The sequence below is a fragment of the Mesoplodon densirostris genome, chromosome 5 (genome assembly GCF_025265405.1).
Source record: "Mesoplodon densirostris isolate mMesDen1 chromosome 5, mMesDen1 primary haplotype, whole genome shotgun sequence".
In the NCBI taxonomy this organism is placed as follows: domain Eukaryota; kingdom Metazoa; phylum Chordata; class Mammalia; order Artiodactyla; family Ziphiidae; genus Mesoplodon; species Mesoplodon densirostris.
This window is the reverse complement of record NC_082665.1, coordinates 106,266,440-106,410,233: the sequence shown is the minus strand read 5'-3', so window position 1 is coordinate 106,410,233 and position 143,794 is coordinate 106,266,440. Positions and strand designations below refer to the sequence as shown.

Sequence of the window (143,794 nt, the reverse complement as noted above, 5' to 3'; positions counted from 1 at the left end):
GCCCTTCTGCCCACCTCACCCACACGCCAACCGCAGGTGACTGGTTATTCCTGTAGCTGAGCCCAGCAAGTTCTTTCCCATGCCTCTTCTACTGTCTCCCCATACCAGTTAACTCATAAGGTACATCTCCAGACTAAGGAGAAACATATCTGGGGGGAAGCAAACATTGTCCTTTTCCCTCCACATTACCTCCTCTACAAGATCTTCTCAAGAGAGGTGGGAAAGGAGTTATATTATTATTAATAGGACCCAAACGGCCCTGTTCATAGTTACTAATCTTGGTATAAAGGAAGAGTTGAACATTATAAAGGGGTGGAATCAGAAAAGTGGTAAAATGGAAGGACAGACAATTTGGTAGATGTCTATGCAGGCAAATGAGACGGGCGCTATGCGTACTGATCAGTGAAATGGGTGTTTCATCTGTTTCCCAAAGGAAACCAAAATATAGATACTACAGAGAAAAGAAATGTATAACCCAGTTAATTTAGATGCTTTCTAGTTCTGGGGAATGAGGGGGTTTCTGGAATTTTCCCAGAACAGTATTCCCCTCTTTCCCTGTTCTTGCCCCGTCTTACCTTGAAGCAGAAGGCTGACAGGGAGGCAGAGGAGGAATCCCCCTGTGGTGGGCCACCCCCCTTCCATCCTCCTCTTCTGGACTCTTCCTTGGTTCCTGGTTTTGAATACTGCCCATGACAGGTAACCACTCCCTGGTGAGAGGCTGTGGCCAGAGAAGTCACAGCAGAGTGTCCTGCTTTGCCCTTGTCCAGGTATGCCTTCTGGGCTCCAGGCAGGGAGGAAGTTAGGCCAAGACTAGGGGATAAGTGCCTGTTCAGCCGCCTTGTCTAGATAAGTGGTTTAAATTTGAGTAACAAGGACCTTTCAGGAAAACTGGAAGACTTGGGAGATGGGGCAGGTGAGGCCATTGATAAAGGTCGCGTCAGGTCCTTCTGGAACTAACTGTGCCTCAGAGAAAGTGCATGGACCACCAGGAAGGGCTGGGTATGCTCTCTTGTGGTGGGGACACTTGCTGATTTCACAAGGCAAGAACATGTAATTATTTTGTTGCAGACCTAAAAGTATATCCTCTGTCCAACTGTGGACATTAGGGATTACTGTCAATACTTAGTTAAGAAGCTTGCTTGAGAGGTTAAGCTCCTTTTTTAAAAATTAATTTATTTTATTTAATTTATTTTTGGGTGCATTGGGTCTTCATTGCTGTACGTGGGTTTTCTCTAGTTGCAGCGAGCGGGGGCTACTCTTCGTTGTGGTGTGCGGGCCTCTCATCATGGTGGCTTCTCTTGTTGCGGAGCACAGGCTCTAGGTGCGTGGGCTTCAGTACTTGTGGCACGTGGGCTCAGTAGTTGTGGCTCACAGGCTGTAGAGCGCAGGCTCAGAAGCTGTGGCACACGGGCTTAGTTGCTCCGCGGCATGTGGGATCTTCCGGGACCAGGGCTCGAACCCGTGTCCCCTGCATTGGCAGGTGGATTCTTAACCACTGCACCACCAGGGAAGCCCTAAGCTCCTTTTCTAAGACATAAACCTATCAGAACTCTGTCCCCACAGCTAGCACCACAGTACAGAACTGCATCATCCCTTGTACGTACTATTGGAATAGCTTCTTCATAAGGTTTCCTCTATCTAGTTTTCCCCAACCTAATCCTTTATTTTGCCATTCTCCTAAAACAGAACTCTCCCACTTACCCTTCCTTATCTAACGTCTGTAAAGGCCTACAGCCCTGGCGCTGTCAGGTAATGTGTGTGAGTAGGAAAATCATTTGGAGGTTTGTGTGTGTATGTCTGAAAGCTCCCCGGATGGTTCTGGTTCACACTCACATTATTGAAAACCTTTGGGATGGGCTATATTGAGATACCACAATCAGGATATTGATATTGCTATTGATACACTCAAGATACAGAACATTAACACCAGGATTCTTTCATGTCACCCTTTTATAGCTACAACTACCTCCCTCCCCATTCTTCCACCACCTGGCAACCATTCATTTGTTCTCCATTTCTATAATTTTGTCATTTCAAGAATGTTATATAGATCAAATCATGCAGATGTAACCTTTTGGGATTGGCTTTTTTCATTCAACAAAAGTCTCTGGAGATCCATCCAGATTGCTGCCTGTATAAGTACTCACCCCTTTTACATTGTTGAGTAGTAGTCCATGGTATGGATGTACCACAGTTTGTTTTTCACCTGGTGAAGGACTTCTGAGTTTTAAGGGAAAACACTTATTTCCTCTGTTTTACTCACAACACTTTGGGCACCAAATGTGTGGGTTTTTTCCCCCCTCATACCAAGCAATTCTGACATTAACTACCCAGAGTTAGTGCAGATCCCACAGGTAAAAATCTCATTCCCACAAGACTGCCCCCTTATTCAGATGCCAATCACACACCCAGGCCTCCCATACTTCTGAACAACTGACTATAAATTGGGGGTTCCCACAACCGCATCCTCAGGTTTGATAGTTTACTATAATGGCTCATAGAACTCATGGAAACACTTGTGTTTACTGGTTTATTATAAAGTATATAATAAAGGATACAGATAAATAGTCAGATGAAAAGACATACAGGGCAAGGTCTGGAAGGGTCCTGAGCGCAGGAACTTCTGTCCCTGTGGCGTTGGGGTGTGCCACCCTCCCAGCACGTGGATGTATTTGTCAATCCAGAAGCTCTCCAAACTCCATAGTTCAGGATTTCTTATGGAAGCTTCATTACATGAGCATGATTGATTATTAACTCAATCTCCAGCTCCTCTCCTCTCTTCAGAGGATGGGGGTTGGAGCTTCTAATCATGGCTTGGTCTTTCTAGTGACCAGTCCCCATCCTGAAGCTATCCAGGAGTCCACCAAAAGTCACCTCAGGAGAGCAAAAAGTGCTCCTATCATCCAGGAAATTCAAGGGATTTAGGAAGTCTGTGTCAGGAACCAGGATCAAAGACCAAATATCAGAACAAAAGATGTTCCTCTCACTCAGGAAATTACAGGGTTTTAGGAACTCTGTGTCAGGAACTGGGAGCAGGGGTCAAATACGTTTTTCTTCACGGAGTTTTTATAGTTTTTGTCTATTATGCATAAAGCTGCTAGAGACATTTGTGTTCTGGTTTTTGTGTGCACATAAGTCTTCTGGAATAAATACCCAGAAGTGTAATTGCTGGATTGTATGGTATTTTCATGTACAATTTTTTGTTTGTTTGTTTGTTTGTTTTTGGCTGCCCCGTGTGGTCCGTGGTAGTGAAAGCCTGGACTCCTAACCACTAGGCCACCAGGGAACTCCCTGCATATACAGTTTTTAAAGAAACTGGGATACTCTTTCCCAGAGTGGCAGTACCATTCTACATTATCACCAATGATGGGTGAGTGATCCAGTTTTTCTGCATTTTTAGAAATTTCAGATTTTGGATAAGCAAGGATTTATTAACATGGGACCCTAAAGTGATAAACAAATTCAGCAATGTTGAAAATTTAAAACTTTTGTTCATTAAAGGACACTAAATATGAAAAGTCAGGTCATTAACTGAGAAAATATGTTTGCAACACATATATAACTGACAAAATAATAATAGAAAAATATGACATGCCTATAAATGAATAACAACAACTACGTCCCCCATGTATTATAAAAATGTACTGAAGATATGTACTGAGTTGGCATTTTACAGAAAAGGAAACACAGTCACTAAACAATAAAAAGAAACTCAGTCTCATTTGCAATTATGGAAAGCAAATTAACTTAAAATCACAAGGAAATATAATTTCACATTCAATAGATGGCAAAATTTTAAAAGTCTGATAATAGAAGTGTTGGTGAGGCTGTAGAGCCACAGAAACTCCTATGCACTGTGGGTGGGAGCAAAAGCACTTTGGAAAACAATATGCTGTGACTTCCTAAAATAGAAGATGTGTGTATTGTAAGAACCAGCAGTTCTACTTCTAGGTGCATACTCTAGCAGCACACTGTTTAGTATGTAGCTACTAGTCACATGTGGCTATTAAAATTTAAATTAACTAAAATTAAAAATTCAGTCTCTCTGGGCTTCCCTGGTGGCGCAGTTGTTGAGAGTCTGCCTGCCGATGCAGGGGACACGGGTTCGTGCCCTGGTCTGGGAAGATCCCACATGCCGCGGAGCGGCTGGGCCCGTGAGCCATGGCCGCTGAGCCTGCAGGTCCAGAGCCTGTGCTCCACAACGGGAGAGGCCACAACAGTGAGAGGCCTGCGTACCGCAAAAAAAAAAAAAAAAAAAAAAAAATTCAGTCTCCCAGTCATAACAGCTGCATTTTAAGTGCTCAGTAGCCACATGTGGTTAGCGGCTATAATATTAGTGCAGATAATTATGTAATGGAATACTATGCAGCAAAGAGCTGAATTAACTTCACTTCATCAACATGGTTAAATCTCAAAAGTATAATGTTGGAAAAAGAAAGTACAACATTGAATAATAAAAAACAAGTTGCAAAATATATACAGTATGATATTATCTAACATGTGTATTCCAAAATATACATATTTAAACAACAGATTGTTTGAAATATGCTTATGCAGTAAAACTAAAACAAAAAGTAAGAGAATAATAAATACAAAATTTAGAAGAGTTATTACCTCCTTGGAGGAAAGGGAGATGGATATGCTTGGGAAAGTTCTCATGGAAGACTTCAAAGACATTAGTAGTGGCAGGTGGGGAATGCAGAAGAACTTTTCACTTTACACCCTCATATAACGTTTAAGTTTTTTTCCCTATGGGCACATTTATAAAATTGTTTTATTGAGGTATAATTGGCATAAAATAAACTGTTCAAAGACTCCACTTTGACGAGTTTTGACATATATATGCACCTGTGAAACCATCATCACAACCAAGGAGTGGTTATAACCTTTGCAACCACTCCCTCCTGCCCTTCCCCACCCCATTCTGACCCCAGAGAACCACTGATCTGTTACTACACATTATTTTCACATTTCCGAGAATTGTGGCATCCTTTCTTCTTTTCATATATATTTATTTATAAATTTATTTATTTATTTTTGGCTGTGCTGGGTCTTCATTGCTGCGTGCAGGCTTTCTCTAGTTGCAGCGAGCGGGGGCTACTCCTTGTTCTGGTGTGCAGGCTTCTCATTTCGGTGGCTTCTCTTGCTGTGGAGCACAGGCTCTAGGCACACGGGCTTCAGTAGTTGTGGTGCATGGGCTCAGTAGTTGTGGCTCATGGGCTCTAGAGCACAGGCTCAGTAGTTGTAGCACACGGGCTTGGTTGCTCCGCAGCATATGGGATCTTCCCGGACCAGGGCTCGAACCCGTGTCCCCTGCATTGGCAGGTGGATTCTTAATCACTTCACCACCAGGGAAGTCCCTATATATTTATTTAAAGTTACACATTTCCTTTGAAATATTTATCTCCCTCAAGTTTTGTTATGTACTAGCTTCAATTCTAAGGGTTTAAAAAATCAATTATTTATTTTTTTGATCTATGAGTTATTTAGAAACATACGTTTTAGTCTACAAATGTGGAAAAGTTTTTTGTTTGTTTGTTTCTAGCTTGTGACTAAAGAGGCAGTATAGAAAAGTGGTTAAGAGCATGAACTTTAAAGCTGGACTCCCTCAGTGTGAATCCCAGGTCCACCATTTACAAGCTGTGTGATCTTGGGTGTAAGTTACTTAAGTTACTTCACCTCTTTGCTTCAGTTTCTTCATCTATAAAGTGGATGATAGTAATAGCTCTTATCTCATCATGTTGATATAAGGATTAAATAAGGTCATAATTATAAAATGCTTAGAACAGTGCTGGCACATAATTAGCACTATTTAAATGTTAATAATAATAACAATAATTTCAGAGAATACAGTCTGACTGCTACTAAATTTTGAGACATGCTTTATAGTCTATATATAGTTAAATTTTGTAAATATTCCAAATGTGCTTGCAAAGAATGTATTTTCCAATTGTTAACTGTAGAGTTCTATATATTATCATTAAATCTAATTTAACTGTGTGGTTAAAGTATATTATTTTTTCAATAATGTGTTATCACCTTGAGATGTGTTGAAATCTATTATAATTACAGAACTGTCACTTTATCTTTTTAATTCTTTCTATTTTTGCTTTATATATATTTGAGGCTATTTTATTATACATTCAACTTTATAATGTTTACATCCTCCAAGTGATTAAACATTTTATCATTATGTTGAGATTCTCTTTATTCTGAATAATTATTTTTGTCTTAATGACAATTTTGTCTGATGTTGATAGAACCATTCCAACTTGCTTTTTTTTTTAATAGATCTTTATTGGAGTATAATTGCTTCACAATACTGTGTTAGTTTCTGTTGCACAACAAAGCAAATCAGCCATATGCATACACACGTCCCCATATCCCCTCCCTCTAGAGCCTCCCTCCCATTCTCCCTATCCTACCCATCTAGGTCATCGCAAAGCACGGAGTCTGACCTCTCTGTGCTATGCTGCTTCTTCCCACCAGCCAACTATTTTACATTCGGTAGTGTATATACGTTGATGCTACTCTCACTTCGCCCCAGCTTCCCCCTCCCACCCCAAGTACTCAAGTCCATTCTCTATGTCTACTTCTTTATTCCTGCCCTGCACCTAGGTTCATCAGTACCATTTTTTTTAGATTCCATGTGTATGCATTAGCATACGGTATTTGTTTTTCTCTTTCTGACTTCACTCTGTATGACAGACACTAGGTCCATCCACCTCACAACAAATAGCTCAATTTCATTTCTTTTTATGGCTGAGTAATATTCCACTGTATATATGTGCCACATCTTCTTTACCCATTCATCTGTCGATGGACATTTAGGTTGGTTCCATGTCTTGGATATTGTAAATAGTGCTGCAATGAACATTGTGGTACATGACTCTTTTTGAATTATGGTTTTCTCAGGGTATATGCCCAGTAGTGGGATTGCTGGGTCATATGGTAGTTCTATTTTTAGTTTTTTAAGGAACCTCCATACTATTCTCCACAGTGGTTGTATCAATTTACATTCCCACCAACAGTGCAAGAGGGTTCCCTTTCCAGCACTTATGGTTTCTAGATTTTTTGATAATGGCCATTCTGACCAGCATGAGGTGATACCTCATTGTAGTTTTGATTTGCATTTCTCTAATGATTAGTAATGTTGAGCACCTTTTCATGTGCCTCTTGGCCATCTGTATGTCTTCCTTGGTGAAATGTCTATTTAGGTCTTCCACCCATTTTTTTAACTGGATTGTTTGTTATTTTGATATTGAGCTCCATGAGCTGTTTGTATATTTTGGAGATTAATCCTTTGTCTGTTGTTTCATTTGCAAATATTTTCTCCCATTCTGAGGGCTGTCTTTTTGTCTTGTTTATGGTTTCCTTTGCTGTGCAAAAGCTTTTAAGTTTAATTAAGTCCCATTTGTTTATTTTTGTTTTTATTTCCATTACTCTAGGAGGTGAGTCAAAAAAGATCTTGCTGTGGTTTATGTCAAAGAGTGCTTTTCCTATGTTTTCCTCTAAGAGTTTTATGGTGTCTGGTCTTACATTTAAGTCTTTAATCAATTTGGAGTTTATTTTTGTGTATGGTGTTAAGTAGTGTTATAATTTCATTCTTTTACATGTAGCTGTCCAGTTTTCCCAGCACCACTTATTGAAGAGACTGTCTTTTCTCCATTGTATATTCTTGCCTCCTTTGTCATAAATTAGGTGCCCATATATGCGTGGGTTTATCTCTGGGCATTCTATCCTGTACCATTGATCTATATTTCTGTTTTTGTGCCAGTACCATACTGTCTTGATTACTGTAGATTTGTGGTATAGTTTGAAATCGGGGATCCTGATTCCTCCAACTCCATTTTTTTTCTCAAGATTGCTTTGGCTATTCAGGGTCTTTTGTGTCTCCATACTAATTTTAAGATTTGTTGTTCTAATTCTGTGAAGAATGCCAGTGGTAGTTTGATAGGGATTGCATTGAATCTGTAGGTTGCTTTGGGTAGTATAGTCATTTTCACAGTATTGATTCTTCCAATCCAAGAACATGGTATATTTCTCTGTTTATGTCATCTTTGATTTCTTTCATCAATGTTTTATAGTTTTCTGAGTACAAGTCTGTCTCCTCCTTAGGCAGGTTTATTCCTAGGTATTTTATTCTTTTTGTTGAAATCATAAATGGGAGTGTTTCCTTAATTTCTCTTTCTGATTTTTCATTGTTGGTGTATACAAATGCCTGAGATTTCTTTGCACTAATTTTGTATCCTGCAACCTTACCAAATTCATTGATTAGTTCTAGTAGTTTTCTGGTGGCATGTTTAGGATTTTCTATGTATAGTATCATGTCATCAGCAAACAGTGACTGTTTTACTTCTTCTTTTCCAATTTGTATTCCTTTTATTTCTTTTTTTTCTCTAATTGCTGTGGCTAGGACTTCAAAACTATGTTGAATAAGAGTGGTGAGAGTGGACATCCTTGTCTTGTTCCTGATCTTAGTGGAAAAGCTTTCAGTTTTTCACCATTGAGTATGATGCTTGCTGTGGGTTTGTCATATATGGCCTTTATTGTGTTGAGGTAGGTTCCCTCTATGCCCATTTTCCTGGAGAGTTTTTTTTTTTCAGTAATACATATACATATGTTCCCATATCTCCTCCCTTTTGCGTCTCCCTCCCACCCTCCCTATCCCACCCCTCCAAGCTTTGAAGTTTTATTAGGTCCCATTTTTATTTTATTATTATTATTATTTATTTATTTATTTATTTATTTTGCTGTACGCGGGCCTCTCACTGTTGTGGCCTCTCCCATTGTGGAGCACAGGCTCTGGACGCGCAGGCTCAGTGGCCATGGCTCACGGGCCCAGCCACTCCGCAGCATGTGGGATCTTCCCGGACGGGGCACGAACCTGTGTCCCCAGCATCGGCAGGCAGACTGTCAACCACTGTGCCACCTGGGAAGTCCTATTTTATTATTTTTTTAACTTTTTTTTTTGGCCATGCCCTGTGGCATGTGAGATCTTAGTTCCCTGACCAGGGATAGAACCCACACCCCTGCATTGGAAGCATGGAGTCTTAACCACTGGACTGCCAGGGAGGTCTCCCAATGTTCTTTTAATATCAATAAGTGAGCAGTGATTTTAACTAATGTAAGTTTGAGTCTGTTAACTCCTAAATAAGACTACAATTACTAACCTAAAAATAGTTAAATGAAAACCTATACAACAATGAATATGAACAAACTATCACTATTCACACAACATAGCTAAATCTCACAAACATAATATTGAGGAAAAAATGCCAGACATAAAAGAATACATACTGTAATTCCATTTATCTAAAATCCTAAAACACGCTAAACGAGTCTAGAAGTCAGGTTAGTGATTATCTTCAGAGACAATAAATGGGAGTAATGATTGGGAAGGGCCCCAAGGAGTGTTCTTCCTAAAGTTGTTCTATTTCTTCACCTGGGTGGTGGTTATACAGGTGTGATCAATTTTAAAAATTCATTGAGTGGTACACATAGATTTGTACACTTTTCTGTATGTATGTTGTATTGCAATACAAAGTTTAATTTAAAAAGTTATGTGAAGGAAGAAAAACCTTCTCTATTGTGTAAGGTTTCAGCATGCCAGCTGTGTGTTGCACTTAATATGTTAAAAGGCTGAGTTAATGATTCAAGATATTGCTTAAGAATTATTGAATACTGAAATAAGAAACTACTTTGGGTGACTAAATGTCTCAGACTGGCTTAAATAATAAATGAAAGATGGAATCCAAGTGTAAGGCAGAGAAGAGTGAAAAGAAAGTAGTTTGTGAGCTCAAGATCCCTGAGACTAGGAATCTAAGCAGATCTTTCCTCAGAAAGTATGAGGATATAGGCAATAGTTGTGGTCTTAACTTTTGTCAGAAGTAGGAACTGGGCAAGCAGACAGAACTGCTGCTCCTTTGGTGTCTAATGAAGATCATGTTAGAACAGTCTGGAGCAGGCAGTAAGAGAGTAGGAGAGACCTGGGCATTGGAAATGTTGGCTTTGGGTGACTTGGCAGAATTACTGAATTTACCTTGAAGGGAAGAATCTTGAATAATGACTTATTTCCTAATTGCATTTTATCCTCTGTCTGCTAAATTGTGTCTTTATAAATCCTTGTGCTTGCTGAGTAAGAAGCTCCAAAGCTTTTTGGTGATTCCTTGAGACAGGTAGCCACACGTTGTAGAAAATCCTCATGGTGTAATTATAAAGTGCTACTTATTTAGTATAGATTCCTACTACTATGCTATATATGTGGAATAATCAATATCAGGGGTATCACCTCTGAATTATTAAGGATGATGATATAAATTAATTGTCCTAAATATCAGATACGGATGGGAGGTCTTCAGAAGAACTAGTAAACATAAGGGAGAAATAATAGTGAAAGATGTTGGTATAAGGAAGGTATCGATATAAGAGAAAATACAAGAGTAGTAACAGAGAAAGGTGAGAGAAAATGATGTTGAAATAGCAAACAGACAAGCTTGGTTTTCAGAGAGAGAAGCAGAGAGATGAAAGAAGAGAGGGGATAAGTATGAAATATGGTACTGTGTGTAGATATTCTGGATTTCCAGAAAGTGGAAGGAATCAAAGGCAGTGTTGAGACAAAATGTACAATAAGAATGGGCATATATATGGGGTGCCAAAAGAATAAGTAGGGAGAAATTTTTCTCAGAATTGTTTAAAGACTGAGAAAAGAAACACTGAGAGGTGAGAAGGTTGTGAGGATACTCCTGGATGCTGCTAATGAAAGGAGAGAGGGATTTCCCTGGTGGTCCAGTGGTTAAGACTCCGTACTTCCACTGTAGGGGGCACAGGTTCGATTCCTTCCTGGTCAGGGAACTAAGATCCCACATGCCGCAAGGTGCAGCCAAAAAAATATAAATAAATAAATAAATAAATAAATAAACAAAAGGAGAGAGTGGGAGCTTAGAAATTGCAACCTAAGAAGTTAGAAACATAATCAAGCTTTTGAAGAGTGTAGTATATCCAGGACCAAAGAGTTCATAAATTTCCAGTGTGTACTCTTAACAGAGCTTTACAATAGAAAATGGAGGAAAAGGAAATAAAGTTATCATAAGGGATATATATATATATATATATATAGAGAGAGAGAGAGAGAGGGAATGGGAGAAGGCCATTGGGAATCAGATGTACCACCTCTGAAACTGTGAAATACCCATAACATTCCTGCTGACATATCTAGGCTAGAACTAGCTTAAAATATTTTGCTTCATTGTCAGGTCATGTTTTAAATTGCAAGGCTCACCTCAACCTAAACATATGAACAGGATGTTGTTTTGCAAAGGATATTGTCAATTGTAATGATCCTGGCACAGAAAACCTAAAGTCATATATATATGAGGTGGAAAAAAAATTACAAAATGACGTCTAGAGAAGTACAAATATGGGGATGGGAAAGGAAAAAGGAATGATGCAAAGGTGATCTTAAGGAATTTGAAATTCCTCAATGATGTCATAAACACTCTTCATTTTAAGTTATTGGCAAAATGTCAAGAACGAGTTTCTGAGTGAGAAACATGTTCCAACTAATGGAAAGAGGGAAACATAAGAGAATCTGCAAGCAGAAATGCCTTTGCCATTGTATAAGGAAGGTCTCTAAGAACGCAAAGAGAGTTGACATGTAAAAATGGGCTGCTAATTTCCTACATAAGTTATAGAAAAATAAAATAAAATATGCCAAGATGGGATAAAGGGATTACATCTAGAGCTAATAGACACTGACTCTTGGTTGGCTGGCGTTCATTCATGCATTTAATAGTTCAACAAGTCTATTAAGCACTTATGATGTGTCAGGCATCATGATCATGGTACCATATACTGAGCTGTAAAAGTGGATGAGACATTGTACCTGACCTTTAGGAAGGCACACTCTCCAAGTGGAGGCAGAAATATAAATAAATCCCTGAAATCTATTCGTCTAATTGAATATAATTAAAACATAATCCAGATATTCATCCTTCATATTCTTTCACTTCCTCTTTCAATTTCTCTCTCTCCTCAGGTCCTTGCTCCCAGCTAGCTGTTAAGAGTCCTCCTCAGGATGATATCTGCTGGTGGCAGTGTGAAGTACTGTTACTACGGAACTCTTTTTTAAAAAATAGGTGGTTGTTGTTGTTGTTGTTGTTGTTTTTGTGAAAATAATACATGCTCATTGAAAACACAGACAAGGATATAAAAGAAGATAGCAATCACTCATAATCCCATTATACAGGACAAAATTTGCTCTTGTTTTCTTTTTTTGGCCATCCATACCTTTTCCTCTGCATTTCTATCTAGCACTCTATTTTTTAGAAGAGAAATTATGTATACATAGTATTTTGTAACTTGTTTTCTCCACTTTATATATCATGGACCTGTTTCCATGGTTTTAACAGAGATCTGTATTGTCACTTTAAATGGCTACAAAGCATTCCATTGTGTGGCTGTACAACTATGTAACCTGAATCCTTTAATTGAGGTCCTTAACTAGTCTTCCTGGCCCTCCTCCAGGCATGTATATTCAGAAGGCCCTCTCTATTTGATTTTGTGAAATCAGAAGAACCTGTCAGAGTAAAAAAATGACACAAAAGAAAATGAAATGGAAATGGTTGATGAAAGGGACATTTTGCAATTGTAAATATTTTATAGTAATTTCTTGCAAATGAGATTGACCTTTTCATTCCTTTGAATCTCTGAAAGTGTCTGAGAGACTTAAAATCAAATCAGATTACACCTGTTTAGGGTGAAGTATCAAAGCTTCTGCAAGAGAACTCTTTACCCCAGTGTTTGTGGAGCTATAATAAATGTACTGAGGAGCCAGTGCTTCCTGGAAAGTCATTTTTGTTTTTGTTTTCTTTAATTTATCTAATTAATTTATTTATTTTTGGCTGTGTTTGGTCTTCATTGCTGTGCGTGGGCTTTCTCTAGTTGGGGCAAGTGGAGGCTACTCTTTGTTGCTGTGTGTGGGCTTCTCATCGTGGTGGCTTCTGTTGTTGTGAAGCACGGGCTCTAGGCGTGCGGGCTTCAGTAGTTGTGGAACGCAGGCTCAGTAGTTGTGGCTTGCGGGCTCTAGAGCGCAGGCTCATAGTTGTGGTGCATGGGCTTATTTGTTCCGTGGCATGTTGAATCTTCCCAGACCAGGGCTTGACCCTGTGTCCCCTGCATTGGCAGGCGGATTCTTAACCACTGCGCCACCAGGGAAGCCCTGGAAAGTTGTTTATTGGGACAGTCAATCAAGGAGAGACTCCACTGACCCCGATCTTCAGTGGTAAGGGAGTCAGAGGTTAGGTGTGGCTAAGGAACACTGAAAGTGTGCAGGATTGAGGACTGTGCATATGAGAAGTCAGGAGATTGTCTAGGGCTGTTCTAAACCTGCTTGGTAGGGCCCTGTTGGAGTTTTGGGAATATAGAGGGGACATGGTAGTCACTGGGGGTGTTTAAGATTAGGAAGGGGCCTGTGTCTGGCTGTCCCTAAGACCAAGAGAAACTTCAAGCTGTGGTTTGCAGGGAGAGGTGGGTGTGGATGTCTGCCTAGGTGTTCCAGAGGATGATGACCATGACGATGGAGGGGGCCAGGAAGAGCAGGTAGAGGCTGAAGAGCAGGGTGTCCATCATGTGGCTGAACTGCATCCACAGGCTGACCAAGTGCTGCTTCTGAGCCTCGTCTTCCTGCTGGGCCCTCGCTGACCCAGGGCACTCAGTTAGCTCTGCCCCTCTGGGACCTGGCACCTTCCCCACCAACTCCACGGGCTCCTTCACACCTACGGAGAGACAGAGACTCAGCTGTGGGCTGCCAAGGTCAGCTGGGGGGTTGTGGGGGCAGGAAGGAGGCAGGAGCAGAGAAGGGGAGGTGATGGGAGAGGACGCGTGGGCAGTGCTGATTTCCCTCACCAGGCAGGTGGGCAGGGCTGAGGCCCGTGTTCCCTTCTGGGGTGCAGCGGGGCAGCGTTTCCTTGGGCTGGTGCAGTGTAGAAGCAGGGAACGGAGCCAGCGAGGCCTGGGTGGGGGCTGGGTGGTGGCCAGGTGCAGCAGGTAGGTGATGAAGATGGTCTCCAGCAGGCGGAGTACCATCAGTGACAGACACAGGGCAAAGTAGACACCTGAAGGCAAAGCAAACTATAAATAAATCTGGGCAGATTTCTCGCTACAATTTTTTCCCCCCAAATCCAATCTTTCCTCAGAATCCATTCCCTCCTTAAGTGGAGAGGAAGCGGTTCTCCTGCCTCCCACCATGTCCCCTGCTGCCTTTGCTTGCCGGGAAAGTGAGAGGGACCATACTGATGAGGGGGGGTGCCACTGGCAGGGAGTAAGTCATTCAACGTCATGAGCAGGAAGACGTTGTAGCCCCGCAGGAGTGTCATCTTGAATGGGACGCAGTTCTCACTTTCTGCCGGCAGGTAGAAGCTGAGGGCGTCGATGGCTATCAGAAAGCTCCTGGGCACCAGGAGGCTTATGACGTAAAGGCTGGGCCTGCGCCTGATGGTCACCTGGTGGGGAGGGGTGTGGAGAATGTGGCAAATAACCGATGTCAGAGGGCTCAACTCTCTCTCTCTCTCTATATATATATATATATATTTTAAAATTTAATTTATTTATTTATTTTTGGCTGTGTTGGGTCTTCGTTTTGGTGTACGGGCTTCTCATTTCGGTGGCTTCTCTTGTTGTGGAGCACGGGCTCTAGGCGTGCGGGCTTCAGTAGTTGTGGAACGCAGGCTCAGTAGTTGTGGCACGCAGGCTCAGTAGTTGTGGCGCACTGGCTTCGTTGCTCTGCGGCATATGGGATCTTCCCAGACTAGGGCTCGAACCCATGTCCCCTGCATTGGCAGGATTCTTAACCACTGCGCCACCAGGGAAGTCCCTCAACTCTATATTTGATTATCCAATCCTTGCTGATGTCCAGTTAGGCTGGCCATGGGATGACCTCGTTGGGTAACAGATGCATTTAATTGTGACCTCTTCCAAAGTGCCCCCAATTTTGTTGTCTAATTTTCCCTTATGTTCTACCTGCTGGGAACACAACAAATGTAGACTTCTAGGGGCAAGTGGGGCACTTTGGACCATCGGACAGGACCGCCCATTCTTACAACAGCCCAGCTGCTCTTCCTCTCTGCAGGGCAGAGGCCTTGGGGATCCTTCTTGAGGGCAGTTACAGTAGGGGGTAGAGTGAGGAGCAGGGGCTTAACCCCCTGGAACTATTTTTACATCCCAAAGGGCCTTAGATCAAGAGGAAAATCACAGAGCAACTGGGCTCGGAAGTCAAACAGGGGCCCCTGGACTTACAAAGAACATGATCTGGTCATATAGGTTGCTGTCCACCAACGTCTTTGGGGTGGCCTTGTCGATGTTCAGGAGCTACCACTCCCCCTGGGTCAGAATGACGTTACGAGACGTGTCTGTTATCACCCACAATTCCTTATCCATGCCCAGGAGCATGCAAGGGAGGCCGGGGCCACTCAGTCCAGAAGTCTCCTCAAGTCTCCTGTACACAAGATTCAATTCCTCCTTCACTGAGCTTCTTCAACAAATTCTCTTCTCTGTCCTTAAAAGAAGGGCATCCAGGTTGTCTCAGATAGGTCACAGGACCAGCAATTCATATATGTGTGGGCTGTAGCATTGGGAGTTTCTTTATTGTTGTTGAAGTCAAAGTTATGGGAAGATTAGATATGACTCAAACATGAGTCAAGAACTTTCCTGTTTTTCTTCTCAATTCCCCAATTCTATGATGTTGTTTTAGTGGACTCAGTCTTGAACAGCTCCATATTTTTATAATTCCACACATGCCTATTATAATGATTAATTTATCTAGTTGTGCCACAGGATACCTGGTGGCATTCAGTTACATAAATTACCAGTTTAAGTGTGTTAGCTATTAATGTTAAAAGGTTTGAGCTTAAAATTATAGATGTGCAGCAGCTCAGGGTCAGGTGGACCTCTTTGGTGCAAGGGCCATCTAAGATCTAAGCAGTGGTATTTATTTATTTATTTATTTATTTATTTATTTATTTACTTTATTGAGGAATTAAAGCAGTAGCTCTTAACCCTCTCTGCACATTAGCATCACCTGGGGAGATATAAAAAATCACAGTAACTGAGCCCCACCTGGAACAATTAAATTGGAATTTCTGAGGTAATACACAGTTATTGGTATTTTTAAAGAGCTTCAGTGGGTAGCCAGAGTCAAGAAACACTAATCTAAAACCTTCTTAAGTAATACCTACATCATTTAAATATCTTCCCCTTGAACGTTAAATGGTTACCAAAATGTGTCTCGCTCACCTGTGTAGAGGAGGGAGCTGAAGGTGAACGTGCAGTTCTGTTGGTCAAACGGAAAGTGGAAGATGTCCAGATTACAGGTGCTGGTCACCTTCATTGGCCTGTCGTACTGTATTCGACCTTCGCTGCTGACATAGGCGGTGAGACCTGGAGGTCCCTGATCCACATCCACACGGCTTGTGAGAGTCAGGGAGAGGTGGGTGCTGTGGGTGCCTTCATCAGCTTTTGACTCCCTTCCATCCCAGATCTTCCTCTACTGTGCTCCTTTTGGGCTCTTTCTCTAAGGTCACTCTCTCATCTCTTCTGCTCAGAGTGTTTTGTGGGAGTCACCTAACTGAGGCTGTGCCCCAGTCTGAATCTGTTGGTGTCCCCATGCCCTGCACTGACCCTCAGCTGTTCTTTGCAGATGGGCTTCATGCTGGCTTTCCCCCACCCAGATATGCACAATTCCATGAGGATGATGTCTGGGAGCCACAGGTTCTCAGCTGATACAGTGTGTATCATTTTTGTGTGATCTTTTTCTCTGCCTGCTCCTGTCTATCTCCATCTCTTTCCATAACATTTAAGGTATGTACCCAGCCTGGGAACAAATATTCCCTCATGGAGGCAATCCCTCAGATTGATTCCCACCCTCTCTTGGTATTTTACTTACTTCTTCAGGGCTACTGTTTTCATAGGCTGCCACATCAAAGGAAAAAGAGACAGGGAGGGTAGGATGAGGGTGTGGTGGCAGAGGCGCTGGAGGACAATGAAAACGTAGAATTGGAGAGGTGGTGAAATGGGACAGTTTGGTAGATCTCTGTGCAGTCAGGGAGAGAGGAGGGCTGTGTGTCCTGAGCAGTGGAATGTCTTTCTGTTTGTCACCAAAAGGAAATCAAAACACTGACATTATGGAAGAACTATTTAACATGTTAATTCTAATGTCCTTCAAGTGCCAGAAGGAAGTTCCTAGATATCCTTCAGAACCACACTCTGGTCTTCCCTGTTCTTGCCCCATCTTACCTTGAAGCAGGAGGCTGATAGTGAAGCACAAGACGATTCCCCTCCTAGCAGGCCACCCCCCTTCCATCCTCCTTTTCTGGACTCTTCTCTAGGGACTCACCAGGAGCCACTAAACCCTGGGGCTTAAAGGAGCTCGGACCACACCTTGGTTCCTGGTTTTGAATACTGCTCATGACAAGTGACCACACCCTGGTGAGAGGCTGTGGCCAGAGAGGTCACAGCAGAGTGTCCTGCTTTAGCCCTGTCCAGGTATGCTTTCCGGGCTCCAGGAAGGGAGAAAGTTGGGCCAAGATTGAGAGAGAAGCATCCTGTTTGGCAGCTCTGTGCTGAGATCAATAACAAAATAACTCACTTTAATGAGAGAGTGTGGGCTGGGGAAATATGAATTATTATTTTTCTAAGGCCAAGGAATCTTCAGATTTGGAAAGGTGACACTATGTAGTGATTTGGTTATGTATTCATTCAGAATAATTGCAAATACCAAATTATAAATCTTGATTCAGAGCTTCATTATCTACTGTTTATATTTTTCCAACATTCCACAGCTAGATTTCCTCTCTCCAGTCTTTCTGCCTCCCTAATTCATTCTCCCCCAGACTAATGTTCTCCATACAATTTTTTACTCTATGCATTGATTACATGATAATTAGATGTCACAAAACAGATAGCAGATCTGTTTTTAACATCTTTATGTTGTCAGTAGTGTTATACATTATCGTAAACTAGTCATCTCAGCTAGCATAAATATTAATGGCCTGTGTCAATGTTATGTCTTATGTCACATCTCTGTAGAAAAACACAATCGGACCAAATGAGTGAATTGGGGCATTGTTATATCAAGTATCTTAGCTACATTTCCAGAAAGTTGGAAATTTTTTCCTTGCAGAAAGGGTGAAGAGTAAGACCTAGAGTACAAAAGAAACTTTGTTTAGAGTGGAATATCATGACAGCCCAAAATAGAAACTGCTAAGGTAGGCAGGAATGACTTAGGGGCCCAAAGTGGGAAAGTATAGGACAGAAGGCTGAAATATCTTTTGTTTAAAGTTTGAAATGTCTGCAGTCCTTCAGCCCCACCAGCTCTGTAAGTCATTTCTTCCCTTCTTTGGAAACTTGACCAAAGGATTGGGCCATCATGTCATGTAGGACCAAAGTACTACTGTGTCCACATGGACACACCCATGGGGCACCGGACTCTTGGACTGGCCAAGAGTGAAGGGCTTTCAAGGGACACTTGAGTTCCACAGGTAGGCTAGGCTCCCAGACCTTGGATCTGGGAAAGGAGGGTTAACTTCAAGCCCTGCTGAAAGTGGCTGAAGACAGTTGACATATATCTTGTTTTTATCAAAATTGGCTGAAAAACAGGAGCTAAGTCCCAGTTGGACTTAGAAGTAGATATAGATGCCAGGAAGTGGAGGTGATAGAGGCAGGAGAAATAAAGCAGTAAGGCACAGGTTTCTTCCGACCTGGGGAGTCAGAATTTCAACTCTGGGATCTGGAAATCTCAGGAGCTATTGCTCCTGCTGCTGCTGCTGCAGGTGGTAACTAACATATTGAGTACTTTGCTGTATGCCAGGCATTGTATACTTCGTTTTATGTAGTTCCCCAACAATCCTACAATGCAGATATTGGATAGGAGTATGTAGAAAAAAGAAATGGAGCCAAGTAAATAGAGAGATGGCAATTGGACCTTGTATTTTCTGATCATAATTTAGAACATAATAAATATAAGGCAAAATAAATTTTGTCATTAACTGCAAGAATCAAACACCCACAATCTATTGATCATCTTTTTATTTTTAAACGTCTTTATTGGAGTATAATTGCTTTACAATGTTGTATTAGTTTCTGCTCTATAACGAAGTGAATCAGCTATATGTATACATATATCCCCATATCCCCTCCCTCTTGCACCTCCCTCCCACCCACCCTATCCCACCCCTCTAGGTGGTCACAAAGCACCGAGCTGATCTCCCTGTGAGATGCAGCTGCCTCCCACTAGCTATCTATTTTACATTTGGTAGTGTATATATGTCAGTGCTACTCTCTCACTTCGTCCCAGCTTACCCTTCCCCCTCCCTGTGTCCTCAAGTCCATTCTCTACATCTGCATCTTATTCCTGTCCTGCCCCTAGGTTCATCAGAACCATTTCTTTTTTTTTAGATCCCATATATATGTGTTAGCATATGGTATTTGTTTTTCTCTTTCTGACTTACTTCACTCTGTATGACAGACACTAGGTCCATCCACCTCACTACAAATAACTCAGTTTCGTTTCTTTTTATGGCTGAGTAATATTCCATTGTATATATGTGCCACATCTTCCTTATCCATTCATCTGTCGATGGACACTTAGGTTGTTTCCATGTCCTGGCTATTGTAAATAGTGCTGTAATGAACATTGGGGTACATGTCTATATACCCAGTAGTGGGATTGCTGGATCATATGGTAGTTCTCTTTTTAGTTTTTTAAGGAATCACCATACTGTTCTCCATAGTGGCTGTATTAATTGACATTCCCACCAACATTGCAAGAGCGTTCCCTTTTCTCCACACCCTCTGGAGCATTTATTGTTTCTAGATTTTTTGATGATGGCCATTCTGGCTGGTGTGAGGTGATACCTCATTGTGGTTTTGATTTGCATTTCTCTAATGATTAGTGATGTTGAGCATCCTTTCATGTGTTTGTTGGCAATCTGTATATCTTCTTTGGAGAAATGTCTGTTTAGGTCTTCTGCCCATTCTTGGATTGGGTTGTTTGTTTTTTTGATATTGAGCTGCATGAGCTGTTTGTATATTTTGGAGATTAATCCTTTGTCAGTTGCTTCATTTGCAAATATTTTCTCCAATTCTAAGGGTTGTCTTTTCATCTTGTCTATGGTTTCCTTTGCTGTGAAAAAGCTTTTAAGTTTCATTAGGTCCCATGTGTTTATTTTTGTCTTTATTTCCATTTCTCTAGGGGTGGGTCAGAAAGGATCTTGCTGTGATTTATATCATAGAGTGTTCTGCCTATGTTTTCCTCTAAGAGTTTTATAGTGTCTGGCCTTACATTTAGGTCTTTAATCCATCTTGAGTTTATTTTTGTGTATGGAGTTAGAAAGTGTTCTAATTTCATCCTTTTACATATAGCTATCCAGTTTTCCCAGCACCACTTATTGAAGAGTCTGTCTTTTCTCCACTGTATATATTCTTACCTCCTTTATCAAAGATAAGGTGACCTTATGTGCGTGGGTTTATCTCTGGGCTTTCTATCCTGTTCCATTGATCTATATTTCTGTGTTTGTGCCAGTACCATACTGTTTTGATTACTGTAGCTTTGTAGTATAGTCTGAAGTCAGGGAGCCTGATTCCTCCAGATCTGTTTTTCTTTCTCAAGATTGCTTTGGCTATTCAGGGTCTTTTGTGTTTCCACACAGATTGTGAACTTTTTTGTTCTAGTTCTGTGAAAAATGCCAGTGGTAGTTTGATAGGGATTGCATTGCATCTGCAGATTGCTTTGGGTAGTAGAGTCATTTTCACAACGTTGATTCTTTCAATCCAAGAACATGGTATATCTCTCCATATGTTTGTATCATCTTTAATTTCTTTCATCAGTGTCTTATAGTTTTCTGCATACAGGTCTTTTGTCTCCTTAGGCAGGTTTCTTCCTAGGTATTTTATTCTTTTTGTTGTAATGGTAAATGGGAGCGTTTCTTTAATTTCTCTTTCAGATTTTTCGTCATTAGTGTATAGGAATGCAAGAGATTTCTGTGCATTAATTTTGTATCCTGCTATTTTACCATTCATTGATTAGCTCTAGTAGTTTTCTGGTAGCATCTTTAGGATTCTCTCTATATAGTATCATGTCATCTGCAAACAGTGACAGTTTTACTTCTTTTCTGATTTGGATTCCTTTTATTTCTTTTTCTTCTCTGATTGCCATGGCTAAAACTTCCAAAAGTATGTTGAATAATAGTGGTGAGAGTGGGCAACCTTGTCTTGTTCCTGATCTTAGAGGAAATGGTTTCAGTTTTTCACCATTGAGAATGATGTTCGCTGTGGGTTTGTCATATATGGCCTTTATTATGTTGAGGTAGGTTCCCTCTGTGCCTACTTTCTGGAAAGTTTTCATCATAAATGGCTGTTGAATTTTGTCAAAAGCTTTTTCTGCATCTATTGAGATTATCATATGGTTTTTATCCTTCAGTTTGTTAATATGGTGTGTCACATTGACTGATTTGCATATATTGAAGAATCCTTGCATTCCTGGGATAAACCCCACTTGATCATGGTGTATGACCCTTTTAATGTGCTGCTGGAATCTGTTTGCTAGTATCTTGTTGAGGATTTTCACGTCTATGTTCATCAGTGATATTGGCCTGTAGTTTTCTTTCTTTGTGACGTCTTTGTCTGGTTTTGGTATCAGGGTGATGGTGGCCTCGTAGAATGAGTTTGGGAGTGTTCCTCCCTCTGCTATATTTTGGAAGAGTTTGAGAAGGATAAGTGTTAGCTCTTCTCTAAATGTTTGATGGAATTCACCTGTGAAGCCATCTGGTGTTGGGCTTTTGTTTGCTGGAAGATTTTTTTTTTATCCTTTTACAAAACATATTTTTTTTTTTAAATATTTTTTTGGTTGTTCTGGGTCTTAGTTGAGGCCAGTGTTCTCCTTAGTTGCGGCTTCCAGGCTTCTTAGTTTTGGCATGCAAACTCCTCGTTGTGGCATGCATGTGGGATCCAGCTCCCTGACCACGGAATGAATCCCGGGCCCCCTGCATTAGGAGGGCAGAGACCTAACCAGTGCACCACCAGGGAAGTGCTTGTTGGAAGATTTTTAATCCCAGTTTCAGTTTCAGTGCTTGTGATTGGTCTGTTCATATTTTCTATTTCTTCCTTGTTCTGTCTTGGAAGGGTGTGCTATTCTAAGAATTTGTCCATTTCTTCCAGGTTGTCCATTTTATTGGCATATAGTTGCTTCTAGTAGTCTCTCATGATCCTTTGTATTTCTGCAGTGTCAGTTGTTAGTTCTCTTTCATTTCTAATTCTGTTGATTTGAATCTTCTCCCTTTTATTCTTGATGAGTCTGGCTAATGGTTTATAAATTTCGTTTATCTTCTCAAGGAACCAGCTTTTAGTTTTATTGATCTTTACTCTTGTTTCTTTCATTTCTTTTTCATTTATTTCTGATCTGATCTTTATGATTTTTTTCCTTCTGTTAACTTGGGTTTGGTTTTTTTTTTTGTTCTTCTTTCTCGAATTGCTTTAGGTGTAAGGTTAGGTTGTTTATTTGAGATTTTTCTTGTTTCTTGAGGTAGGATTGTATTGCTATAAGCTTCCCTCTTAGAACTGCTTTTGCTGCATCCCATACATTTTGGGTTGTCATGTTTTCATTGTCATTTGTTTCTAGGTATTTTTTGATTTCCTCTTTTATTCCTTCAGTGATCTCTTGGTTATTTAGTAGCATATTGTTTAGCCTCCATGTGTTTGCATTTTTTACAGTTTTTTCCCTGTAATTGATATCTAGTCTTATAGCGTTGTGGTTGGAAAAGATACTTGATATGATTTTAATTTTCTTAAATTTTCCGAGGCTTGATTTGTGACCCAAGATATGATCTATCCTGGAGAATGTTCCATGAGCACTTGAGAAGAATGTGTATTCTGTTGTTTTTGGATGGAATGTCCTATGAATATCAATTAAGTCCATCTTGTTTAATGTGTCATTTAACACTTGTGTTTCCTTATTTATTTTCATTTTGGACGATCTGTCCATTGGTGAAAGTAGGGTGTTAAAGTCCCGTACTATGATTGTGTTACCGTTGATTTCCCCTTTTATGGCTGTTAGTGTTTGCCTTATGTTTTGAGGTGCTCCTACGTTGTGTGCATAAATATTTACAATTGTTATATCTTCTTGGATTGATCCCTTGATCATTATTTAGTGTCCTTCTTTGTCTCTTGTAATAGTCTTTATTTTAAAGTCTATTTTTTTTAGGAAAAATGTTTTCTTTTTTTTTTTGGTACGCGGGCCTCTCACTGTTGTGGCCTCTCTCATTGCGGAGCACAGGCTCCGGATGCGCAGGCTCAGTGGCCATGGCTCACGGGCCTAGCTGCTCCGCGGCATGTGGGATCTTCCCGGACTAGGGCATGAACCAGTGTCCCCTGCATCGGCAGGCAGATTCTCAACCACTGTGCCACCAGGGAAGCCCGTTTTCTCTTTAATAATAAGAATGTTCTTATTATTATACTTCACTTTTTAATTTTATTTATTTATTTATTTATTTGTGTGTGTGTGTTAGTTTCTGCTTTATAACAAAATGAATCAGCTATACATAGACATATATCCCCATATCTCTTCCCTCTTGCGTCTCCCTCCCTCCCACCCTCCCTATCCCACCCCTCTAGGTGGTCACAAAGCACCGAGCTGATCTCCCTGTGCTCTACAGCTGCTTCCCACTAGCTATCGGTTTTACATTTGGTAGTGTATATATGTACATGCCACTCTCTCACTTTGTCCCAGCTTACCCTTCCCCCTCCCCATGTCCTCAAGTCCGTTCTCTAGTAGGTCTGTGTGTTTATTCCCGTCCTGCACCTAGGTTCTTCATGACCATTTTTTTTTTAGATTCCATATTTTGTCTGATATGAGAATTGCTACTCTAGCTTTCTTTTGATTTCCATTTGCATCGAATATCTTTTTCCATCCCCTCACTTTCAGTCTGTATATGTCCCTAGGTCTGAAGTGGGTCTCTTGTAGACCGCATATATATGGGTCTTGTTTTTGTATCCATTCAGCCAGTCTGTATCTTTTGGTTGGAGCATTTAATCCATTTACATTTAAGGTAATTATTGATATGTATGTTCCTATTACCATTTTTAAAATTATTTTGGGTTTGTTTTTGTAGCTCTTTCCTTCCTTTGTGTTTCCTGCCTAGAGAAGTTCCTTTAGCATTTGTTGTAAAGCTGGTTTGGTGGTGCTGAATCCTTTTAACTTTTGCTTGTCTGTAAAGATTTTAATTTCTCTGTCAAATCTGAATGAGGTCCTTGCTGCATCAAGTAATCTTGGTTGTAGATTTTTCCCTTTCATCACTTTAAATATGTCCTGCCATTCCCTTCTGGCTTGCAGAGTTTCTGCTGAAAGATCAGCTGTTAACCTTATGGGGATTCCCTTGTATGTTATTTGTTGCTTTTCCCTTGCTGCTTTTAATATTTTTGCTTTGTAATTAATTTTTGATAGTTTGATTAATATGTGTCTTGGTGTTTTTCTCCTTCGATTTATCCTGTATGGGATTCTCTGTGTTTCCTGGACTTGATTGACTATTTCCTTTCCTATATTAGGGAAGTTTTCAACTATAATCTTTTCAAATATTTTCTCAGTCCCTTTCTTTTTCTCTTCTTCTTCTGGGACCCCTATAATTCGAATGTTGGTGCGTTTAATGTTGTCCCAGAGGTCTCTGAGACAGTCCTCAATTCTTTTCATTTTTTTCTTTATTCTGCTCTGCAGTAGTTATTTCTACTATTTTATCTTCCAGGTCACTTATCCGTTCTTCTGCCTCAGTTATTCTGCTATTGATTCCTTCTAGAGAATTTTTAATTTCATTTATTGTGTTGTTCATCATTGTTTGTTTGCTCTTTAGTTCTTCTAGGCCCTTGTTTAACATTTCTTGTATTTTCTCCATTCTATTTCTAAGATTTTGGATAATCTTTACTATCGTTATTCTGAATGCTTTTTCAGGTAGATGGCCTATTTCCTCTTCATTTGTTTGCTCTGATGGGTTTTTGCCTTGCTCCTTCATCTGCTGCATATTTCTTTGTCTTCTCATTTTGTTTAACTACTATGTTTGGGGTCTCCTTTTTGCAGGCAGCAGGTTTGTAGTTCCCGTTGTTTTTGGTGTCTGCCCCCCAGTTTGTGAGGTTTGTTCAGTGGCTTGTGTAGGCTTCCTGTTGGAGGGGACTGGTGCCTGTGTTCTGGTGGTTGGGACTGGATCTTGTCTTTCTGGTGGGCAGGGCCACGTCTGGTGGTGTGTTTTGGGGTGTCTGTGAACTTAGTATGATTTTAGGCAGCCTCTCTGCTAATGGGTGGGGTTGTGTTCCTGCCTTGCTAGTTGTTTGACATGGGGTGTCCAGCACTGGAGCTTGTTGGCTGTTGGGTGGAGCTGGGTCTTAGTGTTAAGATGGAGATCTCTGGGAGTGCTCTCACCGATTGATATTACGTGGGGCTGGGAGGTCTCTGGTGGTCCAATGTCCTGGACTCGGCTCTCCCACCTTGGAGGCTCAGGCTTGACACCAGGCCAGAACACCAAGACCCTGTCAGCCACACAGCTCAGAAGAAAAGGAAGAAAAAAGTCAAATCAAGTTAAAAAAAAATAATAATAAAATTTAGAAAAAGCGAGCAACCAAACCAATAAACAAATCCACCAATGATAACAAGCACTAAAAACCAAACTAAGATAAACATACAAATCAGAAACAAATCAGTCGCAGACAGCAAACCCCAAATCTGCAGTTGCTCCCAAAGTCCACTCACTCCATTTTGGGAACATTCGTTGTCTATTCAGGTATTCCACAGATGCAGGGTTTATCAGGTTGATTGTGGGGATTTAATCTGTTGCTCCTGAAGCTGCTGGGAGAAATTTCTCTTTCTCTTCTTTGTTCGAACAGCTCCTGGCATTCAGCTTTGGTTTTGGCCCTGCCTCTGCATGTGGGTTGCCCTCAGGCATCTGTTTCCCACCCAGGCAGGAGGGGGTTAAAGCAGTGGATGATTAGGTCTCTCTTGCTCTCTCAGGCCGGGGAGAGGGAGGGGTACAGTAGTCATAACTGGAATGCGGGGTGAGCCTGCAGAGGCAGAGGCCGGCATGAAATTGCAAGAGCCTGTGGCACACCATGTGTCCTCCCAGGGAAGTTGTCCCTGGATCTTGGGACCCTGGCAGTGGTGGGCTGTACAGGCTCCTGGGGGTGGGGTGTGGATAGTGACCTGTGCTTGCACACAGGCTTCTTGGTGGCAGCGGCAGCAGCCTTAGCGTTTCTTGCCTGTCTCTGGGGTGCAAGCTGGTGGCCACGGCTCGCGCCTGTCTCTGGAGTGTGCTTAGGTGGTGCTCTGCCTTCTGTGGGCACACGGGGAAGGAATGCCCTCTCCTCGCGCACCCCAAAACAATGGTCTCTTGCCTCTTAGGCAGGTCCAGACTTTTTCCCAGACTCCCTCCTGTCTAGCTGTGGTGCACTAGCCCCCTCAAGCTGTGTTCACACAGCCAACCCCAGTCCTCTCCCTGGGATCTGACCTCCGAAGCCCGAGCCTCAGCTCCCAACCCCCACCCGCCCCCGCGGGTGAGCAGACAAGCCTCTCGGGCTGGTGAGTGCTGGTCAGCACCGATTCTCCATGCGGGAACCTCTCCGCTTTTCTGTCTGCACACCTGCTGCTGAGCTCTCCTCCGTGGCTCTGAAGCTTCCCCCCTGCCCACCCCCCGTCCGCCAGTGAAGGGGCTTCTAGTGTGTGGAAACCTTTCCTCCTTCACAGCTCCCTCCCACTGGTGCAGGTCCCGTCCCTATTCTTTTGCCTCTGTTTATTCTTTTTTCTTTTGCCCTACCCAGGTACGTGGGGAATTTCTTGCCTTCTGGGAAGTCTGAGGTCTTCTGCCAGCGTTCAGTAGGTGTTCTGTAGGAGTTGTTCCACATGTAGATGTGTTTCTGATGTATCTGTGGGGAGGAAGGTGATTTCCACGTCTTACTCCTCCGCCATCTTGAAGGTCCCCCCATTGATCATCTTATATAAAAATACCTAAAATGATGAATTAGGGACCATTTTCAAGAAAAACAATAAAAATGATCGTACTTAAAATAACCAGGGTTGCAGGTTTTCCAGTGCTTATGGCTTCTTAACAAGCCATATAAGAATCACATAGTTTTTCAGCATGAACATTGGGTCTCTTTCTACCTTCAGAATTCTTTACGTGTACAGGGTACTTTTCACATTGGCCAGTCCTCCATCTCAGACAAATTAGTAAGCACCTGGAATGCTTGTTTAGGAGGCATACTAGCTTAGGCTGGCTCTCGCTTAGAGTTAATGCCAGGACAGAGTTCCGTGTTACAAATGTGGTTTGGACATCCCTCCTGGGTATGCCTGCCTCCTCCTTCTCTTCTCCACTAGGCTGTCAGATAGGGGAAGTTAGCTGTATTTAGACAGAGCTGCAGTAGCTGGATTATCATTTTCTGAGCCCATTAGGAATAGTTGTCCCCAACATTCTGTGGAATATCCTGGGGAGTCTCTAAGACTCCCATTTTAGCTCCAGATGCATGTCTCTCCTAAGCCAAGCTGTAGGCTTTCATGGTGACTCAGAACTAGGAGATGGTTCAGAAACTCTTAGCTGATTCAGGGGTCATTGTGGGAGGGTCAGGGACTTCCTCCACTCTCAGCTTTCTCTGGGCATCTTTGGAGCCTCCATCTTGGGTTCATATATCTTTAGGATTCGTGGGCACTCAGTCATGGCACCTAAAAAGCAGCAGCTCTGAATTTGGGCTTTAGCTGCCTCCTTAGACAAATATGGGGCCAGTTAGGACTCCTGTGAACCTGGGATTGCCTAGAGCAGAGTTTCTCAACCTCAGTACTGTTGGCACTTGGCGCTGGATGATCCTTTGTTTGGAGGACTGTCCTGTGCACTGTAAGATATTTAGCAGCATCTCTGGCCCACTAGATGCCAGTTCCATTCCCCACCCCAGTCATAACCTTAATAATGTCTGCAGACATTGCCAGAGATCCATTTGGGGGTAAAATATCCCACAGCCTGAGCACTGGCAACTTGGATTCCTAGAGATTTAACTTTTGTTTTTCTTTTTTTTTAGTTCCCTGACCAGGGATCAGACCTGGGCTCTGGCAGTGAAAGCACCGAGTCCTAACCACTGGACTGCAAGGGAATTCCCAACACTTAAAAAAAAAATCCCAAATGATTATAGGGTGGTCACTGTGTCCTCTCCTCTCATTCCGTGTGTGACTAGCTGGGCAATTTCTGGCCTGTCTTCATGGAACTCCCAGCACGTACAGTGAGCTGGCACTTGCACATCTTTTTCAGGCTTCTTAGTATTGGTGTCTGGTGTCTCCATGGCTGTACTCTGGGGAATCAGGAATAAGCAGGTTGGGCACTAGATTCCCTATGGCTTTGGATATCAAGGCCAGAGGCACAGACACTGGATTTAGGAGCCCAGGTGAGAAACAGTGTCCGAGGCTCAGAGGCTCCAGCACCCAGGGCAGTCAGCAGGGTCTGTGTGAGTAGCCTTGAGAGCCTGTTCTCCTCCAAGATGAGGGCAGGTGTCACCTTCATCCTGATTCTTAAGCCCTATGCAGACACTAGATGGTAAAGAATCTCTCTGGAGGCTGTATAGTACCCTCAAAGCCCCCGGGCTTCTCATCGGGTCACCTCCTTAATGGTCTCACTCCTAGTCTGGCTTTTTCTAACTTATCCTCCACTGTGTAGGCTGTGTAATTTGAAATGCAGAGCTGACCATGTCCTTCTTATACTTGAAATCTTTCACTGGCTCCCATTGTCTATAGCAGTTACGTTAAGATTGCTGAATCTGAGAATTTGTATTTTCAACAAGTTTTGCAGGTGCTGCTGCAGCTACTCATCCTGCGACCACATTTAGAGAACCACTGGCTTATAGGATGAAATCTCACTCTTTAGCATGATGTAAAGTACTCTCTGACTTAAGTCCCACCTATCTCTCCATCATTTTGCTTTGGATTTTATTTTATTTTATTTATTTATTTATTTTTGCGGTACATGGGCCTCTCACTGCCGTGGCCTCTCCCGTTGCAGAGCACAGGCTCCAGATGCGCAGGCCCAGCGGCCATGGCTCACGGGCCCAGCCACTCCACGGCACGTGGGATCCTCCTGGACCGGGGCACGAACCCACGTCCCCTGAATCGGCAGGCGGACTCTCAACCACTGTGCCACCAGGGAAGCCCTATTTTATTTTTTAATATTTATTTATATATTTGGTTGCGCTGGGTCTTAGTTGCAGCATTTGGGATCTTTAGCTGTGGCATGGTTTTTAGTTGCAGCATGCGGGATCTAGTTCCCTGACCAGGGATCCAATCTGGGCCCCCTGCATTGGGAGCACAGAGTCTTAAGCACTGGACCACCAGGGAAGTCCCACTTTTGATTTTACATTATAAAAGAGTTGTTATTATCTTTAATATGTATCAGAATTACCTAATGTGCCTTACCCTCACCACCCTGGCCCTAAATCTGAATCTTAGTCCCAAATCAGAATTGCAGGCAACAGTGCTCAGGAATTTACATTTTAAACTAGATCCACAGCTGATTCTAATGCACGTGGATCTTGGACTACACAGGGAGAAACACTACATACTAAGTAGCACCTCAACATCCAGTATGTGATTTTATTTCTCCACATTCCCTCGATCTAAAATACACATTCCACCATTGATCTCTTGTCCCACTAATAAATTCTTAAAGATTCAGCTCAACTCAAGCATCTAGTCTTCTGTGAAGCCTTCCTCAATCTCTCTCTCTCTCCTTCTCTCTTTCTGTCTCTTATACAAACACACACACACACATGCACACTTGCGTATGTGTTCCTGAATGCTGCTGTGACCCTTAAACTGGAAACATCTCTTTATATGTGTGTCTCTCCTCCTGCTCTGTAATTTCAGGGAGAGACGGAAACATTTTTTTTTTTTTTGGTCCCCCAGTGTGTGGCATACAGCAGTAAGTAGTCAATAAATGCTTTTCAATTGAAATGTAGTTGATTTACAATATTAGTTTCAGGTGTACAACATAGTAATTAAATATTTTGATAGATTATACTCCATTTAAAACACTATAAAATATTGGCTATATTTCCTGTGCTGTATAATACATCCTTGTAACTTATTTATTTTATACATAATAGTTTATACCTCTTAATCCCCTATCCCTATCTTACCCCTCCTCACTTCCGTCTCCCCACTGGTAACCACTAGTTTGTTCTCTATATCTGTGAGTCTGTTTCTGTTTTGTTACATTCATTTGTTTGTCTTTTTAGATTTCACATGTGAATGATAACATGCAATATTTGTCTTTGTCTGACTTATTTCACTAAATATAATACCCTCTAGGTCCATCCATGTTGTTGCAAATGGCAGAATTTCATTCTTTTTTGTGGCTGAGTAGTATTCCATTACATATATATTATATATAGTATATAGTATTATAGTTGTATTCCATCATAGCTCTCTATATATATCTTTATATCTATCTCTCATCTTCTTTATCCATTCCTCTGCTGATAGACATTTAGGTTGCTTCCATGTCTTGGCAATTGTAAGTAATGCTGCAGTGAACATTGGGTTCATGAATCATTTCAAATTAATGTTTTCATTTTCTTCTGATATATACCCGGGAGTAGAATTTCTGGATCATACGGTAGTTCTATTCTTAAATTTTTGAGGAATCTCCATACTGTTTTCCATAGCGGCTGCACCAATTTACATTCCCACCAACAGTGTACTAGGATTCCCTTTTCTCTACATCCTCACCAACATCTGTTATTTGTAGACTTTTTGATGATAGCCATTCTGACAGTGGGAGGTGATATTTCACTGTGGTTTTGATCTGCATTTCTCTGATGATTAGCGATAAGGGTTTAATATCCAAAATATATAAACAACACATACAACTCAATATCAAAAAAAACAGACAACCCGATTAAAAATGGACAGAAGACCTGAATAGACATTGCTCCAGAGAATATATACAGATGCCCAGCAGGCATGAAAAGATGCTCAATAAATTTTAGTTAAATATCTGGCCTGTCAGTTTACCATGGATGGGGAGAGAGATGAAGGCACCTTTGGCAGATGTAAGAAAGGTGATTGGGATCCTCATGGGAGTCCTGATGCCATATCAGAGAAGTTACCTGCTGTTCCCATGGTGTGGCTGAGGTGTGGGCCTCCACCTTGGGTGCAGTTTGGTGGAGCTGGGGTTTGGCAGAGGCACAGCAGCCTCCAGAGAGATGGAGCCAGGGCCCAGCCTTTTTTTTCTGACTGTCCCCTCTAAGTTTCCAGTGAAGACCATGCTCAGAATCGCCTAACTGGAGCTACCATTTATTTATTTATTTATTTATTTATTTTATTTTTGTTTATTGCTTTTATTCATTCTTTTTTTCCACATCTTTACTGGAGTATAATTGCTTTACAATGTTGTGTTAGTTTCGGCTGTATAACAAAGTGAATCAGCTATATGTATACATATACCCCCATATCCCCTCCCTCTTGACCCTCCTTCCCACCCTCCCTATCCCAGCCCTCTAGGTGGTCACAGAGCACCGAGCTGATCTCCCTGTGCTGTGCAGCTGCTTCCCACTAGCTATCCATTTTACATTTGGTAGTGTATATATGTCAATGCTACTCTCTCACTTCATCCCAGCTTCCCCTTCCCCCCCACCCCCCATGACCTCAAATCCATTCTCTACATCTGCGTCTTTATTCCTGCCCTGCCACTGGGTTCATCAGTACTGCTTTTTTAGATTCCATATATATGCGTTAGCATACGGTATTTGTTTTTCTCTTTCTGACTTACTTCTTCACTTTGTATGACAGACTCTAGGTCCATCCACCTCACTACAAAAAACTCAATTTCGTTCCTTTTATGGCTAATATTCCATTGTATTCCATTCCTTCTTTATCCATTCATCTGTTGATGGACATTTAGGTTGCTTCCATGTCCTGGCTATTGTAAATAATGCTGCAATGAACATTGTGGTACATGTCTCTTATTGAATTATGGTTTTCTCAGGGCATATGGCCAGCAGTGGGATTGCTGGGTCATATAGTAGTTCTATTTTTAGTTTTTTAAGGAACCACCATACTGTTCTCCATAGTGGCTGTATCAATTTACATTCCCACCAACAGTGCAACAGGGTTCCCTTTTCTCCACACCCTCTCCAGCATTTGTTGTTTGTAGATTTTCTGATGATACCCATTCCAACTGGTGTGAGGTGATACCTCATTATAGTTTTGATTTTCATTTCTCTAATAATTAGTGATGTTGAGCAGCTTTTCATGTGCCTCTTGGCCATCTGTATGTCTTCTTTGGAGAAATGTCTATTTAGGTCTTTTGCCCAATTTTGGATTGGGTTGTTTGTTTTTTTAATATTGAGCTGCATGAGCTGTTTATATAGTTTGGAGATTAATCCTTTTTCCATTGATTTGTTTGCAAATATTTTCTCCCATTCTGAGGGTTGTCTTTTCGTCTTGTTTGTAGTTTCCTTTGCTTTGCAAAAGCTTTTAAGTTTCATTAGGTCCCATTTGTTTATTTTTGTTTTTATTTCCATTACTCTAGGAGGTGGGTCAAATAAGATCTTGCTGTGATTTATGTCAAAGAGTGTTCTTCCTATGTTTTCCTCTAAGAGTTTTATAGTGTCTGGCCTTACATTTAGGTCTTTAATCCATTTTGAGTTTATTTTTGTGTATGGTGTTAGGGAGTGTTCTAACTTCATTCTTTTACATGTAGCTGTCCAGTTTTCCCAGCACCACTTATTGAAGAGGCTGTCTTTTCTCTGTTGTATATTCTTGCCTCCTTTGTCAAAGATAAGGTGACCTTATGTGCATGGGTTTATCTCTGGGCTTTCTGTCCTGTTCCATTGATCTATATTTGTTTTTGTGCCATTTCCATACTGTTTTGATTACTGTAGCTTTGTAGTATAGTCTGAAGTCAGGGAGCCTGATTCCTCTAGCTCCGTTTTTCTTCCTCAGGATTGTTTTGGCTCTTCGGGGTCTTTTGTGTTTCCATACAAAATGTAAAATTCTTGTTCTAGTTCTGTGAAAAATGTCATTGGTAATTTGATAGGGATTGCATCGAACCTGTAGATTGCTTTGCTACCATTTATTGAGTTTGTGCCATGTGCTCTATACTGTGTTATGTACTTTACGTACAGTGTTCATATCCTCACAACTGCTTTGAGAGGTCAGCACTACTACTCCCAATTTTACAGATTAGAAAACTGAGGTATAGAGAGGTAAAAAAAATCTAAATCTTGCTCAGTGCCCGTTCAGGTGGATATTGGTAGAATCTAGATTCAAACCCAGGCCAGTCTAGTTCCATTGTTCTTTCCTTGCTCTTTTCATTATTCTATAGCTGGGGAGTCTTGTGGACTAGATTATTAGGCCCCTAGGTTTCCGCAAATGAAATCCTTTGGCCTAGACAGCGTTTGGCTCCAAAAGTAAACAGTAGGGGGCTTCCCTGGTGGCGCAGTGGTTGAGAGTCCGCCTGCCGATGCAGGGGACACGGGTTCTTGCCCCGGTCTGGGAGGATCCCACATGCCGCGGAGCGGCTGGGCCCGTGGGCCATGGCCGCTGAGCCTGCGCTTCCGGAGCCTGTGCTCCACAATGGGAGAGGCCACAACAGTGAGATGCCCGCGTAATGCAAAAAAAAAAAAAAAAAAAAAAAAGGTAAACAGTAGGGACAGGAGCTGTAGTTTTGCAAGTCAGATACCAGCACCTTTCACCTTAGCTTATATTCCAAAGGGGATCACACCACATGGCCCTCTGGTGGCCCCATTCATCTGTGATCCTGACGGATCAGATTTGGGAATATAGCTGTAACCTGGCGAGGGCAGAATTAGCTGGTAGAGGAGGGAGGGTAAGTGAAGGCCGTTCTTTTGCAGCCCTGATGGATGGCAATCACATACAGAGGGCACTGGCCAGGGCTAAGGATCCAGGAGCATGGAGGCAGCCAAAACATCCAAACTGCAGGGTGAGTCACTAGCTGAAGTCAGGTTGGCTATGGTGCCTGGAACAGAAAGAGGGAGGGTCCTGGGACTCCTCATAGGCACCTGGGAAAAGAGACCAAGACAATCACTCAGTTGTGGCTGCCACTTTAATAGGCTTGAATTCTCTTGAAGTGTGACAACCCCATACTTACCACTTCACTTTTCTCCATTTCATTTTTCTCATCTAAAAAATGAGGAGGTTGTGCTAGGAAGTCTATAATTCTTTATGTCTAGTGCTTCCCACCTAGATGTCGATTCTGCACTCTAGGTGTCAGTCTGCATGATGAAAAGATGCTCTCTAGAGTATCACATTGGGCTTTCTAGTTTCTATAAGCCTATAAATGGTTTTTGAAATCCATGTTTTAAAAATAGTTTAATCTGGGACTTCCCTGGTGGTGCAGTGGTTAAGAACCCGCCTGCCAATGCAGGGGACACGGGTTCGAACCCTGGTCCAGGAAGATTTCACATGCCGCGGAGCAACTAAGCCTGTGCGCCACAACTACTGAGCCTGCACTCTAGAACCTGCGAGCCACAACTACTGAGCCCGTGTGCCACAACTACTGAAGCCCGCATGCCCAAAGCCTGTGCTCCAAAACAAGAGAAGCCACTGCAATGAGAAGCCTGCGCACCGCAACAAAGAGTAGCCCCCGCTTGCCGCAACTAGAGAAAGCCTGCGTGCAGCAACGAAGACCCAACGCAGCCAAAAATAAATAAATTAATTAAAAAAACCAATTTAATCTGTGTTATTGGCTCCATTTCACAAATGAAGACATTTAAACTTGTAAGGTTAAGCCACTTGTACAAGTAATGGAATCAAATTAAGGCTGCCAGATCCCAAAGTCTCTATACTATGCTATTTTTTTCCCTGCTATATAGAAGAACCAGTGCCAATCGATGATTAAATAAGAGAGTTTATCAAAGGGAGAATCATAAATTGGAGAGGAGGAAAAGGATAGGCTTGAAATGAATTCTGTGACTTCATATCCTAGAATGGTCTTCAGGAAGAGGAGAGAGAGGCAAAGACAATAATGAGATAATACACTTGAATGCTGTGTTAATATGGAACCAAAAAATGTGCAGAGAATGTGGAGAAGTACTGCTTATAATGGTTTAGAGAAAAAGAAAGTGAACAAAAATGTGTGCAAGAACCAAAGGGTAGCAGTGCAGATGAGTGGGCGGTGAGGAGCTGTTGGCAGAAACAGGCCATCAAATGCAAGATGGCCCAGGCTGGACCAGTTGCCTGTCAGCAGATTTTACTGAAGAGATCATAAATTACCTTGTGAAGCCCTTTCAAAGCTTTGCCACCTAACAAGAGGAAAGTCATTAGCACAATGTGTGCTTATCATATGATTCTATTATAGATGGAATAGAAAGACAGCTACCACATTTGTTAGTTTTCTGGGAGCTCTCTGATTTCAAAGGTTCTGTATGATTATCCAGTGTGTGTTAAGATCACATGTTCAGATTTTGATTTTGGAAAAAATAAAATCACTATAATTATATCATGCCTTCTTTTACTGAAAGGAGATTTAGTGTCTTAATCCATATGTCAAAAAAGATAAAGTGCATATTTACTATTCAAATAAAACATAAAGCTATGTAATGGAAAAAATGTGAAGAAAATAAGTAGAGAAATATGTACCGTGACGATCGGTGGAAAGAACAAAATGATGCAAATGGACCTCACATAATTTTAGAACCTCTTGAAATCTGGGTAAGTGAGCTACTCAGCAAAGTCAAGGATGAGTCTCCAGGTGAGGCTACTGTCTCAGGATAGGGCATAGGATTGGAACATCCAAAAGTATCTGGCAATAGATATCAGCAGCAAAAAGCTAAATCCACAGAGAATACAAAGGAAAGAGGGATTTCCCAGATCAGATTTGGGGAAATATATACTCCAGAAAGCAGTGGAGGAAGTACAGGTAGTGGACTTGGGTGTTATGACTTATGATGAGTGTGGGCGGGAGGGGTGAGGACTAGAAAAAACTGAGGGAGGGAGCAAAAGGAAATTGAAAAGAAAGTTTGTCTTAGGGACCCTGATCAGAGACTTGCTCTTCCTGTTTTAATTCTCCTATAGTGTTAGCCGATGAAGACTTGAAGTGGGGGCTTCCCTGGTGGTTCAGTGGCCGACTCCGTGCTCCCAATGCAGGGGGCCCGGGTTCAATCCCTGGTCAGGGAACTAGATCCCACATGCCGCAACTGAAGAGTCCACATGCTGCAACTAAAGATCCCGCATGCCACAACGAAAACCCGGTGCAGCCAAATAAATAAATAAATATTAAAAAAAAAAAAGACTTGAAGTGGATTGATGTCTCAACACGGGACTCCTGGAGAACCTGTCTGGTTTCATACTCAGTCTGGAGGGTCGTGTGGCAGAGGCCGAGTCTCGTGTCTTGGGCCAGCTTCCTCGGTTCAAACTGCAGCTCTGTCACATGACTAGCTGTGGAAACTTGGGAGACAGCTCAGTGGCCATCACTGCACTTCTCTGTGCTTCATTTTCTCATTTATTTCATTTCATTTATTTGAATATATAAAATGGGGATAATAATACAAAACCACAGTTTTAAAACCTAAAGGGCTTTGAAAACCAAATTATTTTTCATAAATTATTTGGTGGCAAAGTCTGACATGAACAGTTGTGAGTCTGTCTGTAGTTTCACTTTTGCTACCAAGTGTGAATATTCATAGATTTCACTGCAGAAATATTAATTGTGTTAGATTAGAGGGTGCTACTCCATAGCTGACCTGGGGTGTTAGTAACATATAGTACATGCATGATTGTTATCTTTTGAAAATCTGAAAAATTCCACATTTGGCTCCAAGGTAGGTGTGGATCTATATATAGTTCCTGCTTCATAGGGTTACCATAAGGATTAAATGTGCTTATTCGTATAAAGCACTTAGAAAAGTGCCTGTCACATATTAATAACTAAATAAATGTTGGTTATTATTATACCTATACTGTGTCCTTTCTAAAGGCCCACTTTGTAGAAAGCTGTGAGTTGAGGAACTGCCAAAATAATAACAGATATCCAAAATAATAACAGACATGCTCATTTATTTAGGTGAATGTCAGGGCTCCTGATTTAAGCTTAGCTATATCTTCGACATGCCTGGAGGGCTGGTGATGGTGAAGGGAGTGTTTGACAAGGTTCTAGAAACCGAAGAGCCAAAGACCTTCCTGAAATTAAAAAAAAAAAAAAAAAGCAGAGAAAAAGGAGAATTAAGGGGCACAAGTTTAATTGGAAGACCAGGAGCCTGAGTGAAAGGAGCCATTCAAAGTATAGCAGTGTATTTCTGCCTCAGTATGCCCAGATTCCCATGGACTTCTGCCTGAGTCCCAGCAGAAGGGGACTGCAAGGAAAGAGCAAGTTACAGCTGGTCCTGGTGACTCAGCATCCAGTGGGAACATCTGCACTGTGGGTTCAGCCTTCCAGTGGCCTGGGCTCTGAGAGGGCAGAAGCTCCTGCAGTGAACATTGGGATGGGACCTCAGGCCCACACCACCAGCAGCAGCACTTCTAGTGGACATTGGCAGCCTTGCCACCCTTTGATGACCTTGCCACCAGTGACCAGAGGAAGTCAAAGGAGTTTGAGGAAGAGCAGTGGAGAGGAGGAACCAAGGAAATACACTTTAGTGAACAATATTGTGACTTTTTTACTCCTAGCCTGTTATAACCTGGGAAATTTAGGCTTCAGATAGACAGTAGTAGAATAAAGAAAGGAAAAGAAATGGTTGCTAAAAATGAAAGATTGTGTTCAAGTTGTAATTAAGTTGCTCTCAAATCTGTGCTTTTCTGAACCTGGTGTCCAGCAAATCATGCCACAGCTCTGGTGTACAGTGATACAGTGGGGTCTCCACTTCCCCCAAGAAGCTATTGGAAATAATGGGCCAAGAGACAAAGACTTTCAAAATGATAAGGCAAGTGCCAGGAAGGGGAATTTTCCAGTTCATATGGAGGCATTTGTGTTACTCCCAAGTAAAGCAGATGCCATTTTCAAACGTTCTCTCCTTGATCCAGTGTTCTTTTCTTAGCATGATTAGTGATGGATCAACTCTAATTGCAACACAGACAGTTAGCAGAATTCGGGATTATGTTAACGCTCTAAGTGTTTAATGATGAATGAGTCATATGTCAGGCTGTGACAAAAGGCTTCACTCTTTAAACAAGAGATGCCTGGTTCTGGCACATTATTAATTTCTGAAGCTTAAATCCGGGATAACTGGATTTAGGAGGTTAATCCCTATTTCATTATAATTCCTTGTAATAGATTTTGGCCTCTTCTCTCCCCTCTCCCCACTTTCACATGTTGTCTAATAGATTTAAAAAACAAACAAACAGGGCCTCCCTGGTGGCGCAAGTGGTTGAGAGTCCGCCTGCCGATGCAGGGGATACGGGTTCGTGCCCCGGTCTGGGAGGATCCCATATGCCGCGGAGCGGCTGGGCCCGTGAGCCATGGCCGCTGAGCCTGCGCGTCCGGAGCCTGCGCGTCCGGAGCCTGTGCTCCGCAACGGGAGAGGCCACAACAGTGAGAGGCCCGCATACCGCAAAACAAACAAACAAACAAACAAACAAACAAGAAAATCCTTCTTTGGTAATGAGAAGTTTCTGCAAGAAGGCTCTCAACCTCAAGGGTTTTGAAACTATAATATACTGCAGAGAAGAGCCAGTGCTTTCTGCAAAGGGGTTTATTGGAGGAGATTCGATCAAGGAAGTATTCCAAGAACCTGAATCCTGAGGAGCCAGGCAGGCAGGATTCGTGGGAGGGCTGAGGGGGGTTGATGGTGTGCAGGAGCAAGGACCTGACTCAGGAGAGCTTAGGAGACCATTCAGGTCTGGTCTGAAACTGAACAGAAGGGCTGGGTTGAAAACAAGGTGGTTGCCAGGGTTGTAAGGTGGGATTTGGACAGGGATGAGAGCCTGGCTGGTTCCTGGAGGCAAGAGAAGCTCTTGCCTGGAGCTTGCAGGTGGGCATCTGCCTAGGTGTTCCAGAGGATGATGACCATGACGATGGAGGGGGCCAGGAAGAGCAGGTAGAGGCTGAAGAGCAGGGTGTCCATCATGTGGCTGAACTGCATCCACAGGCTGACCGAATGCTGCTTCTGAGCCTCGTCTTCCTGCTGGGCCCTCGCTGACCCAGGGCACTCAGTTAGCTCTGCCCCTCTGGGACCTGGCACCTTCCCCACCAACTCCACGGGCTCCTTCACACCTACGGAGAGACAGAGACTCAGCTGTGGGCTGCCAAGGTCAGCTGGGCGGTTGTGGGGGCAGGAAGGAGGCGGGAGCAGAGAAGGGGAGGTGATGGGAGAGGACGCGTGGGCAGTGCGGATTTCCCTCACCAGGCAGGTGGGCAGGGCTGAGGCCCGTGTTCCCTTCTGGGGTGCAGCGGGGCAGCGTTTCCTTGGGCTGGTGCAGTGTAGAAGCAGGGAACGGAGCCAGCGAGGCCTGGGTGGGGGCTGGGTGGTGGCCAGGTGCAGCAGGTAGGTGATGAAGATGGTCTCCAGCAGGCGGACCACCATCAGTGACAGACACAGGGCAAAGTAGACACCTGGAGGGAAGTTGGGTCTGCCTGAGGGCCAGAGGCACCAGCCAGGGACTTCTTGTTTCCTCTTTTCCCGGAGGGCCCATTTGCAGGATCTCTTTTTACGCTGACCTGGTTTCATTGGTCCCTCTCCCCACTCCATCCCCCACCTTGCTTTTCTTCTCCTGATGGAGGGAGGGGCCATACTGATGAGGGGGGCTACCACTGGCAGGGAGTAAGTCATTCAACGTCATGAGCAGGAAGACGTTGTAGCCCCGCAGGAGTGTCATCTTGAATGGGGCACAGTTCTCACTTTCTGCCGGCAGGTAGAAGCTGAGGGCGTCGATGGCTATCAGAAAGCTCCTGGGCACCAGGAGGCTTATGACGTAGAGGCTGGGCCTGCGCCTGACGGCCACCTGGTGGGGAGGGGAGAGGGAGGCAACTGAGGAGAAGCCTGGGAGGCTGCCAAGCCAGTTAAAAGCAAGATACTGTTTTAGGTACTGGAGATTTATCAGTGAAAAAAGTGATAACAATTTCTGTCCCTGTGGAGCTTATTTTCTCGTGGGAGAGCTTACATTCTGGGGGAGGACATAAGCTATGCATCTAAGGAGAAGATCTCATCCAGGGCCCCTGAGCTCTCATAGAAGATGATTTGGTCATACTCATTGGTGCCCACAGTCATCTTCATCATTCTTTGATGGATAGCCTGAAGTACCCATTCCCCCTTGCTCCAAACGACGTTCTGTGATGTTTTCAAAATCTCCTGCATGTCCTCCTCCATGCCCAACACCATGTTCTGCACTGCAAAGGAGATCCAGGCAACTCAGCTTCCCCCAGCGCTCCCAACCTCTTTGCCCAGACTGTTGGATTCCTTACCACTTAACTTTCACACCCCTTTCGGTGAGATTCCCTCACTGTTCCCAGCTTTCTATCCTCTTCTTCCCAAACCCTTTCTCTAGCTCTCAACATGTGAGCCTCACTCACCTGTGTAGATGAAAGAGCTGGAGGTGAGGGTGCAGTTCTGTTCATCAAAGGGGAAGTAGATGCCAGGTTGCAGATGCTGGTCACCTGCATTGGTGTACTGTATTCGATGTGATCATCACTGTTGACATAAGCCATGAGACCTGGAGGGGTCTGATCCATATCCATGCTGTGTGTGAGAAGGACAGGGAGGTGAGTGCTGTGGGTTCCCCATCAGACTTGGCCTTCTTCCTCTCTCAGGTCACCCATTCCTGTGCTCCAGCCCCACTCATCTGACCTCCCCCTTCCACCTATTGCCATGTTTTGGGGGTTTCAGATGCTGCTCCTTTCTAAGGTGAGTCTTTGTGTGGCCCCTATTGGTTACTCATGCTCTTCCCTGGAGATATGGTCTCCTTCTTACTTTTTTCAGCCCCGATACTCACAACTCCTTGATGAAAATATCTGGAAGCCACAGGTTCTCAGTTGCCACGCTCAGCTTCCTGATGCCCCCACATTCCACTGGGTTCCACCTAAGGAATGGATTGTACCAGATCTAGAGGAAACCGTGGTGTGGGACAAACAGGGGGTGGGAACTTGTCTTAGTCTTCCTCTGTCTCTTGCACTTTACATTCCTTTTTTTACTCATTTCTTTACTCTCCCACCCTCTCTCTGGTGACAGCTGTCACAATGTCACTGACAAAGTTTTACTTGCTTCCACTTCCCCCTCAGTGGTCTCAAGGGAGACCTTGAGCTTGGCTTTGGATTCCCTGTGTTGAAGCCACTTAAATATTGGTTTCCATGACCTTAGTTTATGCCACTTGCTCCCTGAGCCCCATCTCTGCCCTCCTTAAACTGGCAGAATAATCAGGAAGTTTTATGTTTTCATTTTTGGCTGGTTCTGTATGAATTTGTCTAATTTGTGGGTATTCTCAGCTTTATCCATTTTAATCTGTGAAGTTGGACCTTGGAGTGGAAAAAGAGAGGTATCATAACAAAGGGGAAACTGAGTCTATCTTACCACATTTAGCCACAGGAATGATGTCATCAGTTAAAGATGTGTATCCTGGAAAAACAATTTTCATCCATTAATTTTATGAAGTCAGGTCCAGTGCCACCACCCACCTCTTACTCATTTCCAAGGCTGTTCTGTGTGGCAATTATGATATTTTTCATAAGCCACTAAAAATGGTAGGTCATATCATCCAGTGTACATGAGAAATGCAAGTGAAAGCACCAGTATGAGAGTCCATTGGGATCATGTTTCTTGTGGCGCATTCCCAAAAAGGGAGAGCTTTTACCTGCAGTGATGTCATTGTAGCATTCCCTGTCATTCCTCCCTACCCCATAGACTGAGCTTTTAATTTTACAAAATCCAGTCAGGGAACCCACTGCTCACCACTAGACCATTACAGAGTTGGGTCAGGACTTACTACTTCCAGGATGGCAGACAGGGTGAAGGAGATGTGGACATGAGTGGGGATGCTGAAGCTGGTGACTGGACGGAAGGCCTTTCTGTCAAACACTTCTTGGAAGACAGCGGGATCCACCCCATGCTGGTCGAATCCTGAGCAAGTGATGGTGAAATTGTCTCCTCTTCCTGTAGAGAGCAGAGACTGTGAAAGGAGTGCCAGCACTGGGGTCTGGGAAGTGTTTCTGCACAGAGAGACAACAGGGGTCATGGGAGAAATGTCTGGACTCCTCCTTCCTGGACCAGGGAGCTTGGGCTGGGCTGGTAGGCAAATGGTGGAAGTTGATGAGGTGAGCTGAGTCAGAGCTCCATCCTCAATTCCATTGTCTCTCTCTCTATGCAAAACTTGCCTAAATGTGTATGCAAACTCAGTCCTGACCACCACTTTTTAGTGTCTGTTGTGTTCTTAACAATCTCACCACAAACCTCTGTCCTTGAGCCGTTTGGGTGAATGTCAGTGACAGATTTTGCAATCACAGTTCTCCTCCTCACTATATGAACAGGGCATAGATGGTCATGAACTAATGATGAGAGAAATAATCAGGTAGGTAGTGAGCAATCTGTGGGACCATAAGGAAGGAACCCCTTAAAGAAGGAACTCAGTTTTCAGTTTAATGGTATATATTGTGTCCTTGCTTTGTGCTCTAATTGTTCTCTTCTAAAACTCAGGACTCATCACCACTGAGACTATCTTAAAAAGAGTTCCTTGATACCCATCTTATACCCAAACCTTTTCTTGTCATACTTTGTGGGGCAGAAACAGAGAATGTATGTGGTAACATCTTCTGATCGAGTCTGTTTTTATCTGTCTCTGATGTTGTCCTATCCCTTATTGCTTATTCTGAATAATGAACAAGAAATTACTCTAGACTGGGAAAATTGTACTGAAAAAGTTTCCCTCTTTCACAATAGATCTTCTCTTCTACCTCCTTCCCCTTGGCATCTTTCTTTTCATTTGCTTAAGGGAACTGAGAAAGAATTTTCTTCTTCTCAATGTCAGTCGATACCCAGAAACCATGGGGTAGATTATATGCCTGGAAAGAGAATGACATGGGGAAAGGGAAGAGGCCCATAGATGTATGGGGAGTGGAGAAACAGATTAAGAGAGGCGTCAACTAACTGTTTAGGGCCCTAAAAAGAGCTACAAATCTGTCAGTGTCATGAGTTTCTGTTTTTATCAAAATGAACACCCAGTCATTGACTGTCTAGAAATAAAAATTAGCCTGGTTTCTCTGTTTCCCAGAAGTTATATGGATGCTATGCTCTTGCTCTTGTCCCATCTTACCTTGAAGCAGCAGGTGGAGAATGAGGCAGAGGAGGAATCCTTCCCCATGGAGCCAACCTCTTTCCATCTTCCTCTCCTTGGCTCTTCTCTGGGGACTTAGTGATAATGTTGACCTTAAAAGACCATAGGCCACACCTCAAGCCTTAGCTTTGAATAATTCAGGTGTCAGGTAGCGTTAGCCATCTCTCTAATGAGCACCCCCAGTGACAACAGAATATCATGGAGGACTACCCCACCCCATGCCCTAACTAGACCTCAACCTGGTCTCCAAAAGTAATCTGACAACTTGGTTTGGAGAGGAGGAAGAAAAAATATTTGGTCACTGGAGCAGTGCTAATGGCTTCCTCATACTTTAGAGTCACTCTGGCATATAATGCACCATAGGAAGGGCACAAAATGACTCTATTGCCTTCACGTGGCACACGTGCTTATTTTAACCCTGCTGCCATCTTTCAAAAAAATTGCGGTGGGGGGTCTCCTTTTATATAATCAGCTTTAGACGCTGAGGTTTTAAATATGACTTCTGTACTGGCAAGTCTTAACTTTTGATTTTTTTTTGCGTGTGTCAAAAGCAATTTTGACCCAGGTATACTGGAGAAGGGGGTGGGGTGGAGGGGAGATCACAGAGTTTTCAGTAGAAGTTGCTTTATGAGGTCATGACCAACCAGCCTGCAAATTCATGTTGTTTTTGGCCCTGCTAGTGTTTTTAGGAAATTAGTTAGTTGTCAACATTTTAAAAATGGGGAGATTTCATGTAAAAACTGTTTCTGGCTTTGTTTGAAAAATAAGATCAAGCAGTACTGGGCTCACATTTCTGCTTGCCAACAATGCTTTCTGCCAAAGCTAAGAAGTGGTTAAGCCCTTTGGATGGAGAATATTTCTCTCTAGATCATCACAGTTTCTGTCACCAATATCGTCTTATTCCTGACCAGCTCCCCTCATTTACGTTACCTGCTTGGCCTTGGTTGGTGTTTAAGTTTACCTTTGAGTGTTAAGGTTAATTTTCTTGTTCGATTCTCAAAGGGCCTTAGGAAGTAATTTCAAAATACCATGCCATGCCTAGGTGCTCACGGGTCTTGTCAGATTTAGAATGTGCAAATATTTGGTTCCTGGTGGAAACCAGACATATGGGAAAGTGGGCCAAAGTCATCAGTTGTTTAACCTGTTTTATTCTAGAATGATTTCTGTTAGGGAAGGCCCCAGGGAGTGTCATCAGTGGCTAGGAAAACCAAGGGAGAGGTTGCTTCAGTGAAGAAGCTTTTCAGACTAGTTGGTATGAGACAGTAAGAAAGGTCTAAGGCCAAATCCTGTTTCTATTAGAATCATGTCACCCTCTCTCTGCCTCAGTTTCCTCCTCTCTAAGATTGAGAGGATAAAACCTGTCATGCGGGAGTTTTAAGTGGTTTGAGATAATATTTGTATGTTGCCTATCCCATCCTAAGCAGCTAATGAATTAGAGCAGCAAAAACATTAAAAATGGCAGTAAGAGTGGTTGTTATTGTTATCCTCACTCTGTCAAGGTTGTTCAGGTTGCTTCAGCCTGAATGGAATCTTCTGGACTTAGAATGTCTGAGTAGACTGAATTAACCCCAGTTCCCATGAGCAGAAAAGTGTTTCCTCTCAGCTTCACTCAGCTGCATAATGACAAGGACCCTCCCTCCACTCTCCTTAGCACCACTCTTCATCTTTTTTTTTTTTTTTTTTTTTTTTGCGGTACGCGGACCTCTCACTGTTGTGGCCTCTCCCGTTGCAGAGCACAGGCTCCGGACGCGCAGGCTCAGGAGCCGCTTCGCGGCGTGTGGGATCTTCCCGGACCGGGGCACAAACCAGTGTCCCCTGCATCGGCAGGCGGACTCCCAACCACTGCGCCACCAGGGAAGCCCCACTCTTCATCTTTTGAGAATCCTTTCCCCTTCAGGAAGTTTATTTATTTTTTCTTTTTTAAAAGATTCTTTGGATCAGCATTTCTCAAAGCATTTTCTGCAGAACACTAGTTCTACAGGATGTTCAATGCTTTTCTTTTTAAAATTTATTTATTTAAATTTTGAGCTGTGTTTTGTCTTCATTGCTGCATGCGGGCTTTCTCTAGTCGCGGTGAGCAGGGGCTACTCTTTGTTGCGGTGTGCAGGCTTCTCACTGCAGTGGTTTCTCTTGTTGCAGAGCATGGGCTCTAGGTGCATGGGCTTCAGTAATTGTGGCTCGTGGGCTCTGAAGCGCAGGCTCAGGAGTTGTGGCACATGGGCTTAGTTGCTGTGCAGCATGTGGGATCTTCCCAGATCAGGGCTCGAACCTGTGTCCCCTGCATTGGCAGGTGGATTCTTAACCACTGTGCCACCAGGGAAGCCCGTTCAATGCTTTTCTGAAAAACTTTTTTTTCATTGTTCAAGTTCAAATAAGTCTGAGAAATGCTGAATTAAACAAGGAGAAACAGGTTTTATTACTGTAGGATTTCTCAGAGTATTTAAAATATTAATGTGATTTGAATATCATGTATATAATTTCCCAAATGTAGTTGACTTTTGGAAATTTCTTTTTCTAAGAATATCTTGCGGGCCTCCCTGGTGGCGCAAGTGGTTGAGAGTCCGCCTGCCGATGCAGGGGATACGGGTTCGTGCCCCGGTCTGGGAGGATCCCATATGCCGCGGAGCGGCTGGGCCCGTGAGCCATGGCCGCTGAGCCTGCGCGTCCGGAGCCTGCGCGTCCGGAGCCTGTGCTCCGCAACGGGGGAGGCCACAACAGTGAGAGGCCCGCATACCGCAAAAAAAAAAAAAAAAAAAAGAATATCTTGCAGGACTAGTACTCCACGGATATTTTTGTGAAACACTGCTTTAGGTAAATAGCATAAATCTAGAAGAAAGAAAACCTGAAAAATTTGTCTTAGACTTGCTACAGATAGAATATAGAATCTGCCTGCCAATGTAGGGGACAGGGGTTCGAGCCCTGGTCTGGGAAGATTCCACATGCCGCGGAGCAGCTAAGCCTGTGCGCCACAACTACTGAGCCTGTGCTATAGAGCCCGCGAGCCACAACTACTGAAGCCCGTGCGTCTAGAGCCGGTGCTCCGCAACAAGAAGCCAATGCAATGAGAAGCCCGCGCACCGCAACAAAGAGTAGCCCCCGCTCACTGCAACTAGAGAAAACCCGTGAGCAGCAACGAAGACCCAGTGAAGCCAAATATAATAAGTAAATAAATAATAAATAAATTAAAAAAAGAAATTTAAAAAATAAACGAGATAAGGGCTTTTTCTTTAGATAAGTATTTTAAACCTGAATTTATTTATTTTTTTAATTTTTTTTGCGGTACGCAGGCTTCTCACTGTTGTGGCCTCTCCCGTTGCGGAGCACAGTCTCCGGACGCGCAGGCCATGGCTCACGGGCCCAGCTGCTCCGCAGCATGTGGGATCTTCCCGGACCGGGGCATGAACCCGTGTCCCCCTGCATCAGCAGGCGGACTCTCAACCACTGCGCCACCAGGGAAGCCCTTTAAACCTCAATTTTGACTAGAACTATAAGAACCCACAAACAAATAAAAGGTAAATAGATACCAATTTCAAGCTGTTTCTGAATCCCTGAGCAATATAAACTTAGACTGCCTCAAGGAGGAAGCTTTTTTTTCTTTCTTTTCCTTTAGATCAATGGCTTACCAGCTGCTGGCCATATGTTATCCACCTAGATCTAATTTTAAGATGAGAATTTAAAAACATTCTTTGGTATTGTTACCTCTCAAATATGCTCAGACAGTAACATTTTAGTAGACGGGCAATGTTGATTTTTCTCATTGGTCGTCTTGCATTTGATAACGTATATAATTTGTGTTTTAACAGTATATAGTTTTCCCTCATGGAATTCAATAAGTGAATTATTTTGAGTGAAAAATACACACAGCCTGCATCAGTTTTAAATTTTCCTGGACTGATATTCATGCCAGAAAGGTTATCACCAGTGTAGACCAAAGTTGTTTATCTCTTCTTCTGATCAAAAGCCCATGTTTATAAAGCAACACACCTGAGAAGCTTTGGGGGATGACTGGGAGTGACCACTCTTCCAATTTGTCTAGGCCTGTTCTAGTGAGAAGCCTCCATCTTGGCTGGACTATTGGTTCTGTCTTCTCCAGCTTAGTGGGACCCTGTTGCCCCTTGTCTGTGACCTGACAGGTACCCAGTCGATACTTCACAATGAGGGAAAATCCCTCATGCGCATTTTACCATTAGAGATGTTAGACATACTGCATTCTTTTGTTTGCTTGAGTAAGTAATCCTTAATTTTCATTCTGGGAGGAGTAAAATCCCAAGGCCTGTCTATAAATTGTGTTGCTTGTTATTTGAGCTGAGTAGATTTAGATGATTGTTCTGGGTGGAGGGAACAGCTAGAGTAAAAACATGGAAATTACAGTGTTATCAGGACCTCATGTTTGAGTAGGAGAGTGACAGGAAATGAAGCTGTGGTATAACGTGGGTCCAGATCACAGGTCTTGTATACCAAGCTAAAGTTTGGTTTAATTTCATAGCCCAATGTTTCCCAAACTTGAATAAGTCTCAGACCTCTTTTAAGGGAAATAATTCTCCTAAACCCCTGATGTTGACCGAAATTATTTATATTATAATATTACTTAAATATGTATATTCATAAAACCATGTATAAAGTCCTTATATCCTTTATAGTTCTCATACCACTATAAAATTAAAATAAATTTACAAATTATTACATACAAGACTACAGAATCAACACAACACTAATTTAATGTAGTGCATAATATTGTTTTTTTAAAGTTAGATAATTGATGTCATTTTTTCCCTCTTTATAATACAGAGCTAGTTTTTGGAACACCTATCTGTTATTTTGTTGAGCCAATTTGATAGTGCATCTCAATATAATAGTTCACAAACATTTTTAAAAAAGCAATTCTTCATTTCATTCTAACTACTACCCCTACTGCTAATGAACTTAGGAGGTTATTACTGCAAAGGTGGGGAGTGTGTGATTCTTTCCTTCATAAGGTGAATATGTGATATGACTTATCATAACATGCCTATACCACTGTGTACTCTGTGAACACTCAGCTTCTCCCATGCAATTCTCTATTAAAAATTCTGTGAAACCTTTGTGTCTATAACATGCTATGATGTCATTTGGCTTCATTCAGCATTGTTTACATCTTAAATCCTCTTCTCTTCTTTCCTAATTTGCCTGAGACCATTAAAGAGGTGCATTATTCCGTTGCACTGTATTGTTACCATGAGGTTAAATAAAAGATTCCATTTATTAACTAATTTTTTAAAAAGTCTTATTGCATGAAAATGACTTTCATTGCAAAATTGATCTGCAAAAGTGAAGTTTTGTTTTTATAACTGGCAGAAGAATTCAGGAGTGCCACAGCAGATGTGGGGTGATCACACTTGACATGAGCTCCTGACCAGCTGGGTAGAGGAGGGTGTCGGGGGGCTGCTGGAGTAGAGCATTTCTTATATCAAGGAACGGGACCACTGTCCATCCAGTTCTGCAACCAGAAGCAAAGCTGGTACCCATGACACCTCTCTTTCTCATCCCACAGTATCTAATCCATCAACGTTTGTCCATTTGACCTCTTAAATGTTTCATGAGTCCACCTACTTCTCTCCATCTTTTCCACCACAGTTCTAGTCCAAGCCACCATCCTGGATGATGATAGTCACTCCTAGCTTGACTCTTCTCTTCCCTTCTAGCTGTCTCTAATTCTTTCTCCAGTCTGCCAGCCTCAGGGAAGTTTTCAAAATGTAAATTTGATTTCTCAACGCTTAACCCATTCACCTTTTAAAACCTTGCGATGGTTGATTTTTGCTCTTACTCTAAAGACCTGTAACATGGTCTACCTTTGGAGACCTTCCCTTCCTTCTCCCACCACCTGGCCTTTGTTGTTCCCTCTGCTTGGAGAGCTCTCTCCTCTGCTCACTTTCACCATCTTCACCTCGCTAACTCCTACTGTTCTTCAGATGTAACACTAACCTTTCTTTTCTGGTACATACCAGTTATAGTTTAAATTTGGATTAATGTTTATCCAGGACTCTAAACCCCATGAGGGCAGGAAACTTGTCTGTTTTAGCTCCATTGTATCTCTATCAAATATTGAACAAAGGACTATATTGAGTACCTTACACAACATAAATATATTTAACAATTCTGCATTGCAACATAGATTCTCTAGCCCCTTGCCTGAAGGTTGGAGAATATCAGCCTCCACCCCAAAACACTTCACAACATAAATACACTTCAAGGAGGGGATGCTTTGCAATTAATACCATGTAAATAAGTTAAGTCTTTGGCCCTTTGGTTCCTTGGACAGGCCGAGGTAGTTCTTTGGTTCCTTGGACAGGCCGAGGTAGTACCATAGTGTATTGAGATGTTGAACCAGGGTTGTATAGTGCTCATTCATTTTTTAAAAACCTATTTTTGAAGTATTCAGGGAGATTTTTGAAGATTTTTATTTTATACGAAGGTAGCAGATATGCAGCTTTTGGGTACTACAATGTTTGAAGCATGGTTGGAAGTACCAGTATGCCTTGGAAAGGTGGATTGAGGTGTGCTGAAAAAGGTTTTCCTTATCCCACCAGATGGCCAGAGGTGCTTAAGGAATTCTCAGTAGATATATATCTATACATCTATATCTATACCTATATTTATATATCTATATCTATATAAATCCTCAAGATTTTTCTTTTAAATTGAACATATCCCCACTGAGAGGAGAAATGGTTTGTTCCTATGATACTAAAACTTTTTTATTATGAAATACTTAAAGGCTACCCAAAAGTACAGCAAATGATTTTAGAAGCACCTGTGTACCCACTGCCAAGCTTTGTTAAATTTTAACATTTATAAGTCATTTTTACAAATTGATGTATAGTTGATTTACAATGTTGTGTTAGTTTCTGTTGTACAGCAAAGTGATTCAGCTATATATATATATATATATATATATATATGCATATAATATATATAATATATATATTTGTTCTTTTTCAGATTCTTTTCCGTTATAGATTATTACAAGATATTGAATATAGTTGCCTGTGCTATATAGTATGTCCTTGTTGTTTATCTATTTTATATATTGTAGTGTGTATCTGTTTTTTTTTAAATTTTATTTATTTTATTTATTTTTGGCTGCGTTGGGTCTTCGTTGCTGCGTGCGGGCTTTCTCTAGTTGCAGCGAGTGGGGGCTACTCTTTGTTACGGCGCGTGGGCTTCTCATTGCGGTGGCTTCTCTTGTTGCGGAGCACGGGCTCTAGGATCACGGGCTCAGTAGTTGTGGCTCGTGGGCTCTAGAGCGCAGGCTCAGTAGTCGTGGCACACAGGCTTAGTTGCTCCCTGGCCTGTGGGATCTTCCCGGACCAGGGCTCAAACCCGTGTCCCCTGCATTGGCAGGCGGATTCTTAACCACTGCACACCAGGGAAGCCCAAAGTCGTTTCTTAAAGAAATAAACTATTACAGAAACAGATGAAGCCCTTTGTGTATCCTTCTCTGATCTTCTTCTCCTCATTCCAACACCAGAAGTAATTACACCTCAAACTTGTTGTTGATCATGCCCAAGCCTGGCTTTACATTTTTAAACACACATGTGGGGCTTCCCTGGTAGTGCAGTGGTTAAGAATCTGCCTGCCAATGCAGGGGACACGGGTTTGAGCCCTGGTCCGGGAAGATCCCACATGCCGGGGAGCAACTAAGCCTGTGCGCCACGACTACTGAGCCTGCGCTCTAGAGCCCTCGAGCCGCAACTACTGAAGCCCGCGCGCCTAGAGCCCACGTTCTGCAACAAGAGAAGCCACCGCAGTGAGAAGCCTGCGCACCACACGAAGAGTAGCCCCTTCTCGCCGCAACTAGAGAAAACCTGCGTGCAGCAAGGAAGACCCGATGCAGCCAAAGATAAATAAAATAAAAAATATAAATTTATTAAAAAAAAAAAACCCGCTGGCCTTCAAAGCTAAATTCTCTGGGGGCTCCTCCTCCCCTCACCAGACCCCCAGGCTGAGAAGCCTGATGTGGGGCTCAGAACTTTCACTCCAGTGGGATAACTTCCGTGGTATAATTGTTTTCCAGTTTGTGGGTCACCCACCTGACGGGTATGGGATTTGATTTTATCCTGATTTCGCCCCTCCTACCACCTTGCTGTGGCTTCTTCTTTGCCTTTGGATGTAGAGTATCTTTTTTGGTAGGTTCCAGCTTTTTTTTGTCTATGGCTGTTCAGCAGTTGGTTGTGATTCTGGTGTTTACGTAAGAAAGGGTGAGCTCACATCCTTCTACTTCACCATCTTGAGCTAATCTCCCTGGGTGTCTCTTCATCTTTGAGTGGCTGCTTGAGTTTTCTTTTTTGTGAACTGTCTGTTCACGTCATTTGCCAATTTTCCTATTAAGTTATTTACCATTTCTTATTGAGTTGTAGAAATTATCTGTATATTCTGTATTAAAAACTTTGTCAGTTATAATTTGTGGTTTATCTTTGTACTCTATGGCATCTTATATAGAAGTTTAAATTTTAATATAGTACAAATTTATCAAACTTCCCTTTATTAATTTGTTTCTGTATCTTGTTTAAGAAGTTCTTTTCTACTCCTAAGTTCACATAGATATTTCACTTTTTCTTCTAAATGTTTGAAAGTTTTCCCTTTCACAGGCCTTTAATCTACGTGAAATTGATTTTTCTGTGTGGTATGAAGTAGTAATCCCTGAGTTTTAAAAAATATGGATAACCAATGGTTCCAGAGCTATTCATAGAATCTTCTTTCTTCTTCTACTGATTTCTAATGTTTTCTCTGTTACAGATCAAGTTTACATGTATGAATGAGTCTGTTTCTAGGCTCTTTATTGCATAGGTATAGTAATCCATCCTTGTGTAAGAACACTGTATTAATTACTTCAGCTTTATGGTACATTGGTGTGCTTTTTTTTTTTTGGCTGTGCCATGGGGCTTGTGGAATCTCAGTTCTCAGTTCCCTGACCAGGTATTGAACCTACGCTCTCAGCTGTGAAAGCGCAGAGACTTAACTACTGGACCACCAGGGAATTCCCTCCATTTGTGTTTCATACTAGCTAGCTGTATAAAGGTAGAAGTCACTTTCCTAGCTTTTTTTTTTTTAATCTTTGGAATGGATAATCATAATACCTATACATGGGGTTGATATGGAGACTTTAAAAAATAAGCATGTAAAGCACCAGATACAGAACAGGTAGGCACTCAACACAGTAGTTATTTATGTTATGATCATGTTGAAGATACAGATGAAACACCAAGAGAAATAAAGTGATCAATCTCTTTGGAAACCTCAGTTTCATTTATAAAAAGAAAGGGATGAATTGACATGCCATTTCTAAGGCTCTTGCCACTCTAAAAACTGTGATCCTGGCCTTTATTTGCTAGAACCAGGCAGCATAACATTATGTGATGTGCAGTGGGATTAAAAGGAGAAAGGTGATAGCGCAGAGTCGTGAGCAAGCAGTAGTAAAACGTGAAGGGCCACACATAAGATGTGGGGCTGGCTGGTCGCGAGGACATAGAGGCTACGATGACCTTCACAGTGCTTTCCGGTGCATAAACGGCCAAGCACCGCCGTGACCGCCCTGCCTACAAACACTGACTGTGCTGCCCGCCCACAGAGGGCTACTGTCAACCCTCCCGGCCACCCACTGGAACACGGGGCCTCAGAGAAGATTCCAGACAGGATCGCAGAATCTCTGGGAAGGATGGTGCAGAGCCTGGAGCGCGGTGGAAGGGAGGAGCGACTTGCACCTCCTCCAGGGCTTCTACGGTGCTTTTGGGAAATATAGTTCTTTGCCGGGAATCGAGCCTTGGGCTCCTGGAAGGGGGACTACAATTCCCTTCAGTCTTGGGAATTCTTTGTGCAGCACGCCTGCGCAGTCTGGCGGCCAATGCCGCTATAAAGGCTTGTTTTGCTCCGGGGCTGATGCTCGGGAGCGTGGTCGAGCGGCCGACGCGGTCGTTTTGGAGCTGGGGCACTGGTAGGTAGCAGCGATCGCCGTACCCCATCCTTCTCCCTAGGGTTGTCGCGGGGATTATCTCCCGTGTGTTTCGTCCGGAGGTGGGGGACTGCGATCGAGGATGCGAGCAGGTCGGGGGAAGCCGGAGACCTGAGAAACGGGGCCAGGCTTCCCTGTAGTCTCCCGCCGCCGCCTCCTTCTCGGGACTTGACCCCTGAGGGCTGGTGGTGAGGTGGTGAGGTCCTGGCGTCGGAAGGCAGGTAGGGTGGGATGAGTGGTCGGGGTTGCCGGCCACATTCCCGGCTAACGCCACCAGGGGGAGCTGCGCCCGCGGCCCGTGGGTGTGGGTAGCTATCGCCTCTGCGGGCCCGAACTGGCCGCGGGAACGCCCTAGGGCCCCGGCATCCCAGGCGAAGCTGGCCTGAGAGAAGCCCCGATCCTCAAGGTTGTAGGGAGGCGGCTTGGGGCACCCCCGCTCAATCCCCACAGAGGAGACTGAACTGCCAGCGACCTCAGAAGCCAACCTCTCGTTTTGGCGAATGGGTAGATGGAGGTTCGTGACAGAAGCACGCACAGCAAACACTTGGCAGAGTCCGGAATGGAATCTAGATCTCTTGAGTGAGAGATCTCATTAGTGCCCTTTCCCCACCCGCCACACAGAGCTGCATGGTGCTTTGTATTTAAAACATAGGGGTCGTTTGGTTTCTGCACGGACGTGGGGAGGCAGGAGGCAGATGGGCACAGGAAAGACTGGCAAAGTTTCAGAAGGTTTTGAAGGAGAAGATGAATAGGTCATTCTGGGGTCTCCAGCGTGAGTAAGTGAAAGGTGCAGAAGGCTGGGGCACAGCAAGTGGATATCAAGGGGGTGGTAAATACATATCCTTGTAGCTTCAGGTCTTTTTGTGTAGCTGCAGGACTTGGAACCAGATTCCTGAGGTGTTGGAAACCTAAGGAATGTTGTAATGAAGGCAATTTGGAAACACCAGCCTGGCTACTTACAGTCCTTGTAATCCTGTGCAGCCCCCTCCCCCCATGCTGTTTCGACTGCATCATCGTGCAGGAGAACGTCTACACTTTTATCACTGGAAAGAGAGTTTTGGTTAAAAAAAAAAAAGGCAGCTGACCAAGTGGCCTCTGCGCTGAGCACCTCTCTGGGTTCTCCCACTTTGAATATTCTGCTAGTGCCATCGTTCAGCTCTGACTCAAAAATAAAAATACCTTCTCTTTTCCATCTCTTCATAGTTGGAGCGAGTTAGCATTTTAAAAAAGACTTTTAAACAACTTTAAGGGAGAACAGAAAGAAGAAAAGAGAGAAATACAAAAGGTATCCCTAAGAAGTCTAGCTAGTGATCTTTCCTTAACTGTTTTCTTCAGATTTGGGCCTTGTTCCCCAGACCCATTGGACTTCCTAGCTCTTGGCTGGCCTCCATGTGGGCTGCCCTGTCTTATATCCCTGATCTACAGAAGCTGGAATCCATCTGTTCAAGGCCAGGAGATACTAGCTTTGTCCCTGCACAAGGCTTGCCTACTTTCATAGCTGTGCCTCTTTCCCCAGGAAATTAAAGAAGCAGGAGTGTTAGAGGGAATGGGAAATTGCTCCCCACACCCTTCCAACATAGAATAACTTGGAATAAAGTGATTGAAAGAAACTGAGGTTACATGAATTCTTAGACAATTGAGATGATCTTTGTGTTCTTCCTGACATGGCATTTGATATTGTGAGTGAGTTACAATACTTTGGCCACTTCCCTTTCAAACTGCCTCCCCTCCACTTGCCTTTTTTCAAAATAGGACTAATCTTTTCTGCTTTCCAGATAATCACCTAGGCTGGGGAACCTTTGGAGGGGAAGGTTGGACTTCAGTGATCCCTGTAAGAAGGATTATTCTGATCTGCAGCTGCAGCCCGACATTGGGGACACTGGCAGATGCCAGGTCTGTTTATAGTTTAGGCTTGCTGTGGTCTCAGTGACGTGATTGCTGTGTTCTTGGTTGTAAGCTGGTGCTCTTTATGGTGCAGTTTGTCATTGGACAAGGTGACTTTTTTCTTTGAAGATAAGTAACTTAGCAGTATCAACTCAGGGTACTTGAGCCAGACCCCTGAAAGGCAAGAAGTAAAGCTTTCTTTGTGCTGGAAACACGTCTCTGGAGATTTAGTCCTTTTTATTTAGAGGATTTGTAAGTGTTCTCCTTTTTTTCTGATACCTTAAAAAATGAATTGTAGCTATCAGAATTATATCCGTACTGTTTTAAGTCTCAGTGATAGCTAGGAATTTATGGAATTCAAAAGGCAACACAGCTACACTTCTTTAATTTCTAGTGAGGCTGGTCTGAAAGTTGTTTTCCCAACTTGTACCTGGGAAGCTTTGAACCATCTTAGAGTGGGGGAAATGTTTTAGAGATGTATGCATGTGTTTTGTTTTTTCAGAAGTAACCAGAGTTGATACCAGATATTGATTAGAGATAACCAGGCTAGCAGGGGTTTAGAACAGAGTTTCAGGTAGGTACGAGGTAAGACTTAGTAGGACAGGGTAGGGAATTTGTTTTTGTTATTGTTTTTTAAATAACAGCTTTGTTGAGATATTTTTGTATCATGAAATTCACGCTTTAAAGTATACAAAGTGGTGTTTGGTTAGTATATTAACAGAATTGTGCAATCATCACTACTATCTAATTTTAGAACACTTTCAGTAACCCAAGGGGAATTTGTTTTTAAAGGTAAAGTGTAGTATTATTTTGTGTTTTAGCTATGTAACTTCACAGAGCTTTAAAAGCATCAGTTAACCCATTACCTAATTATAAAAGTACAGAGATGGGATATATCATTGGTAGAATAAGTGTTTTATAAGTTTTCATTTAGTAAAATTTATCCGTTTTAAAATTGTGGGATTTGTAATGCTTAGAACAAACTTAAATTGTTTCCAGAAAGCCTTTTTTTTTTTTTTAAGACCTATCTAAATGCTCTATACATCGTGACTGAACATAGTTGAAGGTGAAGAAGGCGGGTGTCTCTGTCACTGTGTTTATTTTTTTTTAATCTTTTTTTCTTTTTCCCCCTTAGAGGTGGGAGGAGAGAATTCTTCTTGATTCTATCACTGAATTTTTTTCTTGAAAAAATTAAAGGGTAATTGAAAGATTTTTGAAATTTTATTTTTATAGATACAATGACAGAAAACTTTAATGCTTTTGTCCTTTTTTCCCCTATTTTAGAGCACTTTCGCTTTATGACGAAGTACAATTTAGGAAATATCTGTCCTTGATGAATTTTTAATTTCAGAAATTCTCAAGTGGAACCAAGAGTCTGTGAGCCCTGGCACCTCCACTCAGAGAAGATGAAGGACATTGACATAAGAAAGGAGTATATCATCCCCAGCCCTGGTTATAGAAATGTACGGGAGAGAACCAGCAATTCAGGGCAGCACCGAGACCGCGAGGACTCCAAGTACAAGAGAACTCAACCGGTCAGTACTGCCTTGCTTGAGTCCCTCTTACCTGCTTGCGGTGCTAGACCACACCTTCTCTCTTCACAAGATGCCTAATTTAAAATAAGTTTCTTTTTCTTTATTGGCTTTAGGTCACTGTTAAGAATTTATGGTTATTTATGAAAGAGGAGAGGTTGGCTCTCAGCTTCTCAACTATTTTTTCCCATGGGTTCTCCTCTAAAAAGGTTTTGCTTGAGAGAAGACAGTTTATGCCAGGTGGGATAAGGGAAGGCCTGGGCAGGGAGCAGAGGGAATATGAACCATTTAAACTTCATTCATGTACTTGAAATTGTTTTCTCCCTCTGCTTCTGTTGTCTGCCTTTAAAAGGTGACTCCTTCGGAGATTTTCATTCAGACTTCAGCGTGTACTTGGAAGAATTCTAGATCGTTGGAGGATAATCAGTAAAATTTTCAAGTAAACCCATGAGTGTAAAGGAGCCTTTAGTTAATAACCTAATTTCCTCCAAGGGAAATAATGAATATACATTTTAAACTGGAAGAAATATCTTTATTCTGGGGAAAAAATTATACCTTTTCTTGAATTGCAGAAGTAACTAATAAGGAAGAACGGGGGTTGCTGGGTAGGAAGTTGAGGTTTGTGTTCATCTATTTGTTCCGTGAAAATTGGAGAAAGATATGGCTCTGCAGCTGACACTGGAGTTTCATTAGCCTGACATTACCTGTCCCTCTTTGCTACCTGAAAGCTGTTGCCTTATTAATCAACATTTTCTAACTGATGGGTGTTTTCTGTTTCTACTGTATATTATACAGTGCTTTCCCATTCGAGCTTAACTTTGGGGAAACATAGATTCAATGTAATCAGTATCAAATCCTTAAGGTGCCGGTTTTGTACCTTTTCTTTGTCCCTTTGTCCAAACCTTATGTTAATTAAACACGTATCGGGTATCTTTTGAATGCTAGACACTGTTAGTATAGGACTTAAACTGGAAAAAGTCACAAAGGTAGCACTGGAGCAGGGCTTTGAAGACTGATGAGGTGGGGATGCTTTCAAGCTGCTTAAGTCATCTGTGCCTTAGTGGTTTATGAATAAAATGGTATCAACGGTAGAACCTAACTCATGAGTTCCCTTGAGGATTAAATGAACTAATACACATAAAATGCTTAGAATGGTGCCTGCCACATAGCCTGTGCTCAAAAAGTGTTAGGTCTTAGAGCTAGTTGTCTAGAGCATAGGATGTATGTGAGAAAGCTCTGCACGCCATGCTAAGGAATCATTTACTATGGGTGTTGGGGAACTATTGGAAGCTATTGAGAGGATTTTTTTCTTTTAACTTTTTTATTTTGAGATAATTGTAGATCCACATGCAGTTGTAAAAAATAATACAGAGAGATCCCATACATACTTTATCTAGCTTCCCCCAGTGGTAACTTCTTGCATGCTAGAGTATAATATCACAACAGGATATTGATTGACATGGATACCATCCAGCCACCTTATTAAGATTCACCAGTTTCACGTGCACTCATTTGTGTGTGTGTAGTCTATGCAGTTTTTCCACATATGTAAATCTGTATGACCAGCACCCCAGTAGAGATACAAATCAGCTCCACCTAACGAACCTCTCATGCTCCCTTTTTAGAGCCACGGCCACCTCCCTTGTCCTCTCCCCCAATCTTTTTTTTTAAATAAATAAATTTATTTATTTATTTATTTATTTATTTTTGGCTGCATTGGGTCTTTGTTGCTGTGTGTGGGCTTTCTCCAGTTGCAGCGAGCGGGGGCCACTCTTTGTTGCAGTGTGCAGGCTTCTCATTGCTGTGGCTTCTCGTTGCAGAGCACAGGCTCTAGGCACGCGGGCTTCAGTAGTTGTGACACGCGGGCTCAGTAGTTGTGGCTTGCAGGCTCTAGAGAGCAGGCTCAGTAGTTGTGGTGCACAGGCTTAGTTGCTCCACGGCATGTGGGATCTTCCCGACCAGGGCTCGAACCCATGTTCCCTGCATTGGCAGGTGGATTCTTAACTACTGCGCCACCAGGGAAGTCCCGGTCTCTCCCCCAATCTTTGGCAACCACTTATCTGTTCTCCATCTCTGTAATTTTGCCATTTTAAGAATGCTGTACAAATGGAATCATAGAGTACGTAACCTTTTGCCATTGGATTTTTTTCACTCAGCCTAATTCCCTTTGAGATCCATCTAATTTGTTGTGTGTATCAATAGTTCTTTCCTTTTAATTGTAATTTTCCATGTTATAGGTAGACCACAGTTTGTTTAACCATTCATCTGTTGAAGGACATTTGGGTTATTTCTAGTTTGTAGCTATTACAAAAAAAGCTGCTCTGGACCATTTGTGTATAGGATTTTGTGTGAATAAAATTTCCATTTCTCTGGGTAAATTCCCAGGAATGTAATTGCTGGGTCATATGGTAAGTGCATGTTTAGTTTTATCAGAAACTTCAATACTCTTTTCCAGAGTGGCTGTATAATTTTACATTCCCACCAGCAATGTATGAGTGATCCAGTTTCTCTGCATTCTTGCCAATGTTTGGTGTTTTTAATTTTATTTTAGCCATTCTGATAGGTATGTCTGATATCTCATTGTAGTTTTAATTTGCATTACCTAATGGCTAATGCAGTTGAGCTGAGATTTTTAAGACTTGATTTTTATCTTAGGAAGATTAGTTTTGAGGTAGTATAGGAAAAACCTGTATGAGAGAAAGAGAGAGACAAAATGCAGGGAGCAATCTGGAGGCTCCTGTGCCAGCCCATGTGAAAGAGGCCAGGGGTCTGTGTCCAAGAATAATAGTGAGGATGGAGGAGAGGGGAGAGATTTGGGGGCATCTCTGGAAGGGGAGGGAAACATTGGGGTGCCTGGGATTCATGGTAAGGATTTAAAACTATTGATAGACACATGGGAAGAGAAGGAAGGAGAGGAGGTAAGAGTGAGTTTGCTTTTGAACATGTGGAATTTGAAGTGCATCCACATGAGATGATTAGTAGATAATTAGAGCATAGGCAAGGAGTTGAGCAGGGACAAGGTTTGGAGTCATTGGTGCATCCATGTAGATGGAGCCTTAGGAGTGAGCAAGCTTGCCCATGGGTAGCTCGTAGAGCAGGAAGAGATGGAACCTGGGAAGGTTGTGTGTGGCCCTGTGAAATTTCTGGCGACAGAGACCCTGTCCAGTTGGTTAGAGCAGAACTGACATTAGGGTGTGCAGTGGGAACAAACTTTTCCTCTGTGGGTGGAGAAGAACTGGAAATGGAGTCACTGTTGTGCCTTTTGTCCCCTAAATTATTAGTCAGGCACCAGACAGCAAGTTTCCTTTGTGTGGCTGAGCCTCTTCTTGAAGAAACAGGAGGCTGATACCAACCACTTGTATAAAATCTGGGCAGTCCACATGAGTTTCATTTTCATTATCCTTTGATGTTTCCTAAACTTTTATATTTGAGTACTGTTTTCCTATTTTTTACAATATCCTGTACCCTCTGAACTTTTTTTTTTTTTTTACTTAAACTATTTCTTTTAGATTTTTTTTTTTTGATGTGGGCCCTTTTAAAGTCTTTATTGAATTTGTTACAATATTGCTTCTGTTCTATGTTTTGGTTTTTTGGCCGCGAGGCATGTGGGATCTTAGCTCCCCAACCAGGGATCGAACCTGCACGCCCTGCATTGGAAGGTGAAGTCCTAACCACTGGACCGCCAGGAAAGTCCTTAATTCTTTTAATATACTGGCTTTTTTTTTTTTTTTTTGCTCAGCCTTGACCTAAGCAATAGAATCATAGGTTTATGCAACCTATTTTTTACACACGTTAAAAGGAATGTGTAAATATCAAGTGTTTTTTTTGTTGTTGTTGTTGTTTTTTTTGCAGTACGCGGGCCTCTCACTGTTGTGGCCTCTCCCGTTGCGGAGCGCAGGCTCCTGACGCGCAGACCCAGTGGCCATGGCTCACGGGCCCAGCCGCTCCGCGGCATGTGGGATCTTCCCGGACTGGGGCATGAACCCGTGTCCCCTGCATCGGCAGGCAGACTCTCAACCACTGTGCCACCAGGGAAGCTCAATATCAAGTGTTTTTAAAAGTTCACATACCACCTAGAATCTTCTTGCATATTACCTGTCAAAATCCAGAATCTTAGATATAAATATATCTTGAACTTGTTTCATAAAGCAGTTTGCTAATAGAGGAAATCAGCAAGATGACAAATTTCTGGTTCAGCGATAGTTTACAAATGGATAATTTAAGTATTTGGGAAGTAGAATGGCTGTATAAGCATACCGTTTTTAAGAATGTAAGTAGGGCTTCCCTGGTGGCGCAGTGGTTGAGAGTCCACCTGCCGATGCAGGGGACACGGGTTCGTGCCCCGGTCCGGGAGGATCCCACATGCCGCGGAGCGGCTGGGCCCGTGAGCCATGGCCGCTGAGCCTGCGCTCCTGGAGCCTGTGCTCCGCGACGGGAGAGGCCACGGCAGTGAGAGGCCCGCGTACCGGAAAAAAAAAAAAAAAAAAAGAATGTAAGTAGAGGGACTTCCCTGGTGGCACAGCAGTTAAGAATCCGCCTGCCAATGCAGGGGACACGGGTTCAAGCCCTGGTCCGGGAAGATCCCACGTGCCGTGGAACAACTAAGCCCGTGCGCCACAACTACTGAGCCTGTGCTCTAGAGCCCGTGAGCCACAACTACTGAGCCCGCATGCCACAACTACTGAAGCCCGGGCGCCTAGAGCCTGTGCTCCACAACAAGAGAAGCCACCACAATGAGAAGTGTGCGCACCGCAATGAAAAGTAGCCCCCGCTCACTGCAACCAGAGAAAGCCTGCACACAGCAATGAAGACCCAATGCAGCCAAAAATAAAATGAATAAAAATTAATTAATTTTAAAAAAAGAATGTAAGTAGATAATTGGGTAGAGATTACAGTTTTGTGTCTCTTGATCATAACAATTGTTTCCATATTAGTTGTTAGAGATGAAATCTGGGATGGGACCTCCCAGACACCAGGCATGTCTGTTATCCATCAGAAATAAAAAAAACAGCACCTCCCAAAGTAACAAAAGATAAGGATACATCATCTGTGGCTCTTAATTGGAAAACAAGGTTTTATTCACCACCATTAGCCTTCAATAGGTCCAATTAACATGGACACATAAAACTGTCAAACAGAAGTCAGAAGCAAAGCATCAGGGATTAAATTCTCATTTTAAACATGCGGGTGATTTTTTTTTCTCTCAAGCTGTAAGCAAAGTTGCAGAGTACACAGTTTGCCTGTTTCTTAATATTGTGACCAAATGTTTTGGAATACTCTTTGGGAAAATTGCTCTAATCATTCACGTTTCAGATATTTGTATCACATTTGCTTAGAGCTAATTAAGTTAAAAATAATGCATTTTCACACCTCCCCTTTGTTCAGGACTATTGAGTTAAAGCTTGTGGCCACACACAACTTGATGATTTGCAGACATCCTTTAATCCTGAAGTGCTAATAGGGGTGCCTTCTGTTGCTGTTAGTTCTTTGAGCCTAAGTATTAATCTCGGCTGGCATTAGGCTGGCATTATTTCAACTAACAAAGATTTATGTCCAGACCGCTCCTTAAGACTGTTCCTGTGTCTGAGGCATGACTCTCCAAGCACAGCTCCTTTTCTTTTCTTTTCTTTTTTTTTTTTGCGGTACGCAGGCCTCTCACTGTTGTGGCCTCTCCCGTTGCAGAGCACAGGCTCTGGACTCGCAGGCTCAGTGGCCATGGCTCACGGGCCCAGCCGCTCCACGGCATGTGGGACCTTCCCGGACCGGGGCACGAACCCGCATCCCCTGCATCGGCAGGCGGACTCTCAACCACTGCACCACCAGGGAAGCCTGCTCCTTTTCTTATAACTACATTCAGATATGCACATGTCGATCACATAACTCCACCAAGTCTGGTTGGTTTGTGTGTGTGTTTTTTTTTAATTGAGGTATAGCTGTTTTACAATGTTGTATTAGCTTCTACTGTACGGTGAAGTGGAGTTTCATGTGCTATACAGCAGGTTCTTATTAGTTACCTATTTTATACATATTAGTGTGTATATGTCAATCCCAGTCTCCCAATTCATCCCCCCGCCCCTGGTTTGGTTTGTTTTAAGATGTGATGTTTATTCACTTTTTTAATTCAGCAAACATTTGAGCACTCTCCAAGATGCACGCACAGCCCTGAATGAAGTGTTCTGGTGCACATGAAGATAAATTAATGCTGGGCCTGCCTGCCCTCCTTAGCTTAAACTCATAGGCATGTACACAGATTACTGTAATTTAGATGCTATGGAGATTAACAAGAAGGAGAGCGCTTCAGTCTTTGAGGTCAGGGAAGACTTCAGCAGGAGGTAGCATTTGGTTGGAGACTTAGAGGAATAGGTAGAATTCAGAGAAATAAGAACATGCCTGGTAGAAGAAAGAGCTGTGGGTAGGACCAACTAGGTGCTGTGGACTTTGAGCATGAAGTGTGAAGTCATATATGTAGAAGGATAGGTCAGTGAGTTTCAGATGATGTGTTCTTGAATAATAGGCCAAGGAGTTTGGATTTTAGTTGCTTTAAATTAAAACTTAAGCAAAAGCAAGACAAAGCTATTTGACGCTTTTATAAGTTTTTTTATTGTGGTGGTTGTTTGTTTTCTCACTGTGCTCAGGCTAAAGCCAAAGGTGACTTGTTTTTCCCTAGCATGTGTAATCTAGGAAAGGAGGAAACATGGAAAATAAGCAGTGCTTCCCTGGTGGCACAGTGGTTAAGAATCCGTCTGCCAATGCAGATGACATGGGTTTACATCCCACGTGCCGCGGAGCGACTAAGCCCGTGCACCACAACTGCTGAGCCTGCGCTCTAGAGCCCGCGAGCCACAATTACTGAGCCCACATGCCACAACTACTGAAGCCCGCGCGCCTAGAGCCCATGTGCCGCAACAACAGAAGCCACTGCAATGAGAAGCCTGCGCACGCAACAAGGAGTAGCCCCTGCTCGCCGCAAGTACAGAAAGCCTGCGTGCAGCAACGAAAAACCAAGGCAGCCAAAAATAAATAAATTAAAAAAAAAAAAGAAGTGTACCACTGGTGGAATTTGCTTTCTACCAAGTTAGAATATTCTGCTTCTAGGCAAAGTAACAAAGCAAGTATTTGCAAAGTCCAGTGACCTTCACTTAGGGTCTCCTTTAGTTCCTTGTTTGGCTGACACTGTAGCCCTGGTTGGAGTGTTCATAATTAGTGAGTGGAAATATTTGGGTGAATTGAAGTTACATGCTAGAGACAAAGATGTGGGTGTAATCTCTTACCAAGAAATATGATTCTAAGATATATTACTATGAAAGAATTATGGTCTTATTATCGAAAATGTGCAAATTGTAGATTATAGAAAAAATAAATCACCCATAACCCCTCTACCTAGAGACAACTATTGTTACCATAAAATAGTTCTGTCTAGTACATTATACTTTTAGAGAATTTAACTCTGAAAGCTTTTCTTTATGGACTAAGGGTATGTGAATTTTTCCGTGCTCTTGTGTTTTCAGTGTCAAAAGTATTACCTGTGAGTCTCCTTGCTGTTAGGAAGGAGAGCAGGGTGAAGGAGATTAGTATTTGCAGTCTCTGCATTATTCTTCTCTTGAATGCTACTCAGTGACTCAGCACATTTTCTGGACAGTTAGTAATAGGATGCGTAAGAACACCTGCCTTTTTTTTTTTTTTTTTTTTTTTTCTTTTCCCTGAAGGCATCTATAAAGCTTTATAAATCTTAGTACGGTATGATACAGTCTCTGGCCTGGTGCCAGATGTTGGTCTCCAATAGCAGCCCAGAGCTCTCTGGTAGAGATGACAACAGTGTTGCCATTGGTGCAGAGCCCAGGTGGCTTTCCTGCGTGGTGACTGAGTCTACCACGTGGGTCTCCTAAGATTGGCCTGCTGCCTTGATCATGAGCTCTCTTATGCCATCTGCAGCAGGACTGCTGCTTCTTTCCTAGGAAATGCTGCTTAAGGGAAATAAATATAGCTTGTTGGCATGGGTTAAAGGAGCTTTCCGTCAAAAGGGAAGAAAAGTATTGGAACTAGCTTTTTGTTATTTAAGCAGCTTTAAATACCCAAACCTTTATTTTGTTAAGATCTATAACTTGGAAGTTACAAATGGTTAATGAAAACTTCCTCAGTGAAACTTTGGTTTTGCTTTGAGGTAGGCTTTTGCTCATGCTTTTCTGAATGTCTCACCATTCTGTCCCTCCCTCTCTCTTAATCAAAAATAAAAAGGTCAATGCCGGAAACAGGAAACAAAGCCTCCGGAAGTCTTTGCAATGGTTGAACCTGTCAGTAGAATTAAGCTTATTAAGTCTATTCCTTCCCTCCTTACCCCCCTTTTAGGGAGTTAACCTATTTAGGTAATTAATTAGATGTTACATACGTTTTAATTATTTAAGATTATTTTCTGAATTAGCTGTTCAAAGAATCAACTTAACTGTTATTAGATATCAGATGAAAACTTGTTTACTAAAGCAGATATGGTGTTGAGCAGTCACTTAGTTTCCTTAAATGTTGTATTCTCACAGCGGAAAAATAGCCAGACTGCCCAAATCTTCACCTTTGCCTTTGCTTCCCACCATTATCAGCGGTTCCAGCCTGCTCAGCGGTACAGGAGTCACATGTTGGACCCACTAATGTCTTATTCTAGGCATTTAACATGGGCTCACATGGTACTTACTGATCAATGAAGGGAGTTTCATTTACAAATTATATTTTGGCTTTTTTTTTTTTTTAAGCTAAAGCCTGAAAATCTTGAAGGGATTTTGTCCAATGCAAACGACCAGCATCCTACTATCTACCTATCTATCTATCTATCTATCAGTGGTTCTCAGTTCAGGCTGCGTATTAAAATCACTTGAAGAGCGTTAAAAAAAAAATACCAATGTTCCAGACCAATTAAACCAGTCTCTGGAGTCAGGCTCAGGCATCCATGTTGTTTAAAAGCTGCCCTGGTGATCCTAATGTGTCAGCAGTGCTGAGAACCTCTGCCTTAGATCTCATGGAATAAAGTCTCTTCTCTCCCCTCAACCAATGGGGCTCCAAGTATTTCCCATGTCTTTTTTTCTGTTCTGTGATTTATTTTCAGTTTAGTCCTTTGAAACCTTATCATTATAATAACAAAGTTAATCTCACACCCCAGTGTAATAGGAACTTTAGAAAAGTTCCTTGGAATTTAGCTTATGAAACAATTGAAAGCCCTCAGATTTCTCCGGATTCTGGGGCAATGCTAGATTATGAGCTGCGGAAAAATATCTGTTTCACCGTGATGGTGGTAAGTTATATCCATTGGTTTTACATATTTACACTTGTGAATTGTAATAGTTTATCCTCAGCATGAGGGTAATACAGCCTAGTTACAGATTAGTGAGCTGGGGTACAAGTTAATTCATAGCCGCTGAGCAATAGGGCTGAAGTTAGCAGGTTCCCTGACTTTGAATAGTGAGCCCTTTCTATTATATTCTGCTTCCTTCCTGTGAAGATTACGTTCTAGAATTTCGCTGTCCCTCTTGACTGAAGTGACCGCTCTTTGGAAGTTCTTAAGGGAAATGCTAGAGATGGTCAGAATCATGTTAATAACCCATTGGAATAAGGAAGTGCTGAGAATTGGGAGAGGAAATGTCCTTCGTAGTGTTAACTTGTCGGGGAGAGGGAGGATGGGGACGCCTGGAGTCGGCTGTTCCTGGGAGGGTATCAGCTTTTTCATTTCTTTTTTAATTTAAAAGAAAATTTAACTTTAATTTAATTGTTAACATTTTGAGTTTCTTGAAAACTGTATCTGACAGTGTAACAGTTCCTCTTGAAAGTTTGTCTTTCTAAATGTTTGTCGTAAAGGCAGCTGTGGGGCTGGGACACCTGCAGAAAAGCTTTTACTTGGGCCAGAAGGGTTTATGAGAAGAGGCTACCCACTCTGTATTTGTGTTAAGACCTTGTGAATTAAGGAGAGGGTAGGAAGAACATGCTGTAGAGTCTGAGACCTGTCCGTTCTGATTGTGCCCCAAGTGCGGCTTTCCTTGTGGGGCGGGCCAGATGGGGATATTGCAGCCTTTACTCCCCTTGGAAGCTGAGAGGTGCCTCTGGTTGATTCCTCAGCCTCCAGGCTTAGCAAGCCTCCCCTGCTGTTGTCCTGCTGTCGGGAAAGGATTGTTCAGCCTGGAGAATGATTGCTGGCCCCTGGTATCTTGTCCCGGGGGCCTCCACGCAGGGGTTGCCCTGTCAGCAGACATTCTGCTCTGGCAGCCTGTTAAAATGAGATGGGACAAACTAGATAAGCGGAAGCCATGCGGTGTGATAGTGAGAGCTAATTATCCCAGCCCTGGGGATGGTCTTAGTGCGCAGAGGATGGAGGGCTCTTGTGCAAACCTCTCTGTTTGCTTATAGATCGAAAGTTCCTTGTTTCCCTCACGGAATGGGCAGGTAAATGACTCTGTGTTTCCCTGACCTTTGTTTGAACCATGGCAGAATCTAGATTTCATTGTCCCCTTTTCGTTCCCCAGTGTCCCTGCCCTGCTCCGTCCCCATCACCTTGGTAGGAAAAAAAAATGCTCATGTCTCCTAGCCACAGTCCTTAGGAAGATACAAATGGCAGCAGTATTTCATTGTTTAATGTTTTCTCAACTCCTGGACCAAGCAGTATTTTTCCCTTTGGAATGAAACAACTGCTGCAAACACCTTCTGTGGCCGCAACATCTGGCCATGGAGAGACCTTCAGTCTGCAGTGCCCCTTAAGAGAAGTAAAGAGAAATGAGTGCCCTCATCCCCTCTCAGGAGAAGCCTTAAAAAGTTACTTCTAAAATTGATTTAAAGCATTGTAATGTAAAAATAAAATAGGCTTCATAAAACACATTCCCTTAGATCATCATACATCGAGTACTAGCCGTGTTAGCTGTTTAGCTATCTAGGGCTACCTTAGCACTACTGACATTTGGGGGCCAGATAATTCTTTGTTGTGGGGGCCTGTTCTGTGCATGGTAGGATGTTCAGCAGCATCCCTGGCCTCTACCCACTGAATGCACAGTTGTGACAACCAAAAATGTCTGCAAACATTGCCAAATGTCCCCTGGACAAGCAGAATCACCCTCAATGAAAACTACTGGACTACGCTATCCAATACTGTAGCCACCAGCCACATGTAGCTATTGGACATTTGAAATGTGGCATGTCCGAATTGAGATGTTCTGTATATATAAAACACACACCAGGGCTTCGCTCGTGGCACAGTTGTTAAGAATCCGCTTGCCAGTGCAGGGGACACGGGATCGAACCCTGGTCTGGGAAGATCCCACATGCCGCGGAGCAACCAAGCCCGTGCGCCACAACTAATGAGCCTGCACTCTAGAGCCGGCGAGCCACAACTACTGAACCCGCGTATGACAACTACTGAAGCCCACGTGCCTAGAGCCCATGCTCCGCATCAAGAGAAGCTACTGCAGTGAGAAGCCCGCACACCGCAATGAAGCGTAGCCCCCTCTCGCCGCAACCTGAGAAAGCCCGTGCACAGCAACAAAGACCCAACACAGCCAAAAATAGATAAATAAAATTAATTAATTAAAAAAAACCTTATAAAAAACACACACCAGACTTCAAAGACTTAGAACCAAAAAAAGAATATAAAATATCTCATTAATAATTTTTATTGCTTACATGTTTAAAAGATAATATTTTATATATATTGGGTTAAATAAAGTATATTATTATAATTAATTTCTCCTGTTTCTTTTTACTTTTTAAATGTGGCTACTAGAAACATTTAAATTACATTTGTGGCTTGTATTTTATTTCTGTTAAGCAGCACTGCACTGGAGTGTTGCTCTACTGTAGTTTAGCCATTAATCTTCTATTAGACATTTAGTTCCCAGTAAACCACTGGGTTTAAATGATTTTTTTTGTTTGGAAAATTTTCCTTCCTATAATAATACTATGGAGACAAAGCATATGTAAAGTGTTACATATGACCAGTTTGCTCCCCTGAGTACCTGCCAGTGACATTAAAAATCGGGTCAAGGTTCAGATGATATGTGGTTGTCTTACATTTCCCTCCTTCTCGGGTTGGATTTTATCTCTATTTCTATTAAGGTATATATAGTTGTATCTTAAAATTTAATTTTAATTTCTTGATTGGTAACATTGAATTCAGAAGCTGAGAGAAGCTTCTGAACCAATTTAGTAGATTATTTTGGATTTTGACCTTTTATAAATACTAGAATGTAACCTGCATTAAGGCAGTGATTTCGAGGTGCAAGTCTGTTTTTTCACTCCTGGTTCCCCAGCACCCAGAGCTGTGCCTGGCGTGTAGTCCCCTCAATAAATACTTGCTGAATGAATGGATAAAACATGTTTTTCAGTAAAAGCTGGCTGTTCAAAATATATTATTATATTAGTTACCTGGTCACTCCTTTAGCTGTATTCCCCTTCCCCTTAATGCTAACTTCATTATGCAAAAAGTTTTCCTTTTTATATTTTAAGCCATCCATCTTGCCTTTGATAAGTTTCAGGCTTTGGGGGGAAATGGAGACTATTTCCTTTCCCTAGGTGGCTAAATATGCTATTTAATTCTCTTCTATTTATTTCATCATTTTAATGTAACTTTTGGGGTTAATTCCAGATGGATTAATGTGTGGTGTGATACCTGGATCTCAGTTCATCTCCAAGCTGTTTGTATTTGTCCCAATGATATTCGCTGAATCGTATTTCCCTACCATGTTATATTATTTATGCGTTCATATAGTAAGCCCATATAGCTTAAATATAAGTCATTTTTCTTGGTTCATTACTATCTTTAATCCACTCAATCTTAGAACGTTGATAACTCACTTTACAGAATGTTAATATGGTAGGTTAAATTCATTTTTACTTTAGATAGACAGTTTTCCCCCTGGCTTGCTTGGCCAGGTACGCTTTTTTGGGAAGCCTAGAAAGAAAGAGAAGTTAGGCGTCCAACCAAACAGTTACAAGTATAAGACATCTATGCAGTTACTGGCAGGGTAGTATAAAGATGCTTTTGGGGCTTCCCTGGTGGCGCAGTGGTTGAGAGTCCGCCTGCCGATGCGGGGGACACGGGTTCGTGCCCCGATCCCGGAGGATCCCACATGCCGCGGAGCGGCTGGGCCCGCGAGCCATGGCCGCGGAGCCTGTGTGTCCGGAGCCTGTGCTCCGCAACGGGAGAGGCCACAGCAGTGAGAGGCCCGCATACAGCAAAAAAAAAAAAAAAAAAAAAAAGATGCTTTTATTTTATTTTAAAATATCAGTCCATAATGTATTCATCATTTAGCATCTACTCATCTTTGGTTGAAAAACAACCAGGAAGTGGATTTTTGCAATTAAGTAAAATAGTTTATTTACATTCTAGTGTTCTAATCATGTACTTGTGCCTTTGACTTTGGAAATTACCATTTGCTTATAATGAGGTTAGTTAGGAGAGTCATAGTTTATTTTAATCTGATACTCACCCTGGGGAAGAGAGGAGAGCTGGCTGTCTATAAAGACACATCTGAGGTCATCTTGTACAGTGATGAGTTATTTGCTTGTTTTTTCTTTGAATGGCACATAGCATAGTGATTAAGAGCCTCAACTCTGGAGCCTGGATTCAGTCTCTGCTTTTAAAGATCTCTTCAAATCTTTGCTGCTACTTCACAGTTTCCTCAGATGTAAAACAGGGGAAATAAGAGTATCTACCTCATACCTCATATGAGAATTATAAGAGTTAGTATCTGTAAAACATTTAAAACAATGCCTGGCACATAGTAAATGCTATGTTGGTTTGTTATTAGTTCATTTGCCCAAATTTTCCCATCACCTTCAAGTAAGCAGTTTGCCTTTACAGATACATGCTAGTCATGAGATCGGGCTATAAACAAAGAAGATTGCCCTAACTTCCTCTGTTTCTTGCTAATGTCCCAGAGTAGGTGGGATAGCGGCAGGCTCAGGTCAACAAAATAGAACTGAAAGTACTAAAACTAAGAGCAGTTCTCTTTTGCAATAATACTGGAGTAGATGTCTTATAATAAGGTTAATTAAACAAACTGGATGGATGTCTAGTTGCTTGGAGGTACACTCTTTAATCCTGTAATCCCACTGATGGAATTTATCCTAAATAATCCAGAAAGAGAAAAATAAACTGTAATTGTTTATTATACAATTAATAATAAGCAAAAGAGCAGAGAAATTAAACAGAAGTGGATTGGTTAAGAAGATTTCTTAGTGGTATGTCATGCATTTTTACATGATAATAATGCAGATTGTGAGGCAACATGGAGATATTCTGGTTGCCATTTGAATAATAGGTGTCAGGCTCTGTACCGTGCCAGGGGCAAGGGGTGCAAATAAGAGTTAGTCAACCTGCCCTCCAGGAGTTCTTAGTAGAAGCATCCTACTGCAGTGGCACAGTGCAGGGAAGACATAGGAGGGGGGAAATAAATTCCCTAATCTTGAAAGAGTCAGGGAAAGCTAAAGGAAAGAGGAATATTTGAGATAGGCTGTGTGATTTATCAGATGGATAAATTGGTACATAGTTAATACATATTAAATGTTTGTTATATACCCAGTACTTTGCTAAGCACTTTTCATTATCCCATTAATTCCTTTCAACACTTTGTGGTAGGTGCATGTACCATTGTAAAAATGAGGAAATTGAAGCTTAAAATGGCTAGGTAACATGTGGAAAGTTGGTGGCAGAATCAGCCTGTGAGCCCATGTCTGTTTTCAGAAATCCATGTACAAAACCATTATACTTCACAATGTCCTCCAACTATGGGAAAATTCTGCCTAAGGAGTATGAATACTTTAAGACCATAGAGAACATAGTTTTATTGGAGTAAGGGAATTTTCTCTTGATTTTCTTGATTGTGTTATTTTATCATTCAAGAGCTAAACACCTGTTGCTTACTGTTTTGAGAGTCGTGTCTCTGAAGGAGCTAGGTGCAAATATGGAGCAGGACTGTTTCAAAACAGAGCATCCTGCATGAATCTTCTTATCTCCATCAGATTATTTCACTGTCCTTATATGGGCAGTGAGTAAGATATGACAAGATTGACAGTTTGGGAAGCAGTTTAGAAAAGAATAGCAAAAATATGATGAGACTTGGAAAGTGGGTTGCTTAGAATGGCAACTTTTGATTGTCTTAGATCAACAATATAAACTTCTCCATACCTTTACTGTGGTCATTCCTACTCCATGTTTTATTATTCTATGAAAATTTGAGAATTAATTCAACCACTTCTTCACCCACTTTTATGGGAGCTTTTCCTTGTCAGAATAAAATTATACTGAGTGCCTTGTTCTAAAATCAAAAACATTGCAAGAGTCCTCAGTCTCTGATATGTTACAGGCATTTGATAATGCTTGTATAGTACTCATGATATGCCTTTATGAATGAAACCTTGCCTGCCTGCTCTCATCTGAGTCTTTTTAGAGAGCCTCTGAATTTGTCATTCTCCATTATGGGAAGTAACTTACTACCAGGAGGTGGTGGAACATAACATCATGTATATAGTCAAAGGAACAAAACTCATGCAATAAGAGGATTTTGTTTGTTGTCATCCATTCACTTTTCTGTTAGTAGGTTTTGATGAAAATTGTAACTAGGCATTTTAGAGGTGAATAAAATGAAATTAGTGTACTGCAAAGATAGAAATTAGAATATTTTTTATTCCCAGCATCTGGGACAGTCTTGTATATAGGTGCTCAGTAAGTTATTTGTTGAAAGAATAAATGAAGATGTGAAGATTTTAGTTTTCTCTTAATGCTACTATGTCATTCTTATGTGAAAATACTAATGGATGGCATACCAAGTTTTCCTTCTCTGATGCCGTAACGTCAAAAGATGTTTATAAAACTCTCCTCAATCTTGAACTTGGTTCTCCTGGAAAGGCAAAAGAACTAGAATGGCTAAACCAGTTTTGTAAAGGACGAATAAAGTTGGAGATATCACACTATGCTATTTTAAGACTTACTAAATAGCTACAGTAATCAAGTTAATGGTATCAGTGAAGGGATAGACAAATAGGTCAATGGAATAGAGTCCTGAAATCGACCCATACAAGTATGGCCAACTCATTTTTACATAGGTGCAAAAGCAACTTAATGGAGAGATGAATCTTCAGCAAATGGTGTGGGAACATTGGACAGCTATAGTCAAAAAAATGAGCCTTTGCCTAAATTTTATACCTCATATAAAAATTAATGAAAAAATTAATCAGGATGGATCACAGATCAAAATTTAAAACTATAAAACGTTTAGAAAAAAAACAGAAAATATTCATGACCTGGGGTTAGAGCTAAGAGTTCTTAGACATGACACTAAATGCCCAATCCTTAAAAGAAAAAAATCAACAAATTAAACTTGATCAAAATATAAAACTTTTGCTCCGTGAATGACCCTATTAAGAGAGAAAATACTTTCAAATCATCTGACAAAGGATTTGAATCCATAATAGATAAAGAACTCTCTAAATGCAACACTAAGAATAACAATCCATTTAGAAAATGGGCAAAAGACTTAAACAGACACTTCACCCAAAAGGATATATGAGTGGCAAATAAGAACAGGAAAAGATGTTAAACATCATTGACCATTAGGGCAGTGCAAATTAAAATCATGATGAAACACTAAACCACACCTGTTCAGGTGGCTAATATAAAAAATAACGACAATACCAGGCAGTGACGAGTATGTGGAGAAACTGGATCTCTCATAGATTGCTGGTGGGAATCTGAAATGAGACTGTGACAAAGTAATTTCAGTGACAACTAACGTTTGAATCGTAAGTAATGTCAAGTCACTTTACATAGTTCTCACGCTATCAAAACTTGAAATCAGAAGTGGGGTCCCCATTCCCTTACAGATTTGTAGCTTATATATCTTCTGAGCTTAAATTACAGTTCCAGCAGTATGTTTCAGAACCTCAGTGACGTACAAAGGAAATTTCCGTATGTCAAGATCCATTCATTTTATTTTATTTAGTGTTTAAATTTTTAAAAATTGAGGTGTAGTTGATTTACAATGTTATATTAGTTTCTTTTTTTAAAAAAGCTATTTATTTATTTATTTATTTGGTTGTACCAGCTCTTAGTTGTGGCAGGCGGGCTCCTTAGTTGTGGCTCACAAGCTCCTTAGTTGCAGCTCTCCAGCTCCTTAGCTGGGGCACAAGGGCTCCTTAGTTGTGGCATGCAAACTCTTAGTTGCAGCATGCATGTAGGATCTAGTTCCCTGACCAGGGATCAAACCCGGGCCTCTTGCATTGGAAGCGCGGAGTCTTATCCACTGCACCACCAGGGAATTCCCTACAATGTTATAGTAGTTTCAGGCATACAACATAGGGATTCAAAATTTTTATAGATTATACTCCATTTGTAGTTATTATAAAATATTGACTATATTCCCTGTGCTGTGCAATCTATCCTTGTAGCTTATTTATTTTTTACATAGTAGTTTCTACCTCTTAATCCCCTACCTGTACCCCTACCTGTATCTTGCCTTTCCCCCTTCCCCTCTCCCTACTGATAACCACTAGTTTTTTCTCTCTATTTTTTTTTCTTTTTTTTTTTTTGCCGTATGCGGGCCTCTCACTGTCGCGGCCTCTCCCGTTGCGGAGCACAGGCTCCCGACGCGCAGGCTCAGCGGCCATGGCTCACGGGCCTAGCCGCTCCGCGGCATGTGGGATCTTCCCGGACCGGGGCACGAACCCATGTCCCCCGCATCGGCAGGCGGACTCTCAACCACTGCGCCACCAGGGAAGCCCAAGTCTCTTTCTTTCTGTTATATTCACTAGTTTGTTTTACTTTTTAGATTCTACATGTAAATGATAACATACTATTTGTCTTTCTCTGACAAACTTCACTAAGCATAATACCCTCTAGGTCCATCCATGTTGTTATAAATGGCAAAATTTCATTCTTTTTTATGGCTGAGTAGTATTTCATTGTATGTATATGTATGTGTGTGTATATATATATATATATATATGTATATACACACACCATGTCTTTATCCATTCATCTGTTGATGAACACTTAAGTTGCTTTCAGATCTTGGCAATTGTAAATGATGGTGCTATGAACATTGGGGTACATGTATCTTTTTGAATTAGTGTTTTTGTTTTCTTCAAATATATACCCAGGAGTGGGATTGCTGGATCATATGGTAATTCTATTTTTAGTTAGTTTTTTTTTTGGGGGGGGGTACGCGGGCCTCTCACTGTTGTGGCCTCTCCCATTGCGGAGCACAGGCTCCGGACGCGCAGGCTCAGCGGCCATGGCTCACGGGCCCAGCCGCTCCACGGCACATGGGATCCTCCCGGACTGGGGTACGAACCCATGTCCCCTGCATCAGCAGGTGGACTCTCAACCACTGTGCCACCAGGGAAGCCCTATTTTTAGTTTTTTGAGGAACCTTCTTAACTGTTTTCCATAGTGGCTGCACCAATTTACATTATCACCAACAGTGTACAGGGTTCCCTTTTCTCCACATCCTTGCCAACTAATGTTATTTGTGGTCTTTTTGATAATAGCCATTCTTACAGGTGTGAGGTGATAACTCATTGTGGTTTTCATTTACACTTCTCTGATGATTAGCAATGTTGAGCATCTTTTCACATGCCTATTGTCCATCTGTATGTCTTCTTTCGAAAAATGTCTGTTCAGGTCTTCTGCCTATTTTTTAATTGGGTTGTTTGTTTTTTTGATACTGAGTTGTATGAGCGGTTTATATATTTTGGATATTAACCTCCTATTGGTCATATCATTTGCAAATATTTTCTCCCATTCAGTAGATTGTCTCCTTTGCTGTGAGGAAGCTTTTAGGTTTAATTAGGTCCCATTTGTTTATTTGTGCTTTTGTTTCCTTTGCCTTAGGAGACAGATTCAAGAAAATATTGCTACGATTTATGTCAGAGTGTTCCGCCTATGTTTTCTTTTAGGAGTTTTATGGTTTCTGGTCTTACATTTAGATCTTTAATCCATTTTTTAGTTTATTTTTGTATATGGTGTGAGAAAATGTTCTAATTTTATTCCTTTACGTGTAGCTGCCTAGTTTTCCCAACACCATTTATTGAAGAGACTGTCTTTTTTCCATTGTATATTCTTGCCTCCTTTGTGGTAGATTAATTGAAAAGATCCATTTATTTTTGAAATAGGTAGCAATGAGGGATTTCTTTGGTGGCACAGTGGTTAAGAATCTGCCTGCCAATGCAGGGGACACGGGTTCCATCCCTGGTCCGGGAAGATCCCACATGCCACGGAGCGGCTAGGCCCGTGAGCCATGGCCCCTGAGCCTGCGCGTCCGGAGCCTGTGCTCCGCAATGGGAGAGGCCACAACAGTGAGAGGCCCGCGTAATGCAAAAAAAAAAAAAAAAAAAAAAAGGGAAAAAATGCTTCCCAGTTGCTGTGTACTTTCCTGATACTAAGCAGTGACTTATCTGAAGATTCATAAGTATGCTGTGAACTAAAGCTATTGTCTTTGAGGAGAGAGCCATATAGGCATGCAGGTGACTCCCAGGCAGAAGTCCTTAATGTTTGAATTGCCTCTGTTTTGTGTGTAAAAGAGGTGGTGTGTCAAAATAGAGACTCCACTTTGTGTGAGGCACAGTGTGTTAGGTGCTGCACCACTTAACTTTTTCCTGATCTGGGGATCTACTCTTTCTTGCTAGTTCACAATAATTGCTGGAAATATTTGTGAGAATGTGAGAAAAGCATAAGGTCCTTATAATCCTTACTTGAGGAAAAGAATGCTTATGTTTCTGCAACAGTAACTGCAAAAGTAACTTTGGTTGATAAACAACAAGATCCTACTGTATAGCATAGGGAACTATATTCAATATCCTGGGATAAATCATAATGGAAAAGAATATGAAAAAGAATATATATATATATGTATAAATGAATCACTTTGCTGTACAGCAAAAATTAACACATTAACATTGTAAATCAACTATACCTCAATAAACTTTTTAAAAAAATTAAGTGGCTTTGGGTTACTTTTAGAGTAAACGGGTGTAGATATATCCAGATTTTTGGTCCACCCTCTTCTGCCACAGTCAGACTTTGAATTATACTCATTTTTGTTAATATGATTAATTGGTACTTATAAACTTTATAGTAAAATATGTATAACTTTGTATTTCCACCCATGAGACTCTCTGCTTCATGCTGCAGAAGTCTGGGTAGGAGCTCTTTAGTGGGGCAGCCAGGGTGAGAGCCCCGCTTCTGCTCTGCCTGTTGCTGATAAGAGAGAGAGGAGGCATATGTGCATCCCGGCTTTTTCTGCATGACGGCTGATAAGGCGGGGTGGGGGTGGGGGGTTGTGAAGTTTTTGCCATAGAAAATGGGCAATAGAATTTGCAGTGAGTAGTGTAGTAATTGACTCTCAGTCTATATTGGGAAATGAAAGATAAAACATTTTGGTGATAAAAATATAAATTTTAAGATATACAACACAATGAGTGAATAATGATGTAAACTGTGGACTTTAGTAAGTGATAATATATCAGTATTGGGCTGTCAGTTGTGACAAATGTAGCACACTCATGCAAGATGTTAATTATGGAGGAAACAGGGGGAGGAGAGGGGGGAGGTGAGGAGGTATATGGGAACTCTCTGTACTTTCTGCTCAATTTTTCTGAAAGTACTCAAAAAAATGAAGTCTATTAGTTTAGAAATTTTAAGTATCTGGCTTAATGTTCCTTAGCAAGTTCATATCATACAAGTTAGTGTTTAACCTACTGACCCTTGGGATTTCTTAGGTAAGATGAATCTGGTTTGCAGTTTGAGCTGTTATGTCAGGTAGATTTGGTACTCTCTGTTTTTCTAATGTTCATTAATTGTGCTTTTGCCTTCCCTCCCTATCTGTTGAAACAGCTGGATTGCCAAGATGCCTTGGAAGCAGCAGCCCGAGCTGAGGGCCTTTCCCTGGATGCCTCCATGCATTCTCAGCTCAGAATCCTGGATGAGGAACATCCCAAGGGAAAGTACCATCATAGCTTAAGTGCTCTGAAGCCCATCCGGACCACTTCCAAGTAAGAGGTTCTGCTGGTTAGTGGCTTGTCTGTGAAGCACCAAAAAAAAAATTCAGGCTAAGATTAGACTATTTGGGGAAAACCTGGGTTTAGCCAGGAGTTCTGTATACTAAACATTGTACCGTAAGTGTTGGCTAGCCTCTCCACGTGTGTTGACAATTTTGTGCTTTGGGTTTTCTTTCCTCAGACACCAGCACCCAGTGGACAATGCTGGGCTCTTCTCCTGTATGACTTTTTCTTGGCTTTCTCCTCTGGCTCGCATAGCCTACAAGAAGGGGGAGCTCTCAATGGAGGACGTGTGGTCTTTGTCCAAGTACGAGTCTTCCGAGGTGAACTGTAGAAGGTAGGCGTCTCTGATCCACCTTCATCTCCCACGTACTGGTTGTGTAGGGCCTGAGCTAGGAGTGTGGGTCCGGCAGTGTCAAGTCCAGAGCTCTGTGTCCTTTTAGGATCTGAGCTATCCTGTGGAGGGAGGGTAGCCTGGGGGTGACTTTCCCTTTGCTCTTCTGCCTTATCTCCTATATCATCTTTAATCCTGTTTTAACCACGGGCTTTCTCTCTCTCTCTCAGCCCCGCTTCTCTTCCTGAGTCTGCAGGGAGATTATGTTGCTGCCTTGTGACAGAATACATTTTTGTGGTAGCCGATGGTCATGATTAAAATCTAGTTACGACTCTACATTTTACCACAGGATCCTTCAGAAAGGGTTGGGGACCCTTGAGGAAGGAAGTTCTTATCCACAGGCAGATTCTATTCAGGGATAATTTTTCTGGGTGGAAGGAAAGACTTTCGTTCTCATCATTTTCTGAATCCTGAGAGGCTCCCTATACAGGGTAAATATGTAGTTACCCAGGAAAGGTCTTTCTTCCCCAGAAGGTGAAGACTGTACATAACTTGAAAGGAGAGACTGGTGTGAATGGTGGCAGGAGGGAGGCTGCGGGGGTGGGGCAGGGGTGTGCGTATTCCCTGGGGAGATGTGTGACGGAGGACATGTGCCCTTGTTAAGACTAGAGAGACTGTGGCAAGAAGAGCTGCATGAAGTTGGGCCAGACGCTGCTTCCCTCCGGAGGGTTGTGTGGACCTTCTGCCGCACCAGGCTCATCCTCTCCATCGTGTGCCTGATGATCACGCAGCTGGCTGGCTTCAGTGGACCAGTAAGTCCTAACCATCCTTCCTGACAGTCTCCAGGGCCCCAGCCATGGCCAGCTGTAACCTTCTTGTTCTGTTGCAGGGGTCGCCCTCACCTTTGGGCTAGCTAGCAACCTTAGAGATACCTCCAGGTCTGTTGCAAGGGCGCAGTTGATGTTGGGGTGAATGGTGGTTTGTGAGAACTGGAAGGAGGAGGGGGCCGCGTTGCCAGAGGAGGAGCAGACCTGGCTTGCTTCCCTGGGGTGGGGGTGAAGCTGAATGACTCCAGCTCTGCCCAGAGCCGCTGCTTTGCGGCTTATCGACACGAAACGACAGTCCCGGTTCGGGAAAGGTGTCTCACAGTTCCGTGAGCAGCCGAGAGCAGTGTTGTGTGGCGTAGGCTGTTGCGTTGGTGCTGGTGACACACTGAAGGTCTGGGGGCAGAGTTGTCACACGTTTGACGGTTCTGTGGCACATGAGCCCTCAAGAAGCTGGAGGACTGTTGAGGTTCTTAGAGGCTAACCTGAAGTCCATTTCAAGTTCTGGTTTATGGTGTAAACCGTGTGGCAGGTGTTGGGGTTGCAGCCCTGGTTTTCCTAGTGTTGCTGAAGCAGAGTAGGGGAGAAGAGTGACGGTCATGCTGTTTTCTGGACACCTGTTTCTTGCACCTGCTGTGCTGCCTTACACTTGAGACTTTGATTAAATCTATTCTCTACATATTTGCCTTGAGGCATCGGAGCCGTAGTACTCCTTATTCTGTGCGTTTTCCGTGTGTGGGTAAGCTGGAGGTTCATGGTTTTGGTAAGTATGGGCCTAAGGTGCATGGTGATTAGGTAAAACTAATTTGCAGTTTTTCTGTTATGTTTTTTTGTTTGTTCGTTTGTTTTTGTTTTTAATGTCTGATGCCTTTTTAAAGTTTTGATCTCTTTTCTGGAGCAGAGAACACTACTTTTCTGGTATTGGGTTTCTTATTAATTGACCAACTAACATACTTTTGTATAAGTTTTAAGTAAGAGGGACCATGTAACTGAATATCATGTCACTGACCAAAATGGCAAACGTTTTCATAGGACCAGCTTCCCCCAAGAAGAGCTTCTGTCATTGTTTCACTACAGGGCTGGTGGCTGCTCTGATCTTTGGAAGAATTCTTGCAGCTGGGTAGAACGGTATACAGGCTTCCTTGATTCCATTTGGCCAACGCAAGAATTTAATTGGATCTTCCCACCTCCCCCCCCCCCAAATTCCATAGATTGTTGGGATTTTAATTTTTTACTTGGGAAAAAAAGGTTTCTTATGCTTGTTCAGCTTGGGGGGCCTTACAGTCACTCACTTGAGCATCTGCATACTCCTTTATCTCTCTTTTAAGGCACAGCACACTGGAATACTAATCTCTAGTAAACTCTTCTAGATGCCAGGGAAAGCTGAGAGCCTTCCTTTAATAGGAAAACAGCAGCACGCTTTTCCTTTTCTCCACCCTCTTAAGGAAGAGCACCTTAAGGCCTGTGTTATTTTGGGAGATTTTCCCCTAGAACAATCAAGAAAGCAATGGTCCCATCCACAGTGTCTCTAATTAATAAAAAAAGATTTCAAATTGTCAGCAATGAAAACTTTTTTGGAGCTCTAATTCTGACAGATTTCTTTTTAATTGGAAATTTGAAGGATCGGGTTTGAGATTAGTCTTAGCAATGAGCATACCTTCCATCTGTGGATTTAAATCCCCTGGAAGAACATCCATTTTAGATTTTTGCACATTTTCTAATATGGCAAGGCTTTCAAACTGGCTTAGTCTGTTCTTACAGAAATCTTCGTAAGATCTGACTCCCCAGATACCATATATTTTTTTAATCTCCCCTCAGGTCTCACTGAACCTTGGTAGCCGTATGCAGAGCAAATAAAACACAATCAAGTGACTTTGTTTTGTTTTGTTTTTTAACTGTTGGCCAGCTGGGGCTGGACATTAATGATCAAGATGATCTAAGGTTTCAGTGACGCCAGTGGACCAGTGGTCTGTACACGGTGTCCAAGGGTCACCGTAGTGTTTAATGGAGAGCCAGAATCTCTAAGGGTATGGTGCTGACCTACGATGAGTGACCAAACTGCTAAACTTGCAGAGATGATTTGTGGCCTTCTTGGATTAAAACAGTTTTAAAAGACCAGGCCTGACCTATGATTTGTGTGTAAAGAATTAGCATCCGCCCTGTAGATCTGCAAGAGACGGCTCCCTCCTGCAGTGCTATCTCTTGGTGAATGCTAACTCTGCTCACGGGCCTTTTGGGGAAAGGACAGTGAAAAGCCTCTAGAGAGGTAAGTTTCCCACCCTTCCAACCTCTCTCCAGCTGCAGCTTGCTTGATGCTGTCAGGATCTGGATTTGGGGGGAGTGTCTCTGTAGTGGAACCAGTGACAGAAGCTGTTCTTTAGAATTTTCAGGATGGCTGTATTCTGCGGTCAGAATGAGAGAGTCAAGCTGGGCAGAATCTCTCGCCAAGAGTTCAGGTAAGGTAATGTTTATTCACTGGGAATGCTTTCCACAGCCAGACAACTATGCTGACAGTCTCGATTTTCTCCCAGTTTGTTTAAATTTAAATGATTGATTTGTAACCTTTTAAAACGAAATTTTGGTTAGATTTTTCATGAAAACCTTTTTTTTTCCTTTGTTCCATACAAAATGGTTTGAAATGTAATTGTTTTTTAAAAACCCCCTATGTGTTGGAAATTCTTTAATCTGCTGTTTCCTCTTTTCCCTCCCCTTTGAAAGTTTTGCATAGTGTAAGCATTCATTTTGTCTTTTACCTTCCCCCTGCTCCTCCTCTCTGGGAGGTACTAATGCTATTACCTGGTGCTGAAAAATGGCACAATAAAGGTATGGGAAGGAAGGAACCCCAAACTACAACCTGCTGTCCTTTCACGCCTTCCTTTGGAGACTGCTCCGTCAGTGCCGAGGTGTGTGAGAAAATGCTTTACTGCACCGCCATCTTACTGAGTTGCTTCACGTGAGGAAAATGGGGTTTTGACCCTGCCACTCAGTGACTCAGTTCCACATTTTGGATTGCATACTGGAAAAGAAGCCAATCTTCTTGCTAGTAAACCAACAACCCAGCTGTATGCAGTGGTGACCCAAGCAATGGATATAAAACCTAAAAATCCGAGGGAGGGGAGAGATGGGATACAATAGTTCTTGGAATCTGAAATCTCCTATTTATTTGATCAGGTTATTTACTGAGACTTGACATAAATCTGATTGGTGGGAATCTCTTAGAATCTAGTCGACATCTGATATTAATTTCCTCTCAGGAAAAACAAGAAATACCGATTTACCCAGAGAGAGTCTGGGTTCTGGAATTCAGCATTAGCTGCTTCAGGACAATTGCTTCTGGCCTCCATTTTTGTCTGTCACTCAACCGCTGGTTTCCAGCTACAGTACCCTTTGCTATAAGGATCGGTGTAGATGGGTGAATGGGTTTCTCCTTAATTTTATTTTCTTCCTTCGGGGAGGGGGATTGATTTGGCTTTCTTTTGTTGTGGTTTGTTTTGTTTCATTTTTGGCAAGATCAACTTTAGCTGCAAGGACTCGAAAAGACTCCAAAGGATGCCACCCGTTTTTCCTTGAGGCCTAGATTTTTGTATTCCCTCCAGAGCAGAGGTCATCCCTCACAGCCTAGTGAACCAATAGCACCAGTGATTTTAAGCAGAGTCAACTCTTTGGGGAGTTTTCAGTTTTGTTTTTTGTTTTTTTAATTCTCTTTCCTTAGCAGCAAGGTCTTTATTCCTGGAGAATCTCCTCTATTGCAGGCTAACTGCAACTTCACGAGCCCTAACCGATTAAGTGCTGTCAGCTTGATGTGCTATTCCGGACTCTGGAAACAGATATTGGTTCTATGCTGTAATTTCCACTGTGTGTAGTTAAAACAACAGTCGAGGCCAGACCTGTTGGCTGGCTAGCCCTGTATAACTCGACTCTGTATGTTCCCATGTATGTTACCGCAATGCTCCTCCTGTTGTACAGTGTCTGTGAGATGCTCTTTGAAGATGGTACTTTTTATTTTTTTCATTTTCAATAAAAGTACATTACCTCCCACTTCCTGGTATTTAATCCTGTTGCTGAATGTGCCTCGTGTGAGTGTGTGCTCCGGCGTTGCAGGACCTCAGAGCTGGAGGTGGCACTCGGTGGTTCTTGGGGGCTGCTGCCTTCCCTCCCTGCAGGTGGTGTTAGACATGTGCTACCTGAGGTAACATGTTTTTGTTTTTGGGAGGGAGCGGGGAGTGTGGGAGGGCCCTTGGGAGGGTCTCTGGATTTTGAATAGTCAGCTTTGTTTGCTCTCTTCTGCACTATTAAACTGCTGATGTTTATTTTCAGGAATGTTTTGCAAATGCACTTCTCACTCTTCCCCAGTCCAACTGTAGGTACACTGTTCCTTTTTATCAAATAAGCACGTTTGAAACGATCCAAAAAAAAAAAAAGGGTCTTAATTTCATGTAAAGAAATGTATCATTGTGTGGAGATACTGGAATAAGGTCAAATATATACTTTTTAATGACCGTGTGTTGAGAATGAATTTCAGCTCATGGACAGGTTTATGTTACATTAGAAAGAGTATGGGTTTTGGTGGTGTCCTGAAGGAAGAAAGTTTCAAATTAGACCTACCTCCTGCCAATTGCCCTGCGTAAATAGCTGCAGGTGGACCGTCAGCAATAGTCGGTCCTCCGAGAAGGTCTTTCTCTGCCTAAGGCACTTATCACTGTACAGTGGAGCTGCCTCCTCTTTCTAACTTAACATAAAACTGTGGCGTGGCGTGTGAGTGCCGTGGAGAAGCTGACGGTGGTGTGTGTTTCTCCCTGTAGGCCTTCGTGGTGAAACACCTCCTGGAGTACACCCAGGCCACAGAGTCTAACCTCCAGTACAGCTTGCTGTTAGTCCTGGGCCTCCTCCTGACAGAAGTCGTGCGTTCTTGGTCACTTGCACTGACATGGGCATTGAATTACCGAACTGGGGTCCGCTTGCGGGGGGCCATCCTGACTATGGCGTTTAAGAAGATCCTTAAGCTGAAGAACATTAAGGAGAAGTCCGTGGGTGAGGTGAGCGAGGGGTGTTTGCTCCAGGGCAGAGAGAAAGCTCCCAAGCTGAGCTCTTTCCTTACCTTGGGTCTCCGTTCTGTCCTCCCTCTTCCTCCTGAGGCGGTGCCTGCGTCCTCGCAGTGTCCACTCACTGCTCTTTGTGTCTCGTAGCTCATCAACCTGTGCTCCAACGATGGACAGAGGATGTTCGAGGCAGCTGCCGTTGGCAGCTTGTTGGCTGGAGGACCTGTTATTGCCATCTTGGGCATGATTTATAATGTAATTATTCTGGGACCAACAGGCTTCCTGGGATCAGCTGTTTTTATCCTCTTTTATCCTGCAATGGTGAGTAAGCCTCCTTACCGTATTTTGGCAGCTTCTCCTCAGATGAGTTACTTCCACTGGGCTATATATAGTAGGCACCACCGAGGTGTCACATCTTAGATTGGAAATTTCCTTTAAACAGGTACCTGGTTTGGAAATGTCTGGAAAGAGCTAGACAGTGTTCAATCCATACAGGCAGCATTTTGACTTCAGAGGACATCAGAGGTCACTTGAATAAAGGCAGTAGCTCCTAAGTGAGATTTAAAAAGAGGGAGTGTGAGTGAAGGAGGTCAGCAGGTGAACCCTGCTTCCCCCAGGTAACACAGGAGAGGTTGAGTCTCGCCACCTCAAGGTGATGCTAACTGATATGGCTCTCCCGCTTCCCTTTGGTAGCATAGATATCTGTGATTACTCTGAGGACAAATGTTTACTTGCCTTAACTTTCTTCCAAAGGATAAGTAAGAGTCAAATACGATTTGATTATCATTTAATAGACCACTTTTATTAAAAAGCAGTACAACTACGGGATGCTCACTTTATTTATAATAATCTTAAGCGGATTTATCTCCCAGAAAGACTAGACAGTTCTAACTCTGAATAAACTCTGATTTGGCATGACATCGCTTTTCCTTTCAGATGTTTGTATCACGGATCACTGCATATTTCAGGAGAAAATGTGTGACCGTCACAGATGACCGTGTCCAGAAGATGAATGAAGTCCTTACCTACATTAAATTTATTAAAATGTATGCCTGGGTCAAAGCATTCTGTCAGAGTGTACAAAGTGAGTTTAAAGACTTCATATGTGTATATGGTAGAAGGATGTTGGCTTCTGTGCTTCTTGAGCACATTAGCTACTGGAAATCCTAATGTCGTAGGATCATAATACCTTATGTTCTTATAATAGCCTATGAGCTTTACGTTGATAGGGATCTTAGAGACTGGCACCCATAACCTCATCTCACAAATGAGGAAATTGAGACCTGAGGAAATTGTGATTTTTCCCAAGATAACTCAGCTGGTTATGAGTAATTCATTCAGTTTCAAAGCCCTCTATCTAGGGCTTCCCTGGTGGCGCAGTGGTTGAGAGTCCGCCTGCCGATGCAGGGGATACGGGTTCGTGCCCCGGTCTGGGAAGATCCCACATGCCGCGGAGAGGCTGGGCCCGTGAGCCATGGCCGCTGGGCCTGTGCGTCCGGAGCCTGTGCTCCGCAATGGGGGAGGCCACACAGTGAGAGGCCCGCGTACAGCAAAAAAAAAAAAAAAAAAAAGCCCTCTATCTATACTCCCATCCAGCCCATAATTTTCTGGTCTGGCCATGAGGACATCACAGAAAACAGTATCAAGTGGCTGCTGAGAGCTCCGCTTCTGCCCCCACCACTCTGTGTGTGCATGCGCACTACGGGTAGGTGGGTGTGAGACCCTGGGGGTCGTGCTGGGAGAAGGGCTAGGCTGGAGGTCAGGACAGCTGGACTCTGGACCTCGCTCTGTCACTCACTCACAGGGGTTTTTTAATTTGGTTTCTTTTCAAATAATTGATTTGTGTTGAGTCACAGGGTTCTCAGTGCCTGTCCCGATCCTGATCCGTAAATTCATTGCAGACATATACATGTCGTATGTAAATGCCACAAAGTTTGGAGGAATAATTAGCACATTAGCTGGGCATTCCAAAAGATCTCAACAAAAATTGAAATCTTGGGCCCTAAAAAAGGTTAATTTAAGAAAAATATATTTAAAGGCACTTTAGGGGACTTCCCTGGTGGCACAGTGGTTAAGAATCCGCCTGCCAATGCAGGGGACACGGGTTCAAGCCCTGGTCTGGGAAGATCCCACACGCCATGGAGCAACTAAGCCCGTGCGCCACAACTACTGAGCCTGCACTCTAGAGCCCACAAGCCACAACTACTGAGCCCGTGTGCCACAACTACTGAAGCCCACGCAGCTAGAACCCGTGCTCTGCAACAAGAGAAGCCAATGCCATGAGAAGCCCACGCACCACAACGAAGAGCAGCCCCCGCTCGCTGCAACTAGAGAATGCCTCGCAGCAACGAAGACCCAACACAGCCATAAATAAATAAATAAATAAATAAATAAATAAATAAATATTTAAAGGCACTTTAGAGTTCAAATGAGAAGATATAGTTGCATTTAAATTTCATTTAAATATAAAAGATATGGCTGTTCATTGACCATAATCTCACAGTGAGCTAACCTGAATATTATCCAGTTAAAAAGTAGGTGCAGGGGACTTCCCTGCGGTCTAGTGGTTAAGACTTCGCGCTTCCACCGCAGGGGGCGTGGTTCCGTTCCTGGTCGGGGAACTAAGATCCCACATGCTGCGTGGTGTGGCCAAAAAATAAAAAAGTAAAAAGAAGTTTAAAAGTTGGTGCAATTTTGGGTTGAATAGAAATACAGTGTTCAGATCAAGGAAGCTGTTTTATTTTCACTGCTTGGTTTGTTGACTAAACCTTCAGGAACATTGTGTCCACTTCATAAACTTTAATTATGAGTGGTCAGATGCATCCAGCAGTGGATTAGGCTCCTTCTTTAAGTAGTGACTTTGTTGCCAATAGAATGGAACAATTGGGTGCTAACAGGACATCTGCCAAGCCTGTTGGCAGGGTCACCAATGATGGTCCCTTCCGGCTCTCAGATTCTAATTTTCTCAGTTTTATAATCTTCTTTCTGAGACTTCACTCATCCTTCAGCCCCTGACTTTGGTATCTTTACCTGTGTGTTTTAGCTTGAAAAGAGCATTCTTGCTCATTATAGACTTGGGCAAGTTATGTGATACATGTTAAAGCAGTGAGTTGAATTTTTAAAAGTATGACTTGAGAGCTGGCTCTCAATATATTTCCCAGTGTTTGGGACAGTGGTAATACCTTTAAAGGTCAGTTCATAGTCTCCTAGAAAAATTGCTTTTATTTTTGAAAATTTTTTGAAAATACCTCACTGCTTTATTGTCATACTTCTTACTCCCTGGTCTTTTGTACTCCATGGTTGCTCTGTTAATAAGGTTGTCAGTTTTATAAATATTTAAGAAACATCATTCTGCTTACAAAAATTGTATTTCACTCATCTTCCAATCACCCTTACTGCTTTTTGTGTGAAAGCCTCTATTCTAGCACCAACATACAGTAGGCACCCTAGTAAATCTTAGTTCCTTTTAAATTCTCCATTATCGTTGTATAGTCTTTCTTATAAGTACCTAACCTAGAAATAAACAACCAGGGAAGCAAACAAAACTGCCACTAGCAGATATGATTAATGTGTTCATTCCTTCTAAACAAAAGAAATTTGCAAAAAGAATTAGACTAAGGCAGAAGATGATCATTGTACTGAGAAGTAGTGACTGTTTTCTGTTAGATTCATTGCTGTGCCTTGATCCATTTCAAACCTCAAGCTTGTGTGCCAGCTTTTGTGATTGTAATTGATGGCCATATTGGCCTACTTTTTTGCATCATAAATGTTACAGGGTCGTTTTAAAACCTATGGTGGCTGAAGACCTATCATTTCTCGTTTGGTGACAGAGGAGCAATATCCCATGGTTTCTTTCGACTTGCTTTTTAGAAACTGGCTTGCTTTTTATTCTTAGAAATCCGAGAGGAGGAACGTCGGATGTTGGAAAAAGCCGGGTACTTTCAGAGCATCACCGTCGGTGTGGCTCCCATTGTGATGGTGATCGCCAGTGTTGTGACCTTCTCTGTTCACATGACCCTTGGCTTTGATCTGACAGCAGCACAGGTCAGTGAGCCCTCAGGGCTTGGGGACGTTTTAGAAATACCACATATAGAGATGCTCTAGTCCTCTGGTTACTAGATTTGGATTTTTTTCATTCATGCAGTTAATCTGAGAAGTGGAAGAGTGGGGATTTAGCCCCAGTGCACAAATAAGTGTACGGGTTGTTTTACAACTTTGGGTTTAATTCTGAAAATACAGGTCATTGTTTGATTCAGATTCACTGAGAATTTTAATTAGAGGTCTCAAAAACTCTACCTTAAAAAATATATAGCTGAAATATATCTGACTCATACCAACATTTGACAGTCAAGTTACAGCCCTCCTTAAACCTGAAAGGAAATTGATGATGTCGTGTTACTTTAGTCGCATAGCCTCATCAGGCTCAGTTTCTTCTCTTTTCCTATTTTCAGGCTTTCACAGTGGTGACTGTCTTCAATTCCATGACTTTTGCTTTGAAAGTTACACCGTTCTCAGTAAAGTCCCTCTCAGAAGCATCCGTTGCTGTCGACAGATTTAAGGTAAGTGGCTCCCTTCCCTCCTCCGAGTCAGGAGCTGTGGCAAAACTAACTGCTGCCTTTATTCCAATGGGCCACATGGGCTGACTGCACTTGGCTTTTTTCACCTTTAGCCTTTCGGCAAGTTGGTAAGAAAGGGGGCAGTGGAGGAGACTCAGGGGACCTTTTCAAAGAAATATGAATTTTTACCTTTTGTAGACAGCCTAGTTCTGGGCTCCCAAAATTTCAGTGTTCCCCTTCAGAGCTAGTCCCTTCTGCCTGGACCTAACATGGATATATGTTTTAATTTACTGGGTCTTTAAGTGATTCAAACCTAGGCAATTAGAATTATCAGGAGGCTGTCAGCTTTTTCTCACCTTGATCTACATCTACATCTACCTCTACCAAAATACTGTCGGGAATAAGCTCTTTTTGATTCTTTTCCCTGCCCTGTGGTTGCCACTCATGATACAGGTAATGCAGTGACATGGGAATAGTCATAAGACTAGATCATACTGAGAACTGCAGTTAAGTATGTAATAGGGTTTTTTTTTCCCTTGCAGGTGGTTAGTTGATTGTGCCTTGACTGTGTTTTTTGTGCCTTCAGAATAATACAAATACATGATACAAGAGGTAGATATATTTGGGAGGGTGGAGGGAGATAGATATTTGAAAGTGGTTAATACTTAAAAAAAAAAAAAAAGTCCAGCACTTATGTGGCTGGACTCTCTTGACAAAGCCACTGCAGAGAGTAGCTCCTGCTAATTCTTCTTGGCTGCTGAGAGCAATACAAAAGCAAGGTCAGAACCTTGAAGGCTTGAAGCTCAGGTGTTTGAGGGATTGATATCATCACCTTAGGTGTTCAGGAGAAAACAAATTGGGTTTTCCTCTTAAGAAGCATGGAGAATAGCTTCCCAAGATTTATTTATATTTTACTTGTTTAAAGTTAACCAGGTGAATTTTGTTTGGTCAAGAAAGCTAGTCCTCAAGAATGTGCCCCCTGACCCTAGCCCTAAGCCCTCCCTCACCCCAGCCTGGCTGCTAGAAGGCCAAGATCCAGAGCCACATGAAAAGAAATGGTCTAATTGTAATCAGAGCCTTATTTTGTAGAACCCACAATATCTAGTTTTGAAGAAGGCAGATTTTTTTTTTGTAAATTTAAAAAATCTTATTGGCTTTATTCAGCGATTCATGAATTGGGCAACATCCAATCTAGCAACTAGAAGGAACTCTGAGGAGCTGTACAAAATGAAAGACTTTTATAGGTAGAAGGGAGCAGGAACAAGGAAGTTATTCTAGGCAGAAAATCGCATTGGTTATTACAAGGTTACTTTCCTTTAGGGGTTGGTAGGGGTCTATCAGGCAGGTTACCTAACTAGTGCTGATCAGGTGATTCCTGATTGACTTGTTTAATATTCCATTTCTGGGAGAGCAGAAACTATAGTTAAGTCTCAGTTTGGTGACGTGGGGCTTAGCATAAGTGACTCCATTTGGGGCCTGTTGTCTTGTTTTTAATAGCCCACAGGAAGCAGACCAGAACTCATCCTAAATGGATCAATTTCCTCCTAAAAGAAAAATGCAACATTTTGTATAGGATTTAACCAAGACCTAGAGTCTCATAATATAATATTCAAAATGCCCAGGATACAATCCAAAATTACTCTGCATACAAAGAAAGTCTAGATACTGAGATGACCCAAATGTTGGAATTATCAGAAAAAGACCTTAGAAATGAAAAGGTAGAAAGTCTCAGGAGAGAAATAGAAGATATAGAAAATAACCAAATTAAAAAATTTTAAGCTAAGAAAATATATTAATCAAAATTTGAAAATATATTGAATGGACTTAGTAGCAGAATACAGGTGACAAAGGAAAGTCTGTGAACTTGAAGATAGATCAGTTGAAATTATCTGTGATAAGCAGAATGTCCACCCCTAAGGCCGATGTTTCGAGCATAAATTTTTCCTCCTATTTGTTTCTCTGCCCTTTTTAGTGAATGGCTTTGGTGGTATTTTGGACGAAGGAATAGGAATTTATAGTACAGATTTGTTCACACACCACCCCAACCCCCTTATTTCTCGAGAGCTCTCTTCTTTTCACTTACTAGTGAGAACCTGTTTTAGCAGGTGGCTTTTCACGCTATAGATCCTTCCTCTATCCAGGAAGCTTCAGAGTTAATAATAGAAGCAACATCACCCCCAGCTCTGTTGTATGCCTCATGAGAATGAGTCGCACTCTAGCTAATTCCTCTTGGCAGTCTCCTCCTCCCCCCGGCCACCGCCTCCACTTCTGGGAGGATGATAACTTTAGAAAAGGCAGTGAGAAGCCACCTTCTAACTTTTCTGATAAGACAGTCACCAGTATAGTGTTGCCAGGTTTAGCAAATGAAAACACAGGCCACCCAGTTAATAACTGCATGAGATGTACTTATACTAAAAGTCTATTCATTATTTATCTGGAATCAAAATTTAACTAGGCATCCTGTATTTTATCTGGCAACCCTATGAGTAGTCTCCTCTTCTGCTCAAAAGATACATTCTGATTTGATTGCTTCAGTGAGCGAGAGTAGTGTTTTGATGTAAAGTTGAGGTTTATGGTTTATGTATCTCCAAGATTCTGTTGTCCTGGCAGGTGCAAATCCAAGTAGATATAAATTTAGGTGTGTGGGGCGCTTGTGTGCCTCAGCATGTCCAGGCAGAGTGACCTGAAGCTGAAATCCTCCTGGGAGGAGTGCGGGGCTGCAGGGAGCCTATGGGAAGGGAAAGTGTGGACGAGCTGTGCAAGCCAGAGGCACTAGCGTAGTTTTTACAGTGCATGAGGCCTACAAGACCCATTTAGTAACTCTTTAGGAGAGAGAAGTGATAGGAATTCCGTCAGCATATGGTTTCACTCTGTGAAGGTGGGCAGAATATTTGGCATGTTATTCTCAGCCCCGTCTCTCAGGAAGGCTCTGAACAAATGAAACCAATGGCTCTTTTCAGAAAACTGAACTTTAAAAAAAAACCTACTTTTTTTTAAAGGTTGACCAAGAGTGAAGATTATCTAGGAGATTTAGAAACATGACATTTCTGGGAAGATCAGGGATTGGGAATGGATAGGAGACCTGGCAATTTAGGGATGCAAAGAGCAAGCTTAGGAGTTTAGGATTTAGGAGAAAGAGCTTGCTCTTAGGCGAGGGGATTATATGGTACGTTTAATAGCACCTGCAAAATTTAAAATAGTTAGGGGTTCTCGATAACTAAGCAAGTTGTCCTTCCATTAAAAATCATCTTTTCTCTAGAGACTTTCTAATGTTTAAAAAAAATTTTAATCGTACTGGGAATCCAACCGGGATAGCGCCCTATAGGGAAGATCACTGGGTTAAGGGAGGTGTCAGAAGTGGGTTCAAAGTCATGGGCACATGTTGGTCCTGGGCAGAGGTTTATTATGGTCACTGTTTCAGATCTAATTTCAGAGACACTTAGCTTTTCAAGCATTCCATTTCTCTTCCCCTGATATAACTCAGTGGGACTTGGGGAATGAGTGGGAGGGAAGAGTCTTTCTTTCTTCCCAAGGATGTTTCTGAGGGAGATACCCTTCCCTTCCACGCAAGCCCTTTCTTTGAATTCTCACAAGTTCCGAGGCAGGACTTGGAAGATATGAGAACTTGTTGGCGAGAAGGTGTACTCCGCCGTCAGTAAAACCTTAGGTACTCCTTTCTAACCGGAGCGAGCTAGGCCTGGTCACAATCTCAGCTGTGCCTCTCCTCCCGACATGTGCATGAGGGAAGTGCCTAGGCTTGGGGGTTCTGCAGGAGTGGTCTGGAAGGCAAACAGAGTGATGAGGGTCTGGGCAGGAGAGCAGCGTGCCCGCCCTTTGGTTCTGCTGCTTGCATTTTACTACCTGCTACTCAGCAACTCATGAGTGAGAACAGGGGCTGCAGACCAGTCAGTTAAATAGCCCTTGGTCCACATTAGACTGGCGGAAAAGGAAAGAGTCGTTTAGGATGTAACTGGTAGCGTCGAGTGTTGGGCCAGTTAAGTAGGCCCCTGTCCATCCCGAGGGTGTCCCCACACTCCCCTGACCTCTCTGTGGGCCTGAGGCTGGGCTACACTAATGAGCTACCTTTTGCCCTTCAGCTTCCTTCCACTGTATAGCCCGATGTGTTTTGCTTCGTGAGTGTACGCCCTAGGCTTGTCTCCCTGGTCTTGATCCAGTGTCTCATCTTTGCACCTCTCTCACAACTCCTATCAGAGTTTGTTTCTAATGGAAGAGGTTCACATGATAAAGAAAAAACCAGCCAGCCCTCACATCACGATAGAGATGAAAAATGCCACCTTGGCATGGGACTCCTCCCACTCCAGTCTCCAGAACTCACCCAAGCTGACCCCCAAAACGAAAAAAGACAAGAGGGCTGCCAGGGGCAAGAAAGAGAAGGTGAGGCAGCTGCAGCCCACTGAGCATCAGGCAGTGCTGGCAGAGCAGAAGGGCCACCTCCTCCTGGACAGTGACGAGCGGCCCAGCCCTGAGGAGGACGAGGGCAGGCACACCCACCTGGGGAGCCTCCGCCTGCAGAGGACGCTGTACGGCATCGACTTGGAAATTGAAGAGGTAACCATCTACCAGGTGTCTATTCTGGCAGGGGTCGGCAGCTGCCAGTCCTTTTAGCAAAAGGCTTTCTCTCTGGGGGTGGTTTTGAACTAAAGAGCAAATCTGGCCAGTTCCACCTCTAGAAGGGATATCGAGGCATTTAACAATAGAAATGAATAACAACGGCTCTCATGAGATACTCGTTTTATAAGCAAGGAAATGAAGCATTCGAGCGGGTTTTCCACAATTTTGCCCTGAGTAGATTGGATTTAGTTGTATGTGAGCTGTAATAATTATTTCTAGTTATTGTAACTCTGTGTGAGCTTCTTATTAGCACTGGGCTGTGCATAGCACGGAACCTGACATATAATAGGTACTCTCAGTGATGCTGTGCTCAGCAATTCTATTGTAACTTTTTTTTTTTTTTTTTTTTTTTTTTTTTGCGGTATGCGGGCCTCTCACTGTTGTGGCCTCCCCCGTTGCGGAGCACAGGCTCCGGACGCGCAGGCTCCGGACGCGCAGGCTCAGCGGCCATGGCTCATGGGCCCAGCCGCTCCGCGGCATATGGGATCCTCCCAGACCGGGGCACGAACCCGTATCCCCTGCATCGGCAGGCGGACTCTCAACCACTTGCGCCACCAGGGAGGCCCGTAACTTTATTTTTTAATGTAAGTAAAGGATCGTTATGGTATATGATGTCACAGCCCAGGTAACACAGGACTAGAGTCTCCCACAGGTCCTCCTATAGCGAGTGGCTGCCATAGACGCTTCAGGTTCAAGGCTTTTAAAATACAGAATATGACTGGGAGCCAGTGCCATGTTGAGGGCTGCAGCATCCAGAGGGTCCCAGGTGTATATATATCTACTCATTCCATTTTTGAGTGCCAGCTCCCTGCCAGGCACTGTTATAGAGTTGTCGATAGAGCAGCGAAAAACCAAATAGGCCAAAATCCCTGCCCTCCTGGAGTTTACCTTCTTCTGAGCAAAGATAGATGGTAAACAAGTAAAAGGGCTACGAAGAAAGGGGATAGAGTGCTTGCTGGGCGGGGAGCAGGTGTGGTCAGTTTAAATAGGCCTCTTAAGGGAAGGCCTCACTTAAACTAATATCCCACGTGCCATGCGGCCCAGCCAAAAAAAGAAAAAAAAAAGTAATAACAGGCATAATGCATTTGTTACAAATTGAAGGCTTCTGGCAACCCTGCATCAAGCAAGCCTGTTGGCATTTTTCTGTCAGCATTTGCTTACTTCATGTCTCTGTCACGTTTTGGTAATTCTCAAAATATTTCAAACCCTCCACCAGCAAAAAGATTATGACTCGTTAAAGACTCAGATGATGGTTAGCATTTTTTAGTAATAAAGTGTTTTTAAATTGGTGTTTACATTGTTTTTCTTAGACATAATGTAATTGCACATTTAGTAGACTGAAGTGTAGCGTAAACATAACTTATGTATACAACGGGAAACCAAAACATTCGTGTGACTCGCTTCATTGCGATGTTTGCTTTATTGCGGTAGTCTGGAAGCAGACCCACAGTATGTCCAAGGTATGCCTGTATTTGAGCAAAGACTTGAAGGAGCGAGCCATATGGATATGTGGAGGAAGGAGAGCATTCAGGCAGAGGGAACAGAAGCATGAAGGCCCCGAGTGTGCAGTGTGCCTGTCACAAGAGCAGAGTGAGCATGGGAGAGAGGGGAGGGCGCTGAGGGCAGAGAGGCTTGGGGTGCCAGAGCCTCCTGGAATGATTTCTGCTTTACTCTGAATGGATAGAGAAGCCGTTAGAGGGTTTGGAGGAGAAGAGTGATGTGATCTGACTTACGTATGAATAGAATCATTCTAGCTTCTGGATTCAGAAGAGTGTGTAGGGAAACAAGGAGGGAAGTGAGAAGAACGAAGGAAAAACATAAGAGTTTTCTGGACCAAGGGTGGTAGTAATGGAGGTGGTAAGGAATGTTCATCTACTTAATTGGAAGTGGGCTTAGGGGGGTTCTAATGCGGTGTGAGGCCTGTTACACAGATCCAGAGCTGGACTAAAGGGAAAACAAAAAGCTCCCAGCTCTTGGAAGCTAGAGACAAGAGCTGGGGGGAGATGGTCCTCTATGAGACCACCTGAAACAACTAGCATGGTTCATCATTGGAGGGCACACAAGTCAGTTTTCTTAACCACAATTAACTTTTTAAAATAATTAATTAATTAATTTTTAAATTTTTGGCTGTGTTGGGTCTTCATTGCTGCACAAGAGCTTTCTCTAGTTGCGGTGAGCGGGGGCTACTCTTCATTGCGGTGCACGGGCCTCTCATTATGGTGGCTTCTCTTGTTGCAGAGCATGGGCTCTAGGCTCACGGGCTTCAGTAGTTGCGGCACACGGGCTCAGTAGTTGTGGCTCGCGGGTTCTAGAGCGCAGGCTCAGTAGTTGTGGCGCACAGGCTTAGTTGCTCCGCAGCATGTGGGATCTTCCCGGACCAGGGCTCGAACCCCTGTCCCCTGCATTGGTAGGCAGATTCTTAACCACTGCGCCACCGGGGAAGTCCAGACTTCAATTAACTTTTAACAGCAGGCTCCTTATTTAATAACGATTATCTTGATTGAGGCAACTATATCACATTGCTAATCAGCTCTATTAGAGGATTATTCCTTGTAATCAGCTGAAATTTACTCTTCTCCTTTCTATCTATTGATCCTCCTTCTGCCCTTTACAGTCCACGTTCACATGACAGACCTTTAGCTATTTGAAGAGATACCACAATTCCCCCAGCCCCCCTCTTTAGAGAAGAGGTGGGAAGTTAATATTTGCCTGATGTCTTCTGTGCCCCAGGCACTTACTTCATTGTTGACATATTTAGTCACCATTTAGTCATCGGAACAGCGTTTTCTCTGTGTTAACCTGACCGACCTGAGCAGAGTCTGAGCCTGTGACTTGGTCTCCTCATCATGACTGGGCTGTAATCTTTCAACCCCCTGAACCATGTCAAAAACTTTGTCCAATATACTTTTATTAAGTACCAGACACTGTGTTTGGTCCTGCAAGGATGGCTCCTTCCAAGTTGCTCAAAGCTCAGTTAGAAAGACAGTATTCGTTTAAGTAATAAGACCAAGTCCACACAGTTGGCAAGTGCTGGTGGAGCTGGGATTCAAATCAAGACCTGTCTGCCTCCAGCATCCACGCTCTTTCCACACCTCCACTCTCCATGCCTCTCCTCACTGCCAGTCTTGAGGCAACAGAGTGTTGCTGAACAAGTGGCCCTGTTAAAATCACCTGTCTGTTCTTGAAAACGTTTAACACTGCCCATGGAGAACTCATCATTTTGCCTGAGGATATTCAGTTAATCACAGGCTTGGTTTTCCACTTTCATGTGGGATTTATGGTAAAAATACGCCCTCAGATTCTTGGAGGTGTTTTGTAGAAAAATGGAAACAACAGTGCACAGTGCACATAATTTTTATGAAAATGATTTATAGACCCTGGAGAAAAAAATCATATAAAATAAAATGAAAATCAAGTAATTTTCAAGAGTCCTGTCCTCTCTTCCAAAAACAACAATAAAGATAAACAAGTTATCAAAAAACATGGGTTACCAACAAAGTAGGAAAGGGGGTTGGCCTTTCTAAAAGTGATGTGGGATACCTTAATGTCTGTCACATATTTAATTTTTCCAAAAGGCTTACACATCTGTTACCTCAGTGCATCCCCACAGAAACCCTATGACGTGGGTGGCTGATGAGGGAGAAAAGAGGTAAGTGACTTGCTGGGTCCTCAGGATGACATTCCCATAGTGATGGACTGTCGTTAACATTTTTTTCTTCAAAGAAATCCGAAGTCCTAGAGATGAATGGTCAGTAGTGCTTTAACGACCTTCCTCTCTCGTGTGCTTTGTCCAGGGTAAACTGGTTGGAATCTGTGGCAGTGTGGGAAGTGGAAAAACCTCTCTCATTTCATCCATTTTAGGCCAGGTAAGATTTTGTTATTGTCCTTGGCATTTTCTGCTTCTTTCTTTGGATTCTGCTTAGCCAGAGTCTCAGGAAAAATGAACTTACTTCCTGAAGAGAGTCAGGAGAGGTGGAAACAAAATGACCCTAGGTCTGTATCATACCCTGCCTGCTGCCTTTCCTACCCCTTAACAACAGCACTGTATCTGGAAGGGGGCTGAATGACTGAGTGATACCCAGCTGGAGTCATTTGTTTCTCTTGCTTTCTTTTATTCAGCATGTATTTACTGAGTGCCATAGGTATGCCAGACAGTGTGTTGGGAAATGTCAGAGGTAAGGGATGGACAAACTGCAGACTGCCAACAAATGGACCAGCCTCACCAGCCTCCCTGTCAGAGAGAGAGCCTTCAGGATTTGATCTAGAAGTAAAGACCCACTCTGTTTTCAGCCTAACCATTGAAAGAATTATGCCCTCAAGGAGTCCATGGTCTGGGACTTCCCTGGAGGTCCAGTGGTTAAGACTCCATGCTCCCACTGCAGGGGGCGTGGGTTTGATCCCTGGTCGCAGAATTAAGATCCCTCATGCCACACAGCGCTGCCCAAAAAAAAAAAAAAAAAAGGAGTGTCCATGGTCTGATTGGGGCGCTAGGCCTTCTAGACACACAAGCACAGCACAGGGCAGTGAGTGAATAGTGCTCAGAGGGCCCGGAAGAGGGCTGTCAGCATTTGGATTAAACTAGCTTGACTTGTTGGTTGAGATGAGGATAACCTTAAGGTTATTCCTCCTGATGGATGAAGTCCTCTGAGTCATTTTTCCATATTGAGGAAATTAGACAAATGGGAGAAGGGGCTGGGGAAGATTGTTTTGTAGCATCCAGTCTGTGGAATATTTGGTCCTGTTCAGCGTCACTGTCACAGTTGGTGGAGTTGTGGCTCTCCTCTAGAGCAGTGGTGCCCGGGGTGGTCTGAGGAAGCCTATATTCAAATCATCTGGAGGTGCAGCTTCCCACCCACACCGGCTTCTGCTTTATGAGGCTGTACAGTGGTTGGGCTCAGCCAGTGGTCTTCGTAAAAAGCCAAAGACCTCCTATGTAATTTCTGATCATCAGCCAGATTTCAGGGCCAGTGATGAGAGACACAGGTGGAGTGAAGGGGAAGGAGGGTTAGTGGGCAGCAGTTAAATTGAAAAATGAGTGGGTCTTTGCTTCTGGATCAAATCCTGACAGCCTTCTCTCTGACAGAGAGTCTGGGAATACCGGTCAGCCCTGCTTCTTTAGAGTGTAACACTTTGTTGGCGGTCTGCAGTGTGGGGTGTTTGTACTGTAGCAGCCGAGGGAGCTGGATTTCCACAGTTAGACCCTCAGGGGGGTTCTGAACACTTGAGTGCATTATCAGTGTACTTACCTGTTTGGGGGCAGTTGTGGTACTGTGTTGTGGCCTGTGTGTGTACACTGTGCATTGCCATGTTTGAGAGGGCAAACTTGTGTGTTCAGATTGGTTAATGAAACCGTTTCATGCTATAGCATTCCTAACCCAAGACAAACGTCTACTGTTGGTTCCACAAGGAACACTGAAAGAGCATAAAATGGGTAAATAGACTCATGTCCACCACTGCAACTGAAAACACAATTCAAAGCACATGGCTCATCATCATGTGGTCTTTTCATGTTGGAGGGGAGGGTCTGTCATCATTGTGTAGCTACTCAGTAGTACTAGTTGATGTCTGACTGGAATTTTTTTCCCCTCTGATCCTCATTTTACAGAAGTAGCTGACGTAGCCAACAGCCTGTATTAATTCCGTGGATGAGTTGACCTGCACTTATCTTGAGGCAGGGACTAGCTCTAAATCTTTACAGCATACTCCCCAGGGGAATTCTGCAGGGGCCTTCTGCTTGTGCTTCCTTCAATTAGAACAGTTTGCAGTTAGGAAAAAAGGATAATAAAGTAGCTTATGGGTTGCTGAATGAAGTATTTGTTCATTCAAATCATGGGTTATGCTGGGCTCCCATCACACGTAAGCAAGGAGAACTTTGATTTTCTTGACTGCTGTAGCTACTGCTGTAGCTTTGCTCTCTGTGGAACAAAGGTGAGGTCCAGATTTGGGTTCAAAAAGCATCCAGGGAAATTGCCAAGATTTTCAACTCCATTGTGGAATGTCGGGGGTTCTGCTGGCTTAGGGTGATGGTTTTGCATTGTGATGCCATTAGATGGTGTCTCTTTCCCTAGATGTCACTTCTAGAGGGCAGCATTGCAGTCAATGGAACCTTCGCTTATGTGGCGCAGCAGGCCTGGATCCTCAATGCCACTCTGAGAGACAACATCCTCTTTGGGAAGGAATTTGATGAAGAAAGGCAAGGAATGTTTGGTTTCTGTCATGCTTTCATCTTGGCTGTGTGAGACACAGGCAGCCCGAGTCAGCAGGCTCTACCCCAACCGTGTCCCTGATGCTGCGTCTCTTTGTGTCCTTCAGATACAACTCTGTGCTGAACAGCTGCTGCCTGAGGCCTGACCTGGCCATTCTTCCCAACAGTGACCTGACGGAGGTACAAGTCTTCTGTCCCTGGTGGGCCAGGGTGTTTAGCAGAGAGGATTCTGGAAGATAGGTGACAGGGCTATGCCAGAGCCACCTCCTAGGAGTGCATCTTAAATGCATGGGAGAAGAACCTACACGGGAGTTTTACTTTCTCTGGGACTTTATGTTAGGAAAGCATTTGGTCCTTAGGGCAGGAATATCAACACTACCTGTTTTAAGCATATAAATATTTCATGTCATGTGAATTTTAAACAAAATCCCACTGTTGGTTCAGAATTCATGTTTTCTACCCTATTCATTTTTATTTTATTTTATTTTATTTTTGCGGTGCATGGGCCTCTCACTGTTGTGGCCTCTCCCGTTGCGGAGCACAGGCTCTGGACACGCAGGCTCTACCCTATTCGTTTTTAAAACCAAAGTCAAGCATGTGCCTGTTGAGTTTCTTCCCCTGAACTTCATTCTGCCAACTTCCTTACTCACATATGGTCTCTAGAGAGGCCTCTCCCTCTAGAGATAAAGAGTCCTTAGCACAAACCCGCCTTTCTTTGCTTCTCTGCCCTGGGACAGTTCCCAGAGGCTTGTTTTTGGAACTGGCTAGTGCCTTCAGTGTTGACACTCACCTCCCATGACCTGCCCTGGAGGTCTCTGGGGCTGACTCTTTTATTCAGCTGACTTCAGCTTAAGCCCTCAAACCAGATTTGAATGGTTTGATTAGTACTGGTTCTCAGATCCTGTTCCCCTGATTAGCAGCAGATCGGCAGCATCACTGCAGATTCTCAGCCACACCCGAGACCTACTGAATCCAAGACTCTAAGGGTGGGGCTCCACAGTATGTTTTAACAAGCCCTGCAGGTAATTCTCTTACATGTTCCTATTTGAAAACCTCTGAATTAATTGAATTTTTTTAAGGATAAGATTTTTAAAAAATACAGAGCCAGTTACCGTTTGACAATTGATTTTTTTTCATTTGTTTTTTTAGTAACATTTATTAAGTGCTTGTTATATGCCGACTGCCTGTGCAGAAGCTGCTGGGGGCACTGGGAATATAAAAGAAAAGGACAATAGTCTGTGTCCTCAAAAGGCTTCCAATCGAGAGAGACATCCCGACGAATAGGCACAAAATAGGCCGATGAAAGAGTCCCCTTTCTTTTGGGTGTTAGTGGAGAGGGGGAGGGGAGGCTTCACAGGGGAGAGGACACCAGAACTGAGCAGACACAGTACAGGAGAAGGCATGACAGTGGTGGAGTGTGTTCATAATAGACACACAATTGAAAGTGCTCAGATCCCAGGGTATGGAAGGGGGATTGACAGCGGAGGCTAAGAGTTGCTGGGAAGCCAGGTGGTAAAGGGCCTGCTTTGTCTGCCATATTTGGGGGCTTAGATTATGTTCCTTAGGACTAAGCAAGGGCGGGACATGGTCAGCCTTGTGTTTTGGAAAGGTCTTTCTGCCCATGGAGAATGGATTGTAGCGGGGCATCAAGAGGGCGTGGCGAGGCTCAGATACAGGATTGGTTAGGAACCAGATGGTGGTGGGAGGGGAGGAGCCATCCGGGCTGATGCCCCCCCAGTTCTGTGTGGGCTCTGGAAGACACGGCAGCACTTCATCCAGGTGGGGAAGTGAAGAGAAGAAGCTGGTTTGGGTGGAGGAGAGGTGAGGTGACTGGGGTGATCACTGAGCATTGTTCTGGACTTGAGCTGGAGGCTTCCCGTGCTTTCTGGGCTCCTGTAGATTGGCGAGCGCGGAGCCAACCTGAGTGGTGGGCAGCGCCAGAGGATCAGCCTCGCCCGGGCCTTGTATAGTGACCGAGACATCTACATCCTGGATGACCCCCTCAGTGCCTTAGATGCCCACGTGGGCAACCACATCTTCAACAGTGCTATCCAGAAGCACCTCAAGTCGAAGACGGTTCTGTTCATTACCCACCAGTTACAGGTATGGTGCTTCCTTCCCCAGGCTCCCCACCTTGGCTTGGGAAATCAGAAACAGGGAGGTGGGCTTGGTCCAGGTATCTTTGTGGGGCTCCTAGAGGTCCCTGGAATCATGGGTGTTCACTTCCTCAGCAAATAGCCCCCTGTCCCATTGTACTAATAAAGCTTGTTATATCAGATGGCCATCTGAATCAGAGATCCTTGGAGCATGTTAGCTTCTGCATGTAAATCAGTAAGTAAAAGGGCTGAGAGGAGTAGACTGAAAATGGAGTTTGGGTATGAGACAGTTTGGAAAGGGTTGTGTTAACATCTATACGCGAGTGGGAACTGTTTAGGGAAAACAAGCTCTTCTCCCTCTGTCGTTCCATGACCAGCAGCCACTTCAGAGAGCAGCTCAAGGATGTTACCATCTGTTTTGCATATGTTGTCAAGTTTGGGGGGCTAAGCCCCCATTCTGCCGCAGAGAGACTAATTATATGTACTTCTGAGTGCAGGGAAGGGATGTGAAGTTTAATGCAGGCCTTTGTGTGGCTTCATCAGCAGATTTATGTCAAAAATTAGAGGAACTGGTTTTTGAACTACATCACGAGGCAGGACAAACTAAAGCAGGGGTTCTCAGTCTCAGCACAGTGGGGTTTGGGGGCCAGAGAGCTCCCTCTTGTGGGGGGCTTGTCCTGTGCATCCCTGGCCTCTATCCACCAGATGGCCGTAGGACCCCCTCCCCCCAACTGTAACAACCAAAAATGTCTCCAGATATTACAAAGTATCCTCTGGGGGGCTTGTTCACCTCCAGATGAGAACCGCTGAACTAAGCTATAGGCGTTTGGATGTATTTGCACAAATATCAGCCACACTATGTTGTCCCTGTCTTTGTCTCCAGTACCTGGCTGATTGTGATGAAGTGATCTTCATGAAAGAGGGCTGTATTACAGAAAGAGGCACCCACGAGGAACTGATGAATCTAAATGGTGATTATGCTACCATTTTTAATAACCTGTTGCTGGGAGAGACACCCCCAGTTGAGGTAAGATTCATGGTGTGTGTGTGTGTGTGTGTGTGTGTGTGTGTGTGTGTGTGTCTTTCCAGCAAGAGAGATAGGACCGTAGTGAGTGATGGAGAAATCTCAGCTGAACTCATTGTCCGTGCCTTGTTGACAGGGGCCCTGTTCTCTGGTGACCAGACTGCTGTGCTTTAGTCCGCCTACTGGTTCTATTCTGCGAGGGCAGGGTTGTGGGGTTAGGGAACCGAGGCCTTCTGTCACTGAGAGTTTATCAGCAAGGCAATGACAAGGAGAAGGACGTGGGCTCAGTGTGTGCTGCTGTTCAGTCATAACTTAGCTTCCTAAACTCCATCAAATCCTGACTGAAACATTAGGAAGCTCCTTTCTTAATAATCAAATGAATAAGGTGGCAGAGAAGAGACATTAAATACTGCACACATTTGAAAATTATCCATGGTGTCTTGGCTGCCGACTTGGCACTCATTAACTAGTACCAGCTGTGTCCCAATTCCTGGATTAGGCACTTTATAGCTGTCATCCTGTTCAGCCATTTTAACAGAGCTCTGTGGCCAGATACGATTATCCTCCACTTGTACAGCTGAGGAAACGGGGGCTCAGAAGGGTTAAACAGCCTGCTGGAAAGGTCAGTTCAACTCCAAAGTGCTCCTTCTGCTGCACTGCCGGGCCTCCTGCAGCAACACGGAAAGGTGACCGCCCGTTCTGGGCTCTGAGTTAGGCAAAGACAAGGGCGTACCTAGAGCTGGCTCTCGTATTGACCTTTTTAAACTCTGGTCGCCTTGGGTCCTAGGAGTTCACTCAGGCTGGGCTAAAAGCCGCTTCTTAGCTACTAGGTCATTTTGATGTTGAGTAGGATGAAAGCAAAAAGTTATTGGGACCTTTTCTGGGACTCTTATTTCAGTGTTTGGGTATCATCCTGTTTGATTTCAGGTTCAGTTCAACATTGTTCATGATGTGTTTTAGGCCTTTTGATATAACTCTGACATTGCGAGTGTCATCAGTAACCGCTATAGGGACACCTGATCCAGATTTGGATTTTATGATCTCTCCCTGTGACTCTCACGGTGCTTTGGGCTCTTCAGATTATTTCCTCCTCACTGTACACATGGAGGGGAAAATGAGAGGGAGAGAAGCTAAAACATGAAATGTCCAAGGAGCAAAGGAATATCGAGAGGGAGCATGTTGAGTGAAGGAGTGTGCTTTCAGTATATCACTTCACTTTCCTGAGCCTCAGTTTCCTCATCTTAAAAATGGGGGTGGCACCTGCCTCTTTGAGTTGGTGCATTTGAAATAATATGTAATGTTCTTATCCCAGTCAGTGGTCAACAAATAGTAATTTTCTCTTTAGAGAGTGTATTTATTCATGCACTGTGGTAAATATAAAATTTAGAGTCCTATCTTACGTTCCAGATGTGGCTCTAAATTTTATATCATTTTCTGATTTTTTTTTTTTTTCACTGTCAATTTAAAAAATCTAGTTGGAGAGCAAACTGGGGTCATGAGGCTGACAGTGACATAGAATTAAATGTAATAAACTATGTATAGAGAATTTCCTGTATAAAGATATAAGAGGAACTTGGAAAGGAGAACATTAAGTAGTTTCTATTATCTCAGGTTCAATTTGATGAATGTTTCGTAAGTCCCAGCGTGCCCCATTATGGGCAGTTCTGGGTGCTGGGCCCTGTGTAGGTTATAACCATGAGTGAGATGTCATCTCTGTCCTTGAGGGACTCGCAGTCTTCTAGGGAAGACCAATACTCTTATGCTTGTACATATGTAACAACATATGTACATATGTAACAATACCAGGTCACATATGTAGCAACATGCTGTGAAAGTACTAACAAGTGCCTGGGAGAACAGGAGAGGGTGAACTTTATTCTAGAGGAGTGTTAAGTTGCCTCAGGGAGAATTAAGATTTGAATCCATCTGAATGGGGACCACTGTGGTTGAGTTGGGAGAGGAGAGGAGCATCCCAAGTGAAGAACCAGCGTGGATAAAAGTCTAGAAGTGGGAAATGGCAGTGTGATGTGAGGCATGGATAGGCTAGGGCCAGGATGTGGAGGTGCTGCAAAAGCAGGCTGAGAAGTGGAAGTTTATCCCATGGTAGATCTATGATTTGATTTAGTGATGTGGGGATCAGAGATGGAAAGAATGGAAGTGACCATTAGGTCTTTAGTTACTTTGGGGAGAGCAGTGTCAGTGGAATGGTAGGAACCCAGCTCAAAGATTTAAGGAGTTGGGGAAGTTACAGAAGTTAACTTTTAAGAAGCTGGATGTGTCTCTTTTCAATAAGAGCAGCAGTTCGATGGATGATTTGCTAACATGTCCTTTGGACATTTGTCTGAATGGCCATATCATGATGATGGAGACACTTCTTTATTTTTTTTTTAAGATTAATTCTAAAAAGGAAACCAGTGGTTCACAGAAGAAAACACAAGACAAGTGTCCTAAAACAGGATCAGTAAAGAAGGAGAAAGCAGTGAAGCCAGAGGGAGGTAATGAACTTTTTTGAGATTTGTCATTAAAGTTTTTTTTGGTTTTTATTTTCCACTGAAGCATTTTATTTGCACATATGTATTACATCCCTAGAAAAAGGATCCCATGGTTTTCCCTCCAGTGTGTTTTCACACACTTGCTTTTTCATGGTCCATGATGCTAGATGAGGTTGTCAGTACAATGAAACCAAACTGACAGGATGGGACCTGCCATTTTTCTACATCTTTGTGTTGCCCATCAAATCTAGGGCTGATCTCTCCACACTTGTTTAAGTTCACAGCAATTTTCCCAGCCCTGTGGTCATCAGTTAAATTTGCCAATATAACCATGCTTCACCATCACAGTTAGAAACTAGATGATGACTTTGGAGCATGGCCTGATAAGAACCTGACGTTTGCCTCTCTTTTTCACATTGATGATGCTCTTGAGAGCATCAGCCAGCCAGGACGTTCATGAGCACCATTTTGGCAGCACAGAAAGATGGTGGAAAGTGTGTCATTAAAGTTTATCAGAAATTACGCCATGTGGGGCTTCCCTGGTGGCACAGTGGTTGAGAGTCCGCCTGCCGATGCAGGGGACACAGGTTCGTGCCCCAGTCTGGGAAGATCCCACATGACGCAGAGCGGCTGGGCCTGTGAGTCATGGCCGCTGAGCCTGCGCGTCCGGAGCCTGTGCTCCGCAACGGGAGAGGCCACAACAGTGAGAGGCCTGCGTACCGCAAAAAAAAAAAAAAAAAAAAGAAAAGAAATTACGCCATGTGGTAATTCATGCTGTTTGATAGCATTGTGTGTTGTAGAGCGCCTGGCCTTATATTTCTAGAATACCAGATTTTTGTATGATTGTTGGGAGACCATGAGGCACCTTGTGTTTTCTTAAGCTGACCAAGGCAACAAGAATGTCCTTTAATCTCTTTTTCTATGCAGGGTGGGGTGAGGTGTAGGTAGTCATAGCTGAGTCATCTTGACTAAGCAAAAATTGAATCGTGGGTTCATCTCTGCTCTTTAAAAGTCATGCCAACCAATGCAGAGGCATGCCAGCTTTAAGAATGCCTACATTCTCAGAACCTCCCCTGTTACAATGATACACTCCTCTGCTTGTTCCAAGCAGACTGCAGCAGGGCTGTGGTGAAGAGTTACAGCCAAGGTTTTTCCTACTTGATTTTCCTATCCAGAGTCCTTGGTCGTGTTTTTTAAACCCTTTATCTTATCAACTGAAACAAATCTTGGGAGTTAGAAAAGCTATATGCAATACCTTAGGTATTTTCACTTTTGTAAACTTTAAGCTGCATATCAGTTTGCAAAGAATAAGAATAAGAATAAATAAAAGTGCAGTCCTGTTTTAAAGTTCTTTCTGTTGTATCACCTCCTCACCTGACGTGTTGAATCCAGGACCTTTCCTGGGTTTGCCACTGCATTTTTCATTTCCTTGTTCTTAAAGCATTTGGCGATAGGAGGTGACCGTCCTGATTTACCACTCCCTGCCTCTTGTCTTTCTTTCAATTAGCCACATAGGAGCTTTTGAAGCCCGGTGTGATTTGAGCTGCCTTACTCTCACACACACAAAGCAAACACAGCACAGAAGCCTGAGACGTCTGTCAGTTCCTGCCATAGACAGTATAAAAAAAATAGAATGTCTTTAGGGGATATTTGTCCTTATTTACATAGCCACTAACCTGGAGACTCACATCGCAAAGTGCTCAAGGCATGTGTTGCTTGTTCCAAGGTAATTACACATCATGTATGATAAAGGGGAGGCTGCTTCCTGTGGGGATGTTTCTCTGTATTCTCCTGTCAGCATCAATCACCTGACCAGCCCAGGGAGCCCCTAGGAAATATCCTGGAATCTTTTCTCTCCTCCCACAGCCAGTCACTCCATCCTACTGAATTTACCTCCTGAAACTCCGTCCCCATTGTCATGACCCTGGTTCTGGTCTTTATCATCTCCTACCCAGACTGTTACAGCTGCCTCCTTTTAAATCTGTCCTCCACACGAACAGCAGAGAGATCTAGTTAAAAACCAGCCAACTCACTTTCCTGCCTGAGGCCTTTCAGTGGCCTCCCATTGTCAAAGCTGCATTTTCTAATCTTTTTCGTGATTTGGCACACACAGAAAAATGCCACTATTTCTTTGAGCCCCTGGGATGCATGGTAGAGGCTGCCTGAGGTGGCTGGTCTGGCCATCCCAGGCCCACCTAGTGCACAGCAGGGCCTGGGAGTCAAATCTCTACACCCCTGTAGCCCATTCTCTTGAGAAGTTCTTGTCTGAAGGATAAAGTCCAAATGCCTTTATCCTCTGACCACAGCCTCCTTAATCAGCTTTATCTCCTGCCACTCCTTAGGCGCACAGAATGTTCCAGCCACACTGAATTGGATATCTGTGTATACCGATTTGCTATTTCCCCACACCTGTGCCCATCATTTCCCCTTCTGGCCGACTCTGGCTTACCTTTCAACACATGGTATGGGAAATTCCCTGGCGCTTCCACTGCTGAGGCCCTGGGTTCAATTCTTGGTCAGGGAGCGAAGATCCCACAAGCCACGTGGCACGGCCAAAAAAAAAAAATACGCGACATGGACTGCATAGAAAGTCTTCCTGGAAAACTCCCTGCTAAGCCCCTCACAGCTCCTGCAAGTAGGTTATGTGCATTTCTTGGATGTTCCCATGCTGCCCTGCAGATAGCTCTAGCGTTGGAGTTCACACATTTTATTATAATTATGTATTTATTTACCACTTTGTCCTGCTAGACTGTGGAAGGATGATCTGAGCCAGATCTCCAGGGCAGGGACCTGGTCTTAATCTTTGTTACCGCTCCACGGCCTCATCCTGGGCCTGGTTCATAGTTGGTGCTTAGTAAATGTTACATGGATAAATGAATGCTCCTGATGAAGGGGAAATAATTCTCATCTAGAGCTCTGTGAAACTGTAGGCTCCCTTTGATTCTGCTCTTCTACAGGTGACTTAGTTTTGAAAAGCAGCCTTTCCTTTCTGAGTTCGTGTTTCCCTTTTCCTTACCTAGGGCAGCTTGTGCAAATGGAAGAGAAGGGGCAGGGTTCCGTGCCCTGGTCAGTATATGGTGTCTACATCCAGGCTGCTGGGGGCCCCTTGGCATTCCTGGTCATTCTGTCCCTTTTCATGCTGAACGTGGGCAGTACCGCCTTCAGCAACTGGTGGTTGAGTTACTGGATCAAGCAAGGAAGTGGGGTAAGGTTCCTCATTAATGGGAAAATTATATGTCTCATAAAGTGGCCATCTCTCCATAGTCCCTGTCTCTCCTTAGGGAAACTGTTCTAGTTTTCAGTTAAAAGAAGCAATGAACAAGGATTACCCAGGAAAAGAGATGAGTCCCTAATGTAACCTCAGCAGATAATTGCTCCCTGACCAACTCACGGAGCAGTAGAGCTTATCAGTAGCAAACTGTAGGCTGTCTGCTGTCGTCCTTAGAAAAGAGAGAGGGGGCTTCCCTGGTGGTGCAGTGGTTGAGAGTCCGCCTGCTGATGCAGGGGACACGGTTTGTGCCCCGGTCCGGGAGGATCCCACATGCTGCGGAGCGGCTGGGCCCGTGAGCCATGGCCGCTGAGCCTGCGCGTCCAGAGCCTGTGCTCCACAACGGGAGAGGCCACAGCAGTGAGAGGCCCGCGTACTGCAAAAGAAAAAAAAAAGAGAGAGAGAGAGAGAGAGCGGGGCAAAGTCTGCCTTGTGTCTGCCTCAACCAGGTCCCAGAGTTTTTATCCTGTACCCTCCCTTGAGCCAAGAATGGCCCTGATGCGGGGTTCTTGGCAGTCCCTGGGAGTCTTGCCTCACAGACCCTTGCCTCCAAACAGAACACCACAGTGACTCAGGAAAACAGGACGTCTGTGAGCAGCAGCATGAAGGACAATCCTCTCATGCAGTACTATGCCAGCATCTACGCCCTCTCCATGGCAGTCATGCTGATCCTGAAAGCCGTTCGCGGAGTGGTCTTTGTCAAGGTGTGCACCGGTGGGGGCCGTCAGGATTCCACCTGGCATCTCTCGGGTTTACTCTGAGTCGGGGAGCTCCTTTAAAGCAGTGACCTGCATCCCATCAGCCTCAGCTTTTTCCTATTAGCCACCTCCCTCCTCCACGGCCATTCGCCCTTCTCCAGCTTTGGGCATCGATGTCCTGTGGAGTTGCGACCCATGGAGTGGGAGCTGAGCCTGCCTGAGTCCCAGATCTCTGATCACGCTGTGCTCTGCCCCTCAGGGCACATTGCGAGCCTCCTCCCGGCTCCACGATGAGCTTTTCCGAAGGATCCTTCGAAGCCCTATGAAGTTTTTTGACACTACGCCCACTGGGAGGATTCTCAACAGGTTTTCCAAAGACATGGATGAAGGTATTTCTCACTGCTTCTCTCTGTTGTGCTCTGGAGCATAAGCCAGAGCACAGTGGCTGTCGATGTTTGCGTCAGGAACATTTTAGTTTTGGCATTTTCTCCACATTGCAACCTCTCTTTAGGCCAAGGACCTATCTGCTTTTTCACCTTTTGTCTGAGTTCTTATCTGATCTTATTTAAACTGAAAACCAGTTCAGAACACTGAGTTAGCTTAGAGGCTTTGGACAGGGGCATCTCAGAGTCCAAAACACATACTTACTTGTGGGTAGTGCACAGGTTCCTGGACACCTATAACCTCAGACAGGTTTGCTGGATGCTGGATGCTTCATGGACTGTGCCAGCACCAGAACTTAAATACAGTTGACCCTTGAACGACAGGTTGGCTGAATCCGCAGATATGGAAATATGGATGAGGAACCACATATATGGAGGGCTGACTTTGTAAGTTATATGTGGATCTTTGCACAGAGGGTCTGCGTCCCTAAACCCTACGTTGTTTGAGGGTCAACTATACTCCCATAGCCCATAATGATAGTGATGCTGCCTGACATTTATTGAGGGCTTACTGTGTAACAAGCAGTGTACTGAATATTCTACATGCGTTATCCTAATCCTCACAGCAGCCCTATGAGGTGTGGATATCCTTTCATCCACTGAATACACAGAAAAGCTGATGCCTAGAAAGGTTAAATAACTTGCTCAAGATCACACAGCTATTAAATAACAAGCTGGGAATTGAGCCCAGATCTTTTTGACCCCAGAGCTAATGTTTTTAACTACTGTACTGTGTTGCCTCCATAGAAGGAGTTTGTTTCAGATGTTGATAGGCATCTTTACAATGGTAAAGCCATGGCCAGCGGTAACAAGGGATCAAAACCATCACTGGTACACAGAACAGTGATACACATATGCATAACATGATCCCATTTCTGTTAAACTCACATACACACAGACAAATGGAAAAAAGATTGAAAAAAAAATCGGTGGTATCAACATATCTCAGATTTGCATGAAAATAGGTGGGGGGAGGAGATGTTCAAAAAACGGTGAAGAAAATGTGGATAACTGTTGAAGGTTCTATACTCTTTCAACTTTTGTGTATGTTTAAAATTTTCCATGATGAAAAATTTCTTAAATGTTAGTGGCAGTTCATTTATATTGGTAAGAATAAAGACTATGTTTATTTAATTTTTTTGCATATTTATGTTCCAAATATTTTACAACAAGCATATATTACTTTGCAAAGTGGAAGAAATGTTTAAAGGGGTTGGGCAGCGTAGTGAACCAAAAAGAAGGCACAGGGGAGAAAGATCACTTAAATGCTCTTGGGATAAGAAAAATTTGAGCAACCAGGTTTCCAGATTTTTCTTTGATCGGACTGTTTAAAAGGCAAAAATCACAACTTTCATATAGGGATTTTATGGAGCCTCTTCTTGTTTTTTAAAAATTGGGGAAAATTTAAAATTCCATTTTCCCTGTTTGTGGATCCAGCATCTGACACATGTTCCTTTACGGTTTCCCCAGTCGATGTGCGCCTGCCGTTCCAGGCTGAGATGTTCATCCAGAACGTCATCCTTGTGTTCTTCTGTGTTGGAATGATCGCGGGAGTTTTCCCGTGGTTCCTTGTGGCAGTGGGGCCCCTCATCATCCTCTTTTCAGTTCTGCACATTGTCTCCAGGTAAACAGGAAGTCTTCATGTCTCCCAGGGCAACGGATGAAGCCAGAGTTGCTAGTCTACCCCTCTGACACAGAACACATTCTCTCTCCAGGGTTCTGATCCGAGAGCTGAAGCGTCTGGACAATATCACGCAGTCACCTTTCCTCTCCCACATCACATCCAGCATACAGGGCCTTGCCACCATCCACGCCTACAACAAAGGGCAGGAATTTCTGCACAGGTTAGTTCAATGGGGGCCCGAGGGCTCAATGGGGAGCCAGCATCTCAGCATTTAATGAGAGTTTAAGAAGCCTTTCAAGGTCAGAATTCCGGATTATAAAGCTCATTACTAAGAGTATTAGTAATTTAATGATCTCTGGTTAAGATTCACTTGCTTGGTGGAACTCCCTTCTGAGAAAATGGGAAGACAAAAACACAGATTTGGAGTCTGTTAGCTTTCAGTCCTGAACGGCTATATTTGATGGAGTTTTGCTTTTTTTTTTTTTTTAATTAATTTTATTTATTTATTTATTTATTTATTTATTTATTTTGGGCTGCATTTTATTTATTTATTTTTGGCTGCATTTGTTCTTTGCTGCGCGTGGGCTTTCTCTCTTTGTGGAGAGCGGGGGTTACTCTTTGTTGTGGTGCACGTGCTTCTCATCGCAGTGGCTTCTCTCTCTTTTTTTTTATTGTTTTTGGAATGGTTACTTTTATTTTTTTAATTTTTATTTTATAAATTTATTTACTTTATTTTTGGCTGTGCTGGGTCTTTGTTGCTGCGTGCAGGCTTTCTGTAGTTGCGATGAGTGGGGGCTACTCTTCGTTGCAGTGCACAGGCTTCTCATTGTGGTGGCTTCTTTTGTTGCAGAGCACGGGCTCAAGGCACGTGGGCTTCAGTAGTTGTGGCGTGTGGGCTCCAGTAGTTGTGGCTCACAGGCTTCAGTAGTTGTGGCTCACGGGCTCTAGAGCGCAGGCTCAGCAGTTGTGGCACAAGGGCTTAGTTGCTCTGCAGCATGTGGGATCTTCCCAGACCAGGGCTCGAACCCATGTCCCCTGCATTAGCAGGCAGATTCTTAACCACTGCACCACCAGGGAGGTCCATGGTGGCTTCTCTTGTTGTGGTGACTTCTCTTGTTGCGGTGGATTCTCTTGTTGCAGAGCACAGGCTCTAGGATCATGGGCTTCAGTAGTTGTGGCATGCAGGCTCATTAGTTGTGGCTCACGGGCTTAGTTGCTCTGCAGCATGTGGGATCTTCCCAGACCAAGGATCGAATCCGTGCCCCCTGCATTGACAGGTGGATTGTTAACCACTGCACCAGGGAAGTCCCAGAGTTTTGCTTTTTTATTATTATTATTTATTTATTTATTTATTTATTATTTTTTATTTTTTTATCTTTTGAACAGTAAAAGACATTCATTGACATTAGACTGACATTTTATTTAGCTGTTCAATATTGTTTGTATGAGAAATTTATGTACATATATAGTCATTGTGGAGATTTGTGTTAACAAGAGATTGAATTAGACTAAAGGTCATTCAGTAGAGGACTGGTTAAATAAGCTGTGTTGTCCCCATGTGGTGGAATATTATATGGCCCCTAAAAAGAATGAGACTGCTCTCTAGGTACTGATAATGAATGATCTCCAAGGTATATTAGTGAAAGAGCAAGGTACAGATGGGCGGGTATCGTGTGCTCCTTTTAGTTATGTGTCTGTAGCTGTAACATTTAGAATATCTCTGAAAGGACACATAAGAAACTAATAGTTGCCACTGGAAAGGGGAACTGAGTAGCTGGAGGAGGGCAGGAGAAAGACCAACTTTTCATGATAAAGCCTTTTGTACCCTGTGAATATTCTGTCCTGTAGAGTATATTATTCATTCCAAAAATTAAGTAATTAATGTTAAAAAGGAACTCTAAAATAGAAAGGTTTAGTTAAACAATTCAGAAAAATGCATCCTAACTTTAAGTGAAAAAAGTAAAATATGCTGACCGTGTACGTGTGTATGTACATACCCACAGAAATGTGAGTGCATTGAAAAAAATGCTGGGAGTAAATGCAGCAGAATATTAACTCTGGTTTTAGCTGAGTGGTGAGAGTACTGGAATTTTACATTTTCCTCTTTTATTGCATTTTCTTAATTTTCTCTAAAGTGCACATATCTTATTGTAAGGAGGGTAGTGATTTTTTTTAAAGCGAAGCCCATTTGCCCACCCGGATCTCCCATTCTGGAGTTCTAGTTGTGTGTAGGTGCCAGACCTTCAGCTGGGGCGTGATCTACTCTCTAAGCCCCCTGGTGACAGTGGTGTCTTGCTCCTGCAGTGACAAAGGTTGTCTAGGTCTTTTTGCTCTGGTTTAAATCACTGCTCCTGGTTCTTTGCTCCATGGCCTTGGGAAACAAGTGTGTCCACAGGCAGTTTCCACTTTTGGTCCAAGGTTTTCTTTTTTTCTGGTCTTGTGCCATTTCTGCAGTTTACCTTTGTAACCTCTCTTTCTTTGAGAAAATGACCCCTGACCTAAAACATTTTTCTAAAGCTTAAGCAGCCTCTTTATTTGATCTCCTTCCCTCCTGCTTTACCTATGCTGTTGAAGTAAATATCTTTCCCTAGCATCTTTAACACGTTTCTTTGAAAGGGTAAAGCTAGAAAACCCTCGTGTCCTCCTGTCTGTGGAGCCTGGAATACTCTGCACTCCTTAAGTTTCCATCTCACACTCCTGGTTACAAACAGTAGTACTTCAGTATTAGCCCTCCACCCATAACTCACCAGAGCTTTGGCATCCTCCATGACCAGAGCTGTGTGGTACTTTATTTGCCTATTAGGTGTTCTGTCTTCCTCACAGGTACCAGGAGCTACTGGATAACAACCAGAGTCCATTCTTCTTGTTCACGTGTGCGATGCGGTGGCTGGCAGTGCGGCTGGACCTGATCAGCATTGCCCTGATCACCACCACCGGGCTGATGATTGTTCTCATGCACGGGCAGATTCCCCCAGCCTACGCGGGGCTTGCCATCTCCTATGCTGTCCAGGTTAGTCTCTGGGATGGGGGCGTCATCTTGCTCATATGTTGGCCTAGGAGAGAGCTGGTAGGGGGCTCTACCCTAAGCCATTGTTTTACTTCCAACTCCTAGAGCTTTTCCCCGTCTGCTTTGGCAGTAACACTCTGGACTGGTATACAGTCAGCCCTCCACATCCACATGTTCCACATCCATAGATTCAACTAACTGCAGATCAAAAGTATTTGGGGGGAGAAATTTCTGGAAAGTTCCAAAAAGCAAAACTGAATTTACTGTAGGTGGGCAACTATTTATTTTTGCCCAACTATTTTCTACATTGTATTTATAACTATTTACATAGTATTTACATTGTATTAGGTATAATAAGTAATCTAGATGACTTAAAGGATACAGGAGAATGTGTATAGGTTATATGCAAATACTATGCCATTTTATATAAGGGACTTGAGCGTCCGTGGATTTTTTTTTATTGGTGGGAGTCCTGGAACCAATCCCTCATGGATACTGAAGGTTGACTGTATAGGAATAAAGGGATTTAACTCTGTTGCATTTGTCTATGAAATAGGTGCTATTTTTTTCTTAAATAAATATGATTTTGAAATTGGTTTCTTAATTGTAGGTTTCTGTCTTCACTACCCTTTCATCTCTGGCCTCTTCCTAGTCTTCTAAGAAATATATATCAATACATTTCTTCTGTGTGTTTTATTTTCAGACCCCTGATTTTCCCAATACTGTTACATATGTAAACCCTTCTGGCTCCTAGGAATGGTTGAAGGTCTTCAAATAGATCAAAGAACAATTGGGAACTTGAGCACTGACTAGATATTTGAAGATGTTAAAGAATTGTTACTAACTTTTTAAGTTGTGACAATGGTTGTTTTTAAGGAGTCTTTATATTTTAGAGAGATATAAGCTGAAATATTTATGGGTGAAATGATAGCCTATATGGGATTTGATTCCAGATAATACGGAAGAATGGGGTGGTATAGATGAAACAATATTGGCTGTAAGTTGATAATTTTTTAAGTTGGATGTTTGATACATGGGAGTTCATTATACTCTCCTCTCTATTCTTGTATACGTTTGACATTTTTCTATATTGGAAAGATAAAAATAAGTAGCCAGAAGAAACCTAAGAAGAGATACGTATCTTCACAGATACCCAAAGATATTTGTCCATGTTATGCAGACTTCCTTGATTATTAGAGGTGGGGGGAGAATCTGTGTTATATATACTGTGTTTCAGAGTCCTCAGTCTGAGACACACAGGGGCTCTGCGTTCAGTTTTGGCCCAGCCTCATTTCTCTTATTTGACCTTGCTGGAAGCATTCTCACTGCTGTGCACAGGTTGATATAATCTCCATTTGTTGTGACCGCTACATCAGGTGTAGGTACAAGTATGAAGCACAGCAGTTATTCAGCTACGGCTGAATTGCTGGAAATGTAAAGACGGGCGGAAAGCCCTTGGATACAGGAAAGTTAGTGCCAGCAGTACCAGAACGCCACCTGCATTCACTGAGAATTGCAGTTGATTGGGTGCTATTAGGCATTGTCTTAAATATTTAGAGAATGAGTCTGTCCCTAAAACCAGCTGCTGCATGTGCCCAGCTAGTTCTTATAACTTGAGTTGTGATCCCTTAGATGAAGGAGGTTTTCTAACATTGGCCTGGTGTGTATTAATAGTAAATTCTCTCTTGGATTCTTGTTTTCCGTTGTCAGTTAACAGGACTGTTCCAGTTTACTGTCAGACTGGCATCTGAGACAGAAGCTCGCTTCACCTCAGTTGAGAGGATCAACCACTACATCAAGGTCAGGCTACTACAGGCCTTTTGCTACAATCTGACTTTTCATGGAGCAGTTTTACCCTTTTACAGCCTTGAGTAAATGTCCCAGGAGGATGCTTGTTTTCTCTGCCTTATCTTGTCCCACAGGAGAGGCAGTGGTCTCTCCAGCATGTGTAGAGTGGAGAAGAGAATATCTTAAGATTTTCTAAATATATTTGTAAATTGTGCCTGGTTGAGAACCTATGTTCATCAGCTAATTTCCAAAGCATTTCTTTTATTTATTTATTTATTTATTTATTTATTTATTTTGGCTGCACAGTGTCTTAGTTGCGGTGTACACTCTTCTTAGTTGTGGCACGCAGACTTCTTAGTTGCGGTGTGCATGTGGGATCTAGTTCCCTGGCCAGGGATCAAACCCCAGGCCCCCTGCATTGGGAGCATGGAGTCTTACCCACTGGACCACCAGGGCAGCCCCCAAAGTATTACTAATCTCATTAATTCAGTTAAGCTGACTAATGTAACATTTTCCTTACACTACTTAAAACCACGTATTATTTCAAGTCTTAGTCTAGTTTACTTGTTCTTAACCAGGGAAGGCCATCAGAATCCCATATGGAGTTTGAGGCAAAGACTAACACGGGCCTCATCTCTGAAGATTCTGATGCAATAGATCTGGGAAAGGACCCAGACTTCTGACGTTTTAAAAGCTCCGTAGCTAATTCTAAACTGCATTCACAGTTCAGAAACCAGTTAATGAGTCGGTACTGAGATGATCTAGCTCTTCCCACCTTTCCCCAGTAACCCTTGCAGTCCTGCCATGGGGCAGTGTCTTGCTGGTGTCATAGTTGGAACTCGAAAGCAGTTTTCTGTAGAGAGAAGCAGAGTCCCGAGTAGTTAGGATTCTCACATTTAATCTATTTCTCAGGTGTTACCTATTTTGTGAACTGCCCAGAGACTTTATTAGCATTTATATCGTTATTTACAGATAATGAATACATTCCAAGTTCCAACTAGAACGTTGACTTACAAACATAGTTTTAAAAAACTAGCCTTTCACTGAGAACGAGTATATTATGTAAACTGCATTTTCTAGTAGAAACATGCCCTGCTGATTTATTCTGTCAATGAAGCTCTTCAGTCGTAGGATATTTCTTAAACTTATAAATGATTGTTATCAGAAAGAATTGCGGATGGCTATCTGATAAATCTGCTAAAAGCTATTCTTCATGTTTATACATGAGTCTCTTGGCCCAGTGCTCTGGTCTGTGGACAATTTGTGGGTGTACATGTGAGTGTGTAGTGTTTGATTTAATATCGCTGCTGGTGTGAGTCTCTTGCTGGAAAGGTCAGGATGATGGTCAGCCGTGGTACAGAGTATACTCTGCACAAACCAGTCATATTCGTGAGGACTGGATCCCCACTGCCAGTCCCCAACCTGGATGCCTGTCCCAACACGGAGTTTTAGACTTCAGTCTCCACCCCCGTCTGCCAGAGCACTGCAGTCTTTGGCCATTACTTCCCTATGAGGCTATAAGCTCCATGACTAGTCACCAGAGAGTTTTAAAGCATCGTGAAGTGACTGTTGATGACAAAAATTATCCAATGATTGTATTAAACACAGCATTTTAAAGCTAGAATGGATTTCCAAAATCATCTAATCTATTCCCCACAATTTGCAGATGAGAAACTAAGATGAAGAGTGAAGACGTGATATGTCTGAGTCACGCAGCTATTAGCGGTGGGGTTTGGAGTGGAGTCTGTCTCTCCTGGACTGACTGAGAAGGCAGGATGCCAGGGGCTGATTAATGTTCAATAAATGTACTTTCCCTCCTGTGGGTTCAGCCCAGTGGTTTTCAAATGATGGAACCCTGTTTCAAGGGGAATATTTTCAAAAAATTCCAATAAAAACTGCTGTGCTTGAAGAGGGATGGAAGGCTTCATGCCTCACATTGGTCTCCAAGGAAGTGTTTTTTTGTTTTTTGGTTTTTTTGGCTGCATTGGGTCTTTGTTGCTGTGCGACTTTCTCTAGTTGAGGCGAGCGGGGGCTACTCTTCGTTGCCGTGCGCGGGCTTCTCGTTGCGGTGGCTTCTCTTATTGCGGAGCACGGGCTCTGGGCAGGCGGGCTTCAGTAGTTGTGGTGCACGGGCTCAGTAGTTGGGGCTCACGGGCTTTAGGGTGCAGGCTCAGTAGTTGTGGCTCACGGGCTTAGTTGCTCCACGGTATGTGGGATCTTCCCGGACCAGGGCTCGAACCCGTGTCCCCTGCATTGGCAGGTGGATTCTTAACCACTGCGCCACCAGGGAAGTCCCTCCAAGGAGGTTTTGTGGAAGAATTCCTTGTGACAGAAGGCAGTTTGAAAGCCACTGCCCTTCCCGAGCTGCTGCTTAGTAGCCGTTGTAAACTGCTAAGTGTAGAGACCACTGTACTTTGTCTCTGTCTAGTTTACTGGTGATGAGCATTCACTGCCAGGGGACTCTTTCACAGCAAGGGAACAGAGCGGCAGCTTTCTCTATGTGGTTGCTTTGGGTGTCCTGGTTTTACTTCTCTGTGACAAGGCCTTGCAGCTCCCCCAGAATCTATAGTCAGTCTGAACCAGCCACTTCTGTCTCCCCAGACTCTTTCCTTGGAAGCACCTGCCAGAATTAAGAACAAGTCTCCCTCCCCTGACTGGCCGCAGGAAGGAGAGGTCACCTTTGAGAATGCAGAGATGAGGTACCAAGAAAATCTCCCCCTGGTCTTGAAGAAAGTGTCCTTCACCATCAGACCTAAGGAGAAGATTGGCATTGTGGGACGGACAGGATCGGGTAAGGATGTCCTCTCTGGAGAAACATTTGAACCTACCAGAATCAAGTCTGGGGCCCATGATTTCCTGTTTATTGAATACCAGTCTCATCCCTTCATATCCGATTGCTGTTAGATGAGCAGTTAGTGTCTCGGTCTCTGAAACCACTTTTCTAGGCTAATTTTCAACCCTGCTTTCATAACATTTAATGCTTTTTCTAATCATAAAAGTATACATTCTCAGTGCAGAACACTTGGAACATATAGCAAAGTACAAAAGGGGAAAGGCGCCCATAACTCCATTACCCAGAGATAATTACTGCTGACATTTTGGTGGATATCTTGTTAGGCTTTTTCTATCAACAAATGTGTTTACAAAAATGAGGTCCTTTTATACACACTGTTTCATGGCCTGCTTTTAAAATTACCAAATATTTTCCATGTCAATTAATATTCTATGACATGATTTCTATGAAGCATTATATAAAATTCTATTTTATGGATGTACCATCATTTATATTAACCCTGCTCCAATTGAAGGGCATTGAGGTTGTTGTCAATTTTTCACTATTATGAATAGCACTGCAGTGAACATCCTTATTTCTGTGAAGTCAAAATATACAAAAATCTAAGGTCTTTGGGATGTGTTGCCTGTATAGCCTCATATTTATCAGAAGCCAACATCGTTCTAAGTAAGGAACCTATGTTCCTTTGAAGACAGAAATTATTTTCTTGATCTGACATCAGTTGCAAATAGAGACTAGGCCTTCATTTTAGGCATTTAATTTCACTCTTATTCTTAGAAATGTGTTACTATATGCCCCTTAGATTTCTAGAGTCAAGACTTGAATAATGTGTTTCTTTCCCTCTTTCCTTCCTGAATAACATTTCAAGATTGAGTCTTGTCTTCTTTCACTAACCTGTTTACCCTTGTGTAAGAGGTCTCTCTGAGTCATTTCTCATTAGCTTTCTGAGTTCCATGCTTCCTTGGCATCAAAACTCTTTTAGCTTTTTTTTTTCTTGCCGTTAAAAAAAAAGTCTTTTCTAGCCAATTTACTTTAAAGAACCTGCTAAGCAGAAAAGAAAAAGCTGCTTCCTCTTTGAAGGAATTATTTCATGTCAAAACAAGATACTGCCTCTAGGCTTGTGCATCGGAAAGAGGATGCCCAGCCAAGGAGGGTGAATGTCCCCACGGCTCTTACTTTGCTTTCTCCCTCGAATTCCCTCTGCTACATTGGCCCCCAGGGGTGCACTGCTCCCCTGAAAGCTCTGACTGACCTCCCTTCCTGTGATTTCCCTTTAACACAGGTAAGACAGACCGAAATTTTCACCAAGACTTTATTAAACCATGAGCAGTGACAGATGAGACATAAACAAAAATAAAATAATTATAAATAGCCCAACTTACAAAGTCTAAACTGTAATCCTAATAAGCTTCTTCTGAGACTATGTCATAGGCCCTGGCTCTCCGCCGTGGTTGTAACCACTGTGAGGACCTCATTGCCTTTTTTACCAACATGTTCCATCAGTACAAAGGTAGTCTAGTCTCAGATCTTTTGTTAAAGTGGAACAACTTAACCTATTTATTTGAGCGCCATTCCTTCCTCAGCTTAAATCTTGAACCACTGCCACGGCACTAGGGAGGGCCTCCACCCCCTCCCTTCTACCTGGGAGGGGCCACTAACCAGATCCTCCAGGCCTGAAAAAGCCAGTTCCAGGAAGAGAGGCCTCATCAAGAACTGTCCTGCTACATGGACTCAGGTTTCCCAACTCATTTCTGGTAGATGGACCTGAGGACTCCTGCCTTAGGGAGATGGACGTTCTGGGTTCCTACAGGTTGTTTGACGGGGGTCAAATCTCAACAGCAGGACTATGCCTGCAAACATTGGGGTGAGGCAGGTATTCGTGCCCTCACTGACCTCTGAATAGACAGTCACAAGGCTGCCATGAGAGGTCTTTCAGAACATGGAGCCAGAGGAGGGGAGGAGGATCAGGAACTAGGAAAACTGCTCTAACAGATAAAAACCTGTGGTTCTACATCTAAACTATGGGTCTGACTTGCAGAATGGTAGATAGACAGGACTATGTCAAACCTTTTTTTTTGGTGGGATAGAACACTGAGCTTTTAAAATATTTATATCTTTTTGACAAAGTAGTTTCAGTTCTGAGAATCCGTTTCAAGGAAATTGTCTGAGATAGGAGCAGTTTGAGCACTGACCAGGTTGCCATAGCATTAGTATAGTAAGTTTTAAATAAACTACATGTGCAACGTTAGAGGACTGATTAAATAAGTAAGAGTACAGCCACATGATGGAATTTGTTGCAGCCACTAAAACTTTGTCTTGAAAAGGTAATAATATGATTGAGTGCTTGCTAGGTAATGTTAAGTGGAAAAAGCAGTTACAATATTATTTCTCTGGTATGATCTCAACTCTGAGGAAAAAACTAAAAGTAAATGTGTCAAAAAAAAAAAACAGTAGTGAGATTATGGGAGATTGATGTTAAATCTGCTTGAATTACTTGTATCATTTTTTAAATGAAGAGTCAATTAAGGTACTTCTCCGGTGGTGCAGTGGTTAAGAATCCGCCTGCCAATGCAGGGGGACACGGGTTTGATCCCTGGTCCAGGATGATCCCACATGCTGTGGAGCAACTAGGCCCGCACGCCACAACTACTGAGCCCATGTGCCACAACTACTGAAGCCCACGTGCTGCAACTACTGAAGCCCATGTGCCCTAAAACCTGTGTGCCACAACTACTGAAGCCCACCTGCTCTAGGGCCCATGTGCTGCAACTACTGAGCCCGCGTGCTGCAACTACTGAAGCCCGTGCACCTAGAGCCCGTGCTCCACAACAAGAGAAGCCACCGCAATGAGAAGCCCGTGCACCGCAACGAAGAGTAGCCCCTGCTCGCCGCAACTAGAGAAAGCCTGCATGTAGGAACGAAGACCCAATGTAGCCAAAAAAAAGAGTCAATTAAGCAAAGCTGTTCTGCTTATCACTGTGATACTGAACTCGCTATTTTATCCCCCAAACCTGCTTTTCTACCACATTTTCCTATTGTGGTAGAGAATCTATAGCCACTCATTTTCTCAAGCCCAAACCACCTTCCCTTGTGTGTTTAGCCAGGAGCTTCTTCCATTTCCCAGCTGCCACAGTGATGCAAGGCCTTGTCTTGTTTCTCTCTCAGCTAAGGGGACAGAAGAGAGAGAAAACAGCTTGTCCTCTGACTTGCCACTAGCTCCTTGCTGTCTGTTCTCACTTTGCCTGAGAAGCATTAACCCTGTGTACCTGTTCCTAAGGTGAAAAGGAGACTTTTCTCCATTTTACTCTCATGAGAGTATAATGGTCCCTCCCACTCCTCCTCAGGCTGGGGCTGTGTGATGTAAATGTATATGCTTAGTAGCTCAGGAAAGTTAATTGTTTTTTGGGGGGTTTTTTTGGCTGCACCATGCGGCATGTGGGATATTAGTTCCCCAACCAGGGACCAAACCCGTGCCCCCTGCAGTGGAAGCGTGGATTCTTAACCACTGGACCGCCAGGGAAGTCCCAGGAAAGTTCATTGGTTTTGGTTTTGGTTTTTGTTTCTGGCTATCATTTTATACATTATCTGAGTTAATCAGTTGAAATAATGATTGAACAGAAATAGAAAAATAGATGAGGTTGCCCTGAGAATAAACCAGTTTTGTCTTCACAGAATTTGCTAATTGAACGACTTTTCTGTCCATCTTCTGACTCATCAGGGAAGTCCTCTCTGGGCATGGCCCTCTTCCGTCTGGTGGAGTTATCTGGAGGCTGCATCAAGATCGATGGAGTGAGAATCAGTGATATCGGCCTTGCTGACCTCCGGAGCAAACTCTCCATCATTCCCCAAGAGCCGGTGCTCTTCAGCGGCACTGTCAGGTGAGGAGCTCAGCACCCACATGTTTCGTGCCACATTTCAGGCCAGGTGGGCATGTTAGAGCCCCCATCGGGGACTGAGATCTAGTGGCCTCTCATCTAGCGCTTTCCCGTGACACCACGTGCTCCCCATTGCAGAAGGGGCAGCTCCAGTGTGCGAGCCACCTCATTAGCTAAGTGGGGCCCAGAGCCCGGCAACGTGGCGGTAAGAAGTCAGAGACATCTGGCCTCTGTGTCTTAGACAAGGTAACCACACTTAAGCTTGTTTTCTCCTCCATGAAACGGGGATACTACTAAGCCCTATTGTTGTGAAGATTGAATAAATTTGTGCAAATTTTATACAAGCACAGAGGCTGGCAAAGGACGAGCATCCTATACATGGTAGCAGCCATCATCGTCCTCCCCATGCTGTACTCTCTTCTAGGTACACTCCAAGTCACAGTTCTCATGATGGTCTTCAGGCATTATTACTACTCACGTTTTTTTCATCTTCCAGTATCTTTCCCCCGCCTTTTGTTCTTACTCTAGAATGATGCCTGTCTCTGAAATCTGCCAGATTGCCAAAGATAAAATAACTAAGAAGGATATATGTTTAACCCCGTTATCTTTTCCTAGGCTTTATTCTACCTTTAGCCTGAAGCTTCTGCCTCCTAACAACAATGTGTTTCCATAATTTGAGTCCATTTCTATTTAAGTTGACTCCTTCTAAATAAAAACAGCTTTAACTATACAGTTGACCTAGATAGGACTCCTTTTTTTAAATCTCTCTAAAAGTGATATTGCCATTCCCTCTTTAATTTTTAGCAGTTTCCAAAAAAAAAAAAAAAAAAGGTACCAACTTAATTTCAAGTAACCACAGGCAATGTTCAGACCTGTCTTTAAAACTAGGCCTCCGGGCCTCCCTGGTGGCGCAGTGGTTGGGAGTCCGCCTGCCGATGCAGGGGACACGGGTTCGTGCCCCGATCCCGGAGGATCCCACATGCCGCGGAGCGGCTGGGCCCGCGAGCCATGGCCGCGGAGCCTGTGTGTCCGGAGCCTGTGCTCCGCAACGGGAGAGGCCACAGCAGTGAGAGGCCCGCGTACAGCAAAAAAAAAAAAAAAAAAAAAAAAAAAAAAACTAGGCCTCCACACACACACCCCCACCCCGCTTTCTTCAGAAGTGACATTTGAACCCACTGATTCAAGGAGGTTCAGTGGATAAACTGACTTCTCACCTGCATTCATGTGGGGTCAACGCTCTTGGGTGTGTTTACTTTGGCATTTCTCTAAAACTAATGAATTTGGACAGCATAGACTGGATCTGTTGATGAGGATGTCATTCCCTTTGGGTACTGAGATAACAAGGTTAAACAAGCAACATTAAAGAGAATTATAATTTATTAAAAACTCAGGTCTAAAATTAAGAAATTGAAAGGTGTTGCCAAATCTGCTCTTCCTTCCCATAAATCTCTCTATTTTTAGATGTCATAGGAATGCCTTTGAGAATAAAATTAACCCTATAATTTTGGCTCAGGAAAAAGAACCATATTTTTCTTAATTTTTTAAATCATCATTTAGAAGAGAACTAGGATATATGACAAACCCACAGCCAACATCATTCTCAGTGGTGAAAAACTGAAACTGTTTCCTCTAATATCAGGAACAAGACAAGGTTGCCCACTCTCACCACTGCTATTCAGCATAGTTTTGGAAGTTTTAGCCACAGCGATCAGAAAAGAAAAAAATAAAAGGAATCCAAACTGGAAAAGAAGAAGAAAAACTGTCATTGTTTGCAGAGGACATGATACTATACATAGAGAATCCTAAAGATGCTACCAGAAAACTACTAGAGCTAATCAATGAATTTCGTAGAGTAGCAGGATACAAAATTAATGCACAGAAATCTCTTCCATTCCTATACATGAATGATAGAAAATCTGAAAGAGAAATTAAGGAAACACTCCCATTTACCATTGCAACAAAAAGAATTAAATACCTAGGAATAAACCTACCTAAGGAGACAAAAGACCTGAATGCGGAAAAATACAAGACACTGATGAAGGATATTAAAGATGATACAAACAGATGGAGAGATATACCATGTTCTTGGATTGAAAGAATCAACATTGTGAAAATGACTCTACTACCCAAAGCAATCTACAGATTCAGTGCAATCCCTATCAAACTACCAATTGCATTTTTCACAGAACTAGAACAAAAAATTTCACACTTTGTATGGAAACACAAAAGACCCCAGATAGCCAAAGCAATCTTGAGAAAGAAAAACGGAGCTGGAGGAATCAGGCTCCCTGACTTCAGACTATACTACAAAGCTACAGTAATCAAGACAGTATGGTAGTGACACAAAAACAGAAATATAGATCAAGGGAACAGGATAGAAAGCCCAGAGATAAACCCATACACCTATGGTCACCTTATCTTTGGTAAAGGAGGCAAGAATATACAATGGAGGAAAGACAGCCTCTTCAATAAGTGGTGCTGGGAAAACTGGACAGCTACATGTAAAAGAATGAAATTAGAACACTTCCTAACACCGTACACAAAAATAAGCTCAAAATGGATTAAAGACCTAAATGTAAGGCCAGACACTATAAAACTCTTAGAAGAAAACATAGGAAGAACACTCTTTGACATAAATCACAGCAAGATCCTTTTTGACCTACCTCCTAGAGAAATGGAAATAAAAACAAAAATAAACAAATGGGACCTAATGAAACTTAAAAGCTTTTGCACAACAAAGGAAACCATAAATGATGAAAAGACAGCCCTCAGAATGGGAGAAAATATTTGCAAACGAAGCAACTGACAAAGGATTAATCTCCAAAATATACAAGCAGCTTATGCAGCTTAATATCAAAAAAACAAACAACCCAACCCAAAAATGGGCAGAAGACCTAAACAGACATTTCTCCAAAGAAGATATACAGATTGCCAACAAATTCATGAAAGGATGCTCATTGCTAATCATTAGAGAAATGCAAATCAAAACTACAGAGAGGTATCACCTCACACTGGTCAGAATGGCCATCATCAAAAAATCTACAAACAATAAATGCTGGAGAGGGTGTTGAGAAAAGGGAACCCTCTTGCACTGTTGGTGGGAATGTAAATTGATACGGCCACTAGGGAGAGCAGTATGGAGGTTCCTTTAAAAACTAAAAATAGAATTACCATATGACCCAGCAATCCCACTACTGGGCATATACCCTGAGAAAACCATAATTCAAAAAGAGACATGTACCACAGTGTTCATTGCAGCTCTATTTACAATAGCCAGGACATGGAAGCAACCTAAGTGTCCACTGACAGATGAATGGATAAAGAAGATGTAGCACATATATACAATGGAATATTACTCAGCCATAAAAAGAAACGAAATTGAGTTATTTGTAGTGAGGTAGATGGACCTAGTCTGTCATACAGAGTGAAGTAAGTCAGAAAGAGAAAAACAAATACCGTATGCTAACACATATATATGGAATCTAAAAAAAAAAAGGTTCTGATGAACCAACGGGCAGGACAGGAATAAAGACACAGATGTAGATAATGGACTTGAGGGCACGGGGACGGGGAAGGGTAAGCTGGGACAAAGTGAGAGAGTAGCATTGACATATATACACTACCAAATGTAAAATAGCTAGTGGGAAGCAGCTACATAGCACAGGGAGATCAGCTCGGTGCTTTGTGACCACCTAGAGGGGTGGCATAAGGAGGGTGGGAGGGAGACTCAAGAAGGAGGGGATATGGGGATATGTGTATACGTATAGCTGATTCACTTTGTTATACAGCAGAAACTAACACAACACTGTAAAGCAATTATACTCCAATAAAGATGTAAAAAAAATAATAATAAATTTTAAAAAAGGAAGAGAACTAGGAAATAAGGCATGTTAAACGTTAGACTTCCCTTGAATATGCTGCCACCAAGAAGTATTAGTGTTCATTTCAAATTTTTACAGCACTTCATTTGGGTCTGTGACTCGGGCTTCTGGAGTTAATGGTTAAGAATTGACCTGCTGGCTGCTGTTTGTAGAACACTGTGGAAGCACAGCCTTCCTGGGAGATGGGGCCATTTGTTATCAGCTCCAGAGATATGTTGCCACTTGATGGACAAGCTCAATGGCTGGTGGGCGGTTGACTGAGTTTTTAGTAATTGAGCTCGGAGCTCTGTTTGGTTAGTTGGCTGTGCAAACCTAGGAAATCATATGTTTCACTTTCTGCCTGCTGTAATTTTGACTTTTTAAGTCGTTAGTAGACACTGAGGAAAAATTAAATCCCAGACCTTCTATCTTCCCTTTATGCCCTCAGGTTTCTCATAGGTTTAAAAGAATATCCAGCTTTTGGTGTTCTTTTGCTTTTGTTAGAAAATTAGAAGGCCTATATGAGTTTCCCAAGGGAAAGGCAGGGTAGATCAGCTGCTTCCTCAGCTACCTCCTGGAGACTCTGAATTTGGAAACTGTATCTCCACTGCCTTTAACCAGCATTGGGGGTGCGTACCTCTCCTGGAGATACCAACATGCAGTTAAAACATATCAGAAGCTCTTAGAGGGAAATCAAGGTAAAACCAAAATCAAACAAACAGAACTCGGAGAATTTTGCAAGTTAAACATTTCTGAATTGTTCTGCATACAAATATAAATAAATCATAGAGCAGATCATTTAGGGGCACACTCCTCCCTAGATTAGCCAGAATCTCAGTCCATTCCAGTAGCTCATCCAGCCCTCCCTCATCCAACTGTCTGGGTTTGAATTGTAGGGCCTGTGTTTCTGTGGCCAGTGCCTTTCCTCTGCCTTTTGCCCTAATGGTTGGCTCCAGGAAGAGAGTTCCCTTCTCATCCAGCCCTAAACACTTTTGTTTACCTTCCCTCTTTCGTGGTCCTGGCAGTCCTTTTCTTTCCCCAGAGGACCTGTGCTTCCTGGTCTCAGGAAGCCTATCTCTTTGCCTCTGCCCTAACCAGCTCCTGCTTAAATGCTTTCCATCCTTGTGGACTGTCTGCAGCCTGCCTTGGCTGGTGGTTAATCTGCCCCTTAGTGAGACTAGTTGTCCTCAGCTGTCACTCTAGGGTGTCTCTGAATCTCAGTCTCCTTGTGGGGGGTGAGCACTACTTATCACCTGGAGCATCTCTGCCTGTCCTCCCTTCGTTAGCAAGAGGCAGTGTTCTCAGTTCCTCCTATTCAGCTGCTCTCTCTCCTTTTCCAACTGCCCATTAATTTTTTTTTTTTCTGCTTTTGAGGAATATTTCAAGCTCTCAACTCAAAATCACAACAAAAACAACTGAGCCCACAACTGACTCACTGTGCTTTGGTTCATTCTGGGCCCAGACACCTTCAAGCAGAAGCACGTAGCGCTCTAGAGGGAATGGAAGTTTCTCCAGATTTGAAGCAGAATCTTAGAATCTCAAGGTCTTTCATTTGTCTTTGAATTATTCTGTTGTTTATGGGACCCCCTTTTACTTTTTCTGATGTCTTAGTCCCTGTGGAACTGGGGAATCCTCCAAAGCTTCTAATCTCAATGTCAGAGAGTAATGCTAAGTCTAGGATCACTATATGAAGAACACTAGATGTTATCTAACTTTTGTTGACGTCCTTCTGGCTGGGGGTATATGGGAAATCTCTGTACCTTCTTCTCAATTTTGCTGTGAACCTAAAAGTGCTCTAAAAAAATTGTCTTTAAAAAAAAAAGAAAGAAAAAGGTCCTTTGGTGCCAGATACTGCTGCTCTAAAGAACAACAACAATAATAGTAGTAGCTAAGCATATTGAGGACTTATTATGTGGTGAATTGTCCTAAGCATTTAAGTTGTATTAATTCATCAAACACTCAAAACTCTGTCTGGGCTCTCCCTCACTCCGCTCACTGTATTGTCTGAAGTGATCACCACAGCCCCCTTAATCACTACCTTGAGAGGTAATCTCTTTCTCTAAAAACTAGGGTTGCGCCTGCTTCCGCAGGGGTCTTGACCATTAGTTACCTTTCTTTTTCTGACATCTTCAAAATCTCACCTGCTTTCAGATTTGCACAGCCTCTGTCCCCCTTCTTGAAAGAAATTTTCACACAACCTCTGCTGTTCTCTTTAGTCTTTTTCATGTACTCTACTCTTAACTAAAAGCCAAGCCTTGTTTCTGAATAACTATTTTGAGTTTTCCTTTAACTTCCTGAGAGACGAAGGTCTGAGGGTCCCGTAGTCTCCTGTCCTGAGGCTGAGGCTGCAGGGAGGCACCCACCTCCGACAGAGGACGAAGTGGTTCAGCATGGTGTCTTCTGTGTGCCCGGAGGGGATTGCTGTATCCTCAAACACCCCGGGAGATACGCTTGACCTTAATCAGTAGTAGTCAATAAGTAAACTTAGAATATTGCTAAAAATAACATATAAAGAACCAAAGATGAAAATGCACTTTGAGCAACATAGGACTCCAGGAGTTCTGACTGTTAAAAGTAAGTGCCTTCATGCTCAGATGCTTTTCTTTCTCTCCATCTACCCAGCTGAGTACTTGATGCAGTGGATGTATAACTTTGCTTTCATTTGTATCTGTGGGTCAGACCAGGACCATCTGGCCCCTCTAATGAGGGTATATATTTCTTTTTCATTCCTGATTGAGTTCCCTGTTGAGATCAGTCTGGTCTGCCTTAATGTGTATGTTTACCACCTGCTGGTGTACGCAAATATTCCTTACCTATCTGGAACCCATTGCTTAGTCTTGGGAGTCTCCTTCAGCTGATGTGATGGGCCTGGGCGGGGTTGAGTGTCAAGCCTGTCTATGTGTCTGCCGAGTCTGATGGGGCAGCTGCTCAGTGAGCAGTACACTCTTGTGTACTTACTTTGTCTGGTAAGAGGTATCTGATGAATTACTAGATGTATTTGTATTCTCGGCATGCTGCCACAAAGTACCACAAACTGGGTGGCCCAAAACCACAGAAATTTATTCTCTCACAGCTCTGGAGGCTAGAAGTATGAAATCAAGTTGTCAGCAGGACTATGCTCCCTCTGAAACCGGTAGGATCCTTCCTTGCCTCTACTACATTCTAGTGGTTTGCCAACAGTCTTTGGTGTCCTTGGCTTGTAGATTCATCATCCCAGTCTCTGCCTCTGTTGTCACATGGGCCCTCTCATTCTGTGTCTCTGTCTTTATGTGGCTCTCTTATAAGGACATCAGTCCTACTAGATTAAGGGTCCACCCTACCTCATTACTCCAGGATGACCTCATCTTAACTAATACCATCTACACTGACCCTATTTCCACATAAGGTAACATTCTTAGGTACTGAGGGTTAGACTTCAACATATCTTTTTAGGAGATACTCTTCAACCCACGACACTAGGCATCACTGCGCAGTATTAAAGAACACTTCCTAGCTAAGTCTAGGAGAACTCTACACATTCCTTTCCTGGAAACCAACATTATGGACCCTTCAATCTTGAACATATGTTTGTTTAGGTCTTTAATTCTGTTCAAAGGACTCAACTCAGCAGACATGGGAGGAATCTGAACAAGCGGTAGAATCTAAAGCCTAGAATTACACATTCCTTCCAGGAAGAGGTAGAGAAAGGGAAGATTCAAGAGGTAGGAGATGGGCTAAACCAGAAATCCAGAAAGTGAGGTATCAAACCATAGGTGGCAATTTATCAAGTTATTGGTGCTGGGAATTCCAGCCTTAGGTAATATGGATTTTCCTCTGGCAAATAGGCCACAGCAGTGGCAACTGGGCGGTGTTCAGAGACCCCAAAAGGCAGATGTTTATAATCAAGGAGCTCACAGATAAAACCAGAGCAAGGTGGGGCCCCGAAACTTGGAAGCCTGAGCAGGCTGTCAAGATAGGAACCTGGGCACATGGAGACACAACAGGAACTGACCTAGCAGAACTGTCTGACAGGGAGAGATTCTAGCTCAGTAGGGTCCCGTGACGCTAAGTGGGAATCACAGTCAGAGCAGGATGCAGATCCAGAGCAGCCTGGCACTAAACCACATGTGCACCGACTTCAGGTCCTACTGCCCGAGGTCAGAGTTGATTCCCTGTAATGGGCAGAGGCCATTCTCCAGCGTGCAGTCCTGTGGGGCAGCTGTATAGAGACCAAGGCAGAGGGCGAGGAACAAGAGACCAGGCAAAGCAGGACGTGACCCCTGTATGGAACCAGTTGTGATTTCCCACTGGGCGGGTGCCCCTTCTGTCTAGGTTTGATGAGGACTTCCGAAGACACTTGTAAAGAGATCTGAGGAACTTGTTTTTATTTTTTATTTGTTTATTTATTTTAAATTTTAAATTTATTTATTTATTTATTTATTTTTCGCTGTGTTGGGTCTTCGTTTCTGTGCGAGGGCTTTCTCCAGTTGCAGCAAGCGGGGGCCACTCTTCATCGTGGTGCGCAGGCCTCACTATTGTGGCCTCTCATTGGGGAGCACAGGCTCCAGGCGCGCAGGCTCAGTAGTTGTGGCTCACGGGCCCAGTTGCTCTGCGGCATGTGGGATCCTCTCAGACCAGGGCTCGAACCCGTGTCCCCTGCATCGGCAGGCAGACTCTCAACCAGTGCACCACCAGGGAAGCCCCGAGGAACTTGTTTTTTAAAAAAGAAAAGAAAGAAAGAAAAAACAGAGCTCTGAGCGTTATGGTTCAAAAGTGAGACACCTGTTGTGACCCCTAAGGTCAGGAAATCTCCTGTAAAATATGAGAAAGTCCATATTAGGCACAAAAGGAGAGAGAATATTTTATTGTGAAAACTTGCATTGCCATCTAGATAAATGTCACTCAGAGGCTTGTGCTAATCTTGTTGTTGTTGTTTTGGGTTGGGGGGGGTGGATTGTGCTAATCTTGCCCCATGGGAATTCTCACCAGTCTGTGTTGAACCAAACAAAAACGTGATTAACCTTTTATTCCTCAGACTTGGGATGCAGAACACAGGTTTCACCCTGATCTGTTGGTGTATCAGTGTACAAGGTAGCTGGAGAGAGAGCAGATCTCATCAACCCTGAGGCAAGCTCAGGCAGACTCCAGAGTGTTAGAGGGACAAGCAAGATCAGGTGCTTTCAGCATCTTTTTTTTTTTTTTTTTTTTGCGGAACGCGGGTCTCTCACTGTTGTGGACTCTCCCGTTGCGGAGCACAGGCTCCGGACCCACAGGCTAGGCGGCCATGGCTCACAGGCCCAGCCGCTTCATGGTATGTGGGATCTTCCCAGACCGGGGCACGAACCCACCTCCCCTGCATCGGCAGGCGGACTCAACCACTGCACCACCAGGGAAGCCCCCGGGAGTGTTTTCTTAATTTCACTTTCAGATTTTTCATCATTAGTGTATAGGAATGCCAGAGATTTCTGTGCATTAATTTTGTATCCTGCTACTTTACCAAATTCATTGATTACCTCTAGTAGTTTTCTGGTAGCATCTTTAGGATTCTCTATGTATAGTATCATGTCATCTGCAAACAATGACAGCTTTACTTCTTCTTTTCCGATTTGGATTCCTTTTATTTCCTTTTCTTCTCTGATTGCTGTGGCTAAAACTTCCAAAACTATGTTGAATAAGAGTGGTGAGAGTGGGCAACCTTGTCTTGTTCCTGATCTTAGTGGAAATGGTTTCAGTTTTTCACCATTGAGGACGATGTTGGCTGTGGGTTTGTCATATATGGCCTTTATTATGTTGAGGAAAGTTCCCTCTATGCCTACTTTCTGCAGGGTTTTTATCATAAATGGGTGTTGAATTTTGTCGAAAGCTTTCTCTGCATCTATTGAGATGATCATATGGTTTTTCTCCTTCAATTTGTTAATATGATGTATCACGTTGATTGATTTGCGTATATTGAAGAATCCTTGCATTCCTTGAATAAACCTCACTTGATCATGGTGTATGATCCTTTTAATGTTCTGTTGGATTCTGTTTGCTAGTATTTTGTTGAGGATTTTTGCATCTATGTTCATCAGTGATATTGGCCTGTAGTTTTCTTTCTTTGTGACATCCTTGTCTGGTTTTGGTATCAAGGTGATGGTGGCCTCGTAGAATGAGTTTGGGAGTGTTCCTCCCTCTGCTATATTTTGGAAGAGTTTGAGAAGGATAGGTGTTAGCTCTTCTCTAAATGTTTGATAGAATTCACCTGTGAAGCCATCTGGTCCTGGGCTTTTGTTTGTTGGAAGATTTTTAATCACAGTTTCAATTTCAGTGCTTGTGATTGGTCTGTTCATATTTTCTATTTCTTCCTGATTCAGTCTTGGCAGGTTGTACATATCTAAGAATTTGTCCATTTCTTCCAGTTTGTCCATTTTATTGGCATAGAGTTGCTTTTAGTAATCTCTCATGATCTTTTTTATTTCTGCAGTGTCAGTTGTTACTTCTCCTTTTTCATTTCTAATTCTATTGATTTGAGTCTTCTCCCTTTTTTCCTTGATGAGTCTGGCTAATGGTTTATCAATTTTGTTTATCTTCTCAAAGAACCAGCTTTTAGTTTTATTGATCTTTGCCATCGTTTCCTTCATTTCTTTTTCATTTATTTCTTTTTTTTTTTTTTTTTTTCTTTTTGCGGTATGCGGGCCTCTCACTGTTGTGGCCTCTCCCGTTGCGGAGCACAGGCTCCGGATGCACAGGCCCAGCGGCCATGGCTCACGGGGCCAGCCGCTCCGCGGCATATGGGATCCTCCCAGACCAGGGCACGAACCCGTATCCCCTGCATCGGCAGGCGGACTCTTAACCACTGCGCCACCAGGGAGGCCCTCTTTTTCATTTATTTCTGATCTGATCTTTATGATTTCTTTCCTTCTGCTAACTTTGTGGGTTTTTTTGTTCTTCTTTCTCTAATTGCTTTAGGTGCAAGGTTAGGTTGTTTATTCGAGATGTTTCCTGTTTCTTAAGGTAGGATTGTATTGCTATGAACCTCCCTCTTAGAACTGCTTTTGCTGCATCCCATAGGTTTTGGGTCATCGTGTCTCCATTGTCATTTGTTTCTAGGTATTTTTTGATTTCCTCTTTGATTTCTTCAGTGATCACTTCGTTATTAAGTAGTGTATTGTTTAGCCTCCATGTGTTTGTATTTTTTACAGATCTTTTCCTGTAATTGATATCTACTCTCATAGCGTTGTGGTCGGAAAAGATACTTGATACAATTTCAATTTTCTTAAATTTACCAAGGCTTGATTTGTGACCCAAGATATGATCTATCCTGGAGAATGTTCCATGAGCACTTGAGAAAAATGTGTATTCTGTTGTTTTTGGATGGAGTGTCCTATAAATATCAATTAAGTCCATCTTGTTTAATGTATCATTTAAAGTTTGTGTTTCCTTATTTATTTTCATTTTGGATGATCTGTCCATTGGTGAAAGTGGGGTGTTAAAGTCCCCTACTATGAATGTGTTACTGTCGATTTCCCCTTTTATGGCTGTTAGTGTTTGCCTTATGTATTGAGGTGCTCCTATGTTGGGTGCATAAATATTTACAATTGTTATATCTTCTTCTTGGATCCATCCCTTGATCATTATGTAGTGTCCTTCTTTGTCTCTTCTAGTAGTCTTTATTTTAAAGTCTATTTTGTCTGATATGAGAATTGCTGCTCCAGCTTTCTTTTGGTTTCCATTTGCATGGAATATCTTTTTCCATCCCCTCACTTTCAGTCTGTATGTGTCCCTAGGTCTGAAGTGGGTCTCTTGTAGACAGCATATATATGGGTCTTGTTTTTGTATCCATTCAGCCAGTCTGTGTCTTTTGGTGGGAGCATTTAATCCATTTACATTTAAGGTAATTATCGATATGTATGTTCCTATTCCCATTTTCTTAATTGTTTTGGGTTTGTTATTGTAGGTCTTTTCCTTCTCTTGTGTTTCTTGCCTAGAGAAGTTCCTTTAGCATTTGTTGTAAAGCTGGTTTGGTGGTGCTGAACTCTCTCAGCTTTTGCTTGTGTGTAAAGGTTTTAATTTCTCCATCAAATCTGAATGAGATCCTTGCTGGGTAGAGTAATCTTGGTTGTAGGTTTTTCTCCTTCATCACTTTAAATATGTCCTGCCACTCCCTTCTGGCTTGCAGAGTTTCTGCTGAAAGATCAGCTCTTAACCTTATGGGGATTCCCTTGTGTGTTATTTTTCCCTTGCTGCTTTTAATATGTTTTCTTTGTATTTATTTATTTATTTTTTTATTTTATTATTATTTTTTTTTGTGGTACGCGGGCCTCTCACTGTTGTGGCCTCTCCTGTTGCGGAGCACAGACTCCGGACGTGCAGGCTCAGTGGCCATGGCTCACAGACCCAGCTGCTCCGTGGCATGTGGGATCTTCCCAGACCAGGGCAAGAACCCATGTCCCCTGCATCGGCAGGCAGACTCTCAACCACTGCACCACCAGGGAAGCCCTGTATTTAATTTTTGATAGTTTGATTAATATGTGTCTTGGCGTGTTTCTCCTTGGATTTATCCTGTATGGGACTCTCTGTGCTTCCTGGAATTGATTATTAACTATTTTCTTTCCCATATTAGGGAAGTTTTCAACTATAATCTCTTCAAATATTTTCTCAGTCACTTTCTTTTTCTCTTCTTCTTCTGGGACCCCTATAATTCGAATGTTTGGTGCATTTAATGTTGTCCCACAGGTCTCTGAGACTGTCCTCAGTTCTTTTCATTCTTTTTTCTTTATTCTGCTCTGCAGTAGTTATTTCCACTATTTTATCTTCCAGGTCACTTATCCGTTCTTCTGCCTCAGTTACTCTGCTATTGATCCCTTCTAGAGTATTTTTAATTTCATTTATTGTGTTGTTCGTCATTGCTTGTTTCCTCTTTAGTTCTTCTAGGTCCTTGTTAAATGTTTCTTGCATTTTCTCTATTCTATTTCCAAGATTTTGGATCATCTTTACTATCATTATTCTGAATTCTTTTTCAGATAGACTGCCTATTTCCTCTTCATTTGTTAGGTCTGGTGGGTTTTTACCTTGCTCCTCCATCTGCTGTGTGTTTTTCTGCCTTCTCATTTTGCTTATCTTACTGTGTTTGAGGTCTCCTTTTTGCAGGCTGCAGGTTCATAGTTCCCATTGTTTTTGGTGTCTGCCCCCAGTGGCTAAGGTTGGTTCAGTGGGTTGTGTAGGCTTCCTGGTGGAGGGGACTAGTGCCTGTGTTCTGGTGGGTGAGGCTGGATCTTGTCTTTCTGGTGGGCAGGTCCATGTCTGGTGGTGTGTTTTGGGGTGTCTGTGGCCTTATTATGATTTTAGGCAGCCTCTCTGCTAATGGGTGGGGTTGTGTTCCTGTCTTGCTAGTTGTTTGGCATAGGGTGTCCAGCACTGTAGCTTGCTCATCGTTGAGTGAAGCTGGGTGTTGGTGTTGAGATGGAGATCTCTGGGAGATTTTCGCCATTTGATATTACATGGAGCTGGGAGGTCTCTTGTGGACCAGTGTCCTGAAGTTGGCTCTCCCACCTCAGAGGCACAGCACTGACTCCTGGCTGCAGCACCAAGAGCCCTTCATCCACACAGCTCAGAATAAAAGGGAGAAAAAGTAGAAAGAAAAAAAGAAAGAAAGAGGATAAAATAAAGTAAGATAAAATAAAGTTATTAAAATAAAAAATAAGTATTAAGAAAAAAAAATTTTTAATATAAAACAAACAAACAGAAAAACGGACGGACAGAACCGTAGGACAAATGGTGAAAGCAAAGCTATACAGATAAAATCTCACACAGAAGCATACACATACACACTCACAAAAAGAGGAAAAGGGGAAAAAATAATAAATCTTGCTTTCAAAGTCCATCTCCTCAATTTGGGATGATTCGTTGTCTATTCAGTTATTCCACAGATGCAGGGTACATCAAGTTGATTGTGGAGATTTAATCCGCTGCTCCTGAGGCTGTTGGGAGAGATTTCCCTTTCTCTTCTTTGTTTGCACAGCTCCTGGGGTTCAGCTTTGGATTTGGCCCCGCCTCTGCGTGTAGGTCTCCGGAGGGCATCTGTTCTTCGCTCAGACAGGACGGGGTTAAAGGAGCAGCTGCTTCGGGGGCTCTGGCTTACTCGGGCCGGGGGAAGGGAGGAGTGCGGATGCGGGGTGAGCCTGCGGCGGCAGAGGCCAGCGTGATGTTGCATCAGCCTGAGGCGCACCGTGCATTCTCCCTGGGAAGTTGTCCATGGATCCCGGGACCCTGGCAGTTGCGGGCTGCACAGGCTCCCGGAAGGGGAGGCGTGGAGAGTGACCTGTGCTCGCACACAGGCTTCTTGGTGGCGGCGGCAGCAGCCTTGGCGTCCCACGCCCGTCTCTGGGGTCCGCGCTGTTATCCGCGGCTTGCGCCCGTCTCTGGAGCTCCTTTAAGCAGCGCTCTGAATCCCCTCTCCTCGCGCACCAGGAAACAAAAAGGGAAGAAAAGTCTCTTGCTTCTTCGGCAGGTCCAGACTTTTTTCCGGACTCCCTCCCGGCTAGCTGTGGCGCACTAGCCCCCTCAAGCTGTGTTCACGCCGCCAACCCCAGTCCTCTCCCTGGGATCCGACCTCTGAAGCCCGAACCTCAGCTCCCAGCCCCCAGCCCCCGCCCGCCCCAGTGGGTGAGCAGACAAGCCTCTCGGGCTGGTGAGTGCTGGTCGGTACCGATCCTCTCTGCAGGAATCTCTCCGCTTTGCCCTCCGCACCCCTGTTGCTGCGCTCTTCTCCGCGGCTCCGAAACTTCCCCCCTCCGCCGCCTGCAGTCTGCCCGCGCAGGGCCTTCCTAGTGTGTGGAAACCTTTCCTCCTTCACGGCTCCCTCCCACTGGTGCAGGTCCCGTCCCTATTCTTTTGTCTCTGTTTATTCTTTTCTCTTTTGCCTTACCCAGGGACGTGGGGAGTTTCTTGCCATTTGGGAGGTCTGAGGTCTTCTGCCAGCGTTCAGTAGGTGTTCTGTAGGAGTTGTTCCACGTGTAGATGAATTTCTGATGTATCTGTGGGGAGGAAGGTGATCTCCATGTCTTACTCTTCCGCCATCTTCCCCCTCTCTCCCCAGTGTTTGTTTCTGAGGGTCTGATAAGAAGTCATTAAACATACATTAGTTTTTTTTTTGTCTTTGTATGTCTATATCTCCTAATTTTTCTATAACTAACTTGTATCATTTACATAATAAAAATAATAAAGTTTTGCAAAGAAGAAAGGGAGGCTCATTCCTGCGACAGGCAGGCAGCAGCGCTCCCATCTCAGCCTCCCCCTGTGGCTGGATGGGGTTTGAGCCCCAATGTCTAAACCTTTACCACAGTCAGCCTTTGCAGCATGGTCATGTACATGTTGGATCCCTGAGAATTCCTGTTATGTTTCTCACTAGGTCAAATTTGGATCCCTTCAACCAGTACACTGAAGATCAGATCTGGGATGCCCTAGAAAGGACACACATGAAAGAATGTGTAAGTAAAGAACTGACGGAGAGCTTTGCTGGCATTTCAGGGCTGGAAACACAGTAATACTGTGGTCACTCCCCAGCCTGCTCTGGCTGCTGCTGTCCAGCCAGCCTTTCCCTCCACGTCCAGGATGTCTGCGGAGGAGCACTTTAGAGCAGGGCTTCCCAGGCATTTCAGAAAGGGCATAAAGGTTGTTGTCTCCCGACCCGCACCTCCCCCCTTAGCCCCCTCCCATGGTCATATTGCCCTTTTTACTATCCATTAATTGAGAAGATATTAATGACAACCACTCACAATCAGTAATGCTTTAAAATCAAGTTCTGTTCTTATTAATTATAACAGTACAACATCTTTTTGAAGCATCTATATATGTGTAAGAGATATATCACTTATGGAGAAAGTGTTTGTATGGATTCACAGACCTCTTAGGGTAACTCAGCAGGCCCCATCCAGGGACCACAATCTACAGATACTCCTGGCCTGAAGTAGGGTCTCTTGTGTTCCTGCACACAAGCCCAGGATCTCTTCCGCTAATTCAACTAGATCCGCTCTGCCTTCATCACCTTTATATTGGGCTTCCTCAAACAAGTTCACTTGAAGAATAGGTTCTATAGTTTATGGAAAGAAAGGTTTGACAGCCATGGGCCTACCGCTTTGGACTTTAGAAAGAGAGTAATTTCGTCTACCCCATTTCTCATTGCGTGACCATATTTTCAGAACCAAAAATGACAGGCTTTGGGGACGAAAATATTGGAATTTCTGGGATGTTTTGATGATATGAGACTAATAGAATAGTTTAGCTGAAATATGGAATGGTCTAGAAAATGTGGTCCTACTACGTGATCACCACACCTGTACCTTCTTTCTAGGTGAGCTAGGTTCTGGGCTAATAATTCTTTCATCTGTTTCAGAATAATTTTTTTGCCACTGGATTTTTGACAAAATTTAGTTTCTTTTTTTTTCCTATCTTTCAAATTTTCCCTTTTTTTTTTTTTTTTTAACCCTTCTAATCTCTACTTCCTTTCTCCCTAGATTGCTCAGCTACCTCTGAAACTTGAATCTGAAGTGATGGAGAATGGGGATAACTTCTCAGTGGGGGAACGGCAGCTGTTGTGCATAGCTAGAGCCTTGCTCCGTCACTGTAAGGTAAGGCAGTTTGGTGGGTGGCAGGGAAGGGGGATCAGCAGAGAAGCGCAGGAAGGTGGAAGAACAGCTTTTGCCTGTGGCATGAGGTCCAAAGGCATTCCTGGCTCCGAGCCCAGCGGCACTTCTTAAGAGTAGGCCCAGAGGGGTCTCTAAATTAACCTTGACACGATTTGGGTATATGGATTTTTTGTTTGCTTGTTTGTTTTTATTTATTTATTTTTTTTGCTGTATGCGGGCCTCTCACTGCTGTGGCCTCTCCCGTTGCGGAGCACAGGCCTCCGGACACACAGGCTCCGCGGCCATGGCTCGCGGGCCCAGCCGCTCCGCAGCATGTGGGATCCTCCGGGATCGGGGCACGAACCCGTGTCCCCTGCATCGGCAGGCGGACTCTCAACCACTGCGCCACCAGGGAAGCCCTGTTTTTATTTTTAACTTCCCTGGGCCTTCAGTTTCCAAGGGCAACTTGTTTGTAGCCACTGAGTAGTTGTACTACTGGAAACCATGGATTTAAAAAATTTTTAAACTGCAAGGCATATCCAGGTCATCAAATCCAGTCCCCTCATTTTAAAACTGCAAAAGGGAGGTCCAGAAAGATTACTGTACGTGTTTAGACTTACAGAGCAAGTGGGGCGAGTCTTTTGTTAGATCAGTACTTCACATATATCCTTTCATTCATGGAAATCAAGGCAAACATAGGGGTTTGAAGTTATATCAGTTCTAAGCAGAACAGTATCTTTACATATGCGTGGACCTATTTAGAAAAAACAATATATGGTGTAAAATTCAAATCATAAAATACATTTCAATGAAACCTAGATTAACCAGAATGCTTAAGGAATTGGTCAGATCCCTCTTTTTCTTCTCTTCCGCGGCAGATTTTGATTCTAGATGAAGCCACAGCTGCCATGGACACGGAGACAGACTTGCTGATCCAAGAGACCATCCGAGAAGCATTTGCCGACTGCACCATGCTGACGATTGCCCATCGCCTACATACAGTCCTGGGCTCTGATAGGATTATGGTGCTGGCCCAGGGGCAGGTACTGAGCCCCCAAGGGACCTTGGCTTGGCACGTGGCCTTGTCTGGGAGGAAAACTGGCCCCTGGCAGGATTGGGCAGATGGCCCTCTTAGAGTAGTTCTGAGCATTCAGATAAGCAGCCATAATGACTGTAGTCTGGTTCCTTTTGGGTGGGATGCAGCCCTCCCAGTCAAGAGATGGAGCTGGGAGCATTCTTATAGGGTTCTCATTATGCTTTACTACCTGTTCTTTTGTTGCTTGTAAACAGTGACATTTTGACTTAGGTCAGAGAGCACGTGTACTTAGTAATTCACTCACATGCACAAGAATTTCCCAAAGCTACTGAGACCAGCCACTATATGTCTGCTTTTTTTGTTTGTTTTTTTGTTTTTTAATTAATTTATTTATTTTTGGCTGCGTTGCGTCTTTGCTGCTGCGTGTGGGCTTTCTCTAACTGCGTTGAGTGGGGGCTACTCTTCGCTGTGGTGTGCAGGCTTCTCATTGCAGTGGCTTCTCTTGTTGTGGAGCACGGGCTCTAGGCGTGCAGGCTTCAGTAGTTATGGCACGTGGGCTTCAGTAGTTGTGGCATGCAGGCTCAGTAGATATGGCTCGCGGGCTCTAGAGCACAGGCTCAGCAGTTGTGGCCTATGGGCTTCGTTGCTCTGCGGCATATGGGATCTTCCCGGACCAGGGCTCAAACCCACGTCCCCTGCATTGGCAGGCGGATTCTTAACCCCTGCACCACCAGGGAAGTCCCTATATGTCTGCTTTTTACAGTCATGTAGTGGTGCCAAACTTCTTGCTGGTCCCAGCTTTCCAACAGTCTAGCCCCCCAGCCTTCTTTGTTTCCTGCTATTTCCTTGCAGTGCTGTTGGCTATAAACAATCTTGAATCCCCTAATCTTTTTCACTTCTGTGTCTTACTCATTCAGTTCCATCTACCTAAAATGCCCTTTTCTCTTGTTCCCTCTCCCATATAGATCTGCTTATAATCTGCCTATCCCTCAATAGAGCCAGTGTCTACCTTTCCCCTTGTGGTGCAGGATGTTGGCTCTAGCACCCAACGTCATACCCTCACACAGCCAGTCCTAAGGAAGAACACTTTGTCCTTATGCCTGTCTCTTGGTCAGAACAACCTTTCCTAGAAGCACCCTAGGAGATGTCCCCTTCCTCTCCTTGGCCAAAGTTGTGTTCCATGCCTTTGCCCTGCAGCAGGGGAGGCTGGGAGAGTATGTGTCCTCTCTCATGGGAGGCAGGTTCTGCCACCATATCATTCATTTTCTACTGAAATATGATTTCCAGTGGCGCCTAGAAGTCCATCACAGGAATGGATAATTGTCTGAGTTGATTATACTGACTTTATACTCACTTCCCTTTTTTCCCCTGCCAATTAGGCATCCTGAGCTGTTCCTTTTCTATCCATAGGTTCAGATCAGCTTGCACAACAAGATGACATTTGCCTGGTATGCCTTTGACTTGAGCTGCAATTTTTTTCCCCTGCAGCTTATAGGACCTTGTTGATTGATTCCTTCATACCCAAAGCTGAAAGAATTGAGATTTATGTGAAGGAGGTCTGGAGGTTTTTCTCTCTATCCTTTCTCTTAACTAAACCCTGGTTAGTTGAAAAGAAAAAAAAGAACCCATTTGGGCCTGACTGGGCTAGTTAAATTGCCACCTTGATTCCATCCTCAGGGGGCTTTGGGCTTTGCCCCCATTCCTGAGCAGTGGATCCTCTAAATCACCCCATGTGTCCCCGAGTCACATTCTGATACCGTCTCCTTCCTTTACAGGTGGTGGAGTTCGACACCCCATCAGTCCTTCTGTCCAATGACAGCTCCCGGTTCTATGCCATGTTTGCTGCTGCAGAGAACAAGATTGCCGTCAAGGGCTAACTCCTCCCGCCGCCGCCCAAGTCTCTTTTCTTTGGAGCATTGCCATTCCCTGCCTGGGGCGGGCCCCTCATCGTGTCCTCCTGCCGAAACCTTGCCTTTCCCGATTTTATCTTTAGCACAGCAATTCAGGATTGGCTTGTGTGTTTCACTTTTAGGGAGAGTCATATTTTGATTATTGTATTTATTCCATATTCATGTAAACAAAATTTAGTTTTTGTTCTTAATTGCACTCTAAAAGGTTCAGGGAACCGTTATTATATATGTATCAGAGGCCTATAATGAAGCTTTATACGTGTAGCTATATCTATATATAATTCTGTACATAGCCTATATTTCCAGTGAAAATGTAAGCCGTTTATTTTATATTAAAATAAGCACTGTGCTAAGAACAGTGCAGATTCCTTTCTATCATTTTTGTACAGTTTGCTGCACTAGAATCTGGTTTCACTATTAGACTATAGGAAGGGTAGCATATGTTCTTCCCCAGCTGGTTGTTTCATGGTGCCGGGTTTTTTGGGTGTCCAAAAGGAAGGCGTGTGGCCATAGCGGGCCCTCCAGTGGCCCCCCTGTCGCCTCCCCAGCAGCCACTCCAGGGCGGGGTGGAGCGGGGGCCACTGGAGGCCACGCAGAGCACCGTGAATTCTCAGGGCTCCTGCTTTCTGTCCTGTTGTCACTTCACTGTTTCTGTCGGGAGAGCAGTGGGGCAAAGTCCCAGACCCCTCTTCGCTCCCTCCGTCGGAGATGAGAATCGCCGAGACGTTCCTCGGTGAGGGGGGAGTGTCCTTCCTGCTTTCCTCCTTTTCGCTGCTGTTTCTCAACAAGCATCGAGTCTGTTCCAAGTGTCCCACTGCCTCAGGTTCCTAACGCTGGCCACCGCACAGAGCTCTCCGGCTCCTCAACCCGTCGGTCCGAACCCTGGAGCCCACTGCTGCTTTTCCCGGTGGTACTTCTTCATTTGCCTTCATTTGCCCCACGAGCCCACAGTTCAGTGACAGGGTTCAGGATTTTGTGGGTCTGTTCCCCTTTCTCCCTGTGGTCGCTGCAGAGTCTCTTCCTCTCTCCAAAGTGTGCGACTTTAAGCAGCTCTTGCTCATCAGTCTCACACTGGTGTAGAAGTTTTTTTGTACTGTAAAGAGACCTACCTCAGGTTCTGAGTGCCGTGTGATTCGGTGTGTTCCCGCAAACCCCGTTTGTGCTCTGGGGCCAGTAGCTCAGGTGGGCGTGGTCGCTGCTGTCATCCGTCCAATGGTCAGCGTTGCATGTCGTGACCAACTAGACATTCTGTCGCCTTAGCATGTTTGCTGAACACCTTGTGGAGGCAAAAATCTGAAAAAGTGAATAAAATTATTTTGGATTTTCTAAAACTCTTGGTGTATAAAATAATTCTCTGGGAGGGGAACAAGCTGTCTTTGAATGGCTTCGGAGTCCCGGAGCCTCGGATCTGAATATCCAGCTGTGGAGTGACAGATGGGAGGGACCAGTAGCAGAGCTGGTGGGTTGCAAGGGGCGTGGAACCCCGCTTGCCTGGAATCACTGCGACGGGCCTTAGTCCCTCCAGCCTGTGTTCCTGGGCGTGGTCATCAAATCAAGCTCCTGTGCTGCTAATAAGAGGATGGGGTGTGGGAAGGGATGTGGTAAGATGGATGGTTGTGGTGAAATACATTTTAAATGAAGTTTGTTGAGGGTTCTCAGCAATTCAAACAATATAATGACCCTTTCAGCCAATTCATTCAGGTTAACTCATTGAGAATTAAGTGCCCATTCGAAAGGGTACTCATTCTAGAGTTTCTCAATATCTCATGTTGAATGCGGCCAAGAAAGCGGCATTAAATTATTTGGTATTGGTTCTGCTGAGTCAGAAATCGTATCTTAAACCCAGCCCTTTGTGTAAACCGGTGTCTTGAAAATTCAGGGGTTTGGCTGTTAAGTTAAAAATTCAGGGCTTCCCTGGTTGTGCAGTGGTTAAGAATCCGCCTGCCAGTGCAGGGGACACGGGTTCGAGCCCTGGTCCTGGAAGATCCCACATGCCACGGAGCAACTAAG

The 143,794-nt window shown here is 43.2% G+C and overlaps 2 protein-coding genes and 3 pseudogenes across 7 annotated transcripts in view; 1 reads left to right on the top strand and 4 right to left on the bottom strand.

Annotated features, from left to right (window-relative positions):
• The window catches only part of LOC132491221 (5-hydroxytryptamine receptor 3C-like), a 5,494-nt gene extending 4,852 nt beyond the window's left edge, over nt 1–642 (bottom strand). Inside the window, 1 exon segment of the mRNA XM_060100082.1 lies at nt 576–642. Within this exon segment, the coding sequence (XP_059956065.1) occupies nt 576–642 (67 nt within the window).
• Nucleotides 643–13,545: 12,903 nt separating this feature from the next.
• Nucleotides 13,546–17,462, bottom strand: LOC132490508 (5-hydroxytryptamine receptor 3C-like; annotated as a pseudogene).
• A 21,535-nt stretch (nt 17,463–38,997) lies between these two features.
• Nucleotides 38,998–43,319, bottom strand: LOC132491219 (5-hydroxytryptamine receptor 3C-like; annotated as a pseudogene).
• A 9,833-nt stretch (nt 43,320–53,152) lies between these two features.
• Nucleotides 53,153–143,115, top strand: ABCC5 (ATP binding cassette subfamily C member 5). 6 transcript variants are annotated; one of them, XM_060099211.1, is made up of 31 exons: nt 53,153–53,243; nt 55,037–55,154; nt 56,497–56,680; nt 77,532–77,689; nt 77,877–78,032; nt 78,694–78,841; nt 83,656–83,889; nt 84,040–84,213; nt 84,829–84,976; nt 87,788–87,936; nt 88,344–88,451; nt 92,661–93,017; nt 96,875–96,946; nt 99,149–99,273; nt 99,393–99,465; nt 101,185–101,388; nt 102,265–102,408; nt 104,798–104,900; nt 107,918–108,102; nt 108,723–108,869; nt 109,123–109,252; nt 110,777–110,930; nt 111,022–111,150; nt 113,754–113,940; nt 115,648–115,737; nt 118,327–118,516; nt 122,238–122,397; nt 137,623–137,701; nt 138,728–138,841; nt 139,717–139,881; nt 141,650–143,115. In XM_060099211.1, exons 1-31 carry the CDS (start codon nt 53,189–53,191, stop codon nt 141,749–141,751), a joined length of 4,542 nt encoding a protein of 1,513 aa, XP_059955194.1. In that variant the 5' UTR covers nt 53,153–53,188; the 3' UTR covers nt 141,752–143,115. The 6 variants fall into 6 exon arrangements, with proteins under 6 accessions (XP_059955194.1, XP_059955199.1, XP_059955198.1 ...); XM_060099212.1 differs by lacking the exon at nt 55,037–55,154 and having other exon boundaries at nt 53,155–53,243; XM_060099214.1 differs by lacking the exons at nt 53,153–53,243; nt 55,037–55,154 and adding an exon at nt 55,698–55,719.
• On the bottom strand, nt 104,991–105,364 carry LOC132490719 (small ribosomal subunit protein uS8-like; annotated as a pseudogene).
• Nucleotides 143,116–143,794: the final 679 nt, after the last annotated feature.

Bases quoted from the DNA above. Each gene is read 5' to 3' on its own strand.
- ABCC5 (XM_060099211.1), top strand. From the start codon at position 53,189: ATGCTCGGGAGCGTGGTCGAGCGGCCGACGCGGTCGTTTTGGAGCTGG. The intron at 96,947-99,148 runs GTAAGATTTTGT...CTCTTTCCCTAG, and splicing joins TTTCATCCATTTTAGGCCAG to ATGTCACTTCTAGAGGGCAG. The intron at 138,842-139,716 runs GTAAGGCAGTTT...CTTCCGCGGCAG, and splicing joins CCTTGCTCCGTCACTGTAAG to ATTTTGATTCTAGATGAAGC.